The sequence below is a fragment of the Lutjanus erythropterus genome, chromosome 19 (assembly GCF_056507025.1).
Source record: "Lutjanus erythropterus isolate fLutEry1 chromosome 19, fLutEry1.hap2, whole genome shotgun sequence".
Classification (NCBI taxonomy): Eukaryota; Metazoa; Chordata; class Actinopteri; order Lutjaniformes; family Lutjanidae; genus Lutjanus; species Lutjanus erythropterus.
Genome location: NC_139335.1, coordinates 10,936,495 through 11,063,425, shown reverse-complemented (window position 1 = coordinate 11,063,425; position 126,931 = coordinate 10,936,495). Strand labels below are relative to the sequence as shown.

At 39.7% G+C, this 126,931-nt stretch overlaps 17 protein-coding genes, 2 long non-coding RNA genes and 1 pseudogene across 23 annotated transcripts; 10 read left to right on the top strand and 10 right to left on the bottom strand.

Annotated features, from left to right (window-relative positions):
• Positions 1-8,875: 8,875 nt before the first annotated feature.
• On the top strand, positions 8,876-40,245 carry dock6 (dedicator of cytokinesis 6). Its single transcript, XM_084744580.1, has 50 exons — positions 8,876-9,042; positions 11,562-11,649; positions 13,261-13,439; positions 13,657-13,725; positions 13,879-14,005; positions 14,462-14,674; positions 16,172-16,257; positions 16,356-16,422; positions 16,696-16,845; positions 16,984-17,064; positions 17,299-17,455; positions 17,635-17,765; positions 18,240-18,333; positions 18,469-18,631; positions 21,432-21,549; positions 22,402-22,472; positions 22,573-22,711; positions 22,834-22,935; positions 23,041-23,127; positions 23,603-23,834; positions 24,789-24,953; positions 25,047-25,219; positions 26,214-26,315; positions 26,698-26,784; positions 27,876-27,971; positions 28,100-28,240; positions 28,501-28,614; positions 28,732-28,902; positions 29,011-29,150; positions 29,499-29,668; positions 29,802-29,953; positions 30,251-30,433; positions 31,212-31,338; positions 31,517-31,601; positions 31,783-31,879; positions 31,984-32,118; positions 32,377-32,529; positions 33,037-33,195; positions 33,286-33,386; positions 33,473-33,665; positions 33,813-33,956; positions 34,098-34,229; positions 34,324-34,338; positions 34,907-35,032; positions 35,127-35,216; positions 35,310-35,546; positions 36,886-37,029; positions 37,203-37,309; positions 37,405-37,578; positions 38,840-40,245. The coding sequence occupies exons 1-50, from the start codon at positions 8,993-8,995 to the stop codon at positions 38,880-38,882; spliced, it is 6,360 nt and encodes a 2,119-aa protein (XP_084600706.1). The 5' UTR covers positions 8,876-8,992; the 3' UTR covers positions 38,883-40,245.
• Positions 17,990-18,595, bottom strand: LOC146309335 (uncharacterized). The gene is made up of 2 exons (XR_014772465.1): positions 18,457-18,595; positions 17,990-18,324 (listed from the first exon to the last, which is right to left on the bottom strand). It is a non-coding gene; the product is annotated as an uncharacterized LOC146309335 (long non-coding RNA).
• On the bottom strand, positions 18,647-20,734 carry angptl8 (angiopoietin like 8). The gene is made up of 4 exons (XM_084744579.1): positions 20,220-20,734; positions 19,526-19,675; positions 19,270-19,380; positions 18,647-19,187 (listed from the first exon to the last, which is right to left on the bottom strand). Exons 1-4 carry the CDS (start codon positions 20,529-20,531, stop codon positions 19,170-19,172), a joined length of 591 nt encoding a protein of 196 aa, XP_084600705.1. The 5' UTR covers positions 20,532-20,734; the 3' UTR covers positions 18,647-19,169.
• Positions 40,246-42,683: 2,438 nt separating the features above from the next.
• On the top strand, positions 42,684-63,208 carry kank2 (KN motif and ankyrin repeat domains 2). 2 transcript variants are annotated; one of them, XM_084743782.1, is made up of 13 exons: positions 42,684-42,830; positions 49,962-50,046; positions 53,887-53,969; positions 54,270-55,631; positions 55,842-56,051; positions 56,154-56,262; positions 57,244-57,858; positions 57,959-58,046; positions 58,979-59,198; positions 59,943-60,085; positions 60,333-60,533; positions 60,634-60,732; positions 61,675-63,208. In XM_084743782.1, exons 3-13 carry the CDS (start codon positions 53,933-53,935, stop codon positions 61,729-61,731), a joined length of 3,141 nt encoding a protein of 1,046 aa, XP_084599908.1. In that variant the 5' UTR covers positions 42,684-42,830; positions 49,962-50,046; positions 53,887-53,932; the 3' UTR covers positions 61,732-63,208. The 2 variants fall into 2 exon arrangements, with proteins under 2 accessions (XP_084599908.1, XP_084599907.1); XM_084743781.1 differs by having other exon boundaries at positions 54,270-55,646.
• Positions 63,209-66,068: 2,860 nt separating this feature from the next.
• LOC146309331 (hemoglobin embryonic subunit alpha) lies at positions 66,069-66,929 on the top strand. Its single transcript, XM_084743469.1, has 3 exons — positions 66,069-66,227; positions 66,327-66,534; positions 66,719-66,929. Exons 1-3 carry the CDS (start codon positions 66,130-66,132, stop codon positions 66,845-66,847), a joined length of 435 nt encoding a protein of 144 aa, XP_084599595.1. The 5' UTR covers positions 66,069-66,129; the 3' UTR covers positions 66,848-66,929.
• A 1,098-nt stretch (positions 66,930-68,027) lies between these two features.
• On the bottom strand, positions 68,028-68,846 carry LOC146309330 (hemoglobin subunit beta-like). Its single transcript, XM_084743526.1, has 3 exons — positions 68,689-68,846; positions 68,349-68,571; positions 68,028-68,252 (listed from the first exon to the last, which is right to left on the bottom strand). Exons 1-3 carry the CDS (start codon positions 68,778-68,780, stop codon positions 68,124-68,126), a joined length of 444 nt encoding a protein of 147 aa, XP_084599652.1. The 5' UTR covers positions 68,781-68,846; the 3' UTR covers positions 68,028-68,123.
• A 3,307-nt stretch (positions 68,847-72,153) lies between these two features.
• Positions 72,154-73,001, top strand: LOC146309329 (hemoglobin embryonic subunit alpha). Its single transcript, XM_084743530.1, has 3 exons — positions 72,154-72,298; positions 72,399-72,606; positions 72,791-73,001. Exons 1-3 carry the CDS (start codon positions 72,201-72,203, stop codon positions 72,917-72,919), a joined length of 435 nt encoding a protein of 144 aa, XP_084599656.1. The 5' UTR covers positions 72,154-72,200; the 3' UTR covers positions 72,920-73,001.
• Positions 73,002-74,162: 1,161 nt separating this feature from the next.
• On the bottom strand, positions 74,163-74,981 carry LOC146309328 (hemoglobin subunit beta). The gene is made up of 3 exons (XM_084743528.1): positions 74,824-74,981; positions 74,484-74,706; positions 74,163-74,387 (listed from the first exon to the last, which is right to left on the bottom strand). The coding sequence occupies exons 1-3, from the start codon at positions 74,913-74,915 to the stop codon at positions 74,259-74,261; spliced, it is 444 nt and encodes a 147-aa protein (XP_084599654.1). The 5' UTR covers positions 74,916-74,981; the 3' UTR covers positions 74,163-74,258.
• A 3,288-nt stretch (positions 74,982-78,269) lies between these two features.
• On the top strand, positions 78,270-79,125 carry LOC146309327 (hemoglobin embryonic subunit alpha-like). The gene is made up of 3 exons (XM_084743531.1): positions 78,270-78,428; positions 78,528-78,735; positions 78,915-79,125. Exons 1-3 carry the CDS (start codon positions 78,331-78,333, stop codon positions 79,041-79,043), a joined length of 435 nt encoding a protein of 144 aa, XP_084599657.1. The 5' UTR covers positions 78,270-78,330; the 3' UTR covers positions 79,044-79,125.
• Positions 79,126-79,999: 874 nt separating this feature from the next.
• On the bottom strand, positions 80,000-80,815 carry LOC146309326 (hemoglobin subunit beta-like). Its single transcript, XM_084743527.1, has 3 exons — positions 80,661-80,815; positions 80,321-80,543; positions 80,000-80,224 (listed from the first exon to the last, which is right to left on the bottom strand). Exons 1-3 carry the CDS (start codon positions 80,750-80,752, stop codon positions 80,096-80,098), a joined length of 444 nt encoding a protein of 147 aa, XP_084599653.1. The 5' UTR covers positions 80,753-80,815; the 3' UTR covers positions 80,000-80,095.
• Positions 80,816-83,556: 2,741 nt separating this feature from the next.
• Positions 83,557-84,543, bottom strand: LOC146309325 (hemoglobin subunit alpha-like). The gene is made up of 3 exons (XM_084743535.1): positions 84,379-84,543; positions 84,027-84,237; positions 83,557-83,797 (listed from the first exon to the last, which is right to left on the bottom strand). Exons 1-3 carry the CDS (start codon positions 84,471-84,473, stop codon positions 83,669-83,671), a joined length of 435 nt encoding a protein of 144 aa, XP_084599661.1. The 5' UTR covers positions 84,474-84,543; the 3' UTR covers positions 83,557-83,668.
• Positions 84,544-85,355: 812 nt separating this feature from the next.
• LOC146309324 (hemoglobin subunit beta-A) lies at positions 85,356-86,181 on the top strand. Its single transcript, XM_084743524.1, has 3 exons — positions 85,356-85,516; positions 85,610-85,832; positions 85,934-86,181. The coding sequence occupies exons 1-3, from the start codon at positions 85,425-85,427 to the stop codon at positions 86,063-86,065; spliced, it is 447 nt and encodes a 148-aa protein (XP_084599650.1). The 5' UTR covers positions 85,356-85,424; the 3' UTR covers positions 86,066-86,181.
• Positions 86,182-87,968: 1,787 nt separating this feature from the next.
• LOC146309323 (hemoglobin cathodic subunit beta-like) lies at positions 87,969-89,617 on the top strand. The gene is made up of 3 exons (XM_084743529.1): positions 87,969-88,361; positions 89,137-89,359; positions 89,485-89,617. The coding sequence occupies exons 1-3, from the start codon at positions 88,270-88,272 to the stop codon at positions 89,611-89,613; spliced, it is 444 nt and encodes a 147-aa protein (XP_084599655.1). The 5' UTR covers positions 87,969-88,269; the 3' UTR covers positions 89,614-89,617.
• Positions 89,618-97,276: 7,659 nt separating this feature from the next.
• On the top strand, positions 97,277-98,401 carry LOC146309322 (hemoglobin subunit alpha-1-like). Its single transcript, XM_084743533.1, has 3 exons — positions 97,277-97,436; positions 97,542-97,749; positions 98,180-98,401. The coding sequence occupies exons 1-3, from the start codon at positions 97,342-97,344 to the stop codon at positions 98,306-98,308; spliced, it is 432 nt and encodes a 143-aa protein (XP_084599659.1). The 5' UTR covers positions 97,277-97,341; the 3' UTR covers positions 98,309-98,401.
• Positions 98,402-99,700: 1,299 nt separating this feature from the next.
• LOC146309321 (hemoglobin subunit beta-like) lies at positions 99,701-100,507 on the bottom strand. The gene is made up of 3 exons (XM_084743525.1): positions 100,350-100,507; positions 100,010-100,232; positions 99,701-99,911 (listed from the first exon to the last, which is right to left on the bottom strand). The coding sequence occupies exons 1-3, from the start codon at positions 100,439-100,441 to the stop codon at positions 99,783-99,785; spliced, it is 444 nt and encodes a 147-aa protein (XP_084599651.1). The 5' UTR covers positions 100,442-100,507; the 3' UTR covers positions 99,701-99,782.
• A 4,960-nt stretch (positions 100,508-105,467) lies between these two features.
• On the bottom strand, positions 105,468-106,440 carry LOC146309320 (hemoglobin subunit alpha-A-like). Its single transcript, XM_084743534.1, has 3 exons — positions 106,283-106,440; positions 105,950-106,157; positions 105,468-105,704 (listed from the first exon to the last, which is right to left on the bottom strand). The coding sequence occupies exons 1-3, from the start codon at positions 106,375-106,377 to the stop codon at positions 105,576-105,578; spliced, it is 432 nt and encodes a 143-aa protein (XP_084599660.1). The 5' UTR covers positions 106,378-106,440; the 3' UTR covers positions 105,468-105,575.
• Positions 106,441-107,654: 1,214 nt separating this feature from the next.
• Positions 107,655-108,481, top strand: LOC146309318 (hemoglobin subunit beta-A-like; annotated as a pseudogene). The gene is made up of 3 exons (XR_014772393.1): positions 107,655-107,814; positions 107,981-108,189; positions 108,250-108,481. The product of XR_014772393.1 is annotated as a hemoglobin subunit beta-A-like (transcript).
• On the bottom strand, positions 107,668-108,027 carry LOC146309319 (uncharacterized). Its single transcript, XR_014772394.1, has 2 exons — positions 107,924-108,027; positions 107,668-107,838 (listed from the first exon to the last, which is right to left on the bottom strand). It is a non-coding gene; the product is annotated as an uncharacterized LOC146309319 (long non-coding RNA).
• A 1,840-nt stretch (positions 108,482-110,321) lies between the features above and the next one.
• Positions 110,322-122,648, top strand: nprl3 (NPR3-like, GATOR1 complex subunit). Of its 3 annotated transcripts, none has more exons than XM_084743855.1 (14): positions 110,322-110,764; positions 111,342-111,411; positions 113,458-113,496; positions 114,255-114,387; positions 116,071-116,145; positions 117,270-117,417; positions 117,628-117,709; positions 117,807-117,944; positions 119,202-119,358; positions 119,758-119,864; positions 120,170-120,299; positions 121,028-121,217; positions 121,305-121,497; positions 122,136-122,648. In XM_084743855.1, the coding sequence occupies exons 1-14, from the start codon at positions 110,572-110,574 to the stop codon at positions 122,299-122,301; spliced, it is 1,821 nt and encodes a 606-aa protein (XP_084599981.1). In that variant the 5' UTR covers positions 110,322-110,571; the 3' UTR covers positions 122,302-122,648. The 3 variants fall into 3 exon arrangements, with proteins under 3 accessions (XP_084599981.1, XP_084599980.1, XP_084599982.1); XM_084743854.1 differs by having other exon boundaries at positions 110,326-110,764; positions 117,270-117,423; positions 122,136-122,646; XM_084743856.1 differs by lacking the exon at positions 113,458-113,496 and having other exon boundaries at positions 110,330-110,764; positions 117,270-117,423; positions 122,136-122,644.
• Positions 122,649-123,046: 398 nt separating this feature from the next.
• Positions 123,047-125,246, bottom strand: mpg (N-methylpurine DNA glycosylase). The gene is made up of 3 exons (XM_084743857.1): positions 124,735-125,246; positions 123,890-124,094; positions 123,047-123,672 (listed from the first exon to the last, which is right to left on the bottom strand). Exons 1-3 carry the CDS (start codon positions 124,993-124,995, stop codon positions 123,221-123,223), a joined length of 918 nt encoding a protein of 305 aa, XP_084599983.1. The 5' UTR covers positions 124,996-125,246; the 3' UTR covers positions 123,047-123,220.
• Positions 125,247-126,931: the final 1,685 nt, after the last annotated feature.

Here is a 126,931-nt window from a genome sequence, read left to right as displayed (position 1 = left end):
CACAAAATATACAATAATTATAACAATAATGGGTGTGAATTGTGGCTAGAAACAAAGCATTAAATCCATAATACAACTAATGACTGGATGATTTCTGGACCTCTCGTATGCAAGGCAGATGGCCAGCTATAGGGTCAGGTGCAGACATGAGAATAACAAATTAGATAGGCCCTGAATTAATTCATGTCTATTCAGTGAAAAGTTGAGAAAGGTGCAGTTGTAGCTCTGATCAGGCTGTGCTGAATGATCTCTTTTCTGTGTTTTATGAACAGAAACATGGCCAGCAGTGATTTTTGTCTTACTTTACGACATCCCAGCATCCCCTTCCTGAGGAGTTCTCATCCCTCTCTGCCCACCTCCTGCTGCTCCCTCCTGTGTCTAGCTGTGTGGTGAGTGCTCACTGAGACATGCTGTTTGGGCTCTCATCTATAATGCATCTCCTGCCCCGGGACATCATGTGTGACAAATGACCTATTTCTGTGCAGACCCCCATAGGGCCTTGACCTGGGGGGGTGGGCGTGCGTGCGAGTGTGCGTAAATCAGTGTGTGTTTGTTTATTTGTGTATGAGTCTGGGGTTGCTGTGCATGTGAAGAAGTGATATGGCGAAGGGAGGTTGTTTGTGTGTTGTCTGTCAAGGAGTGGACAACTGGTGCTGATGTGAGCCCTCCTGCAACAACAATCAGTTTCTGTGCTTTACTCTCCCTAATTGACCTTGAGGAGTCCTCAGACGTCTCTGGCTGAAGGAGTGGTATGTCAGGGAGGAAATTGTACGCATTATTGACACTGACCACTTGACCAGTCTATACTTGAATGAAGATATAGCACAGGACACATGAGAAACTAATTCACTCGCACTGTATGTCTCTTATTGTTTCTCCCACCTTCCTGTCGCTCCTTCCCAGTCACTCTTGTATCCCCCTCTTTCTTTCTATCATTGTCCTGCAGCTCTCTTCCAGTCAGATTTTGAACATGGGCCCTGTCTGATATTTTACATAATTGCCTTACATAAGTAGCAAGCTCAGCTCAGAGCTTGGATGATATTAGTGGAGATGAATATTGCATGAGGAAAGCACTCGTTAAGCGTTAATAAGAGGATAGAGATGGAGCCCCACTGTCAGTCTGTCTTAACCCCGCCCCCACCGTTCTGTCAAGCAGTGACTCAACTCAGCCTGGATGCGTTGGAGCCTTTGAATCAGTTTGTTAGAGGGAGGAAGAGTGTGTATCTATGTGTGTGTTTCTGCCGGTGTGCATGAACGTCTGAGAAGAGACAGCGAGATTTGGTCATTAGGTGCTTGTGTTTTTTCCGTCTTTGTTTGCTGAATAAAAGCGGCTCTTGTAACACAAAGGCACCCAGGTCCGTCAACTGACTGCAGCCCCACTTACAGTTCACACTTAATGTGAATAAATGGGCTTAATTGTGGCCCCTCATTAGAGCCCTGGTTCGTAGCGCGGCAGCTGAATCCTCCATGTGGGTAAGAGGGCATTTGAAGTGCCTATTGTACATTACTGAATCAAAGGATCAAGCATTGGTTTTGCTTAAAAGGCTTTTTGTTATTCTACTGATTATTTTCTTATTGTTTAGGCTTCCTCCACTAGTGGTGATTAGAAGTCTTGTTGCAGTGGTCCTTTTCTCTTGGCATATCATGGAATGCTCCTCGCTGCCAGAGGGATGAACTCTAAGCATTTCCGAAATTAGTTCACTGATTTCGAAGCTCAGCAGCCCACAGAGGAAACATACTAATCACTGTTAACTAGCGCTGGAAGGTATAAATGGTTTATATGAATTTTGACTATACTGTGATACTGTGGTAGAGCTTTCGCTTTGCTTGACCAAAAAGCAACTTGATAATAAGTTACCAAAAACTTTAAAAGCACAGATAAAAGAACCAGTAATGCCAGAGCTTTGGCAAATTTGAAGATATGTGGCAAACCAAGGTAAACAGTCTGCCTTGTCTGTGACAATCCACTACAGTACACACAGCAAAGAGGACGAGGAGTTGGAAAAAAGACTGGTGCAACTGCCATCACATGTACATGGTTCAGGTTTAAAATGTCAGACAACGAGCAGGAAACGATAATCTGCAGAGTGGTTATAAGTGGTGGTAATACTTGAGAAAAGTTATTTTTTCTTTTTATTATTCCAGTTTTGCAGATTAAATGTTCTTTAAGTACTGTGTGAAATCTGACCCAGTAATACAGTTAAGAGTACAGTAATGCTGCCACGCAGTTGTCATACCAGTGCTTTACTCCTGCAAAAGAATTTGGATAGAACTTCAAAGAAAAACAAATATAATGTGATCTATATATCATCTATACTTTAAATTATACTGTCATATAAATTTTAGGCCGACTACCCAGCCCCACTGCTAACTATGCAATTATCATAGAGTAGAAGCAGCTGAAAAAAATGCATACATTTTGCATGGCATCTTTAATAAAATTGTACAATTTTGTCTATAAAGCAGTACCAGAACAGCAAGAATATGCCATTAATATATGAATTACAAATGTAGTATGTATTTGAACTGTGAATAGTAAATATATGATGATACTTAACTTTGTAAATTGCAGAAACCCTTTGGGTCTGAATTCCTTAGCCTAGCCTTTTCTGTTTCTCATCTCTATTATTCTGGTAGTATTACGTCAAAATGAATGCCTGTTGCCATTGCCCTGCGGTAAGGTAGTGGCCTTCTGTGTGTGTATGTGTGTGTGTAAGACGGAGAGAGGGGGAGAGAGTGAGAGAGTGACACTATGAGACAGTGTATCTGGGGGATGGGCAGGATGATTCAGCCCCAGGTCTGGTTAATTCAGTGGTCTCTCCACTAGGCCTGGCTCTTGGCAATTCGGGGGTTTTGTGGCAGCAGCAGTGAAGCAGTTATTGCTTTCAGGAAAGGATCCAAAATTAAATTAGCCTCTTTTTAAAAGGACATTTGTTGATAATGGCAACTGGCCTAATTCAACCCTTTATGTATTATTTGGCAATTTTCTTGTGGTCTCCCTCATGGGTTCACTCTTGCACTTTCTCTCCATCTCTCTTCTCTCTTTCTCTATATCTTTATCTCCCTCTGTCTGTCTGGATGTGTTGTCTCTGGGCTATTATTAGAGTAGACGGGCTGGTGGGAGGAAGTCTCTGAAGTAGACGCTCTTGTCATCTTTTTATTTATGGATTATATTCTGCTTTCCATGTGCCTGCTTAATTCTCAGTGAACTGTTATCGGTCTTCTGCTTGTATGTTTTCAGTGCAGTATTAAATAGTGTTTATGTATATGTGCCACATTATTATTATTTTGTTAAAGAAAAGTCATACGTAAGCAGGTATATATTAATAGGTGTTAATCATAACATTATCTTTGCCACCTTTGTGTGTTAATGAGTGTATGTACGAACATTCATGTGGCTTTGAGGTTAGGTGAAGCAGGACTAACCTCCTGTACAGAGACCATGTTTCACTCAGAACCTTTTTAGATATAAAGCCATGGTTATTAATCTTTCATTTTGTCCTGTCTGAGTCGGTATCTAGGGACAGACCTTAAATACACAAAGCTCTTAGACATTCTCTTTGTTTTTCTCTCGCTCCTTTTCCTGCTGCTTTTTTCCCCTATCTGACATGAAAAAAACACACAAGTGACAGACACGAACAGAAGAGGTGCAAGTATGCCTGCTCCTGTTAAGCTGAGCTGTTTTTAGCTTCATGAACTGTGTAAATGCCCCTGACTTTTAATGAACAATAAATAATATAACACACATTTCCTGCCTCAACCTGAAATGTGCTCATTGTGCTTTCATGTAGAATTTGTTCCGTATTTACTTGACCGAGAAAGCGTAGATTATTAGATTGATAACACGGGCTGTCCAAATGGAATATGATAATGGCTCCTAGAAAAACTCCCTGCTTTAGCCATTGCACTCTATTCTCTCCCCCTCCATCTTCATCCTTCCTCCTCTCCTCTTTCAATCTCTTGCTCTCACTCCCTGTAGTCCAGCTCTCTCACCCTCATGGCCCTCCCCCGTTTCAGTAATAGGAGACTTGAAATCAATAGCACATTAGTCTGGCCGGAAACTCTTGTGGAATTAAATATGAATGACTGAGATTGCAGCTCTACCTGCTGCCGAGAGAGATGCATGATGGCTCTTGGGGATATGGGTTTTTGTTTTTCATTCCTCCCTCCAGTAAACAGCCGGGCCATTTTGTGCTGTTCTTACAGCTTACCGGATCACTGAGCTACCTTGTTTTGTCGGAGATCTGTGTGCAGCGCTGTGGACTTTGATAGGTATTGTCGGGGTTGTCATTTTGTCCTCGGCACTGAACAGTGACCAGTCCGATAGCATAATTTGATAGAGCAAATGGGATCGTGGACGTCACAAAGCCGCGACAGCTCAGGAGGCAAGAAGAATCAACCGGCCACACCCATCCTCCAAACACAGCAGCAGCACCATTTGAATATGAAAGAGCTCTCTGGTTATTAGCAGATTGCATCTTACTTTTTTTCAGTATTTCCTCCAAATACAATATGTGCTTTCTCTTTCATTAAGCTTTCAGGTTCACTGCTCCGCACATTCATTCTGGAACTTTTTACATGCAAATTTCGTTACTTGGTAGTCTTTCATTTTCATTAACTGGTTCACTGTGTAAAGTGGAATAATTTCTTTTAACATGCTGTTTGGCTTAAAAGCATAATTTGCAAGGTGGTTGGAGAGTGCTGGCTGGTGGGAGGAAGGTAATATGAGACAAAAAGCCACTGCGTATGCTTCTGGGAATTGGTAGAGGCTTGGGCACGAGTAAGCTAATACACATAGATGATATAGAGGTAGATGTATTTGTGAGCTATATTTCATCCCATCAGAGATGAAACGGTTTGTGACAGATGGAGTGATATTGTTCCCCTGTACGGCCCATGAGTGCGGCCCCTCCTGCTTTCCCTCCCTGACAGATGTAGGGGGAGGACCACAGTGCACTCTTCTTTCTTTCAATTGATTTGGGTGCTTGAACCCTTAGGGACTGGAGGATGGTGGTGGGATGGGGGTGGTGGTAATGGTGATGGGGGTTTAGTCATTTCCTGGAGCACGGAACCTGTAAAAAGTCTACAGCAAGTGCTGTAAAGAACTCATAAACGTGTTATATGCATATATCTGCATATATTCAAACATGGAATGCACTAATAGCAGTGTGCTGTTTGCACTGCACTTACTGGAGCTGGAAAGGAATATTTCCATAAATCTTGGTTAGTGAGTGACAGCATTGCATGCATCCATGCATGTAATGTAGGCAGAGGAGAAAGTGTGGCTGTGCATACTGGTGGCAAAGCCTTGTGTGTTGCTGTCTATCCAAGAAACATTCAAGTGATTCTTTACAGTTATTAGTAAATAAGCATAGAAAATAGGGGTGTCACGATTCTCCAAATCCATGATTTGATAAGACTTTTGAATTTTTTTTTTTTTTATTTTGCACTGACCGTTATGTCATTGTTAGACTAGTATGATATAACAGCCAGTAAGCTATGCTGTGTCGTCTTTAAAGTGTTGTTTTTTCTTTGGACATGTGCCAAATGTCGCAATCAGGCAGGGGTGGAGAGAAAAAGAAATGATTGGAGAATTCCTGATTATGTCTTTCGATTTGATTCTTGAAAATTAAAACTCATTGTGATCAGTTTTTGATGATTGAAATTGTGACACCCCAAATAGAGATGTAACATTTTTTCTTCTGTCTGATTAGCTGAATTACTGTGTCAGGCTGGAGGTGGAGTGAATACCAAGAGCTGTAGGCCTTTGTGTCTTTTGTAGCAATTAAGCAGATTTTAAGTGATTGAGGAATGATTACCTTTAGTGCCCCGCTGATCCCCCCCCAACCCTGACTGTAGCATCAATATTAGGGGACTGAACAGCTGTCTCATAGCAGATGTGTTCTGTTGCTACACCTCAATCTCTGTCCCTGGAGGGGAAAGGTCAAAACAGGGGTGGAGGTTGAAGCAGAGATTCTCTGGAAGATGCTACGTGTTGATGCTTTGAGAGAAACAAACAAACGAGCATCTGCCTGCCCCTTTGCAAGACACCACCACAGGATGGAGATCAGAATTAGCATTATTGATTGCAATATTCAGTCTGATGTAATTCCTCCTTACTGCTTTATGAGCAGCTGAACTAGGAAGATCTAAAATGACCTGTGCAATCATTTATCTTCCATACTTTTTAATGTTAGATAACACTGCAGAAAAACACCATTTATCTTGTTTTTCAACAGTTGTTGTATTTGTAATTTCTTTCCATTATTAAAAATTGTTTTTCCAAAAGACAGATTATAGGTTTGCCCTTCCTTTTTATGAATTAATGTTGGTAAAGTTTTTTTTGTTTTTTTTTTACAGCTGGCGGAGTAATGTCCTGGAAGCAGACCCCAGTAAAAAAGTGGTTAATGATTTTAATAGGACTCCCTGGTGGGACGGGATAGAGAGGGGATGTGCCCTGGCCACGGGCGCGTGGCGGCGGAGCAGGTGGATGACGGGCAGCTGAGTAGTGGGCTCCAGGGGGAGGGGGCCTTCCTTTTGGAGGACTCTTGGGGTTGAGAGAAACCCTGAAAAAAGGCAACCCCATCTGGAACTGAGGTGGGGGCTCTGGTGTGAAAGAGATCTAGTGGGTGGTGTCTGACACTCTCTCTTTTGTTCTTTGGTAACACAGCAGTGATGGTGGTGGTGGGGGCTCTCGCTGCCGTGGGGGCTGGGCGCTCAAACAATAGTGCCGATCTAGGAATTGAAAGCCTTCGATGAACAGAAAGGCAAGGAAGCAGGCAGGGAAGGTGCGGACAGAAGGATAAAGCAGGCATGGGTTCAGCCCATTTGTAGTAGGTGGGTTTTCCAACTATACAAGGACACTGCAATGTCACACAAACACGCAGTATACAGCATCTTCTCAAACATGCTCATGGTAAATATTAGGTTAGTTTCACTGGTCATGTCTGAGATGTATGTCTATATGAATACCAAAAAAAGAGCAATATTATATTTCGTTAATAAACAATTTAACGATGGAAAGCACTGCTGCACATTAAATTAGAATTTGCTCAACCTTATGAGCAGCAGAGAAAGAAAGATGAGATTTGGCATTGTGATGGACGCGTGCCTGTATTGGGAAGAGATGGAGAGTGTGAGCTTCATTTATTTTCATTAGCAGAGTCTATGGGCCAGACTCATGCCTCCTGTGAGCTCCGATGCTGCTCTGACTGCTGCTCAATACATAAACATATATCCCCGAGACGTCTGTCCTTGCTCGACTACAGCCAAGCCTCTGTCACGCAAGGTTAATTTTACCTCTGTCTCCCTTCTGTGCATTTTTCACATCTCTCCTATACAATCCATGCCATTCATCAGCCACCTCACATAGGACGACCAGAGTACCTGCAGCAGCTCTCCAGGGTGCTGAATAGGACGACTGTGGGGTAGAGGGAGTGAGCAGTGGGGGGGAGGGCTGCAGCAGCGAGCATTGCTATATTAATTCTTCATAGTAGGCATGGGGCTATGGAGTGACTGCGGGCAGAGAGGAGGGTGATGTAGACCTGCTATTACAATAAACTGACAAGTCCTCCGTTAGTGGGAAGAGTCACTGACAATTTCATTCCTATTTTAATCAAAGAGAAAGACCCTTGTCAAATATATAGTTTCTGACATTTTTGTTTAACCTACCTTCCATAATATCCTTTTATGGCTACTTGTTTTAGAAATATAAAGTATCTTTCAGTCAGTTGACTAATCTGACTTTCAGTCACTGTAAGGCAGCAGGCCAGTGAACAAAGCTATTTCTCATCTCCTTGTGGAGGTCAAATTTGAGGACTGAATCTTAAACAATCACTGATGAGGCAAGGCTCTCTTTTCCAACCATGGTGAACAGACCCACCTGCTGGTGAATCTGGGTAAAACACAAAACGCTGTGCAAACACGCCTCTAGATGTTGCTATTGTGCACTTTTTCCACTAATGAGATCAAACTTGGCATCAACAATTGGACTTTCCCTTGGAACTGCAGGTAATGGAGAAAACGTGAAATATCAACTCCTGCTGCACTCAAACAGGACTTTTCATGGCACTTGGTTTAAATGAGCGACAAACTTGTATTTTCAAAGTGAAGAAGTCATCTCTAAAGGAGGACATTGTGAGAGTAATGTCGGGCTGGAAACTTCTTTGGTCTGCTTCCTAAATTTTAAACAGAAATGAAACCAGTGAAACCCTAAACTGAGGTGGATATGCGCCATTCGCTCTAAACCGGTCAGGTGAGATTTCTGCATGAACAGATGGTGGATATAGCCGCCTAGGACCAGGCTGGTCAAGTTACTGGGGAAGAGTAGTAAGACAGGAAGTAAAAGAAAGATTCCTACGGCGCTTTGACGTTAAAATCCATCACTACGCTAATTAAAAAAAATCTAAATCTTCATTTAAAAGTAACCTTGAAATAGAGGCCGCAAAGTAGCAATGTCTCATTGAGTATTAACTTGAAAGAGTTTGTGATAAATTCAAATCAGATTTTATTTGGAAGTTTACCGGTTGTAGTGCATGTATCATGGCTAACTTAACACTAAGTGCCACGGTTCGGTTGTCTCTAGAATAGAACTCTAGATCCGTGAAAGATCTCGCGAGAATGACCATTTTATCCAAACCATTATTTTTCTCTATCCATAGTCAAGTGCTTTTGGTCCTTAAATATATCCTGATCCTAACTACGGCGTTTAGGCGTTATCACATCCAAATAGTTTGTCCAGCGTGTGCAATGGAGAACGAGTACAAATCTCGCGAGAGTTTCGCAAATCAGGAGTTACCTTATTGGCGCGACCCAACGGTTCAGCTCCCAGCCGCTAGGAGGAACAAGGAGGGATCCATGCCCAGTCCCAGCGTGGAGAAGGAAGCGGTCTGAGAGTCCGCATCCCCACACAAGACGGGACAGAGCCAACGCAGAAGAGGAGGGGAATAGTTTCAGTTTGACTTCGAAGAGCTTCTTTACATGGGGACAAGAAATGACATCCACAGCGAGCGAAAGGAGGGCGTTTGCTCATAAAATCAACCGGTGAGACAGTAACAGAAGTTATTGTTTAACAGCTACAGTTGTGCCGCTCGCGGTGCGTGAGAGTGACCTGCTGGACAGACGGTACATATAGCCAGTATGCTAGGATTTGTAAGGTATCACTGACCATAAACCGGTCAGTATAAACACAGATATACGCTCCTGTAGTAAAGCAAATTGGCACTGAAGCAGTTTGCGCTTTCATAAATGGTCTCTGACACTTTGGAGAGTTTAATATCCTGCTCTTTATACGTTATCGCTACATCGTACGAGCATTGTCATCAACAATGATTGAGCTACTTGAGGATAACATAGTCAAGCTGAGAGCTAATCTAATGACCGAGATTAGCTGTATTAAAGTACAGTAAAACCGAAGAAAATGCCTTGCACATATAAAAAAAATATGTTACCAACTGACTTTGATCAAGATGTTTTGTTCTTGTGTCGTGTGAACGCCTCGCAGCATTATTGTAGCAACCTGTTTCCACATGTTGTGAACTGGTTTTACCTCCTCATAAGAAGGTATAGTGCTGCAGTGCATGGACTGAAAACCTAGTATGTCTTATAATACCAAATAAACATTGATCAGATTCCAAGAGAGATCATAAAGGCAGGTGAGAGCTGTCAACTGGCTCTTTGAATAACATGCCTTAACAACACCGGTGTGTGTGTTGAATTATTTACAACCAGGTGCCTCCCTATTTGCTACAATAGATCTGTTTTACACATGGAGCTCTTCCAAACCTTGATTTTTTTTTGTCTGTGGTTGTAGTTTTCCTTGTCCTTACAGTTAATTTCATTGTGTATTTAATCAAGAAACAGCTTAACCTTGTAATAACCTGATAGCTCCTGTGAGAGGCCTGTGAGAAAACAAACAGGATGACAGTTTCTTTTCTGCAAGGGAATATTTTCTTTTTTCAGTTGCTGAAAACATGTCTGTACAATGGTTATTACAAACGCAGGACTAGGATACTGTACATCACATGGTGGATTCATTTTATCTTGAATAGCGTATTGCACAATTCATGGAATGTCACTTTATATGTCTGTTGATCGTCAGTAACATATCCTGTATATTAGCTTCATCATACAGTGTCTGCAGTCACTGCATTCCCCAAGTCCTGTCTGTTCTCTCCTTAGCACGACCCAGACCATTGTTTAGTGCCGGATGCAGGAAAGGGTGGGAAGGGGTGTTCTGGTTATTGCCCTTGCAGTCGATAGCTTTCCTTTTTCCTGTTTTAAATTGAGGTGCACTGAGCTTCAGAAGTGGTCTCCACGTCTTTTGAGGATATAGCCGTCATAGAATTTAAACATGCAAAAAAAAGGCAGATTTCAAAGGCTGATGTCAGCAGGAAGTCAAAAAGCCTGGCTATATCTCGGAGATGGGAGTGCAGGTCATAGTTTCTCTTCTCTGCCTTGCAGTCCGTGTATATTGATGGAATGAAGGCATGGTCCTTAGCTATGTAATCATGAGGACCATGGTTTGGGAAATGTTGAAGCCTTTGCAGCTGTGTATATGAGAGAAACAGACATTTTGTGGTTCTAGAGGAGCAGCTGCTTGCTGTCTCTGTGAGAGGATTGTTTTTTTTTCTTGCTTTGTCTCTCTTTAAGCCTCCCATTTGCCGTTAGTCCATAAAGGCCAGGGACAGAGCTCTGGCTCTGTGCCTGCTCCCTTGAGCCAGCTCGCCACCTCTCTGTGAGATCCGCTTGAGTCCCTATTCAGAACAGCTGTTGTCCTTTAGCATCGCTACTAGTACCAGAAGCTGAAAACTTTGTGATAGGAGGAGGGCTTTGCAGATTGCAGAGGACATTTCTCTGAAACCGAGAGGCTGAGCAACACAAGTGCAGATGGACTTGGCACTTCTCAAATAGTTTTAAATAGGGCTGCACAATTAATCAAAATTTTATGTAGATCGCAATATGGCTTTCTGTGATTTTCAAATCACAGGAGGTGCAAGATTTGTGTGTAAAAAAAACCCCAAACTTTTAAATTAATGAATGTCATTAGGCAAAGATGTCCTATGATTCAGATTCTACAGCCTTACAAAAGCATCTTCATTTGGTACAGATTCCTGCAAAAAAAAAAAAAAGAAAATGTATACCATAGTCATCGCAACATGTTTTTCAATCATAATAAGAATAGTGATGTAAAAATAATCATTACCTCTAATATCAGTCAATTTCAGTCAAAATAATCGCACTCAGATTTTTTTTCTAAATCATTTAGCCCTAGTTTCAAAGTGTAGTCTGAAAATTAAAGTGAGCGTCTCTGTGAGGGACAAATTTAGAAAAGGTTTTGTTTATGCAGATTTCTCTAATATTCCCTGATTTCTTTGGCAGTGGTTTTAGTTTTGGGGTCATTACTTAGTGGAGTAAACAAGCATCCTCCCAAATCAGTCACTTTATCTATTATTTATCTTGAACACAACAGATCTTTAACAGAACTTTCACAGTTAATTTTCATGTTTAAATTTATGCTTTTGTTCTCTGACTAGCTGACCAATCTTTTACATCTTTTTCAGGACGGTAGCTGCAGAAGTCAGAAAACAAGTGTCCAGAGACTATGGCTCTCCCCAGCTGACCAAGAAACGAGGAGGTGCACACCACCCTGTGAGTCACCCTGTGTTTAACCTGCTGGAGTTTCAAGCCAGCTGGTTTAAAGCTCCTGTTAGCCAGGTCAGAAGTTGATAAATACAGATGAGAGTAATTGACAGTGGGCATGAATGGAGGTTGCGTTGAAACATGATATATCTGCTCACCTGTGTTGTTTGACAGCCAGAGAAGGTTTCTGCATGGAAGCTCACTCAAAATCAAATAAGGGGTAGTTATATAAGATGTGAAGAATAAGAAGTGTGTTTTGGGAAACGTATGTTGTCACATTACAAGGATGATGGCAGAGGTTAAGCTTAGTTCAGCAGAAACTTACCAGTACACTATGGACTCTTCTGTGAACCAAAACCCCCTGAAAAACCAGACATAGCCTATGAAACTGAAACTGAGTCGATTTATTCAGTGGTTCTACATACAGCAAGTGGCCACCAGTGGTAGCGGCCATGGCAGGTTCTTGTTTAGTCTTAACACAAACAAAGGAAGGTTAGTGCATTGCAATAAACTGAGAACTGAAAACACAAATATTATTAGTTGAACCCACCTTTCTCTTACAATATTAATCATATTGTTTCTGTAGATGTACAGTGTTCAGGAAGTTGTTGTCAGCTGATTACAGTTTCACATTGTGATTAGTGAGAAATTCCTGTAAACATTACTTTGCACTGACTAGTTATTGTCTGTGGTGCATGTGCATGTTCTCAAGGCCAGTATATAACAAAGATTAATGTGTTTTTCTTTTTTACAGGCCTATCTGTCTGTTTTATTTTCATTAATTTCATCATATATAAATTGTGTCCTGTATTGTAGGTCTGGGCAACATGGACAAAATCAGATTGATGTGTATTGATGTGTATTGAAATTGTGACAATATTGTAGGGATGACTGGTGCTTTCACAAAATATTAACACAGTCAGGGTTTTAACAAAAAAAAGGCAAATAATAGAACAGTCTGAGTAATTTATTATCATAATACGACACAGGATTGTACAACAAAATTAGAGTTGTATTTCCTTCACAATACACACAAACGAGAGCATATGTACACATAATTAATTAAGTACAGAATGGAAACAAAGACTCCTCCTCCCCTCGTTCTGCTCCTATGTCCAGGAGCAGCCTTAAATCAAAGCTTTAGCATGGCTCTTGGCTCCGCTTTCCTTTGTGTGGTCGTGGCAGGTCGTCCACCTGATCTGACTGCGTGTTTGAGAGATGCAGACAGCATTTGTTGATGTTCTCAGTGTCAGCTGCTCTTTAATCAAAAGGCCACACTTTATTCTCCAGTGGCTACAAATGTGTTTCTTTCATAGGTGGTGTGTATTTCAGCAATGAAGATGAAAAAATAGTAGATTAAAGGAGGTAGCAAAGGAGCAAGAAACTTTGATCACTTTATTGTAATGCAGCCTTTAAAACAGGAGAAAACAACACTTACTCATATCACAATATTGACAAAATATTGATCTAATGCCCGATATATTACTGTAGTAGCCTTTCCTAATGGCATCCTGTCTTCTCTCTCTGCTGCTTCTTGTAAGTCCCTCTGATCAGATTAGGATCTGTCATAAAGGCCATGTCATAGTTACTGGTACATAATAGTCTAATGTTGATTGACAGTTGCCCCTGACGGAGGTGGTTGAGCCCGTGGACTTTGAGGAGTATGTTAGCAGTCATGCTCCTGGGGTGGAGTCTGGTCTCCTCAGGCAGCTAATGGAGTTCCCCCAGGATGACCTGGAGCTCCTCCACCTGGACAAAGACTGCATTACACTGGAGCCCCCACTGCCTGAGGAGGAGGAGTAAGTCCAGCTGCTAATGGCCAACACACTCTTCATACTGTAACACACACATCCCTCTGTGGTCTTTACACTGCCACACACACAGAGGGCTTAATGTACTGTAATGGAAGACAAACTACACTACAGATCTCAACAAAGCCTTTCTCTCTGTGACACTGAATGAACACAATTATTAAAAGCATGCTTTGCTCAATTATTAATGTGTTTTTCTATGTAGCTCACTGGATCCCAGAGTGAGAGATGCCTTGGCAGTCTACACAGATGACTGGCTCGTCATTCAAAGAAAGTAAGTGGGTGTCAGCTGTGGTAGCAGTTGAGTCAGCCTACAGAACGTGTTTAATCTATTGTTTAATAATGCGCACCACTTTTCCCTGTTCACTGTTCACGTGATTGACAGTTACATTATTACTGGGACAACTGTTCTCTTTTTTTCCTGTAGATATCAGCGCTACAGCACCATATACACCCCACACAACTCTGAGCGACAGAGGGAGAGGCAGCGAGGGCTGGTCAAACAGACCTTTGAACTGGATGAGGCTGCTGCAGCTGAGCGCCAGGACGACCAGGTAGCTGATGGTGATGTCCAAAGAACACAGAGTGACCACTCAGTCATTTTAGGGTTATTAAACAAATTGTATTGATCTACTGTACTCATATTGTTGCCAAGAGTCAAAGCTTAGCAGCGGTATCATATCTGATACCTGGACAAAGACATGGAGAGAAAAGCCAGCCAATGAAGCTTGTCTCATTATGAGAGGGCAGTACGAGTTGTATTCTGCTCAGCAAGCTGATCATATGGAGAGTGAGTAATGCATAAATGGATATGTCTTGTCGATTATCCATTACACAGTCTCCATATGAATCATATTAAATGGTAATACGGTAATGGGATCTGTAGCATATTGTTCTCCTCATCTTTCTAAAACATCTGCAGTGAGCACTTAGGGGTGACATCTTTGCCTGAAGGAAAAAAAAAGAAAACACATGATCTCACCTCTCCGTCTCACTCTCGTGTGGTTCAGGATGACGCAAAGCGGCGGTCAGTCAGCCTTGATGAGACTCCTCGGGGGAGCTGGGCCTCCAGTATCTTTGACCTGAAGAACTCCTCCCCAGATGCTCTCCTGCCGTCTGTGCTGGAACGCACAGCTGCAGAGGACATGGACCGCCGCAATACTGAGGCACGTCTGCAGGGGCGCCACAGTGACCTGCTCGGCCTGTACCCTCCCCCCGATGAGGTTCGTATTAAACCATCCTGTATGCCTCTGTTGTGTAACAGGCTACGTTTAAGTAAAAAAAAAAGTGTCTTTATCAGATAAATAAGTACTCTCTGTGACATTTGACTAGGTGATTTATCAATAAGATATCAATATTTTTAGGTTAGTCTGCAATGTACAATATATATATCTCGATATACACAGCTCCATATCGATATTGCGGCAGTATTGTGGGGATGATCTCTGGTGCTTTCACAACATTTTAAAACAATGAGGTTTTTGATAAATAATCATCAGTAATGTGGATGTAATGACTAAGTGCATAAAGCAAGTAATGGAACAGTCTGATAAGTTCAGAAAATTACATCATGTTACTGCAATGCAGCCTGTAAAAGCAGAAAAAGACAACACTTAGCAAAGTAAAGAGGGCAATCCTGGAAAAGATGTTTACAGCGTTGGACACAAAGACTAATTGCGACTTGAAGTAGCAATATGTAGCAATTACATATGCATAAATGAGTACTGCAGTCTAAATGGCAAGTTGGAAGCACAGTGGGTATATTAAATAGCTTGATTCTCTACCTGATATGCAGTCCGTGGTTGAAGCCATGTTTTTTTCCCCACGCTTGCTCCTCCCCAGACTCTGGGAAGCTCGGGCTGGCTGTCGGAGCACTGCAGGAGTCTATGACAAGTGGAACATCATAAATTGTCAATAACAACCGACAATGAGTCCTACACTTTAAGTTGATCAGCTGTTTATAACTGTCAGTTGTCTGTCAGTTTAAAGTTAAGCCTTTTATCCTGAAAACAAAAGTCCACTGCACTGTACTTTGAGTTATGTGACTGCCTGTCTCACTGCCTGCCAGACTCTATTAACATATTGCTCAGTTTAACAGAAATAAACATCCATGCCTTCTATAAGATGATTAATTTTCTTTCAACTCATAAACAAACAGTGACTCATTCAGTGAACATTCAGCATTACTTTGACCTCTAATTAATGTGAAACGGGCCAACAAAAACAGTTATTTAATCCCCGAATTAAATTTAAAAGAGGGACCACCGCAGTTGTGTCATTGTTGTCAGGGAAGCGAGTATTTCCACTCAGCATGTCTCTGAGATCTTTGATAACATGTCATGGTCATTTTATGATTAAGCACAGTAATTACATATTACATATTTCTCCTTTAATCTCAGAGATCACTTCTTAAAACAACCAGCAGAACACTTGGTTGGAAATGTTAGTAAATGTAGTTGCCATTTGTTCAGCTCAGAGTAACTTTATTGAATGTTCCCATGATGTCTGTAAACCCAGCCACTTCTAGGGAAATGTTTGCTTTTCTTTCATTTATGTTCTCTTGTTCTCCCTCCATCCTTCCTTCCTATGTGTCTGTGTACTCACTGCTGCTACGTTGCTATGACATCTGTGTAAATGTTGTGTGTGTGTGTGTGCTGCGTGCATGTGCGTGTGTGCGTGTCTCTGTGTGTGTGTTGTACATGGCTTTGTCTTTGTTGCAGGATGAAGCAGTAGAGAGATGCTCTGCCATAGAAGTGCCCAAGGAACACTGTGGCCAGAGGATCATGGTTAAGTGTCTGTCTTTGAAGTGAGTAGCATTTGGAATATGATAGCTGACGTTTATGTCTTCGTGCTCTGAATCATTGTGATCACATATGTGACAACTAAATTTTGTATATTTTTCAGGTTTGAAATAGAAATTGAACCAATATTTGGATCACTTGCCCTGTATGACGTCAAGGAAAAGAAAAAGGTATTTTTATTATTCCAGTAGAGCTTTTTTTTTTTTTTTTTTTTGGACAATAAATATTCTTCCAATGACTTTCACTCTGTGAAACCACTTACGTAATGCTGAGCTCATGCTTAACTAATCAAATTTCCCTTCTCTCAAAAAGGCCTAAGTGGTCTTGCGGTTTAGATCACTGAGTCGAAACTGAATTAAAATCCCTTGACGTGCATTTCCATTATCATCTTTCCTTCCACTCCCTGTGCTGTTCCCGCTTATCTCAATTTTTCCTTCCAACAGATCTCTGAGAATTTCTACTTCGACCTGAACTCGGATCAGATGAAAGGACTGCTTAAAACTCACACACCTCAAACAGCCATTTCCACGCTGGCCCGGTCTGCTATTTTCTCCATCACATATCCTTCAGCCGATATCTTCTTGGTCATTAAGGTACTGAAAGAAGCCACTTTTATGCAGAAGAAACAACTTTAAAAAAAATAACTTCTGATTGGCTCTTACGGAAGTTCACATTCCCATTCATTTGGCATTTTAAGCCCTAATTAATGCTTTAATGTGCATGCATTTCAGCTTGAGAAGGTCCTTCAGCAAGGAGACATCGGAGAATGCTGTGAACCCTACATGGTTATGAAAGAGTCAGATTCCTCCAAGGTAATGGAGCCAAATGTTTTTTAAACTGTTGCAATGCTAGGGGCAGGCAGCCAGCATGCACATGGGACCCTTTTACTGTCTAGTCACAAGCATTACTCAATTCTGTCTGGGTAGCTGCAATATTTACCATCCTCTTTGGCAGGTTGACTCTGTTGGCCACAGAAGATATTTTAAGCTTTTATTTATTTTTTTATTTATTTTATCATTTCTTGTTTATTCCTCATCTCATTTCAGCACAAGGAGAAGCTGGAGAAGCTGCGTCAGCAGGCAGAGCAATCATGTAATCGTCTTGGCCGTTTTCGCATGCCTTTTGCCTGGACGGCCATTCACCTTCTCAACATCGTCAGCAGTGTAGGAGGTCTGGATCGGTCGGATCCTGACTCTGACTCTGGTACTGCTGACTTCAAACACATCTGCAATTTTGTACAGTTTTACACATGCTTGTACAATTTTATACAGTGTAACACATGCTTGTACACAGAGCATTCAACTATTTACAGTGATAAAAGTAACATTTAGTAACATTGATGCACATGGTTCTCTAATATATTTGATTTTTCTTCCTGCCAGAGCGAAAAGGTCATGGAACATGGAATGAGAGAAAGAAAAAGGGGTTTGAGCGGATGAGTATAGGGGATGACATGTGTAACTTTGCCACGTTCCGCCCAGCAACATTAACCGTCACCAACTTCTTCAAACAGGTCAGTCTTGTGGTAATGCATGTGACTCATGCAGTAGTTAATGTTGTTGCAGTTATCCTTACTGTAATGTGTGATGTAATCATGGCCAATGTAGTCATCATTTTACTGAGAAAGCTCAGTACTGTCACTGTTTTGTATGTTTTGTGTAAGGGGAGGAACCAACTAGTGCACTTACATCGCATGTCACGAAGGAGACGACACAAGCATTAGGACTACTTTGGCGATTACCGTGGGAAAAGATATGAAACTTTAATAAAAAGGGTCTCTTATATCCAGTAAAATCCATGAAAATACATATTGTAACCTGGAGTTTCTACCAAAACAAGATGTGCACAAATGCTTCAACCTCAAATATTTTAATAAGTGGCTAAAATTGTAAAACTGTACAGTCATTGCTCGATGATGCTTGTTTTCAATTTTGTTGTAATCTCAGTACAAACTCATACAAACACTTTTCTGTTTATGTTCGTGAAGGAGGGGGACAGACTGAGTGATGAGGACCTCTACAAGTTTCTGGCAGATATGCGCAGACCGTCCTCTGTTCTGCGACGTCTGAGGCCTGTCACAGGTAAACGTGATACGCCGACATAGTCAAGATATTCATGTGAAGTTGTCTGAATTCATGTATAAAAGGTTTATGGATGATTTGTGATTGACAGTTTTTCTGTCTTGTTGTGTATCCATGACTTACTTTGTCCCTCAGCCCAGTTGAAGATTGACATCTCTCCAGCTCCGGACTCGCCTCATTACTGTTTGTCCCCGGAGCTGCTTCACGTGAAGCCTTACCCGGACCTGCGTGTTCGCCCAACCAAAGAGGTGCTGGAGTTCCCTGCTCGCCATGTATACACACCGCACACAACCTACAGGTGAGAGTTCACCTTGCATACACACACACTCTGTAAGCTGACCTATACAGCAAACATACATTCACCCCTTCATTGCATGCATACCTTTCTGTGTTTGTTTGGATATTGATTTTTTTTTTTTTTGCTGTAATGCACTGTCTGTGGTTTTAGGCAAAGAGAACAGCATGTTCTGAATTTCAAATAAACACATTTTTATTAATATCGTTTTGTAAAATGTGTAAATAAAAAACTATACTGTCTGTTGAAACAAAAACTTAATTTAAATTTAAATTAAATTAATTTAACAACTGAATGTGAATGGCTCTTGTTAAAAAACAAAGTCTGCAACAGTACATCAAAGTCAAGACAAACCAAGGATACAAAAAATGTTACATGAGAAGTAGATGAGAGCCACAACATCCAAGGACAACGTATATATGTAGATATAAAATAGATCTATGGCATACATGGAAAGGAGTGCAGTGAGCAGAGTTGAGATCTGGATGGACGTGGCGTATTCAGAGCTGTGTAGAGACTTCACTGGCGAATGTTAAAGCAACTATGTCATAGCTTCACTCTGGAAGAAGGAAATAAATGGTAAGTTTATTTAAATAAAACAAAAAGTTCCAAACATCAGATGTTTTTAACAAGTGACTTACCATCTTCTGCAGTTTGGAGAGCTGCTTACCCTGAGACTCAATGTTCTCTTTATGGTACTCGATCAAATGCTGTAAAGCTTTCAAGACATCAGAGTGCTCTCCTGCTCTCTCCTACAAACAGGGATACATATTAAGCATTATATTTACTTTATGTCAATAAATCAGTGACTCATATTCAAATATGTAAAGTTGCATTTGCGGGTTATTTCTTCTTTTTGTAAGTTGTAACCGTAGAGAGATTTCCAGCTTCTCTTACCTGCAGCTCTTTGATGCTGGGTGGCACGGAGTTGTTGAGATACATCTCCAAACTCTTCACTTTTGCCTTCAGCTCCACCTCTTCCTGCTCCGCGCTGGCCAGCCAGTCGTTAGTCATCTCGGTCTGAGCCTGTTGCTCGACCATCTGGGTCTGTCAAAAGAGCATCTGCCCATATTATTCTCATCCCCCAACAACGATCCCAGTGCAGCTGGCAGCTGCCTGCCCCACAGAGTAACATGCACCTTTCTAATGACACTCTTACTCTCTTATTTCAGATAAAAGAGTTAGATTTATCCATAAACGTCAGGAAAATAAATCTGAATGAATCATTTGGCGATTATGAGGTCTTATTTAAGAAGAAGAATGATGTGCCCAAGCATGAGCCATCACATAAAGGTTAATGTAGACAGAGTATGGGCACTGTGTTGTTTAACATTTTTTCCAAATCAGCAAAGAGCTGTTTTGTTATGTCTGTTCAGCAGTTTTTTTTTTTCTTGAGTGCCGAAAGATATAAGTTTAATCTGACGGGGATTTTAGATAGGTGACGTACTTCCTCTGCTCCTGTTTTGTTTTTTTAGATCTGCAGTTTGATTGTAATTCTCAGTGGTTATCTCTCTTGTAATAACAAAAATAACACAGCCATTCAACAGCACACAGGGAGTCTGTTGTTGACATATTTCTCATGTTTTCTTACCTGTAGCAACTGTATCACTTCTTTGATCTCTTTCTCCACCTCTGCAGCCTGCTCAGTCTCCCTCCCCAGTTTTTGGAGAGTACCCTCATGGTTCTTCAAAGTCTGACTGATTTTTGCCATCTTTGCCTCAGTTGTTTCAAGGACATATTTAAGGGATTCACTGAACTGGATGACACCAAACATGAGCACATTGACTTCTTCCTGTGGTGCAGTCTTGACCTCTATCTTGCTGGTCTTCCTGACCGGACTTGCGTGGACTGCTCTTAAACCTCCGGCCAAACAAAGCAGACACAGGCCCCAGATCATCTTCATAATACCAGTTTTTTACAAACTTGGTGTAGTCCAGTTGTCTGTTTCACTCAGTTGTTCAAGTGTTTGTGATTTCTTTTCCAATATTCAACTAGTTAAGGAGAAAGTTTCTTTCAAATGCTGAAAGTAGGCTATAAAATATGTGTTGGCTACAGCTGTGTAGACGTTAGCATCATCAGAATATCCAGTGGATGATGAATTTGGAGGGTGGTCAATGCGCCTTATATTGGATGTGTACATGCAATACCATGGTAAAACATTAGCTCAGCCGTGGGTCGATCGCAGGTCTTGTTTGTGGCCTTAGTCTCAGTGACCCTGCCTTGAAGTTTAACCCCTGAGATACTAATTTTGTCATTTAGTTCGCAAACCTACATAACCTGACCTACATAAAAATGTATGTAGCACTCCTGTGTTTGACACAGAGAATATATGAGCAGCATCACGATCTGTGCAGTAAAGATTATTTTTATATGTCAAGTTCGTAAGTTAAGACACGTGATTTTGCAGTGCGTCATTGCCCCTTTAGAAGTTGATCAGATCAGCTGTTTCAAAAAAATGGACAAATGTTACCTTTTAATGTTTGCCTTGGATTGGAGTTGAGGTGACTTTCACCGTGCAAATCCAGTACTGGGTCACACGCGTCCCATGTGCCCACTTGAAACTCTTTGACTTTTTCTTTTCTGATAAAAAGAATATTATATGCCTATGTAGGTACGTTGCATGTATGTATCAAGCTGAAACGTGGCTGTGAAACTGGCTCCATACGACTAGTATATTGTGCTTCTGATTGTCATTTAAGTGCAATTAACAACAAACCAACAATGTTCCTTTAACTCCTTCTTTTAATGCTGTTGTCATCTTTTTCTCTCTCTCATTCTCTGCCTTGCATCATTTTGCCTTTAGGAACTTGCTGTATGTTTATCCACAAAGTCTGAACTTCAGCAGTCGTCAGGGCTCAGTGAGAAACATTGCTGTGAAAGTTCAGTTCATGGCAGGAGAGGACCCCAGTCAAGCTTTACCGGTGAGTCACCGTCGAGGAGTGACATGATTGTGATGTTCTCAGGAAAATGCAATTCCAGTCACAAAGAATGGCTTGAGGCAGTGAAACACTATATGATGTCTTCTTGGAAGAGTGAAAGTCTTCAAAGGGGCATATTTTTTGAGCACAGAGGGAAGAAAAGTTGAGTTAACATTTAGTTAGCTACAGCAAATAATTTGTGTTAGTACTCATTTATTTTTGTATCATGAATAACATGTGGTTGCAGAACATGCTTAAAGTGATACTCCACCCAAAGTCTACCTTTTTGAGTCACTCACTCCCTGTGTACTTGGAAGGCTAAAATTTGTTCATTTAGCAATAAATAGGCTGTGATCTGACAGTGGTGGAAAGTCAGGGCAGAATGTGTCAGACATCCATGGCAACTTCTCAAACCACATAATTCACTTCCCCTCTGTTGTCCACATGCTTAGCATATTCAAACCACTCATATTTTTACATTTATAGATTCTGGATTTTACAATAAGGGAGAAGGAGTAGATGTCATTTTAAGATTTTTTAAGAAATCAAGTTTTTTGTGGAAAGAGCATATCAGACATAAGTCATTATTCCATGTGGAGTATTACAGTATATGTATCAGCACATGTCTGGACTGGAGGGGATCTTTAGAGTTTGAGATTTGAGTTGTAAAAGCTCTGAAACGCCAAAATGTGGTTCATTTGAAAAGTGAACATATGCTAATAAAGTGTATATGGACCTGAAAATATAATGACAGTTAAATTCTTGAAATGATTAACAAGACTGCAGTGATGATCATTGTCTCTAATAAGTTCCTCCTATTGGTCAGTAACTGTTTATTCTCTGCTGTTTGACCAGGTCATCTTTGGGAAGTCAAGCTGTGCTGAATTCATGAACGAGGCGTACAGCCCTATCATCTACCACAACAAGTAAGGTTCAATCACCTGTCAACCCCCCACGGGGGTCTTTCCAACTTTTATTCCCTCACAGTGTCCTCCTTAAACATTGTGTTTAACTCGTGCCCAAAAGGTCTCCTGAGTTCTATGAGGAGATGAAGATGAAGATTCCTGCCAACCTGACAGATAACCACCATCTGCTGTTCACCTTCTACCACATCAGCTGCCAGCCCAAACAGAACACTCCTCTTGAGAGCCCTGTGGGCTACACGGTGAGCACACTCCTTCAGCTGGCCCACATTTAATACACCCACCTACGCACTCACTTCTTTGATACTTCCTTCTGTTGTCTTGCCATCGGTGAGAGATCGCGTGTCTGTCTTTCCGCCTGCAGTGGATCCCTCTGATGCAGCATGGCCGATTACGCACCGGCTCCTTCAGTTTGCCTGTCTCAGTGGAGAAGCCTCCACCGAGCTACTCCGTACTCACCCCTGACGTAAGTGTGCTTAGAGAGATTGTGTGAATATCAGTTTGCCTGACATTACCTACTCCTTTGTGATGTGACTGAGTGTTAAATGAGTTGGATGTCATTCTGTGGCAGGTTCAGCTCCCAGGCATGAAGTGGGTGGATAATCACAAGGGAGTGTTCAATGTCGAAGTGACAGCGGCCTCCTCGGTTCACACTCAGGTACACAAATGTGCTTGTACTGTAGTTTCTGCCTTTCTATATGCCTTTTCCTCCTCCCACCTTTAAAAGCCTTATCTTAGTGTTACTAGAGGATATTCTTAAATCGTTTATTAATTAATTATTACTAATAGCATCCATAGTTGTTATCTATTGTTAATGTAAATGTCCATAGTATTTCTCTGGAAAGAAAATAAAACTAACTGGAACATATTACTGGTAATTGAGATACCGTCAACTAGAGGTTATTTTTACTAGTGCAGTACAGGTCTGTAGACCTAAATCAACTATCAGCAGTGTATGCATTGAATGTCAGAACATTTAACATTTAGGAAATCACAGGGACCCTCAAACTTGCCTTAAAAGTCTATTGAATTTTTTACCATATCAAAAACTTATTGCAAAATTGTTGCCAAATGTATTTTCACCCAGTGATTCATCTGCTGATAATTAATATATTTTATGTTGGTACCTCTAGGACCCCCACCTGGATAAGTTCTTCACGCTGGTGTATGTTCTAGAGGAGTACTCCTTCCCTTTCCGCCTGAAAGACGTCATCATTACTGAGGCAAACATGGAGGGGGAACTGAAGGCCAGCATGGCTGCACTGAGAGGGGCTCTGCTGGATACCTGTGTCCGCTTCCTGCACCAGTTGCTCAACAAGCTCATCCAGCTCATCGTCTACCCACCGGTCATTGCAGGCCAAATTGGTAAGTGACCCTTGTAGGACAGCTATTTTACATTAATACTACTTCTGAGGATTTGAAGTGCGTTTGTCAGAACAAGGCTAAAATGCTTATTCTGATAGTTTAAGTAGGTAATATGATGATGATTAATCATTACTATTCTCGGTAATCTGGGCAACAGAACTGTTTTATTTTCTTGATGCAGCTTACTGTACATCAAAAGCATCATTTAGAGCATGAAACTATGCTAGGTATTAATATAATACCTATTTATAAATACATTACAGTCTCTATTTGCACAGTGTAGTGTGATGTATGTCTGTTTTACAAGTTGTACGTCTGTTTATTTCCTGTCAGTGCCTAAGTAACATTACCTTGCCTAAAAACTTAGTGATTTTTTATTCTTAGGTTAGTTCCTTGGTCCATATTATTAGCTTGGTCCATATTGGCAAATTTAGCATTTTGATTATTACCTCAGTGTGTTAGATAACCATTAGCAACGTTATCATCTTCATTGTAACTCGACACAAACAATGAAACTTGCTGCAAATGTTTTGGCTTGTCTTTCCACTGTCTCAACAATCACAGACTCTGGTTTGGTCAAAATAAATCCTTAATTCACAGAGGTAGAAATAAAAAAAGAAGAAAACAATATATAATAAAATATTTTGGCTTTATACTCTGTTTCTCTATGATGCTTCTTTAATGTCTGACCTCCCTCTCATTCCTCTCTCAGTGATTTTTTCAGATCTAACAGTGAACTATGTGATAGGAAGTAAACAGACATGCAGCTCATAAAATGGAAATGCATCATACTACATTGTGCAAATAGAGAATTGGGTTAACATTTTGATATGGACAAGAATTTTGATTAATTTGTGAAGCAATACTTAAATTATGCAGTTTTAAAATTGTGGGTGTTCATTTTTCCAGCCACATTTTTAAGTTCTTCTTCTTGCTCCTCTCACTCTTCTACAGTGAATCTTGGTCGGACTGCCTTTGAAGCTATGGCTTTATTAGTCAACCAGATCCACAAGAACCTGGAGGGGAACCAGGACCAGCACGGCCGCAACAACCTGCTGGCGTCCTACATCCACTACTGCTTCCGCCTGCCAACTGCCGAACCTGCAGTGCCCCCGACAGGTGAGTTACCAGCAGGCGTTTGATTTAGCATATATCTGTTGACTTGCTAATATCTCCCATGTGCCATCTCTATTCGTCCGTCTCCATGAGTAGCTGGCTCACAGTCCTACGAGATGCCTATGCAGTATGCCACCTTATCAAGAGCAACAGCCCGCCCGAGCAGCCTGCACCTGTCCCGCTCCAAGAGTATCAGCAACTCCAACCCGGACCTGGCCAGTACACCGGTTTCTCCTGACGAAGAGGTGCAAAGGATCATTGGGAGCAAGGTGAGTTGTGCTTTCCTTTTAAAATGTGTTATTTTGCTATTAGTTATGCAACTATTACTCTAGTTAAGCTGGGCTCAGACTACATGAGTATTAAAATCCTATTTTGAAACTGGGGAAGCAGATGTAAACAAAATGGAGACTTGACCTGAGGCAAGAACTTGTGGTAGTAATGCTTTGCAGTGAGAAACAACAAAAACAGAAGGCTTTAGAAGTTTGCATAAGAAAATGTTTGGGATGGCACAGTCAACACAGGTCAAGGTTCAACATGAGTGTTTTGTTTTTTTTCACTTGCACAGTTGGGCAAGTAGGTCAGAAATATAACAACAAAGACTAAAGTTAATTGTCATATAAAAATATAAGTTTCTTGGTCTTATTTTTGCTGATAAATCTGCATCAATGTTTTGTCTCTAACTTGTGTTCTCAGGCAGTTTTTTTTAATTTTCACATTTATTTAATTAGCTAATTGTATCATATTTTATTTTGTGAGCACAAAACCTGTTGTCAAAGAATGAATCCATGTCTCCATTTCTATTTCCAGTAGATTAAAAAGAAACAGAAGCACAAAATGATCATGTCCCTGTTTTTATGTTACCCCTTGTGTTATACTCACCCTTTCTGTTTATCTGCACTGATCTATTTTTATCACGCTGTTATGTAGTTGTAATGATGGTGTCTCGATGCTCAGGTTGACTGAGAACTCTGTGCCAACAGTTAATGATGCTGCTTATGTCAACGATGCAATTAAGCTTTGTGCCTCTGTCCCTTGTGTTTCATGCGGTACTTCCAGCCCTTCCTTTGTTTTCCCCTCTCCTGCTTTCTTTGCTGATTCAAGCTTCACTTCTCTACACTCCTTGTCCCTCACTGTTTTATTTCCAAATTTATCCTTCGAATAATCTCTTGTGTGGTAATTACCTCCCCTTTACTCACTGTGCCCTTGCCTCTTGCCACACTGTGTGTTTGTGTGTTTGTGTGTGTCTCTGGTGGCTTATGGCAGGGCATTGACCGCTCCCACTCCTGGGTAAACTCTGCTTATGCCCCCGGGGGCTCCAGATCTGTGCTACGCCGGAACCCCAACTCCAGCTGTGAGCTCAAGCAGGTGCCAAATCCCTCCTCCTCCTCACCCTCACCATCTCACCACCTCCATCCCGAACATCTGCTCTCATGGGTCATTTCCTACCTCAATTCTCAGGCGTTGTGTCTGTATCTGCTTGTGTCTCATGCCCACTCTACTAGCCAGGTCCTACCTGTCACTCCTTTTCATCCATGACTACACCTTGTCCGTCTCTCACAAATCATCCTCTCACTGCCGCCTAACAGACCGAATCTGTTGAGACATAATCTCTGCCTGGTGCACGTCAGATTTCTTACCAGCCTTGCGCTCTTCTTAAAGACTTCTCTGCCCATCCATTTCCATTCACCCATTTTCACATCACTTTGTCCTCATCTATGTGTGTTCACCTCACGTCACTCCATGTCAGGCAAACGACCGCAGCTGCAATCGCATGTCTGCCTTCCTGGACAGCGTGGCCTTGTTTTCAGTTCCCACAAGGCAGATTACCAAGAAGGTAAAACTGACACCTACTGCAACAAAATGTAAAAAAAAAAAAAAAAAGAACAGTGACATTCTTCACAACAAACTAACACATTTCGATGTCCCATTCATCAACTTTGTGTCATTAACATTCGTCACCATTCATGACATTTCAACAATTGTCTTTGTGGAAATTTGTTTGTTGGTGTACTGACTCTTTAATTGTCTACTGTGTGGGTTTATCTGAAGATTTTAGGGCTAAATCTTTGAAAGATGTGCTGATTAATGTTTTAAATGTAATTTTACTACCAGGTTTGGACTTAAATCATCACCTGATAAATAAATTTAATGAAGCTTATTTTATTTAAGGTTGTTTTACCTTAATTAGGGACTAAATAACTATTAATCAATTGCACTTTATGGGCTTCACAAGCCAGTTACAGTTCATGTCTTGTGAAAACACACGTGTACCTCTATAATACTGAAGTGTAATTCTGGTATTTTTAAACCAGTTTAAACTATTTTTTTTTTACATTTTTTGTCTGTTAAACTAATAGCTAAAAGAAGTTTTGAAGTTGGTCCAATAGATTGCCTCAGCTGGCAGTCATGAAACAGGCTGCAATGGCTGCAACATAATCCTTGGGGGCAAATGCGTGGTCACTTCATGACCACTGAAAGTGCTTGTTTTTGCCACTGACAGGCTCACTAAGTGTTTGACAACATTATTAAAGGATGTCTTCAGGGACAGACCTTTTCGTTCAGAGTATGGTCTTTTTTTTCAACCAGAAACGGACGTTCTGTCGCTCAAAACAACCAGACTCATTGACAAAAGCAGTATAGCACTGCCTCGATTGGATCATTTCTTTGTGTCATTGTGTGACTTTGGATCCACAAACCTTTCAGATACCTGTCAAATACTTCTAATGAACATACTTTTGATGGGTGCATTTGCCCCCAAGGATTATGTTTGAGAACGTTTCGTACCTTTTAGTCATTTTGAAAACTTTGTAACAAAATGGACCCAGGTTTAACAACACCAGAATTAACATTTAATTGCTAAACTAGTTTCTAAAATGGTTTCCTCGTGTGAGCTAAAATGTGCTTTGTGTTGGTTAAAATGTGCAGCTGCTCCATGAGGAGCTGGCATTGCAGTGGGTGGTCAGCACCAGCTCAGTGAGGGAAGCAGCGCTGCAGCAGGCCTGGTTTTTCTTCCAGCTTATGGTAGGTGTGCCTCTGTACATTTGTATTACTTCAACACTGCTTTCTGAAAAGGATAATACTACAAAAACAAGCCTTAAAATACACATGCAACATTTTCCACATTTTATTTTATTTGCCCTCTCCTTTAGACAAAGAGCATGTCCCATCACTTATTCCTGACCTCGAAATTGGACATCCCCAGGCGCCAGCGTTTCCCAGACCGCTTTGTGGATGACATTGCCGCACTTGTGTGTGCCATAAGTGCAGACATTGCTGGTCGATACCACAAGGTAAACAGCCCACAGAGCTACACTACAATCAATTCAAGACATTAACTGCTGAAAGTCCATTTGTTTCAGTGAAAGTATTGACTAATAAAGGATGGCCAGAAGTTATAGTGGTTTTAAGTTTTTGTGCAGCGAACAGAAAGTCATAATGTATGTTTTTCTTCTGATATCATATCTTCCCTTTTATCTAATCATATAACCTCCTTTTCCTGATCATTCATACCCACTCTGTCCTTAAAAATATCTTCCCCTCGCCCCCTCAGGATGTGGAGCTTGTGGAGAGGTTAAACAGCAGTCTGGCCTTCTTCCTGAATGACTTGCTGTCTCTCATGGACCGGGGCTTTGTGTTCAATCTCATCCGCTCCTACTACAAACAGGTGCCTCTTGCTCCCCTACCTAGTTTCCTTTAATATCAAACACCTTAAATCCCCTCTGCCCCTGTGTATAGCTTAAAACAACTTTTACTGTCTCCAAATAACTTTTGTGTATAACAGATTGCCAACAAGCTTCACACAGCACAGAACCCCAGCTCTCTGAGTGCTCTGAGGATGGACTTCACTCGTATTGTCTGCAGCCACGAGCACTACGTCACCCTCAACCTGCCATGCTCCACTCTCAGTCCTCCAGCCTCCCCTTCCCCTTCCACCTCCTCCACCACCTCACAGGTACTGGAGCAGGCTGGGAAAAAAAAACAGTATCACTGATTTAAACAGCCAATATCTGATTTTCATATTCTTCTGTCTCATCTTCACCCTCTGTTGTTGTGCCTACAGAGTTCAGCATTTTCCAGTATGGTGCAGGACCAGGGTGTGGCCACTATGTTTGAACTCTCCGTCCCTTTTCGTCAGCAGCACTTCCTGTCTGGCCTGTTGCTCACTGAGCTCTCTCTCATCCTTGAGCCTGATGGGGAAGGGTAGGCACTTAATACTTGTACAGCCTCAATTCCAAAAAAGTTAAGTTAAAGTCAAGTTAATCAGTTTGAACATTAAATAGCTTGTGCTTGTATTGTATTCAACTGAAAACAAGCCAAAAATGACTTGCAGATCATTGGAATCTGTTTTTATATACATTTTACACAGCATCCCAACTTTTTGGAATTTGGTGTGTTTATATATGTTAGAGTCAGGGTGGTTATTTAGTTTCTTCATGGGAAACAGCAGCCGGCTGTAAACTTGGAAATGAAATGTAGTAGAACTAAAAGTACACGTTAGCAGTGAAAAACACGACAGTCGTACTGATTTGTATATATTTTTACTTACAGGGTTTTCTTCCTTCATAAAAAGGCCATCAGTGCTGTTCACTCCCTGCTGTGCAGCCATGATGCAGACCCCCGTTACACTGACCCTCAGGTCAGAGCCCACATCGCTCAGCTCTACCTACCCCTCGTTCCCATCGTTATGGAGACATTGCATCAACTCCACGACTTCTCTGGTCAGCAGAACGTATATGCAACCCACTAATATTGTTGTAACCATCCACCTCCTACGCACATTTATTCCACTTGCAGAAGGGTTTTATTTCCAGTGTTATTGTACCTGAGAGTGCTTTTCTTATGTCTTTGTAGACTTCTCGCCTGCTCGGGTCCGCCATGCCTCAGCCCACGCCGACGATGCTGACCCAGACAGCGGCAACACTATCAGTCAGTCTGTTGCCATGGCGATTGCTGGCTCCCCTTTGCCGCATGCCAAAGCCAACCCGTTCGCACTGCCCACAGTGGTGAGTGATAGCGGCAGGGGTCAGGCTATTCCCCCGGGCCCTACAGACTGACAGGTCACAGATCCGTGTGGGAGGCTGCTGCCTCAGTTTGACAGATGATCACTCTGCTCTTTCTCTAACTCCACACAAACACATTTGCATTCTTCCCATGTTATTCTTCTTTTCTCCAGTACAACTGCTCCACTTAGCCTGTAGGTGGCTCTCCGTCCTTTTCCTTTAGAACTCTCTGTAAACAGCCATTTTGTTCTGAAGCAGATTAAGAGACTGCCACTGAGTTTGTGTGTTTGCCTTCACCAGGCTGGGCGTCAGTCCAGCTCTCTGTCTGCAGAGTGCAGCAGGACTCTGCTGGTGTGTTTCCTGTGGGTGCTGAAGAATGCAGATGCAGCTCTCCTGGAGCGCTGGGTGTCTGATTTGTCTGTACTGCAAATCAACCGCCTGCTGGATCTGCTGCATCTCTGTGTCTCCTGTTTTGAATACAAGGTATGATAACCAGGCACTGTCACTGATATAAGAGTCTTTCAGCACGCACACATCTGATTGAAGTCAAAACTAATTTACACAGGCATAATTTGGACATGCCAGAGCTACAGTACATCATTGCTGATGTGTCAGTAGCTGCTTTAAGAAAGTTTTGTTTTTCTCCATGTTTCTAATATCCATATTAGTGCCCAATTACCTTTTTACACTGTCAAATCAATATTTTAGCTCCACACCATAACTATAGGAGGTTTTTATTTTATTGACATTTGTTTGACCATATACATTTTTTTTTTCCTTGAGGGATGCACTGATTTATCAGTCGAACTACAGTATCGGCCAATGTTCATCTTGTTGACTGCAATTAGCCTATCTTCAAATAACATGACATTCACAGAGTCAGTGGCCAATGTTCATCTGTTGCATTGCATCATTTTTTTCGCTCACTAGATGTTGTCTTGGTTATTTACGGTCAGACTCAGACTTCAGTAGCTAGCATACCTAGCAGCTGTTTTGGAGAGGAACGCAATTGTTAGACACAACACTACTATCATGTAAGGGGGAAACAGGTGCTGTCATTTTAATAATGAGATTTCTTTGTTTCCCTTACAGAAAAAAAAACTATTGGCATTGGTTATAGGCCAAATTGTTATTTTGAACATTGGTGTCGGCCCAGAATTTCACAGTTGGTGTTTTCCTTTTTCTTCCCTTTTTATGATCTTGCTTTCCACTGATTTCTTTTGTTGCTCGTCTGTTCTGTGATGGCTGATGGTTGTTGTAGGGGAAGAAAGCTCTAGAGAGGATCAACAGCCTGACGTTCAAAAAGTCTCAGGACATGAAGGCCCGACTGGAAGAGGCCATACTGGGCACCATTGGAGCTCGTCAGGAGATGGTTCGCCGCTGCCGAGGTAGGTAGCATGAGAACACTGTAACGTGTGTGTGTGTGTGTGTGTGTGTGTGTGTGTGTGTGTGTTTGTGTGTGTGTGTGTGTGTGTGTGTGTGTGTGTGTGTGTGTGAATACCTGGTTGTGTTTGAAGTGTCATTAAGTTTGTGTTCATGGAAACTGTAATTTGTTTGCTCTTCCAGAAAGAAGTCCCTATGGCAGCCAGGAGAATGTTAGGTGGAGGAAGAACGTCACTCACTGGAGACAAAATACAGACAGAGTGGACAAGTATGTCCTTCACATTCATTACATCAATGGCAGCTAAAAGCATGTTTGCACAAAGTACCAAAAAATTGCTGATTGATTTCTGGATAGAGTTTGAATCATGAACAATGTATAATATGTTGTCTCTTCATCAAAATGGTGCTTAAATGTGATGCAGATGCTTGTGAAATGACATCTCTTACAGGACTAAAGCAGAAGTGGAGCAGGAGTCTGTGGTAGATGGAAACTTGGCTACTGAAGCCTCTCTGGTTGTACTGGACACACTGGAGATTATCGTCAAGGTAAAGCAATGGAGGAAAAAAAATTACTCTAAAAGCTGTTGTGCCTTTTACCAGCTGTTCACACACAGTACTGTCCATGTAATTTATTCTGTGTCCTCTGTCAGACTGTGGTGGCATCAGAGCTAAAGGAAAGTGTTCTGGGTGGAGTGCTGAGAGTCCTCCTCCACAGCATGGCAGGAAACCAGAGCGCCCTCTTCCTGCAGCATTGCTTCACTACACAAAGGGCTCTGGTCTTTAAGGTACTTACATGAAATGTCTCTATTATAGTTTGATGTTGGTTTATTCTAATATTTATGCAGCTTGAAATATTGTCATAGTAACTCAATACACATAGTTTTTCCCCTAAAATATGTGAGACAAACAACAAAATTATTTTATGTGCATTTTTTGATATTCTTCATGCTGCATTTGTTTTATAATCATACAGACCTTGAATTAAACAACACTTAAAGTATTTATGTAAGGATTATTAAGTGAGAGAGTTTGTTTGTGTGCAGTTCCCAGAGATGCTGTTTGAAGAGGACACAGAGCTTTGTGCTGACCTTTGCCTGCGTCTCCTGCGTCACTGCAGCAGTAGTGTCAGCTCAGTCAGAAGTCATGCCTCCGCCTCTCTTTATCTGCTCATGAGGCAGAACTTTGAGATTGGAAATGTAAGTCTTGACACTGTCTTTGCACTGGAAGTCTGTTGTATTTTTATGTTCTTGTTATGGCCACGGACTAAATGTTGGGGGATGGTGATCTCTAGGCTCCTCATGATTTGAGTTAATTGTGATTCAGTGGGCTATCGATGCATATTGATATATCGAAATGCTTGATTTCTACGCATGATTTGATGAAATGAGTGTGGCTCTTGTCCAGGTCCCTTTTCCCTTCAACTTCATAGGATCCAAAATTCCTCCACACACCAGCTTTTAAGGCAGGGGCTGCTCTTCTGTGGTTGTTTATGCTCAGCCATTCTCCCCAAAACTCAAAGTAACCTAGTTTGGAACGTAAACATGTCAGGGTGTTATCTTGGGCTTTTTCTGATGCTTTATAGACCAAACAATTGATTAATCAAGAAAGTAATTGACAGATTAGTCAACAATTAAAGTAACCATTAGTTGCATCCCAATTAATATTTTGTGTCACAATCTGTCCTAATTTTTCCCTCCCACTAGAACTTTGCGCGGGTAAAGATGCAGGTCACCATGTCTCTGTCATCACTGGTGGGAACGTCACAAAACTTCAATGAGGAGCATCTTCGTCGCTCGCTCAAGACAATCCTGACATATGCTGAAGAGGACCTGGAGCTGCGCGACACGCCCTTCCCAGAGCAGGTGTGCAGCAGCCTCTGTACAGTCCCATCTGGAGCTGCTAGAATGAGTCAGACTTTACTAATGCGCTGTGTTGAACTTTTGAAACTGCAGGTCCAGGATCTGGTGTTCAATCTGCACATGATTCTTACTGACACTGTGAAGATGAAAGAGCATCAGCAGGATCCAGAGATGCTCATTGACCTCATGTACAGGTAATATGATGCACATGCACAAGGGCTGCGTGCAACAATGAAGTGTCACAACTGACATCTCAGAGCTTCTCTTGTCTTTTTTTAAGGATTGCAAAGGGCTACCAGAACTCCCCTGACCTGCGTCTGACGTGGCTACAGAACATGGCAGGAAAACACTGTGAGAGAGGGAACCATGCTGAAGCTGCCCACTGTCTGGTCCACAGCGCAGCGCTAGTGGCAGAATACCTCAACATGTTGGAGGATTGTCGCTACCTGCCAATTGGTTGTGTCACGTTTCAGGTCAGTGCACGCTGTTTAATTTGATGACTCATTCTGTTTATGGACAATAGATATGGGCAGCAGAATGAGATGAAATGTTGTCCCAAAACTGGAGCACCAAGACTCAGACCTGTGGTTTTTGTTCTGATCTCTCTGTTTTTCCCTCAGAATATTTCGTCCAACGTGTTGGAGGAGTCGGCCGTATCTGATGACGTCCTGTCTCCAGAGGAGGAGGGGATTTGTGCTGGGAAGTACTTCAGCGAGTCTGGCCTAGTGGGCCTCCTGGAGCAAGCAGCTGCCTCTTTTAACATGGTACGACTCACATTCTCCAACCACATGGTGACAGACTTCATGTTAACACAGCACAAGGTTACAGCATTACCACGGCTGAAGGAGTGTTATGTGATCGGATGGTATGCGTGAAACTGGCTTTCCATTGTGCTGTGACTCCAGGCTGCCATGTACGAAGCCATAAATGAAGTGTACAAGATCCTGCTGCCCATCCATGAAGCCAACAGGGACTTCAAAAAGCTGGCTACTGTCCACGGGAAGCTGCAGGATGCCTTCAACAAAGTCTACAACCAAGTGAGTTTGATCCTGAAATCACCAGCATTTAACTGGGTTCTTGATGAGAAAATGAGCTTCATAACCTGTCCTTTCTTTTTCTTATTCTTTCCAGAGTTCAGGATGGGAGGTAACAAGTTCATTTCTCATACTGAGTATATCACATTCATTAAGGTAAAAGTAATTCAGAGATTCCTATTTCCTATTCCTTGTTTTGTATTGATGGTGTTTTCTTTCTTCCCTATTGCTTCGTCTCTTCTCCCGCCCTGTCTGGTGAGTGAGTCAAAACTTTCTTTCACACTTTGACATAGTTAAGTTGAATCATTCTTATGAAACAGTTTCCACTGCAGCCTAAATATATATTTTGTCCTTCAATAGTTGCTCTTCTGTTACTAAATATTCTTTACTGATCTTTACACAGTAACAGGAGACCAGTCATTTTAATCTTTTCATCCGTAGCCTTGATGTGGGCATCTTTTAAGAATGAAAGATAGAAAATGTGGCACTGCCTGGAAAAACAACTGACAAGAAGTAAAATTTAAAGAAAATTGTTGCATATTGAGACCACAAGCTGCACAAATCTCAGGGAACTGATAGACTTGCTGGTTCAATTAATAAAAAATGTCAGCAGATTTTATTTCACTTAACCTCTGCACTCTAAAACCATCTCATCTCTTCATCCTGTCCTCAGTGTTTAGAGAATGTTTGGGACCTACTTCCGGGTGGGTTTCTACGGCTGCCGGTTTGGGGACCTGGATGAACAAGAGTTCGTCTACAAGGAGCCATCAATCACCAAATTAGCTGAGATCTCCCACAGACTTGAGGCATGTTTACTAGTCATGATATACTAACAAAGATATCTTTTCTGATTTATGAGAAACAAATGTCTAAAGAAGAATGTCTGTCTGTGGTGCACAGGAGTTCTACTCAGAGAGGTTTGGTGATGATGTGGTTGAAATAATCAAGGACTCCAACCCAGTGGACAAAAACAAACTGGATCCCAACAAGGTAACATGACATGGAAATACAGCATGTGACTAATAATATATCAGTACAGGTTTGCAAAAGGTATAATCGCACTGATGGCTGTGCTCGTTTCAGGCCTACCTCCAAATCACCTATGTTGAGCCATTCTTCGACACATATGAGCTAAAAGAAAGAATCACCTACTTTGACAAGAACTACAACCTGCGTACCTTCATGTACTGTACTCCCTTCACTCTGGACGGCCGAGCCCACGGCGACCTGAATGAGCAGTACAAACGCAAAACCATCCTTACAACATCTCATGCTTTCCCTTACATCAAGACGCGCATCAATGTTATCCACAAGGAGGAGGTGGGTGTCTGCTCTGGAGGGATTTTTGGTCAGTTGTTGGATGAATGTAGGGCATGGGATGGGGAAAAAGTCAAGTATTTCTTTTTTTGTAATCATGTTTTTATTTTATTTTCCACACAATTTGCAGGTTTACAGTTAAAAGTATTTTCCCTTCTGTTAATAAATTCATAACTTCATATTTATTCGCAATATAGCCCTACTAATATGATTAAGACAGTACAAAATACAGCACAGTTACACAAACCCTACATCTGCACTTAGATTGCTTGTAATCCCAAGCCTACACCCTCCCCATCGGTCTTTCTCAAGCTCCCATAATGCTTTCATAATATTCCATAACAATGCCCTGCATAAAGAAATGAAAAACAGAATAAAACTAAGCATTTGTGTTGTGTTTTTAGCTGTGTTAAGTGCCTGCCCTGTACATCCTAGCAACTGAGAGCTCCATAGATAATATCTCTATTTAAGAGTGATTCCCCTGCTGAATAGAAAGAGTGTGCAGTGGTTGCCACCCGACTGCCAACATCTTTTTAGCAACACTACATGCTGATCTTGCTGATTGCCACAGCTGTCTCTGAGCACGGTTAGAATCCTACCCTGAATCATTATACGACAGCGTAGTGTCTAGAGAGCAGTTGATATCTAAGCCACATGCTTCAGATAGACCTTCATTTGTTATTTGCACCCAGAAGCTTTTAACTGATAGACACTCCCACATCATATATGAAAATGACAGTTCAAATCACACAGGATGCAGTTTGGAGAAGCAGATATGCTCATCATGAAATGCCGCATTTGCATCAAATAAATTTGATATCCAAACTTTTGCTGCTGCCAGTGGAGTCTGGGTATATTCTAACAAGCTGTTATAAATTACAAGCACCTGTCTTTTAGTTATTCCTGATATTTTCTTATTTAAACCCATTATTGGATGAGTAATTGTTTGCTTGTCACACAGAATATTTACGTCCTGTATAGCAGAATGTATAGAAAAAAGGAATTAGATGACAAAGTCCTAAAATCTTGTTAAACCAGTATCATTCCTAATGTCTCCTACATTATATAAACGTCAGTTATACCATTGAGATGAGATAAAATATCTTTCTCCAGACTTTATTATGGTATTATTAAAATATTGCTGTTGGCATCCCATTTAGATTTCCAGTTATACATTTTTTCTTTTTCCCAAAAAGTTTGAATTGCATTAAGATTTTACTTAACCATACTTTGGTCTACATTTTCTGACAGAAAGCCCTGTAAACAAAATGTCATTTAATGAAACATGCTCAAACTGGAGTTTAAAAAAAGTTAGCTATTTCTGTTGTCTTTGGTTCTCCAGATCATTCTTGTCCCCATGGAGGTGGCCATTGAGGACATGCAGAAAAAGACTCAGGAACTTGCCTTTGCCACAAACCAAGACCCTGCAGACCCCAAGATGCTGCAGATGGTGCTGCAGGGCTGCGTGGGCACCACTGTCAACCAGGTCTGTTTTTTTCAGATACTGATGATGTATAACCATAATGCATTTAAAACGTCAAAAGCCCACATCCTCCTGGAATATTAATCCCAGCCTAATGGGGTTGAAAGTCTGGGTCAGTGTTTTAAGTAGTGACAGACATTCCTCAGCAGATGTGTAACAGTTTCTTCCCCTCACAGGGCCCCCTTGAGGTGGCGCAGGTCTTTCTCTCCGACATTCCTGAAGACCCAAAGCTGTTTCGCCATCACAACAAACTGCGCCTCTGCTTTAAAGACTTCACTAAGAGGTGATGACACACTCCACGACCCAGACACAGACTGCTGCGTAACTAATAAAAACAAATCCCAACTCCCTGTGTCTTCACTGCTCTTTCTCGTGCAGGTGTGAGGACGCCCTGAGGAAGAATAAAGCCCTGATTGGACCAGATCAGAAAGAGTACCACAGAGAGCTGGAGAGGAACTACAATAAACTGAAAGAAGCTCTGGGTCCTCTCATCAACCGCAAGATCCCCCAGCTATACAGAACCCTGCCAGCTCAGACTACGCAAACACAACGGTAACTCGAGACATTAAACACACACACACACGCCTCCGCACAGAAACACAAAATGAGCTCACGCTGCCTCTCCAATACCATCAAGAGCAACATAAAACCAAAGCTTATCATCCTCCAGGTCACAGACTCATACCTTCTGTGTTTATGACCAGTGAATAAAAGTGCCCACAAAATTCAGTGAAGTTTCTCAAAGATTTTATATTAGTTTGTTAAAGGAAGCTGATTCAGTTCTTGAAGTATTGTGGGCTGACTATGGAAACTATCACCATATGCTTTTTTTTGTTTTCATCTGCTTTTGGCATCAGCTCTGTTTTTGCATGTGAGGGTCTGAGGACTGCTGGTTCCTAATCGAAAACAGAGCTACAGTCAGCAGCACCTGCCAGAGCGATGCGTTAACACTGAGGACAAATTTATATTTTAGAAGTAGGTGTTTCTGCCAAACCTAACAACGCCCAATGTAAGTAAATGTGTTTAAAACATTATTGAGACAAAATGTGAACTGTGAACAGATAACCAGCACTGAATAAGATGATGAAAGGAGACACACATTTGTGCAGGATTATTAGTAGGACACCACAAAAAGATATAATTCACAGTTTTCACTGTAACTCAATTAAAGCTACTACAAGGAGTAGTAATGGTAGTAGTAGTAGTAGTAGTAGTAGTAGTAGTAGTAGTAGTAGTGGCTGCCACTTGGTTGGATCTTCTGTGAAATCAGATGAAGTGAGTGTTTACATTTTCACAGCTAAATTTACAGTGAGTAATTCTTTATCTAGTTAGGAAGAAGCAGAAGGAGATTTTTATTCAGATAATTTTCTGTTATATTTTGTGGTTACTACAGTGGAAACATACAGATTTTGTTGGTTCCAGCTTCTTAATTTTAACGACTTGCTTAACTGATTGTAGTAATAAAATTGATTTAAACATAGCTGCGCGGTTTAAATAGAACTTTTCTTTATAGCTCATTATGCTTACATTCTTACATTCAAACAAAATATGATTCTTGTCACTCAAACGAGCATCATTACAAAGGTTGCAAATTCTCTGGTTTCTGTCCAGCCCTTTATTTCTTCCAGTGAGCTGATGAATTCTAGTGTCATTCACTCTCAAATTACACGTAGCCTGTCTGTAGTTAAAATAAAGAAATATCCCAGAGTTCCATATTACACCTCAATTGATGCAGATTTTTAGACACATTTTTCAGCAAAATAAAAACACTTGGAAGTAAAGCATTCTGTATCGTCTTGCTTTTCTCTTACAGGAACTCCTACAGTAGGTCCAGTCTACGCAGAGTCGACTGTTGAGGCACAGCAAACTGGATACCAACACAGAAAAACAAGCTTCAGAAATTAGCCCCATCTCATCCCGTCTGTTCCCCTTCCCCCCCATCCATTTTGCACACCAACTGTCACAAGCACACACACACACCGTCCTCTTCTTCGTCTAGCTCGTTATTTTACCCACCCAACCCCCTGGCCACCCAGTCGTACCATAATCCCCCTCACCACTTCCACCACATACACACACTGACACACACTTGTCACCTCTTTCCCTGCTGAACCATCTCCCCCGTCACCACCACTCTCGCACCTCTGTAGGAGAAAACCTCGGCTGTTTATACTGGAAGGTTATCTGCACTGTAAACATTGTCATTTGGAGCGAGGCTCTGACATGTCAGCGTTTTAAACCAAGCTTTGAGACTTAGTCTCCTCACAGTAATCTCTCTGAGCTTGATCTGGTTTTAACTTAACTTTTCACAGCATTAGAGCTGCCAAACACAGTTTGTATCCAAATCATTCCAGGGTTTGTTCTCGAGTGTATCTGTTTTCCTTTTGCTTTTAGGGTTTGCTTTCGAAGAGGCTGTAGATTGTCTGTTTTGTGTCATGGCCTTATTTAATTTGTGAGAGACTTTTTTCTAAACTATGCCTGTTAGGGGTCACTGCCGGACTTAGTTATTAAATAGTCCCAGGGAGTTTTCTTTTTTTATCAGCAGACCAAATAACTGACATTCCTTCTTCCTCAAGTTGTCACATTTATCTGCCCATCTCTCGTTATGAGAATTCATTATGGAGAGGAGGTGGGATTGTTCTGTCGAAGCTCAGGCGTCAGTCCAGCAGGAGTGAACTGTGGCAGCAGTGTAAGAAGGAAATCGATTATTGTAAGGGGAATAGGCAGGATGGGATGTTCAAATGTGTTTTTTTAAACTGTGAAATTCTCTTGTAATGCACTGCAGTCACATCAGATGTTTATCACAGAAGCACTGCCTTCAGCCAGGCCGTCTCCCTCACCCACACAAATATGTTCAAACTGTGACATTTAACTATCACCCTGCAGTACAGTCAGATAACGGAATACATTTTTTGCCTGTGTGGTGTGAGGCAAGTCCTATTTTGGCTGTATTTAAACTGCTGTCAAAAAGCACTCCAAATGTCTTGTATGTGTCTAACACCCTGTTTATATTCATTGTAGCTATTTCCAACTACTGTATCTACTACATTGCACTATTGTAAACAAACTGCAGCACATTAACACTGTAACTGCTAAAGTATCTGAGCTTTTGTTAATTTACGAGGCTGGAAACTGTTTTTTTACCAATTAGATAAAAACATTTTTTTTATTTATTTACACTTTTTTTACTGCCTTCTATTAAATTTCTCTTCTTACGAATGTGGTCAGCTTTTATTTGAAGGCCTAAAGTATGGAATATTCCCTTCACATTTTAATAGAGTTGTTACAATGCCAGATATTTAAACTCTGATACACTACTAGTTTGAAAAATAATATCCATGACCTCTTTTGATAACACAGCAAAAAGAAAAAAGTCCTTGGCACACAACCTGCACAAAGTGCTGATGCAAGCCAAATTTCAAGCAGGAAAATAAAGACCAAGTTGAACAGAGGTTTTGAATGAGCACTTGAGCATGTCACCTATACTTTCAGTACTATTGAACATTAGCAACACACAAGCAAAACGTTTTATGAGGTGTCAAACCACTTTTGACAACCTTACACTGTAATTTGCAGTTGTAACAGACCTGTTTAATATCTCTAATGCTAGACCACAGTAATATATCACCTGAAAGACTTACATTTGGTTGAGATCTCTGTGTATTATCTGTTCATTTTTGTTATATGATTATGGTATTTTTTTTTTTTCTTTGAACTTCTTTATTTTGATCACTTTTTTACTTTATATTTAAACAAACAGAACAAAGTAAAAACAAGCAAACAAAATAGACAAAATACAAAAATGATACATTTAAACATACACATGCTCACAAGTAAATTAAACACTGTCTTATACATATTTACCTACTCATGTACTTTCACTTACAGTAACTCTTAGTTTAAGTTATTTCATGCCACTTGCCTCAAATTTTACTCTTGTCAAAGACAAAAACATGAATCTATCATCATATTCATATATATTTTAAAAAATATTTTAGTTTTCTTCTCTGGGTAAATGTTTTCGATAGATACGTACCTTATTCATACAAATTAACAACATGATGAAATGATGAATGAAAAATTAATGATGTTGCCATTTCCTGTTGGATTTCATCTTCAGGATAAATTCTTAATAAGGTTTGGAGTTTCTTGTTAGCCATTTTGTTGTATACTTTCTTCTATATCTCTGTTCAGTTGTGTTGAAGAACAATGAACAAAAAACAGCTGGTTTTGACCAGTACTCAACCAATAAGAAATGTCCAATGTTGCAAACTCAACACCCGAAGTTCCAGTACTTTTGGAAAGTATTTTATTGTAGTATTGTAATTTTGGAAAAAACATGCATCCTATAAACCTGAACACTTAAGGCTCTGTCCTAAATCACATTGCGTTATATATTCACACAGACCTGCACACTTCACTAACGTTTGTGTTACATGGATATAAAGACGAGGCAAAGATGTATTTGAGCAAAATGTCTTCCAGGCCTTTCTTTTCCATACTATTAGTCTAATTTCCTGTGGCAGTAGGACAGTCCACATTATAGCCCCCAATGTTTGTCAAAAGACTTGCAGTGGCAGACAGTCGGAGCTTAGGACTGCAAGTTTTCCAGTTAACAAAATCACTTTTTTCCACATACACTGGAGATGGACGTGACAAAGAAATAGAAGGTTACAATATCAACCAAGGTGATTATACAGTATATAAAAAAGGTTATTCTCAGGTTACAGCAGGCCCACACTGGTGGAAAACAAAATAGACGATTAATTAACATAACTAAGTAACCAAAGACATAACTAACAAAAAAGTTTTGTGACCAATGTGAGGTCTTCAACACACTTAGAAGGGAGGGTGAGGCAAGTTGGTTGCAATCTGGAACCTAACCACTAGATTCCACTAAATCCTCCACACTGGTCCTTTAAGTAAAAGATCTGAATACTTCTACCATCACTGGGGTCCTGACAGAGTCTTTTTTTGAGGCATACAGTCATTATCTACTCACCTTCGTGCTGATTGAAGGTTGGGTTCAGATTTTTAGTCAACGAAATGCTGCTGGGGTTTCATAGGAAGACAGCATTGCGGAATCTTCCGAACACTTTAAGTGAATGGTAACCAGTCTTCAGAGTGAAAAAACAACTAAAAGATGTTTAATGCTTCAATACTGCTCATCGGGTGTAATCCAAGTGTCCTAAAGCCCCAGCGTGATGTTCACTTTTGCATGCGCACGTGAGAGTGGCTCAAAGCTAAGGATCTACAGTGAAGAGTTAGGCCAAAAACATAAAAATAAAATAAACTTGGCATATTGGTCTTTTGGAGACTTGGATTACACCAGATGAGTAGTATGGAGGTCTAATGTTTTATTTCTGTTGTTTTTTAACATTTGAAAACTGGTCACCATTCATTTTTTTTTGTTTGGCTGTTTCTGCAACACTGTTTTCCTGTGAAACTTCAGCAGCGTTTTGTGGACTGAAAAACTAAACTTAACGTTCAATCAGCATGAGGGTGAGGAGATAATGACCGAATCTTCATTTTTGGGCGAACTATCCCTTTAAACTGCATTCAAAGCGATTGCAGGTTGATTGAGGTGTTTTGGGTTTCCCTGGAAGTCCTTTCCTGTAGGTCCAGGAAGCAACTTGGAGGCAGATGAAGGTCTCTCAGATGGTAAAGGACCCCTGTAAGATGGAGGCTGCTGGCCCTTTAAGAGGAGCAGGAGGGGGCGCGGAGCATCTTGGCTGCGGTGTTTTTGTCTCTCTGTCAGTGAGCGCTCCTGGGCCGAGGCGGCTGAAAGGATTTCTAGAGGGCAGGTAAGAAAAACAAATAAGTTGTTATTCCTCTGTGTGAAAACGGTCTCTGCCTCCTTTTTTTAATTTAAATGTATTTTAAAGCGATTCAGACGAGGCGCCTTCTTGCGAGTGAGACTTCTTTTGTGAAGCGTCGGTCCTGCCCATTCCCCGGTCCTCTCTCTCCGAAGTAACGGGTCCTTTATCCTCCAGAACCAGCCCAGCTTCACTTATACTCATATTACTACCTTCCGCTCCGTCTAATTATCCTTCATAATGCCTCATTGTAGTTTGTTTACCTTCAGAGGACAGTCTAACTGAGTCTCACGGTCGCTCCTCCGGTGCGTGCCTTTTTGTTCAGAGCATCACTGGAGGCTCACGCTGCACGGCGGCGGCGAGCGCCTTTACCGAAAAATCCCGGTAATATCATAATAATGATGATATTCCGATGTGAATTAAATGTGAGTCTGTTAAACTGAAATGTGAGTTTGCAGGTATCCTATGTTTTATTGGGTTTATGGAATATAATATGCGCAAATTGTCTCCAAAAGCTGTGCGTTTTCTTGACAGTATCTGTTAAATGCAGTATGTACAGTGTGTATTGTTATTTTGGAAGAGGGCTCGTAGAGAAGGGATTTTGCCACGCAGGCTCAACTTTTGTCTTAACTGATTAAAGCGGTGTTGAGTGTCAGGGTTGCAGCCAGTTTGCAGTGTAATACAGCATGTTGCATTTCTAAATCTTTACCACAGCCTCGTTTTTGAACGAGCAACACATTTGGGTGTGTTTGTTTGTTTCTGTTTGCCCCTCTTCATGATGAAACTTTTCCTCTTGCAACAATCTGAACCATTCTCGGATTTCATTAAAAAATCGAAAAAGCTCAGTGAAGACTGCAGGCTCAGGGGAGAGGGTGGGTCCGTCCGTGCATTCTGCAAGTTTTCATTACTTCCAGATGTTCATCAGCTTTTCGTTGCCGCTTCTCGCCCTCAGATTCGCTCCTCTCGCCGCCTGTGGCCGGTCAGTGCTCACTGAGGGCAGTTTGTTTCCTCTGAAGATGGATGAGGGCTGATGGAGTTTCCAGATAACGCAAAAGCTACAAGGGTCACTTACTCTAAACTGATAATTAGAAGATAATAATTAGTTAGTATTAGGCAAAATGCACAAATTGATGTTTTCTCATTGAGTGCGTGGTTGTTTTATCTTCATATGGAGGATCGTTTGTTTATTATTGAACTTTATATGGCAGGATGTCCCATGATATGTGCGGTGGGCTGTCCAGATTCATCAGTAAACACATCAGATGTTGTTTTGATGAGGGACATGCAGAACTTGGCAGGATGTGGGGGTGTAGTCATCAGCCCGTTACACTGCATCATACAATACACCACTGTCCTGCTGTTGTGTAATGGGCTGCTGGCTGTATTAAATCACCTACCAGTGAATAGCCAAAGATTGTAGCAGCTGCATGGCACTCAGATGGGCTTTGTGCTGTCATTCATGTCGTTATAAGGGCAGGTTGTGGCTCCATTGTAGAGCTACAATGATTAATTGACCATTAAATGATTTTTTATAATAAATTAATTAGTGATGAACATTTTTCACCATTTCCTGACATTTTATGGACCGAACAACTAATCACTTAATTGAGAAAATAATCCAGCTGGGTGGGAAAAAAGACAGAAAGAATTTGTTGCATTAGTTTTAGCTGAGTTTCCCTTATAAACAGGCAACTGAATATGTCCTTACTGTTTTGAGATCTGGTGGGTGTGAGTGTAAAAATAGGGGGAAATGACTCTTCCTCGTTTGTCTGGAGACCCCCTGGAATCTCTTTAGAGGCCCCTGGGAGTCCCCCAGACTGCAGTTTGGGAGTCTCTGGCCAGGTTTGTCAGCAGCTGGAGTTTCCTTCAGCAGTTTTTTTTTTTTTTTTTTTAAACCGAGCTGGAATGTGATTGTCTCATTACAGCATTTGGACCCAGGGGTGCTGCGGCGGAATGCAGGGTTATAAACCCCATTTGCACACTGGGCCACACGCCGGGCATTTAAATGGTTTAGCGGGGCTAATGAAATTACCCCCTGAACCTGCATGAGACTGTCTGTCACTGTCTAGGGTCTACCAGTGATTAGCTATTACTGCTTGACGAATTATCTGTTGTGGTCAAACAGTACACAGCATTAATGATCACTTATTTCCATGTGTTCCTGCCTCCAAAGCAGACAATAAATAAATCTTTTTCACGCATTACAGCTAGAGTTGTGATACTATGGGTGAGAGAAAATATCAATACACTTGAATATTGCAGTATTATGTTTTGTGATACTGCATCGTTTCTCAGCAACCTTGTATCCTGATACATGCAAAGACTCACAACATTGGTTCATTCTGTGTTGAGTTTAATCCCAGACCGCTACGTAGTAGGATGTCACGCTTCTCCAAATCCAAAATTTGATTTAAAGATTTAAAATTTAAAGCTACTACAAGCAACTTTATGAAATATTTTGTTAATTTTGGAGACCCCTGTGGACAAAAGCAGTAGTGCTGCCACCATAATAACAACAAAATATGAAAATATTTCTGTTATTGAAATTGTAAGCTCAGTTCAATGGATTCTTAATGTATTGTTGAAAGTGTAACACCCCGACTAAATAGCAGTGTTGTTATCTGTCTTCACTGTTCTGATTGCAAAAAAGTAAACATTTTAAACTCAGATTGTATACACACAGTGGTGTGTACTTTTAGACTAGGACCATTTCCCTGAAATTAGATTTTTTAATGAAACAGTCTCAATTTAATACTGACGCCTCTATATGACCTTCATAAGCCAACAAGACTGTGCATGAGAAGACTGAGTGTGTCTGTGTAGGTCTTAGTGCTTGCCACCAGGTCAGATTTGCCATGAAGACAAAATTACAGCGAATACTATGTTAACCAGTTAAAAGGAAAAAGGAGAAGATTCTTAATTAGACAATTTTGAAAGTTAGTAACTTTAAAAAACTAGCATCACTATTGTGTCCCCAGATTCTTGCCAATACACATATTTTTGTTTTTGTTTTTACCAACCTGTGCACAGCACTAGTGCAGAAAAAGTTACTGAATACTGTCTGTTTTTTTTGCAGCAAGCCACATATCAGGCAGGACAATAGGGACTGAACTGAACTGAGGTCTTGAATGAGCACTTGGAAATTTTTTTTTAGTTCTGGCACTTTCGATACTATAAGAATGGATATTGTATTATTTTAAACTCATGGTTTGGGGGAAAAGTATCAATACTTCCAATATTTTTGACTACTTTAATCACGTCAAGGTTCTTAGAGGTTGATTAATTTATAAAGTAGGAATAAAGATGTGGCCCAGTATTTCAGACGTAGTATGAGCCTGATTTGGTCAGCAGTGAGGGTTAATACTCCTACTTAACTATATTAGTTGAGACAACCAGTACAGTTATGTTTTCAGTGAACATATGGTCTAATCTGGCTTTTGAGATACTAGGGACAGTAATTCATTATCTGCTTGAATAATCTGACTTGATCTCCTTTAATACATTAATCACCCAGAAAAGCAAGATGGGCTTTTTTGTCCAGTAAAGCACATAAACATGTTGGAACAGTCAGTGTTATAGATGTTTACCCAGCCTGTTTTGTTGTCTTTATGTCCACAGAGTCTTTTCATTAACATTGAATCAGGAAGTAATTGATAAGATCCCTGAGAGGGAACCACTTAAACTACATCACCGCTGCAGTATGATTACTTCCTCTGCTCTGCTGTGCCGTCCGCTTGGTACCACAACACACGCTGACCTGAGCTTTTAACCCCAGCACTGCTCTGACCGGCTCCCCACCGCCCGTCTTTCTGCTGTCTGGACTTCGTCTTCCTCCCCTCCAGACCCCACAGTTTCCTCAAAACAATGCGGCGCTCTGGCCTCTCTGCTCGGCATCATTCTTAATCCCCACCTCCGCAACTGCACAGGAATTTTCTCCCAAATGCCCCTTTTTTTTTTTTTTTTTTTTTTTGTCTTTTTTTCCGGTGCCGCTCCTTGCTGCTCAACCCCACCCTTGCTCAGTTTCCTGTTGGAGGTCAGCACAATGACCAATAGCAGACTGGCGGGTGTTTACTCTGCTGCTGTTCCAGGAGTAATGGGAGCTGGCCAGCCCCTCCCCTTTGGCCTTACTGTAGTCAGCACCAGACTGCTCAGCCCAGCGCTGTCTGCTCTTCCATACCACCACTCCTTAATGTAAAAAACAGAACTATTTGTGGAAGGGCCGAGAGTCCTGGAGGGGAGGTCCCATCATGATTTCACTGTCCTGAGTTTAAAGCCCAAATTAGTCAAAAACCACATGTCCACCAGCAGCACAAGAGCATACTGTACTGCCGTGTTGATATGAGATCATCTGGCCTCGTTACGCATGGTGAAGGTCCCGTCTGACATGCAATGACGTACACCTCTCAGTCACTTCATGCTTGGTGACAAATGGCTGTTGTTGCTTCTACATTTAGCATACTTTCTCCGTTCAGGGGAGAGATTTGTTATAATTTTTCCTGATTTATTATTCATTCAGGACCAGTTGGCTGAATGGAGCCATCTGTGCTGCAGAGTGAGGAGGAGGACAAAGAAGTCTTAGTAGATGGATCAACAGCCGTGTCTCCTGTTGTGATCTTTATGTAACATTTAAAACTCTTCTGCATGTCTATGTTGAGGTCTCTGCGGCCTGTTACTCTGAGAAAAAAAACCCTCTGAGCAACAATCTGCTTTTTTTAGACAGACAAAGTGCAGCTTCTTGCAGGGATTCTCTATTGTCGGTCTATTTTAAGGGGTGGAATGCACAAATGATGGTAATCTTCTGGGCGGAGCCATTTAAGATTATGAGGAAAGGTCCTTTGAAACATTATATACTCATTGTGAGGAGTTCTTGCAGCCTCCTGTGTGATGTTTCTGATGTTCTTCCTGTGTTAACAGCAGCAGACTACTTTCTGGTGGCAATAGTAGGATTTGCTGTGATTCATACTGGTGGAGTCCAAATCTGAGAACGGCCATGGTCTTCTCATTCGAGAAGTTTCCATTTAAAACTCTAAGTTGCATTTCCTTTTTCTTTCCCCCTCCCCTATTACAGTTTTGCCTTTCTTTCCCTGCATTCCCACTCTTTTGCTCCCACCCTCCCTCAAATACTGTACTGCTCTCCTCTCCTTTCTCTCTTTCTTACCCCGTTCTCTTTTTTTTTTTCTTTTCTCGTTTACGTTCTCCTCCTTCTTGTTACTCTTTCTCCTGGGCTGGGAGGAAGTGACTGGGTTGTTTCTGGATCCTTCGGGAATAGAAAGATGGAGCTCCCTTTCCTGTAACCCTTTCTTCATCAGACCTCAGACTTTTGCAACGTTTTGCCACATCAATTAGCTCAGTATGACGAGAGTGGCGCATGCACTGCCAAAGCAGCGACCATCTGAGGTGGATTTTTTTTTTATCTGTTGGCAAAATGTTGCTTCTCATTGGGAGGATAATAAATCAAATTTATCATCACTCCGTCAGATTTATCATCAAGAAGACAGACAAATTAAAAACAGTTAAATCACTTGGCTTTCATATTACCGGTGCTCTTACCTGAATGAATCTACTTAAAAGCTGCAGCTGTGTTTGTTGAACTGTGGGAGTCTCCAGGCCTCGGTCAGTGTTGGTGTGTTGGGGGATCTCTGTGTTTTCATCTGCGCTGTGTGGGAGTCGATGGGAGTTCAAGTTGTCTCCTGTAAAGTTTGGTATTTGTCTTACAAAATATTTGCCATCTGCGGCAGCACGGGGTTATAACTAAATGCTCCACATAGTTCACTGTCTTTAATCCTATCCTTTGAGAGGGGTTTTTGGCATTGATATATAAGTTTATATCATCAGGTAGGGGTGCATTCATAATATTGTGTTATCTGACACAATTAGTAGCGCAGATAGCCATCAATTTTGGAGCATCTGGTACCTCTAGATCTAGACATCAATCACTTTGTTCTCCTCCTTGTCTTTCCAGTGTCTGTCAGTGTGTGGGTCCATAACAGCACTTCATCAACTGTTTGTTTGTTTTGAGGCAAATTTCCTTGCCACACACTCATACACACACTATTTCTCTCTGCCTCGCTGTCTGAGATGCCCCTCCTTGCTTTATATTAGAACCAGCTGTGGAACTAGAGGCTGAATGAATGGCTCTTTGTGATTTGGCCGTCGTTCCAGTCGAAAAGGTCTGTTTCTACCCCTACCCCTCCACCCTCTGCGGTATTGGCATGACAACACCGTGAAACAATTGACCGAACAACAGCAAGTCCAGTTATTATATTGTGCAAAGGTCACCCATCAGTGTGTTTTTGGGCTGCGAGACCCTCCGACAAAATGTCGACCACACTTGCACAGCAGCCTGACTCCGAGCAGCCGCAGCCAAAGCATGAGAATCAGCAGACACGGTCATGCTGCTTATCTGGTGGACACGCACGCAGTAGTTTGGCTACAGCGCACGGTTTAAGTCTGTGTTGTGCATGAAGGGAACGCATTATAAGGCTCATGAAATCAGTCTGGCTTTAAGTCTTTAAAGGTGAGCTGTGCACATGATGGCTGTTCCCACAAAAACAGGAGGGCGTGTGTGTGTACCAGTGGATTTGGGAGTGTTAGTCAGAGGCAAGAAAACAGAAAACATTGCCCAATCACATGACAGGGAGGCTCCCAGCCTTGAATTGATTAAAGAGCCTTGAATTGGTGAGAGGAATTTGGGGTGTGGGGGAAAGTGTTTCTAGAAAGCTGGGAGAGCAGCTATGCTCAGATCGGGGCTTCATCCATGCTGCACTACAGGGAGGTCAGAGAGTGATTGGCATTTCACGGGGGTATATTGTTCACATCCGGCGTGTCAGTCAAAACCACTGGAATGTTTTGGAATGTTTTTTCTGGCTTCGCAACCTATGTTTATAGTCTCATGAGGGGGCCACCGCTCTTTTGTAACCTGTCATAAGTCTGTTTTTATCTCAGTGTCAACAGAGCTACACACCTTTTAATGGAGTTTTACTGACGTACCCTGATGACTACTTGTGTAGATGTCTCCTTTTATTTTCATGTGATTCACATTTTTCTGGGCTACAAACTGCCACAATCAAAAACCGTGACCGCCAAAGTTCAAGTTTCATTTCTCCTTGTTTCCCACAGGTGCTGACTGTAAGAGTGCAAGAAAAGGAAGGGAGAGCAAGGAATCTGGGGAGGAGAGATCCTGTCCTTGCAGTGCGAACAGCTGGTATGAAGCGGAAAATAAATCCCTCTTTTCCTAATTCACAAACCATTCCCAAGCTTGAGCAGAATAGTAATCATCAAAGGCTGAGAGAGTCAGTGAGGCGGTGGAAAAATCCATAAAGATCTTCTCTGGGTGGTGGGAAGAGTGGTATTTCTGACTTAGCAATACTGGGGTCTAATCCTTTGTAATGGCAATAATAATAAGGTGACTCAATGAATGGAAGCAATGAGTTTGATAAACTTGGGAGAGCTGACCTCAAAACGAAGACTGGCATCTGAAATTACTTTTCAGGGTGGTCTCAATCCTCTGAAACACCAAAGACACGAGAATCTATATACATGTTATAAATCAAATCCAGTTTTTAATCCTGCAGATGCTGGCATGCAAGAATTTGAGCATAAATGAATAAACCAAAACTGCCTTGCGAGCAGTGCTCCCATTTAAGGATGTCCTTTTGTCCCCGAGACAGCAGAAATAGCACCTGGGACACAAAGATACAGCGTGTGGGACAATTCTGGGACAGTAGAGAAACCTATCATCAACAAATATGAGCATGAAATGTATGTCATTTTAATTCTTAGGTGGTCGAATTTGAAAAATGAGAGAGGGCATCAGCACAAGCTTTATGCTACATTGCATGCAGGCTTATATGGCTGTGAGGTTTAAAATAGAATATTTTACTGTGAGATGTAATTGTGTCTATGTAAATTTCCATCAGTGTATACAAATTAGAAAGCGGTTTGCATTTGCACTGCATCTTGCAGTAATATATTTATTGAACCAACAATATAAACAAGAAACAGTTACTGAACTGAAGAAGCTTCTTGGATGAGAGGCGAAACATCCAGTCCAGTTGCCTATGACAACCCTTGCTACGAATACCATGACCTGGATGACTGAGAATATTCACAGATATTATGAAGAAAAAACCCTTCACTTTGGTAGAATGGTTGTTTAGTCTTTGATAGCCGAGTGTAAATTTGGGATAGCTGCAGAGAACTAAAGGAAAAAAGTTCATTTCGACCCCTGCTTGCGAGTACAAAAACAAATGGTTTACGTTGGTTGCTGCTTGAGGTCAGAGAAGCTACAGTATAATGCAGTTATTCTCGTGACATCTTACAGGACATACCACAGACGTGTAATTTGTGCTGGATGACCTGCATCTTGCCCCCCGAGGGTTGTCTTAATCTTAATGGCAGTGAAGGGAGGGAGTAGACCAGGCGATGTTAACTTCCGTTAGCTTGGTATGTAGTTGTATGGGGAGGTAGGGGGCCGTAATGGGGGCAGGGCATTTGTCCTGGATGAAGCCCATCAGGGAAAGTCGCCTGAAGAATGGCAGTGTAGCGCTGGGGAAGGGCGCACACTGGTTTCTGTTCAGATGTCATCTCAAAGGAACTCTGTTTGAGAGCCGAGAGAGGGAGGAAGGTCAACCACTCCACCCCAGCACACATACACACACTCAGGAGGAGTACATAGACACATGCTAACACATCTGAAACACCCAGTGAGCCACTGTTAGAGAAGCAGATGTGGAGGCCTGGCGGTATGGGCGTCTGGAGGGGGTGATGTGGGAGGAATGGCCCGTGGAGAAGAAGTAAGGAGACATTTCAGTGAGTTTGTGTGTGTAGAGATGATTTAAAGGGATAGAAAACCGCACTGTGGGACTCAAAGAGGAATCAAGTGGACAGTGTCAGCCGTCTCGTCTGCTGGGCTGGGAGGTTTGGTCGCTAAACTGCAGATTCTAATTATATCTCATCAACTGTCCCCTGTCAGCGCTGTCCTCCACCCTCCTGTACACTCAGTTTCTCACATACGCATACATGCTCGATTTCTCCCAACCACTCCCCTCCTCTCTGTCCTGTTCTCACTTTCTCACACATAGCCAGGCGGCACTGTACGACATGGAGCATATAATCAATCTGACACTTTCATTCCATACTGCAGATAAACAGACACTCACACATTTGATTCAGTTACTTCAGATCTGTTAAAGCATTTCTGTGATGAAAGAAAGCTTTTGTGTAGGTTTTTTTTTTTAACTTGTATTTCACTTACATCTTTTTTCACTACACGTCCAGTGTAAGAACTTTTTTTTTTTTTTGACAACTTTATTTATTCTTTTCTCAAAACAATAAAAGATGGGATTAAGCACAATAATAACAATAATCACACTAGATTGAAAGGTACATTACCATTTTTCAGAGAAAACTTAAGCAGTTAGTGTCCTCAGTTCCCAAATGCTTGCTGTGTGGTAGAGATGATGTATCACAGTGGTAAACATGCCTCTCTATCAACTTTTTGTGGTGCATCAAATTCAAAACAAGCTTTTGTTAAAAATTTTATCAGTTTGAATATTAAATATGTTGTATTTGTGCTGTATTCAAGTGAATATAGATCAACATTTTACACAATGTCTAAACTTTTTTGGAAGTGGGGTTGTAGTTGTAGATTTTATGAGTAAACTCAGAAGGAAAAAAGACAACAACAATAGCAGCACAGTATAGAAGATGGTAATGCAAGGAAATAAATTCGGCAACCACACGCTAAAATATTGCTGCCTTAGCGTTGGTTCCCCATAAATTAAACAGTGTAATATTTTCTTATCACAATGGAATGGGGAGTACTTTTAGTTCGTTCAGTGTTAAAAGGGGTCTGTATGTGCATGCGAACAGTATTTCCACTCGTCATAGTGTGTGGCAATCTTGGTATGAGAGGGTGATGAAGGGGCACAGATAAGGGAAATCGCACCAAGACATTAAACTGACTACAGAACTTCAAAAATACCAAGTTAGTCAGTGTTTCCAAGTGCCCTACTTTTCACGAACGAGCAAGCACTGTCTAGGGTCACAAGATAGCAAGAGAGAGAGAGAGAGCTTGACTTAGAGAGGAGAGGCTCTGTTCCTGCTGAAGAAACAGAAAAGCAGCCTTAAAGTGAAGTGAACTGAGTATGCCCTAAAAACAAAGGGGAGTTTTGCAGTCCAAACATCTGATCTTAGCTCCTTGAAGTAATATACCGATGTTCAACTAGCTAATGCCATGGATAGCTTTAACATTACATCCCCAGTTCCCACAAAGTGATGTGACCTAGAAAGTTAATCTTTTCCAAGCAGGCACAAACTCAGAAGTATTGGCGTTTTGGGCTCTCTGTCATTGCTGGCACTGGGCTGCTCTCTGTGGGAGGAAAAAGCACAATCTTTTGTTTATAAAGGGTCAAAATGCATTACCCCTCCTGTGAAAAATGCATTGAAGTTCTTAGCAATTCACTGTCCTTTCTGTGTTGAAGGAATGAGCAAGAGACTGTGGAGGGAATGAGAAAAAGACAGTGACGAGCTGAAACCTCCTGATCATCAGCTGATGTTCAGAGGGGGAGAAAGCAGCAGGAAAACATAAAAAGAGGACAAATAGAGAAGAAACCGGAGGGGGAAGATGTGGAGAAAGTGAGAGAGAGAGTGTCTGTAAACCCTAAATTGAGAGGCGAAGTTAGCGTGTACAGATGATTCCTAATAAGGTTGTAACTGGCAGTCTCAAACCTCTGTCCTGGAATTAGCTGCCAGGAAACTTTCCTCTGTTACTCCTCTTCTCTGAATGCTAAGAACAGAAACAAATACACAATCGACTGTGACCCACTACGCTCCGAAAAATGGATGAAGTCAGAAAGAGTGGAAGGAGGGTTACGAAGTAAAAGACCATCACACAAAAAACAATGCAGTCAAAAAGAGCAATACACTATTGCTGGAGCACAAAATCACAGTCATACACATAACCCCTGGTTTGTTATTTCTGCAACTCTTGCTGTATTTAAAAAATATTTGGTACAAATTCATCATGTTTGTTTCTTCGCAGGTGAGAGTTAGTGGGTGACTGTTTGATTAGCCGCCACGGGCTCATTATGGCTCAGGTGCTGCATATGGACCCAGGCTTCCCAGGTGCTGCTTCTTTTTATTTTCTCTAATACTCCTCTTCATAATAATGATGCTATTTTAAGATAATTAATTCTTTTTGTCAGGGTTTAAACTGTCAGACAACTTCTAAGTTATTTAACAGTTGTACTGTCCAGATGCTTTATAAGGTCAGGTTAAAGAAACTGTGCCATTCCACTTTGTACCTAATTTGGTGATTGTTTCATAAATACACAATAGCCCAAAGTTAATACTATTTTCTAAAGTCTGAGCCCAAGATTAGACACAGATTTCCGTTTGTTTAAAGTTGATTTCCTTCCCCCTCAGGGAAACTCAACCCGCCTGCTCCCCCTTCTATGCACGGCAAAGAACAGGAGGCGCCCTACTCAGTGGAGACCCCCTATGGCTACCGTCTGGACCTAGACTTCCTCAAATATGTTAACGACATAGAGAAAGGAAACACTATCAAGAAGGTGCCTATCCAGCGCCGACCACGCTATGGCTCCTTGCCCCGGGGCTATGGCTACACCGGCTCCTGGTGGACCTCCACAGAGTCTCTGTGCTCCAATGCCAGCATGGACAGCCGGCACTCCTCCTTCTCCTACTGTGCCCCAGGCTACCACACGTCACAGAGGCCCAGTTTCAGCACTGCCCGGGTGGAGAAGACCCTGTTGGATGCACGCAGGAAGCTGGAGGAGGAGAAAGAGGGGCGGAGATTCTCCAACCTTGGCAGCATGCACAGCAGTGTAGCAGGCTCTAACACCTCTCTCAGCAGTGCACACAGTTTCAACCGAGCCCAGGGTGGAAGCGGATCCTTCACCCCATTGAGTTCTGGCCTGTCCACTCCAGTGACCCCAACACCAGCCCACCTACAGCATGTCAGGGAGCAGATGGCTGCAGCCCTCAGGAAAATAAGGGAGCTTGAGGAGCAGGTGAAGACCATTCCTGTGCTACAGGTCAAAATCTCTGTGCTGCAAGAGGAGAAACGGCAGCTCAGCGTCCAGCTAAAGAGCCAGAAGTTCCTGGGTCATACTCTGGGCTTCAGCCGAGGTCGTCCCCGTGGTGAGCTCTACATTGACATCCCTGAAGAAGAGGCGAGCAACGGAGCTAAGAGCAGCAACATGCCAGCAGGGCCACTGTCTCCCACCACACCTGAAGGCTCCAAGCAAGACTCAGGGTGTGAGATTGAGGACACCGTGATTGTGGGTGGAGCGAGACCAGATGCAAAGCGGGAAGTGCGTACCATTGGAGTGGGACCAGAGGACTTGAGGGGCAGTCGTCAGGTGGGAGTCGGGGTCAGGGAGGAGGATCTGGGGCTGATGCCAGAGACAGAAGCGCTTAGGAACCAAGTGGGCCAGCTTGAGGGCAAGCTAAAGAGGACGATGCAGGAGCTGCAGGCTGCACAGCAGCAGGCTACAGCAGTCCAGAAGGGCCCTCAGGCAGAGCATCCAGTCATGGCTACCAGTATGGGTTGGCAGGAGCCACAAGGCTGCAGCCTGCACACTCTAGTCAGCTTCACACAGCTGCCCCAACAGAGGGAACAGAGGACTGTGGGAATCCAGGTGTACACACTGGAGCAGCCGACTGTGGTGGAGGTAGGCACTCTGCTCCGAGCAGAGACCTGCAGCTCCCCCACCCTTCAATCAGCTGGTGGAGTCGTGGAGGGCCTCCACAGAGGACAAGCTGAAGGTCTGGATTCAGCTGGTAGTGTATGATCAGAGACACTGAATTACAAATGTATAACCTTTACCCAAGCAGTCTAATACAGATCAATGCAACAGGCCTTTGATATTTGTTGATAATGTCAGAGATGTTTTGAACCAACAACTTTGAGTCTCTGGTATTTTTTGTGCGCGGAAAATAAGGCTGAAAAGTTGAAATCTTGTTTCTGTCTCACAGACGGGCCAGTTGAGTTGCCAATTGCAGTCAGCTCCAAGCAGGTCCGTGATGTCCTAAAGAGCGAGTTGTCCACTTCGGTCCCTGTAGCTACTCCTGTCATCGCTGTAGGCACATCTGGTACTCAGATTGGCATATTGCATTCTAAAGAGGGAGAGACACACCTGCATACATGCACAGAGGCTGTCCAGTCACAAGAGGGCCCTAAGACAGGTAACTTCACTGATATCTGGTCAAAAAAAACCATTGATCATTCTGACTTGTTCTAACCACATCATGATCTGCTGTATGTATAATCACTGGTATCTTTTCCAGCCTCATCTCCCCAGTCCTCTCTGAGGTCCATTATGAAGCGGAAAGCAGAGGGTGAACCAGGATCTCCGTCCACAAAGAAAAACCTACAGTTCATTGGCGTCAATGGAGGGTAAGTGTCAGTCATTGCTAAGCACCAATCAATTGTCTTCTTCCACTGAGCGCTGTGGCAATTACTTCAGGTGATGAGGAAGGAGGAACACACACCAGTGTTGGAGAGGTACTGACCATGAGAAAATTCAGGTGTGGAAGAAGATAGTCACACACTCATAGCCACGATAATAATTTACCAACTAATCTAGTCTAGCCAAGAGTATACTGTCAGGCTTACAAAATAGAAATGCATTTTTATGTCCTACTTACGTACAGTGATAAAACAGGTGTGAGTTGCAAAGAGGTGGAGCTGTTTCATGGTGACTACATTAACATGCACAAAATATTCTGTTTTTTGCCCTTATTCTGAAAAAGAAAATATTCCCCCTAAGGTGTTTATGTGGTTAATGACTAAGGAGTAACGTACAGTGACCAGGAAATATTAATTTCAAATTTATTTTATGGATTTAAAAAACATTTTATTGCTTCTCCAAAGTTAATGATCAGAACTGTGTTCTGTTTTTTACAGCAATGGTCTCTTATACCTAGCAACGGTCTGCTATATAGAGTATTAAACAAAGTCGTGTAATAAAATTTAATGTTCCACTAATATTCCTCTTTACATGCAGCCATGTATGCTCTCATTATGGAAAATGGCTGGAGCCACTTCAGAAATTTTGCTTCCTTGTGTCAAAATAGTAATTTATCGAAGTTTTTTATAGTCTTCCACTGATGGTGGTTTGTTTGATTGTGTGAACAGCCTCCTGCCTTCCTTCATTCAACCACCTTGAAAATCTCACTGTCGCTATTTCCACATATCCACAAAACCTGTTGACATCCAAGTCATTCACATGATGTAAACGTGGGTGTGTTTTTCCTACTGCTCAGGAATGTGGGCTTCAGAAAATCAGAAAATGCTGCATCTGAAATCAGGCCTAATTCAAAATATCCAAAGGGAATGTGCTGTTTATAGTCACTGAAATGTTTTCTTGTCTTGCAGCTATGAGTCAACATCCTCAGATGACAGCAGCAGCGAGAGCTCAGATGAGGGGAGTGACTCCAGCGAATATCATGAAGCCCGAGAAAAACTACCAGAGTCAACAGTCCAGCACCAGCAAATGACCCACAGCAAAGATTCCCTGCCTCCAGATAACAACAGTGTACCTCAACAGACTGCCGTCAAACTACCAGCCGTCATTCCAGACTCGCAGCAGAGTCCTAACCAGTCTGCGACTGTAGACGCAAGACTGCCAGACAAAGACCCTCAGTCACCAGCGACGGACACTGTTGTGCAAAATTGTGCCTCACAGCCACCAGTCTCCAATTCCAATTTAACTCCTCCATGTCCAGCAAAAGATTCTGCCTCAAAAGAGACTGAAAAACACACAGTCACCCAGGAGATCACCTCCACATCATCAAGCACTGAATCCTCTCCTGATCAAAGCTCCATTAAGTCCTCAGTTATCTGTTCTTCATCGCTGTGTGTCACCAAAACCACTGAGCAGCAATACACCGCCCAGTCAGAAGCACCTGTCCTCTCCAGCCAGTCAGAGTTAAAACCGGCAGCCGACAGCATCACGAGTGACACTGCCACAGCATCTGCCAAACAAGTCAGGTAAATGTACAAAAAGTTAACAGACTGATATAATATTAATGCTACTATCAAGCGTGTGCATGAGCATCAGTGACTTATGTTGTCCCCTTGTCTGTCTCAGCCTGGAGCTGAGTGACAGCCTGATGTCAGCTCTTCATGCCCTGCAGAAAGCCCTGGGGGAACCCAATGCGTTCAGCCAACAAGGAGCAGTAGGTGTTCATTTAGTTCACTTTATTTAACCACTCAGAATCAATACTTCTTTGCAGGAAATCCAGCCTTCACATTCACAACAACAAGCAGAAGTCTGACTCTAACAAAAGTGGCCTGATTTTTAAACTACAGGTTTCTTGCAATATAAATTGTTTTGCATTTTTAAATATTTGAATTAGTCAGGAAAACATTGTTTAAAATGCATATGTCTATCTAGCCTGTTGTGCTATTTATCATCTATATTGTTTCTGCTGCAGAGATGTCTGCCTTCTTTCCAACACAATGGGACTAAATGGCACACAGCTTGTGATGCTGAAAGTGCCAAAAAAAAAAATACATTTTTAAAAACTCAGCAGCAATATGCCTTTCCAGAAATCATGACCTGATTACTCAAGATAATCCACAGGCTTTTTTTATGAGCAGTTTTATGTAGGAACTATTCTCTTTCTATGGTAGAAACAACAGGAACTTTTTTTCTACAAAAGAGATTCCTGGCGAGGTTTTTTTCTTTTTTGCACTTTGGGCCTCACAAGCTGAGTGACATCTAGTTCCATTATATTCAAGAGAAGGTAGACATCTCTATGGCTGATATCTCCAAAACTCTGCAACTCACACCATAACAAACTAGTTGGATAAATAGCACTACAGGTATGTATTTTTGATTTTGGGGTGAACTGTCCCTTAGCTTTTGTAATGCAAGGACATTTAAAAATGAGAAAAGGGTTTGCTTCACTGAAAACTTGGCTGTTTCATATTTATTTATGCAACAACATTTTTCCCATGTGTTTTTACAGAGATTTGGTTCACCTTTTTGATTTTGGTATACTCGCCATGGTCAGTGTGCATGCCTGTGAGCTGTGCTCTTATATTTCTCCAGCAGTCTGTCAAGTGTGTGTGTGTCTCTGATTGTCCCCATTGTGTCTGATCTCAGAGGGCAGCCTACACCACTGTGCTGCAGGAATGGCTGCGTGTCTCCTGCCACAAAGCAGCCGACACGGCAGTTGTCAAGGCCTATATGAGCACCTTCGCATCCATCTCCCCTCAGCTACTGGAGTTTGTGATCAACATGGCCGACGGCAACGGGAATACAGCGCTACACTACACCGTCTCCCACTCCAACTTCCCTGTGGTAAAACTGCTGCTGGACACTGGTGAGCTGTGTGTGAATGTCTATGTATATGTTCAGGATTGTATGTGTGTGTGTATGTGTGTGTGTGAGAGAGAGAGAGAGAAACAAGGAAGAGAAGAGATTACAAAATTACAAGTGAGTGATATGGGAACTAAGTATCCATCTCCATAAATTAAGGATATTTACTAAAACATTGAAACATTTAAAAGTCAAACTCCTCTTCATCCCATTGAGTCAGATGTTTAAGTATTTCATCTTTTCAACCAGTAGTTTTGAGTGTCACATAGACTTAAACAGTGGTGGAATGCAACAAAGTACATTTACTCAAGTACTGTACACATTAGATGTACGTGTTGTGTCCTTGAGTATTTCCATGTAATGCAACCTTATACTTTTACTCAGACAAATATTGTACATTTTACTTAACTAGATTTGTCTGACTGCTGACTGATCTGCCTAAGTTACGAGTTACTTTTCAGATTTAAATTTTTCATCTTTTATGGATTGGCTGGAAAATCTATTGTCACAATCTGATTTCAAGTAGAATCCGAAATAGATATAGAATTATAGTATACAGAAATAGCTGAGCTTCTCATGGATGATCTCAATTGTGTGTCTTTGTTACTTTTACTTAAGTAAAGGATCTGGATGCTTCTTCCACCACTGGTCTTAAAAGATTCCCGTCTCCATCATGTCATACATTCCTGTCATTGTTTGTGCTGCTGTTGTATCACCTGTCACACTGATTGCCCTATATACCTGACAGGCCTGTGTAATGCTGACAAGCAGAACAAGGCGGGCTACACGGCTATCATGCTGACAGCTCTGGCTGCCTTCCACTCTGACAGTGACCTTCAAACCGTCCTGCAGCTGCTGCGCACAGGGGACGTCAACGCCAAGGCCAGCCAGGTGCGCCCTCTACTGCTCATTAGGTTTTGTGCATCTCCACACACGATCAAACCAGACCAGGACCTAAAGGAGCATTTATGTGTTGTTCAGATCTCTGCTTTCTAATGTGTCTGATGACATTGCAGATTTTGTCACCCATTGCAGCATGTAAACAAATGCAGTCTGAATGACAGCATTTTTTTCTCTGAGATTAGATCGATGTACATGTTGAAGATGAGTTTAAAACTTGTTAAATGCATGTTTGTAGGCTGGTCAGACGGCGCTGATGCTGGCGGTCAGCCACGGTCGAGGAGACATGGTGCGGGCGCTGCTGTCCTGTGGAGCACAGGTCAACATCCGTGATGATGATGGCTCCACAGCACTCATGTGTGCCTGCGAACATGGTCATGTGGACATTGTGCGTCAGCTACTGTCTGTGCCAGGCTGTGATGCCACTCTCACCGATAATGTAAGCGTATATTTCCCCCTCTTTTTCCTTTCTCTGTCTGTCTCTCTTGTTTTGTTTTGGCTAATTCTGCCCAAACCCATCATCCTCTCGTCTGTTACAGGATGGCAGCACTGCTCTGTCCATTGCCCTGGAGGCCAGCCAGAATGACATTGCTGTGCTTCTGTACGCTCACCTCAACTTTGCAAAGCCTCCTTCCCCCGTGAGTACTTTGATACTGTTGTCATTAGGACTAGGACTATAACCCCAATTTCGCTAAAGTAAGGGTGTTGTGTAAAACATAAATAAAAAGGGAATGCAATGATTTGAAAGTAATTTTCATTTGTATTCAATTGACTGTGGTACAAAGACAAGATATTTAATGATCAAACTGATACATTTGTTGTTTTTAGTAGTTATACACTCATTCTGAATTTGATATCTGTAACACACAAGGCCAACAAAAGACTGAGAAAGTTGTGGAGTGCTTAAAAGGCTTTGGAAATGTGTTGCGTATTATGAGGCACAAAATACGACAATGGGAACCCCAGACTGTCGAGCACCTGAAGTTGTACATCAAGCAAGAATTTTCACTTGCAAAGTTTCATCAAGTAGTGCTCCCAAATGCTAACTGAGTGTTGTTGAAAGAAAAGGTGATGCATCGCAGTGGTAAACATGGCCCAGTCCCAACTTTTTTGGAAAGTGTTGCAGGGATCAGATTCAGAATGAGTGTCTATTTACAAAAAACAACAATAAAGTTAATAAAATTGAATAAAGTAACGCAATAACTTAAAGTTAAAGTTTGAACATTAAATATATTGTCTTTGTACTGTATTCAGTTGAATATAGGTCAAAATGTTTGTGCAAATCATTGCATTCTCTTTTTGCTTACTTTTTACAAAATGTTTTGACTTTTTTGGAATTGGGGTTGTACCAGAAAATAGGTCATCAGCTCAAACAAAACTCCTGGAAAAGACTAAACATCAAAAAAAATTTAATGCCTAACTGTATGATATAATGATAATGACACACATTTGTCATTTTTCTTCCAGCTTTATGACTAGCTGTGAGTGTAACTGTACACAATGAGTTTTTTACAGTTCATTATTAGTTCATTAAGGACATCCAAGCTTTAGACAATGACACCTTGTTTTTTACCGTCTAGGTTTCACCAAAGTCTCCTCTCTTGGGTTCCTCTCCTCCTGCCAGTGAAACAAAATGAAGCCTGCTTCTTCTTCAGGTGACAGCAACTCTACAGCCAATCCACACCAACTACTCATATTACAGCGTGATTTTCTTTTTCATCTGTGTAATTAAGAGAAACAGTGAGTTTGTGTGTGTTTGTTTTCACCCTCCATAATCTAAGTACATTATAATGTGCAGATAATTACATGACAGCTTGCACCATTGTTATTATGCATTGCTTTTTTCACACAGCGTTTTTGTTGTTGTTTTGTTATTTTTTTGTTCACAGTGGTAGTTGAAAACATGGACTTCTTCTGTGGTACAGTCTGAGAAACTGACCATCTAGTGACTGTGTAGTAATCAGTCCAGTCTTGCAATGATCCCGTCGTCAGCCCTGTTTTAGTGCCGCAATTCAAAGCTGTTCACTAAATTACATTATACAGGTCATTATTATACACTTGTTTTAGTCCATGTGAATCTCATGTTAGTTGTTATATAGAGTGACGTGTTTTCATTGTAATGTGTACAATAACTCTTACACAGTAGCATCATTAAGTGTGTGACCATCACTGTCATTTGGAATAACGAAAGCCACCCCTCTCATGGATAAGTGTCCTTGCATCAACTAGCTCATTGGTGCTACAAAAATATAATACAGAAAACACCATTTCAACAGTATATTGATATTTATACACAAGATTTATTTACTCTAGAGTATTTTTGATATTGATTTTTTTTAGTCTGACTCAATTCAGGACCTCCAAGGATTAAAATTTTTATTTCCCAGGCAATGGTTAATTTATGATACATTTTTAACCAGAGGACAAAAATGAATTTCATGTGTCGACCGCATTTTCCAAAATAAACCCAAAGATGTATCTCTCCTGTCAGCTCTGTGACACTGTATATTGTGGTGATAATATTAACACAGGCCTAGCACCAGTGTGACGGAAGAAAGATGTCAACATTACTCTCTGAAGGCTACGGTACTTATGATCTTTGTATTTTTATACATGAAGGTATTTTGTATGGTTGTAAGGAAAGATTAGAGTGTATCTGTGTTTGTAATATTCTGTGCTTATAAGATTTAACAAGACTTAGTTGAGAAATGACTGAAGATTTGTCAGGGAACCAGAAAGTGACTGACTGGGGTCTTTAAAGGACATGCCATCATGTATGATGTGAATATCAAAATAATATATGTCAATATAAACTCGTAGTTATTGTGCCTAAAATCAGATTCCTTGAACAAAAGTGCATAGGCTATTGATGTCAAAATTTCTATTACTTTCTAAAGATTTTTTCACAATTTTCATATTCACTTTTAAGCAACTGAATTTTTTATAAATTTGCAAGTTTTTAATTTAAGTATCTATCTTTTTATACATTTAGAGTTTTTAAGCTCACACCTACTTTATGTAATCGCACAGCTCTTTAGTTCATGTTTCATGAAGGTTTACGTCAAATTCTAGAGTGTGTTTTTCAATTAATTAATAAATGTGGACCACATTGTTTCTATTGCATTTATTCATTCAGTATCATGTACATTGTTTGCATGTAAGTTGCCACCAGTGATGTAAAAACAAGTTAAATGGTTTGCACTAGCCAAAGTGCTGCAGCCTAGTATGGTCTAATAAAGTCATATAACAATGGCTCTCTTTGGGTAAACATAGACTTAGGTTTGATTTGATTTGTTTTATATTTGTTTGTTTTTTAAAATACAGATTTGAGATCATTAAACCAACTTTATTTGGTAGTGCATGTTAGGAAATGTCCACTAGAGGGCGGCCCAACACAAACAGTTCTCCAATTTTCCTCTGATGTTGCAAACACAAAAGGACTTAATATTTTTTGCTATTTTGGGGTCTTTGCTTTGTAGTATTTAATACTCAGTTGTATTTTTCCTATACTACAACAAAAATACAAATATAGTATACATGACAATGTGATTGCTTACTTCACAGTTCATTCTCATGACAGGCTGAGCTGCCATTGCAATTCTCCTGAAACCAAGTGAAAAATAATGATAGAATTGCATAATCAGTTTAGTTTAGAAAAAATAAAATGGGGGACCAAAGCCGGAGGAAACTGCCTTACCCTGCCAGTTCAGTACTCACTGTAGTGTATATACATACTGTCAAAGCTGCAGTGCATGCTGTGTAGCAAATTTGATACATCTTACTGCCTCCTGACATCCTGCATTCCTGCTGTAAGCTGTTTTTCTTTTTTAACTTGGTCATCCATTGTTGCGCTGTTATGGTGCTGGCTATCAGCTGAGGCTCTGCCATGCCTCACCACTGATCAGACAAGAATGATGCGCTGATGATAAATAAAAATCACTTTTCTCTCTTAGTGGAAAGGTTGCCGTCTGCAAAGACATGACATACAGGCACATCTGCTCTGAGGGGTTTTATAAACCTTCAAAAACAGGTGGAAGCAGACAAGAAGTAAGAGTCTTCAGCCATTGATCATGCATCAATAACATCTCAACATGTTTATGTCTCCTCACCAGCTGCAGCCAAATGTGACCACAATTGCGGCAAAGTCTACACGGGGCTGAGTTGACCCTTTTCAACCAGCCCATACAAGGAAGTACATACTTTCTGCCGGGTGTACATCTATGCCTGGGTAATGGTTTACAAAAAAACAGCCAATACCTTGATTTAGGATGGGGGTAGATGACTAGTTTCTTCATGTTAGCTGTTAAATTATGAGGTGCTTGTTGAGGCCAGTGGAGATTGTGACCCCTCACTTGAACTGAGGCTGTTTGTAGATCTAGAATCAACCTGAAACCATCACTACAATCAAGATGAGTTCAGGTCTCTATGTAGAGTTGTGGCTGGTGGCATTTGACAAACAGTAGTCAGATTTTTCCCAAAATGTAGAGTGGTGTTTCTGTATTTCTGAGTGATGCTGTTCGATTTGGGCTCTATAATCATCTGTGTTGATAAATTATATCAAGTCGGTTTACTTCTTACTGTAAAATTTACACATATTTTGCTAGCAAAAAACAAACACTGGACAACCATGTGCATTCCTTTAAAACAACACAATAATGTCTAGTATTTTTATAGTCTGCACTGGTCACAGTCTCAAAGAAAAACACTTGTCATGGGACCAGCTGGGGTCTGCAAGATAGCATACCAATGTATGTTTGTTATGTTTGAGATAATATTGCATTTTAGAGGACACCTACCAGCCAACTGGAAATTATATTTGATGCTAGAATAAATTAGACAGCATTATGATATTTTTAAATTCTGCTAAGGAGGTGGTTCTCAGTCTACAGGGTGGGACCTCTAATGGGGCCATGAGATAGATTCCAGGGGTCACCAGAAGATTGCGGAGAATAAAATAAAATGATGAAAACTGCACAAAATGACAATTAAAAACATAAACCATCATGCTCTGACCAAACACAAACACCAGCAAAAAGCAACATTTGTATTTTGTAACATTTCACTGCCTTTACCAGTGATACAATTTGCCTCAGAATAGATTTTATTGAGTGTGTTGTGTGTGTGACTGTGTGTCTCCAATTGTGAAATAGTAGATCACTTCTCTTATATTAGCTTTATTCTCTGCCAAACATATATAGTGAAATGACCAACATGTGGCCATGTTTAGCTCTTAACCTGGTTGACATCCAAAACCCTGTAGCCATAAAACAATTTCTCTGTTCATTTGGCTAAAGTGACTGCCCATCTCCAGTTGCGTAAGACAACAACTTAAAACTTTACATTACATATCAGCTGAGCCACACACTGGAAAACAACTTATCTAGTCTCTCTTTTCAGTGGATCCACCCTCGCAGCTGTCAGATACAGTGCAGTGGGTCAGATAAGACTTAGAAACACATTTAGTATTGGCTGGAAATGTAGAAAATTACTTTATGTTGGAAAGTTACCAACTGATACTTGATTGGAGAGCCTGGATTTCAAATCTGCCTGAACATTTTTGAACAGGGGAAATACTTTAGTCTCTTTGATAATATGATGATAACTTAAGTCAGAAACTAAAATAAAACCTCAGATCGAACATATTTTTCTGGAGTAAGTTCCTCAAATTGTTTACATATGTACAATACCTATAGCCTTGTCCTGCCCTTGTAAAGTGACACCTGAAAAATATATTTTCAATAGGCAAGTAATTACATATGTTTGCCTGTAATCATACTGACGACGATAATTTGATTCAATTGGTTTGGTTCAAGGGGAAGATTTTGTTTTTCTTTCTTTCTTTCTTTCTTTCTTTCTTTCTTCTTCTTCTTCTTTTTTTTTTTTTTTTTTTTTTATCTCTGCGACTCCTCATGCACCGCCTTCCGCAGCCTATCTTGGAGGGACTTTCGGGTGTGGCCATGCTCTGTCTCGAGCATAAAAACCCTCACAGTTTGGACTGATCACGGCATTTAGTCAAATAGTCAAACAAAGGCAAGATGACCAGTCTCACTGAGAAGGACAAGGCCACAGTCAAGGCCTTCTGGGCTAAGATAGCGCCAAAGGCGGACGACATCGGCGCCGCTGCTCTGAGCAGGTAAATATGAGAGAAAACTGACTGATGCGACCTGCTCCAATACTGATTGATTATCTGACATACGCCCTCACTTATATATATATTTTCTTTTTTACCCAGGATGGTGGCGGTGTACCCGCAGACCAAGACTTACTTCGCCCACTGGAAGGACGTGAGCCCCGGCTCTGCCCCAGTGAAGAAGCACGGAATCACTGTGATGGGTGGAGTTGCAGATGCTGTGTCCAAAATTGACGACCTGAAAGCAGGTCTGCTGAACCTCAGCGAGCTGCATGCCTTCACTCTGCGTGTGGACCCTGCCAACTTCAAGGTGAAGAGCCAAAGTCATTAACAAATAATATCCTGAAACTAATATGAAGTGTTCCTCAAACTTAGCACCTTGGAGGGTTTCCAGACTTGCAACGGGTCCATCTGTTACCACCAGGCACATAATGTCTCTGGAGACCTGAAAACTCCATGTATGTAACATATGTGTGATTTCCTTCTTTTCACAGATTCTTGCCCACAACATGCTTGTGGTCTTGGCCATCATGTACCCCAACGACTTTACCCCTGAGGTCCATGTGTCTATGGACAAGTTCTTGGCTTCTCTGGCTCTGGCCCTGGCTGAGAAATACCGATAAACTGCAGGAGAAGATGGCGAAGACTACAGCATGTTCTTACATTGCATAATAATTAATAAATGCATGAAGGCAAAAATGCAAAGCAAGTGTTCTTCTGGTCTGTTTGTGCTGATTTGTGTCATGTAAGAGTCGATCAAAAGTTGCATCTACAGGACAAAGTACAATTAAAAATCAAGTCACAGTTAAACATTAGAGCTCCAACAATTGGCCGATTAGTCAACAATATAAAATGACACATCAAAATCAGGTTTAAAAACGGAAGATAATGTGTTTTATGCTTGTAATAACTACAAAAACAGAAAGAAAAAAAAATCCTGCCCATACAAGTCAAAAATCACTTCTGAATATTGTGAAGATGCAGTTTACCAACAAGTTGGTATGACACGTTACTTCTTACGCGATAATATCTTATATTAACCATGAGACATTTTGACTAGAAATTAGACAAACGTTATTATTATTATTATTATTATTATTATTATTATTATTACATTAAATAATAATATCTTTAAACTCTGATTTTCTTTTTTTTATTCAGTCAATTCAATCGACAACCCAAAAGTCTCGTGAACATTTAAGGGCCACAGTATATAAAATTAACTTAGACGGCAAAGTTATTATGGTTTATATTTCACATCAGTTTTTATTTTTACTACTTCGTTTTAAATTTTTGCTTCCAGTTCAGTTTCCAGTTTGCTTATTTCAGGTTAGGTTTTTTTGTGTAAAAATCTAGTTTTAGTTTAGTTATCATGAGTTTCAGTGATAGTTTTAGTTTTTTCGTTTTATCATAACACAGGGGGTATCAGACTTAATATTTACCACGTTCAGAATAATAGTAATACAAACACTTTGACTCACACATATCAGTCTCAATAATAATAATAATAATAATAATAATAATAATAATAATAATAATAATAATAATAATGATCAAGCACCAATGCATTTTTATGTTGACAACTTTAAGTAAATTGACAAAGAGTAAAGGCCTTACCTGGGTGTTTTTATTTTATTCTAGTTATTTTTGTCAGCAAACAATGTCGCTGCAGTTCGTTTTCGATTTTCTTTTTCTAAAGTATCGTTTTTACCTTAGTTAGGCATAATCAGCACGCTTTCCACACTTACTGTAGTTTTAATTTTTAGGGTTTTTTTATTTGGGGTACAATTACAGACAAACAACTTGTTGAATTTGCATATTGTTTTATTTGCTTTCGAGGCAAAAACAAAGAGCTTTTAAGAACATGATCAACATGTGATCGTCGTGAGTTGCAGCTCTCTAGTGGTACTGCCTTCCCAGAGAGGACACCACCACGGCCAGGAACTTCTGGAAAGCTGCCTGGATGTCGCCGGTGAAAGCTGCACCCAACCTGGCAGCAACCACGATGGTCAGGCAGTCAGACAGCAGCTGCAACACAACAAGCATCAGAAAACATTAACATGAGAAGTGGGTCGTTTTTGGAGGAATTAGATAACAATAGTTACATTAGTTCCTCAGCTTTACCTTGAAGTTATCAGGGTCAACGTGCAGTTTCTCGGAGTGCAGCACACTGAGCTCGGCATAGGCTTCCTTGATGTTGTCCATGTTCTTCACAGCCCGGTCCAGACCGTGCAGGATAGTTACTCCGTGCTTTGCAACCAACGGGTTTGAAGCAATAGCTGCGGCGTTGTAGAGGTTTCCAAAGTTGCCAAAATACCTCTGAGTCCAGGGGTAGACGACCAGACACCTGGGGAAATGTAAAAACAAAGCGTAACTCGCAATTCTGATCATATCCATGCACAAATTACTTCATTTTGCGCATTAATGTTAATGAGAAAATATAAAGACCATGAATATCTCTCACCTGGAAAGAGCTGCGGCGCCCACTGACTCATAGTCCATCTTGGAGAAGAGGTCCTGGATGGTGGCGCGCTCGAAATCTGTCCATTCGACCATTTTGTCGGCTCTAGAGTTTCCTTTGCGGATCAGTAGATGCTGTACTCACCAGCTTCAGACGTGACTTTTAAAGCAACCCTGTTCCCCTCCCAGAAGCAAGCGATTGGATGGGCGGTGGGCTGGACAAGTGTTGTGTTAAGCTTATCACAACTGTGATAAGAGAAGGGTGTATCTGCTCCGCTGTCTCAGAGACAGAGGAAATAGATCCGGCCTGGCTTCAAAGCCTGCCATTCAGCGATGCAAAGTGACACAGAGAGCACAATGATTTATATTACAATGACAGGGTATAGACACCAAGTGTGTTTTAAGAGCAAACGATGTTGATGTATTATGAGTTTTATTCGCTCTTTATATCATCATATTGAGGCCACACGGGCGCAAACTGAAGTGACTACAAAATGTTGGCAGATATATATGCACATAAAATGACCGAGATCAAAGCCAAATGCCATTAATAAATGCCAGTTTATTACCCAGAGACGGACTACGGAGCAATAGCAACTGAATTACGCACGCAGCAGAAGTCAGCCGTGAACTTGAATACTGTTTACGTTCTCCAGTATCCCTGAAGGTCTCACACCAGCACCTTGGACAGCGATCTTTGACTTCAGTGCACAGTGTTGAATGATCACCTGTTTAAAGAACAAATCAATGAAAATGATAAACCAGCTCCTGCACTGAACATGAAGGCAGGGCAGTGAAAATTTCAGTCTTCAGCTTGTTCAGTTTTTAAATAGGGCTGTCTAATGATTAAAAAAATTAACTCAATTAATCGCAATACTACTCTGTGATTAATCATGATTAATCATGATTAATCACAGTTAAAATAATACATATTATATATACTAATATTACTTGTATTTTCTTCTATTATTTCTTATATAGTATTAAAGGATGCAATACAGTTAATCAATTACAAGTTAAGGATTCAATCTTACAGATTGCTGAAAAATAATAACACATCATACGTTTATTTTTTCACATCAGCACTACATTTGTATTAAATAAATGCCTATGTATACGTCTATTGTTTTATTAGTGAGATAATTAAACTATTCAGACTTTATGCCTGTTGTTAAGCTTGTGACACTAATTATTTTAAAAAGTTTTAGATTAGTTCAGGTTTTGAGCATTTAACTCATGCTTTTTCAGTAGAGGGAATTTAGAAGAGTTGACCTAAATAAAAAATGTTAAATGCAAAATTAAAACAACAAGCTTCTAATCTAAGATTATAAAAGTATATTGTTTTTTCCTGCACCCTTGTGCATGATATTTTTTCCAATTGTAAAAGCTAATAAAGTAGGCAAAAATAAAAGGGTGCATTGTTTTACACATTTAAATTCCTAACTTTACAGGTCTGTCATACTTGTAAGGACCAGCCCTTTGGCACTTTATCCTTTTTAAATCTGGCCCTTCTCAAAAAAGTTATTAAATTAAATGATCTATGGATCAAATGACATTAGACTTCATTATACTTTCATTTATCCTTATTTAACAGACTGTAATATTGTATGTTTTCAGCCTATTTGTACTGTTGCTGTTGCAGAAATTGTTTATGAGATTAGAAACTTTTTTCCAAACCTACTGTCCTAGATGCACCTCTTTTTTTTAAAATTGCAGTTGTTTTTTCCATTGACATTCTTCAAATCTCTACATTTGTCTTTCAAGTTAGAAATTAGAATATTTATTTTAGAAACTGTTGTTCATACTTGAGACATGGCAACTACCCTGTATTGTTTGTATTTTCAGTTTAGTTTATCTCTTAGGTGTATTCTTCACACGTCGTTTTTTTGTATTTTATGTGTGTGAAAGAAATAAAGCTAAACCTGTTCTCTGCTGAAGATATTTAGTGAAATGATCAAAATGTGGCCATGTTTAGCCCTTAACTTGGTTGATATCCAAAAGCCTGTAGCTATAAAAACAATTATTCTGTCCATTTGGCTAAAGTTAATGCCCATCTCCAGTTGCATAAGACAACAGCTTAAAACTTTACATTACATATCAGCTGAGCCACACACTGGAAAACAACTTATCTAGTCTCTCTTTTCAGTGGATCCACCCTCACAGCTGTCAGATACAGTGCAGTGGGTCAGATAAGACTCAGAAACACATTTAGTATTGGCTGGAAATGTAGAAAATTGCTTTATGTTGGAAAGTTACCAACTGATACTTTATTGAAGAGCCTAGACTCCAAATCTGCCTGAATATTTTTGGACAGGGGAAATACTTTAGTCTGTCTCTCTAAACAATAATAACTTAAGTTAGAAACTAAAAGGAACCCTTTGATTGAACATATTTTTCTGGAGGAAGATCCTCAAATTGTTTATGTATGTACAGTACCTATTATGCTGCCTTGCCCTGCCCATATAAAATGACATCTGAAATATATTTTCAATAGGCCAGTAATTACATATGTTTGCCTGTAATCATACTGACGATGATAATTTGATTTGGTTCCAGGGGATGATTTTTTTCTCTCTTCTTCTTCTTCTTCTTCTTCTTCTTCTTCTTCTTCTTCTTTTTTGATATGTTTTTGTTTCTGGTATGCATCTACTTTGCCTAACTCAGTCACCCACTCCTGACTAAAAGGTTCTCCAGTTTGTTGTTTTCGGGTTTTTTTCAGTTCTTGAGGATGATCGGTCGTTCAATCACGATAGTAGTCTGTGTCCGATATTTCTGTGGTTGGGGAAAAGCAGACAACACTACACAGTCTCCTAATACATATTTGGGACAGAGTACAAAGTGCCTTTTAATGGCATTGACAATATAACAGTGAATCTTCACCCAATATTGACTAATCTTAGGGCATAACCATAGCGCATGTATCAGTGTACCTTAATCCAAACAACACTTTAAAAACGTAGATGAGTCTTTTAAGCCAAGTCTGAAAAGCATGCTCGAGGTACAATTAAATCGGTGCGGGAGTATAAATTAAATAAGCCTAGACCCGTAGCCCGTTCCTGTTCATCATATGATATCCCCAAATCTCTTTCACAGGAAAGTCTCAAGGCTGAAATGCCTTTATCTCCTCCATATTCCAATGCATCCTACAATATATAGCTGCTTCATGACTGTCACCCAGTAATTTTATGTAACTTATCTGCTGGCCTTGGGGAGCCATAAGTCTACTGCAATGCACTGGGTAAATTGTATTGTTGTTTTAGGTCGTCAAATGATTTTAGTATATTAGTCCTGTATATTTTTTTTAATATACGGATGCCTCTGTCTGCCCACTCCTTTGTTTTTTTTTTTTTTTTTTTTTTTTTTTTTTTTTTTTTTTTTTATCTCTGCGACTCCTCATGCACCGCCTTCCGCAGCCTATCTTGAAGGGGGTCCCGGGTGTGGCCATGCTCTGTCTCGAGCATAAAAACCCTCACAGTTTGGACTGATCATTTAGTCAAATAGTCAAACAAAGGCAAGATGACCAGTCTCACTGAGAAGGACAAGGCCACAGTCAAGGCTTTCTGGGCTAAGATAGCGCCAAAGGCGGACGACATCGGTGCCGCTGCTCTGAGCAGGTAAATATGAGAGAAAACTGACTGATGCGACCTGCTCCAATACTGATTGATTATCTGACATACGCCCTCACTTATACATTTTTTTTTCTTTTTTACCCAGGATGGTGGCGGTGTACCCGCAGACCAAGACTTACTTCGCCCACTGGAAGGACGTGAGCCCCGGCTCTGCCCCAGTGAAGAAGCACGGAATCACTGTGATGGGTGGAGTTGCAGATGCTGTGTCCAAAATTGACGACCTGAAAGCAGGTCTGCTGAACCTCAGCGAGCTGCATGCCTTCACTCTGCGTGTGGACCCTGCCAACTTCAAGGTGAAGAGCCAAAGTCATTAACAGATAATATCCTGAAACTAATATGAAGTGTTCCTCAAACTTAGCACCTTGGAGGGTTTCCAGACTTGCAACGGGTCCATCTGTTACCACCAGGCACATAAAGTCCCTGGAGACCTGAAAACTCCATGTATGTAACATATGTGTGATTGCCTTCTTTTCACAGATTCTTGCCCACAACATGCTTGTGGTCTTGGCCATCATGTACCCCAACGACTTTACCCCTGAGGTCCATGTGTCTATGGACAAGTTCTTGGCTTCTCTGGCTCTGGCCCTGGCTGAGAAATACCGATAAACTGCAGGAGAAGATGGCGAAGACTACAGCATGTTCTTACATTGCATAATAATTAATAAATGCATGAAGGCAAAAATGCAAAGCAAGTGTTCTTCTGGTCTATTTGTGCTGATTTGTGTCATGTGAGAGCCAAAGTAGAATTAAATATTTTGTATTATTGTGTGACAGAGTAAGTGTAATGAGATGTTTTAAAAACTAAACAAATATATTTGGTAAGATTTTGAGATATTGCTGTGAAGAAAATTAATAGGAAACTGTTTTAATCAGTGATTATTGTTAAATTTTAAGGGAAAAAACTCCAAACATCTCTTGCTTCTCCAATGTTCTCTGTTTTATATCACTGAAATCAACAATTTTATATCATTGACTGCTGATTGCACAAAACAAGAAAACGTTACGTCGGAATGAAGGAGATTTTGATGGACATTTTTCACTTTTTCCTGAGAGTTTAAACCAAAGATTAATTGATTAATTTACAATGTTTCGGTTAAGTTTCGGAAAATAATCCGAACAAATCGTTAGCTGCAGCCTCAATTATGGTAACATTATGGGGACACTGGGATCAGTTGTAACATTTGTAACAACATCAGTTGTAATATTTCCCCCCTTTCTTTCAAAACAAGAATAGAAAATACCTAACATGTTGTCTTTGAAAAATTCAAATGCGATGTTTGGGAGAAATCAACGTTTTTCTCACCACATTGGAATAATTTAACTGCCTAAATCAATTCATGAGTGACATGTGACAACTGTCACAGTATTATTCTTATTCTTATTCTTATTCTTCATCAACAACGATAATACAACAACAACAACAACAACAACAATAATAATAATAATAATAATAATAATAATAATAATAATAATAAATTAATTAGTCCATTAATTTATTAATTAAGTAATTAATTAATTAATTAATTGACGTTGCATTAACATTTTGGCAACGACATTGGAGCCACTGACCTTTGGATATAGGTAACCTGCCCTATGTTCCTTTTGTAATGATACCAATAACAACAATATGATTAAAATTATTTTTCTTATTTCAATCATAAGTTACGCGACGGTGGTTCATCTTACGTCATGTTTTTCATCGTTTTGTAGATAATTTACCCACTGTTACCATTTTTAATCAGAAATTTTGGTCCTCATGTCATGTGTTTCACTGTCAGAAATTTTTTCAACTCAAATGCATTATTTTTCATGTTTACATGTATTTTGGGTACAATTACAGACAAACAACTTGTTGAATTTGCATATTGTTTTATTTGCTTTCGAGGCAAAAACAAAGAGCTTTTAAGAACATGATCAACATGTGATCGTCGTGAGTTGCAGCTCTCTAGTGGTACTGCCTTCCCAGAGAGGACACCACCACGGCCAGGAACTTCTGGAAAGCTGCCTGGATTTCGCCGGTGAAAGCTGCACCCAACCTGGCAGCAACCACGATGGTCAGGCAGTCAGACAGCAGCTGCAACACAACAAGCATCAGAAAACATTAACATGAGAAGTGGGTCGTTTTTGGAGGAATTAGATAACAATAGTTACATTAGTTCCTCAGCTTTACCTTGAAGTTATCAGGGTCAACGTGCAGTTTCTCGGAGTGCAGCACACTGAGCTCGGCATAGGCTTCCTTGATGTTGTCCATGTTCTTCACAGCCCGGTCCAGACCGTGCAGGATAGTTATTCCGTGCTTTGCAACCAACGGGTTTGAAGCAATAGCTGCGGCGTTGTAGAGGTTTCCAAAGTTGCCAAAATACCTCTGAGTCCAGGGGTAGACGACCAGACACCTGGGGAAATTTAAAAACAAAGCGTAAGTCGCAATTCTGATCATATCCATGCACACATTACTTCATTTTGCGCATTAATGTTAATGAGAAAATATAAAGACCGTAAATATCTCTCACCTGGAAAGAGCTGCGGCGCCCACTGACTCATAGTCCATCTTGGAGAAGAGGTCCTGGATGGTGGCGCGCTCGAAATCTGTCCATTCGACCATTTTGTCGGCTCTAGAGTTTCCTATGCGGATCAGTAGATGCTGTACTCACCAGCTTCAGACGCGACTTTTAAAGCAACCCTGCTCCCCTCCCAGAAGCAAGCGATTGGATGGGCGGTGGGCTGGACAAGTGTTGTGTTAAGCTTATCACAACTGTGATAAGAGAAGGGTGTATCTGCACTGCTTATCTGTCTCAGAGACAGAGGAAATAGATCCGGTCTGGCCTTAAAACCTGCCATTCAACGATGCAAAGTGATATAGAGAGCACAATGATTTATATTACAATGACAGGGTATACACACACCAGTGTGTTTTGAGTGAGTGGAAATGATGTTGATGATGTTTAATGAGTCTCATTCTCCCTTTATATCATCATATTTAGGTCTCACACCAGCACCTTGGACAGCGATCTTTGACTTCAGTGCACAGTGTTGAATGATCACCTGTTTAAAGAATAATGAAAATGATAAACCAGCTCCTGCACTGAACATGAAGGCAGGGCAGTGAAAATTTCAGCCGTCAGCTTGTTCCATGGATAGTTTTTAAACGTTATCTCGGCTGAACATGGGGGCTAATTTTAGCTCAGCTTAGTTTTCAGTACATCGCTGGTTGTGATACAGAAGCCCCAGTACAAAGTCACATTTACCCGATCCTGCTGGAATATAAATAAAATAAATTATATATACATATATATATATATAGCTCTCTAACAGATTAAAAGCTTCATATAAAAATATTTATTTTCATCAGTTTAAACATTAATTTAATCTTGCATTAGACAGAATATTCTACTTCACTTACTGGTGTGCATATTAAAAACTCTGATGTAAAGGGTAAGCCGTCTGAGATTTGAAAATGAGGAATAGCTTGACTTAAAAGAAGAAGCCTGTTTCCAATTACAGGGCAGTGCTTAGTGTTTTAGTTTAAGTTTTGAGCATCAAACTCATGCTGCTGGCAGAGGGGAGGAGAGTCAAATGTTAAATGCAAAATGAAAACAACAAGCTTCTAATCAAAGATTACAAAACAGCATTGTTTTTTCCTGTAACTTCGCACATAATGTGTCTTTTCCAATTGTGAAAACTAATGAAGTAAGGAAAAATAAAAGGGTGCATTATTTTACACATTTAAATTTCTAACTTTACATGTCAGACATGATGTGTAAAGGGCCAGCTCATTGGCACCTCTTCCTTTTCAAATTTGGACCTTCTAAGGAAAAGTTATTAAATAGGCCTGGTCTGTAGGATCAGCATTTATGTCATATTACAATATAACAATATCCAGAATCTTAGAGGATACTTAGTCTCACATCATAACATTTATATTTATCGATATACTGTCCCAAAAAAGCAATTTCTTTTATTACTGGGCATGAGTGAGTCAAAAAGAAATACAGCGCAGTATGAAGTACCTCAATGATTCATATTAAAACCCTTATTATTTCTTATTTATATAAATTACCTTGCTGCAGTAACTAACAACACATTGCCATTACTCTTTGCAGATGACACCAACCTCCTTCTTTCAAATACAAATTTAACAACTCTTATCAGAGATCTCAATCATGAGCTTCTCAACGACTCAACATGGTTTCATACAACTAAGGTGTTATTAAATGTCAAAGAGTCTGATTTCACGTAGTTTGCAGAAAATTAGAATTATGACAGCAAGCATATTAAACTTCATATATCCATATTCATAATGAAAAAACAATCAAAGTTTCAACAACACAATTTTTGGGCGTTGGGTACTCTCAGAGAGAACAGGTTGGCTTTGTCCACAACAAGGTCACTAAATCTCTTCGGATTCTGAGAAAAATAAATGGTTTTGCACACACTACACATTTTCTTACATTCTATTATACCTTAATTTATCCTTATTTAACACGCTGAAATATTGTATGGGCAAGTATGTTTTCAACCTATTTTTTCAAAATACTGCAGCTGCAGAAATGGCTTATGAGATTAGATACTTTTTCCAAAGCTGTTGTACCAGATGCAGGTCTCTTTTTTAAAATTGCAGTTGTTGACTATTTTTGCAGTTAACAATCTTCAAATCTGTACATTTGTCTTTCAAGTGACAAATAAGAATATTCATTTTCCTCATAGTTTTAGATTATATTTTGTTAATAATTGAAAATCCCATGGTTATCCAACTTGACAGGCTAAGAATCTTCATCTTCCATTGTACAAAACATCCCATGGTCAGTTTTCTAGCAAATGTCGTGGAGTTATTACATAGAATGACTATATTTAATGGATTCCTCTTTGTTCTTGTCTATGCGTAAAAATAGACTTTGAAGTGCTCTACTGTTAAAAACATTTGATTTGTAGAAGTATGGCTTCTCTTGGAAACTGTTGTTCATACTTGAGATATGGCAACAACCCTGGCTTCTTTGTACTCTTTGTATTTCATTTTTAAACTATGATTTCACTCATTTTACACAGGGAATTTTTGACTTTTAGATTCAGTATGTTTTTGTGAATTTGTATTGTTTGTATTTTCACTTGAGTGTTGTTTTCATATAAGCATTTACAGATTTCCAGCCACACTTCACACTTCGTTGTTTTGTATTTTATGTGTGAAAGAAATAAACCTAAACCTCTTCTCTGCTGAAGATATTTATAGAAATGACCAACATGTGGCCATGTTTAGCTCTTAACCTGGTTGACATCCAAAAGCCTGTAGCCATAAAAACAATTACTCTGTCCATATGGCTAAAGTGACTGCCCATCTCCAGTTGTGTAAGACAACAACTTAAAACTTTACATTACATATCAGCTGAGCCACACACTGGAAAACAACTTATCTAGTCTCTCTTTTCAGTGGATCCACCCTCACAGCTGTCAGATACAGTGCAGTGGGTCAGATAAGACTCAGAAACACATTTAGTATTGGCTGGAAATGTAGAAAATTACTTTATGTTGGAAAGTTACCAACTGATACTTGATTGGAGAGCCTAGATTTCAAATCTGCCTGAACATTTTTGAACAGGGGAAATACTTTAGTCTGTCTCTCTAAACAATAATAACTTAAGTTAGAAACTAAAAGGAACCCTTTGACTGAACATATTTTTCTGGAGGAAGATCCTCAAATTGTTTATGTATGTACAGTACCTATTATGCTGCCTTGCCCTGCCCATATAAAATGACATCTGAAATATATTTTCAATAGGCCAGTAATTACATATGTTTGCCTGTAATCATACTGACGATGATAATTTGATTTGGTTCCAGGGGATGATTTTTTTTATTTTTTTATTTTTTTATTTATTTTTATCTCTGCGACCCCTCACTTGCACCGCCTTCCGCAGCCTATCTTGGAGGGACTTTCGGGCGTGGCCATGCTCTTTCTCGAGCATAAAAACCCTCATGGTTTGGACTGATCACGGCATTTAGTCAAATAGTCAAACAAAGGCAAGATGACCAGTCTCACTGAGAAGGACAAGGCCACAGTCAAGGCCTTCTGGGCTACGATAGCTGCAAATGCAGACGACATCGGCGCCGCTGCTCTGAGCAGGTAAATATGAGAGAAAACTGACTGATGCGACCTGCTCCAATACTGATTGATTATCTGACATACGCCCTCACTTATATATATTTTTCTTTTTTTACCCAGGATGGTGGCGGTGTACCCGCAGACCAAGACTTACTTCGCCCACTGGAAGGACGTGAGCCCCGGCTCTGCCCCAGTGAAGAAGCACGGAGTCACTGTGATGGGTGGAGTTGCAGATGCTGTGTCCAAAATTGACGACCTGAAAGCAGGTCTGCTGAACCTCAGCGAGCTGCATGCCTTCACTCTGCGTGTGGACCCTGCCAACTTCAAGGTGAAGAGCCAAAGTCATTAACAAATAATATCCTGAAATTAATATGAAGTGTTCCTCAAACTTAGCACCTGGTTTCCAGACTTGCAACGGGTCCATCTGTTACCACCAGGCACATAAAGTCCCTGGAGACCTGAAAACTCCATGTATGTAACATATGTGTGATTGCCTTCTTTTCACAGATTCTTGCCCACAACATCCTTGTGGTCTTGGCCATCATGTACCCCAACGACTTTACCCCTGAGGTCCATGTGTCTATGGACAAGTTCTTGGCTTCTCTGGCTCTGGCCCTGGCTGAGAAATACCGATAAACTGCAGGAGAAGACGGCGAAGTCTACAGCATGTTCTTACATTGCATAATAATTAATAAATGCATGAAGGCAAAAATGCAAAGCAAGTGTTCTTCTGGTCTGTTTGTGCTGATTTGTGTCATGTGAGAGTCGATCAAAAGTTGCATCTACAGGACAAAGTACAATTAAAAATCAAGTCACAGTTAAACATTAGAGCTCCAACAATTGACCGATTAGTCAACAATATAAAATGACACATCAAAATCAGGTTTAAAAACGGAAGATAATGTGTTTTATGCTTGTAATAACTACAAAAACTGAAAGGAAAAAAAATCCTGCCCATACAAGTCAAAAATCACTTCTGAATATTGTGAAGATAAACTGTTTACCAACAAGTTGGTATGACACGCTGCTTCTTATTCAGTAACAATATTTTATCTTTGAACTCTGATTTTCTTTTTTTCATTCAATCAATTCAATCGACAACCCAGAAGTCACGTGAACATTTAATGGCCACAGTATATAAAATTAATCTAGACAGCAAAGTTATTATGGTTTTATATTTTACATCAGTTTTTATTTTCGTTTTAATTTTTTTGCTTTCAGTTCAGTTTCCAGTTTGCTTGTTTCAGGTTAGTTTTTTTATGTTAAGTTTTAGTTTAGTTATCATGAGTTTCAGTAATAGTTTTAGTTTTTTCGTTTTATCATAACAATGGAGGTATTTGTCAGAGTTAATATTTACGAAGTTTAGAATAATGGTAATACAATCACTTGTGAAGGCATTTGACTCATACACATCAGTCTCAAAAACAAAAATTAAGAAAAACTTTTTTGTAGGCAAACAATGTCGCTTCAGAGTTTCTTTTTCTAAAGTATCGTTTTTACCTTAGTTAGGCATAATCAGCACGCTTTCCACACTTACTGTAGTTGTACTTTTTAGGTTTTTTTTATTTGGGGTACAATTACAGACAAACAACTTGTTGAATTTGCATATTGTTTTATTTGCTTTCGAGGCAAAAACAAAGAGCTTTTAAGAACATGATCAACATGTGATCGTCGTGAGTTGCAGCTCTCTAGTGGTACTGCCTTCCCAGAGAGGACACCACCACGGCCAGGAACTTCTGGAAAGCTGCCTGGATTTCGCCGGTGAAAGCTGCACCCAACCTGGCAGCAACCACGATGGTCAGGCAGTCAGACAGCAGCTGCAACACAACAAGCATCAGAAAACATTAACATGAGAAGTGGGTCGTTTTTGGAGGAATTAGATAACAATAGTTACATTAGTTCCTCAGCTTTACCTTGAAGTTATCAGGGTCAACGTGCAGTTTCTCGGAGTGCAGCACACTGAGCTCGGCATAGGCTTCCTTGATGTTGTCCATGTTCTTCACAGCCCGGTCCAGACCGTGCAGGATAGTTACTCCGTGCTTTGCAACCAACGGGTTTGAAGCAATAGCTGCGGCGTTGTAGAGGTTTCCAAAGTTGCCAAAATACCTCTGAGTCCAGGGGTAGACGACCAGACACCTGGGGAAATGTAAAAACAAAGCGTAACTCGCAATTCTGATCATATCCATGCACAAATTACTTCATTTTGCGCATTAATGTTAATGAGAAAATATAAAGACCGTAAATATCTGTCACCTGGAAAGAGCTGCGGCGCCCACTGACTCATAGTCCATCTTGGAGAAGAGGTCCTGGATGGTGTCGCGCTCGAAATCTGTCCATTCGACCATGTTGTCGGCTCTAGAGTTTCCTTTGCGGATCAGTAGATGCTGTACTCACCAGCTTCAGACGCGACTTTTAAAGCAACCCTGTTCCCCTCCCAGAAGCAAGCGATTGGATGGGCGGTGGGCTGGACAAGTGTTGTGTTATTGGTTTCTAACAATGATAAGGATATCTGCACGACTTCGATTGTTTCAGAAATAGAGACGGGTTTAGTGGTGGACTGTAACTAAATACATTTACATCAAGTACTGCACTTATTTTGTGCTTTACTTGAGTCTCATTTTATCGAACGTTATGCTTCTATACTACATCCCAGAGGCAAATACTGAACTTTTAATCCACAAAGCTGAAAAAAGGTTGGTTTTGGCTTTTTAGATATACGTGTTTTTCACAGGACAGTGATGCTACAGACATTTGATGGTCTTATATACCATAATGCATTGTTGTAGATTACACTAGCCAACAGTGGCCTATTAAAGTAGTTAGAAAGAGCTCAGCCTTAAATATCTACAGTAAACAGCAGTACCATTAAGGAATAATATTAATCCACAAACATCAGACATAATACTGATAGGGAACATTTTACTGCAACATGAATAATTTTACTTTAATTATATTTGTCTGATAATATTTCCAGACTTTTACTTCAGTAAGGTTTTGTGAATGCAGGACTTTTACTTGTAGTGAAGTATTTTTACAGTGTGATATTAGTACTTTGGCACCAGTAAAAGATCTGAATGCTTTCACGTCAGAGGAGTAACATCATGTTCACGTATTGTCCGGACAGACAGACAGACTGGTCTCCACAGAAGCTGCTGCAGGAAAATTTGCACGCGCATATGAACGCATGTTCACGCGCAACGCGGTTATCTTCTCAGTGTAAACGCCGCAGCTTAATCCTCTCATTAGGGTTGTAAACATTGGCCTATACAACTTTCGTATAGTGTGCGTATAAGGCGGACCGGCTCTGTTCTCAGGGCAGTTTTTGTGGCAGATCTAGACCGCACTTTTCTAACATTTTTCAGAGACACACAACGATCCCTGTTTATCCAGTAACAACATACAATTCATGTTTTGTTGTAAATGGAGTAGTCTGAAATAAGAATTGAAATGGATACAGCAGACATCGTTATGGTTATATACTTTGTTTTACTATCAGTGGCACAGTATTGTAACGTTCGTGACAAGTGTAGCATCCCAGAATTAGGCTGATTGGAGCCCTAAAACGTCCCTTCCAACTTCGTGTCAAATCACCAGCAGAGGGCGCTTCAGTTGAGAATATTGGCCTACAGCAGAGGGTTCCAAATTGTCATGTCAAAGACCAGGGGTGGAAGTAACGAATTACAAATACTCAAATTACTGTAATTAAGTACCTTTTGGGGTTGCTTATGAGTAGCTTTTCAAGTGTGTACTTAAGTATGCATTGCAAGGTGTAATCTACTTAAAATCATAGGTGAGTAGAGTACAGTTTGAATTAATATCCAAACCTTTTATATCGATCAGGTGATTTGATCACAAACGGGTCAATGAAAACAGGGGCATACAAAGAAAAAAACAAAACAAAATGCTGCAGCAGTACATATTTGGAGTAAGGATGTTAATGATTAACATTGTCATTAAGAATTTAACCAATTATTATTTAGTAGTCATGGCAGTAATTGCACCTCATTAGACATTGTTTTGTCTGGCGGAGTTGCTTGTTGAATAAGGAAAATTAAACTTAGACTTTAAATGGGGAGAAAATGACAAAGAAAAAAATTAAAAGAAAAAATTGAAAATGAGGAAAAATGTGTTTTGTTTCTTATATATTATCAATGACTAATCGATTGTTACCATTTTCAATTATTGGTACAGGAAAATGCACAAAATTTGCAACCGTAGTTTGGAGAGGTGACTGTTACCTCAACAGTTAAAAGTAACTAATACTCTTAGTAGGTTTTATGATAAATACATTGTACTTTTATTGGAGTATATTTCTAATACCAGTACTTTTACTTGTAATTGAGTATTATTTTAGCAATGCAATAGTACTTGTACTTGAGTACAGATTTTGTATTCTTTCCACCATTGCCTCTACATGCACATGTAACCATGGTCCACTAATTTGGGAGATACATGGGCTACGTGAGAATTGGATCAAAGCATCGCCTTTCTGAGATGTTTTATTTATTTTATTTTAAAAAATGGATTGGGGCGTGTTACAGTTGTATTTCACTGACACTGCCAAATGTTTTTAGGTCCCTGTTATTATAGCCCTACTTTCTCATTACTAAAGTCATTTTAGGCCGCTAAACAGTGTATCAATGGACTCAGAGGAACGGCCTCATTTGTAAACCTGTTCATCAATAGTCATGGTCAGATGGATGTTTATGTTTATGTTTATGTTTATAGAAAGAATGTTTATTCTTCCAAATTAAAGTGTACTGTGATATATAGTCCGTCTGAAGCCTGCCCAACCTTATAATCTCATAATTATTGATTATAATTTGCCCTGGCTGTATCTGTTGCAAGACCACTAATAAAAAAGTGAAATACTGCGCAAGACTGGATTACCCATTATACTTTAATATGATTAGGTATCTATCCAGTGAGAGGTGGAACCAGCTGTTTGAGGATAGGTGTGCATTGTTTTAATTTTGTATGAAATATTAGTTGTAGTTCTCACCATGGCTTCATGGCTGTAAAAAAGAACCTCAACAGCTTAAACAGAATCAAACTGTTAATTGGTATTGGCATGGCTTTAAGTGACTTTAGTAGGACCAAGCATGGTTAAAAAGCAAAACATATCTTAACAGAAATCAACACCCAGGCATTTTTAAGTATGTGTTTTTATTTAACAAACGCCCACATAACAAAAAGGTTGCTGACATTGTTGGAGGACACGCCACAAGCAGGCAGTCGATGCTTCTGCGTCGCTCTGGAGTTTAGCGGTACTTGTCAGACAGAGCCCAAGCCACGCGAGCCAGGAACTTGTCCACTGAGAGGTGTACTTCTGGAGTGAAGTCTGCGGGAAAGTACATGGCTATAGCCAACACGATGTTGTGGGCCAAGATCTGCGGTTGTGCCAGAAACATGGATTAGTTCAAGTCAGCCATTAGTTCAAGTCCCAGTTTGAGACTGGGAGAACACCCAATAATGATTCCAGTGACTTTGCTGGATAAATATTTTATTAAGAAAGACCATTATTTGACTCTAATTTAGTTGACTTTAAAAAAAATGCATGTACACCCATATTAATCATTATTAACTATCAATATATCGACCTCCTCTCATTTGTGTTACCTTAAAGTTGGCAGGATCCACCCGGAGCTTGAAGGCATGTAACTCACTGAGGGAGCTCAGACCACGGGTAAGATTGTCAATGGATTTGACTGCTTTGCCCACGGCCTGCAGGATGACTCCACCATGTTTCCTCACTTGTGGGGTTTGAGTATTCAGATCTTGTCCCCAATCGGAAAAGTAGGCCTTGGTCTGAGGGTAGGCAACCAACATCCTGAGTAATAAAAAAAGGTTCGGAGTGACAAATGAGACGTGGATTCAAAGCGAATGCAGAAAATCTGCGTGTTGATTTTCAATATACATTGACCTTATAGATAATTTCGCATTCAAATTAATAAACTGACATCGAGCTTACCTGCCCAGAGCTTCAGCACCAATGTCAGCGCTCCTCCCTTCAATTTTGGTCCAAATGGCCTTCACCCTGGCCTTGTCTGTGTCAGAGAGACTCATGTCTGCTTTGGAGTTTTCAGAAAGTTAGAGAAAATATGGATCGAAAGACGCTGTTAAAGTGGATTTTTCATAGCGTCTTTATATCAAACCAAACGGTACCACGCCCGTGTATCGAATCCAAACCACACCTCCGATGAAGAAACTGCTAGAAGTTTTCATTGCCAGTATTATTTGATAAAAGTGCCACTCCCCATATATTCTTATCATAATTGCCACCCAATGGGTGGTCATTTAGATGAAATGCTGAATTTCTGTCATGTTTGTTGATAGGCCCGAAAAATGGTTTATATTTGACAAGCGAGTCATACCTAGAAACAAAAATGAGTGTGAAAAAAAAACTTTCGCGACATTTCGATTAAAAAAAGGTCATACTATTTAGAGAATATGTGTGAGAATTATGTTTTATTTTATTTCATTCTGAGAAAGGGCTACGACAAACTTTTTTCTTACTTGAAACTTAGTTGATGCGATGAATTGGTGCTTTCTTTCTTAACATTTACACTCGGTTTATTAGGTACACCTGATAGGGGGAGTCCTGCATGGTTGTCATAATCCTCAGTTCTTTTAAAAATCTGTTTCAGAGATGTGTTGATTCAATTGTATCATGATGAGGGGTGTAGCTTGTGGTTAGACTGCATTACTTTTACATAGGTGTACCGAATAAACTGGCAACTGAGTGCCGAACTTCTAATTCAAATATCTGTAAAATATCAGTTATCTTAACCGACTTTTTAGATGTTAGACAATCTCATTTAACCCATCTTTGCTATGAGTGACAAGATATGGACGTCATTAATTGGAGTACACAACCTGTCCAATCAGATGCGTCTGGGCTGAGAGGCGGAGCATTCATTAATGCATAAAAGCTGGAACCTCAAACGCTAATATTCAGCAGAAGTCTTGTGATCAGAGAGATTGACTTAAATCAGCAGAGACTTTCACACCGTCAGTATGGTCGACTGGACAGACGCCGAGCGCAAAGCAATCATTGGCCTGTGGGGAAAGATCGATGTGGGTGAAATTGGACCCCAGGCTTTGACCAGGTAGGTCTAAACCTCGGTTTGTTGATGGGTCACTTCTGTCATAGCCCTTCGGGGTCTTTAATTTATGTGTCCTTATGATTCGTGTCATTCCAGGCTCCTGATTGTGTATCCGTGGACTCAGAGACACTTCACAACATTTGGCAACATTTCCACCAATGCCGCCATCCTCGGAAACACTAAGGTGGGCGACCATGGCAAAACTGTGATGAATGGGCTGGACAGAGCTGTGAAGAACTTGGACAACATCAAGAATGCGTACTCCGAGCTGAGCGTGATGCACTCTGAGAAACTTCATGTGGATCCTGACAACTTCAGGGTATGTTACTGACTCTGACGCTCCCTAAACCATTCATCATGAATCGATCGAAGTGATCAACTTACTTAATAACACTCCTTCTGTCATTTCTTTCATTTTAGCTGCTTGGTGAATGCTTCACGGTGTGTGTGGGTGCCAAATTTGGCCCCGCCGTCTTCACCGCCGAAATCCAAGAAGCCTGGCAGAAGTTCCTGTCTGTGGTGGTCTCTGCTCTGGGCAGACAGTACCACTGAGGATCTGGACACGCAGTTCCACGCAGACGTGCAGCAGTCACACACGTGCTAAAATGTCTCATGTTCTGCCTTGTAGCCGTTGCTAAATGCACCAAATAAATAATCAGATAAATGCATCTCTCTTGGTGTGATCTTTTGTAAAAGTTAACCTTTAATCCTCCTACAAATCATCCTACAAACAGGTCTATGATCCCAGGGTATTTTTGTCGCCTGTACATTTACAGAGTCGATCAAATGTTATATATTTTTTTCCCCCACCAGTCACTCTCTGTCCCGGATTTCTGTGTCCAGACACTCGGCGTTGTCCTCTGCATGAAATCTGTTAAAATCCCTATCATAACGGGCCATCATAGCTCATATATAGAGCTCCAACATTAAGTTAATATTTGGTGTAAATGTGTTAATTTTTTTCAGGTGATGGTATTACATCTCACGAACTGTTTGCAACTGTTGCTACACCCTCAGAAAAACTCAGTAAAATACACATCTGGAGTGAACATTTGTAAAAATTGGGAAAAGAGCAAAACTTTTATAAAAAAAAAAAAATAATAATAATCTATTTCCATTGCTGAGAAGTAACAAAAGGCATTTTCTCAACTGCTTCGAGCTTCATGTACTTGGAGTATTTCTGTTTTCTGCTGCTTTATACTCCTATGCGTCTAGATTTCAGTGGAAAATATCGTACTTTTCACTCCACCACATTTATGACACCTTTAAAGTTTACTTTTTAGATTCAAATAATTAATACATAATATAATCAGGTAATAAATTATTATGTAATATTTTGTATTACTAAGCAGTATGTGAAGTAATTAAAATTAGCTCCACCTTTATCAGCTGCGACATTAACGGATAATGCCTATGAATGCAACACTTATAGTCTAATTATTTAATATATAGAATGATTCTGAAATGGGCCATTCTGCATAATAACTAGACCTACTTTTACTTTTTATATTTTGAGCATATTTTGATGTTAATACATTTTTGTTTTTAGTAAAGGTTTGGACTCAGGTCTTGTACTTGTAACGGGACTGTTATTTTTAACTGTGTGAGCATTTGGAGTTGTCTGACGTAAAGCTATATATTGTTAAAAGACTACTTCTAAATTGATCACCATAGTGATCTTATAGTTGGGGAAAAACAGACTTTTTGGCATCTTTAAAATTTGACGTTGGTCAAAATGGGTGCGGTCATCTTAATTTCATGATAAGGGTGTGAAACATCATGTGCACCACGGATAAAAAAAATGATGACACCAATAAATTAATAGTTTCACTTCATAATAAGTTATAAACATTAAGTAAAGCTTAATTAACGCATGACTGATAATGATTTGCTGCATGAATTAATGCAGAATGTATCATGAGATCCTCTTACTCACCACTAACTGATGATAAAGTTAACTTGATTTATGTGATTAATTTACACTTAACAGATCATCAGGAATGTTATTTTGCAGTTAATTAGTTGATATGAGCTCAAATTAACTATTTAACTTAGACTCATGTTGTTCAGCCTCGTAAGCAGAACTCTAACTGTTTTCAATTAAACTGGTCATCAGATGCAATCATTTACAGAATAAACATAAATGCAGTAATACAGAAAAATAGTGTCCTTTCCAGTTCGAGTAAAGGCCAATGTAGCTCTGTCGAAGCTGGAGCTGTGCTGTGCATTCAACAAAGCAACAACTGTCCTTGGTTTATTTCTGTGTTTTAAAAACAAATTTGGCCATCGGGTCACTTGAGGACAGAAAATAAATTTCATATCACAGACCAAAACTGCTGCGTCAGGGAAACTTTAGTGATATTAAATTGACCAATAGAGAATTTATTTGGGCGGACCTGAATGTTCAGATAGTGAAAGCTTTGCATAATCTCAATTTAACAGCCTCTGGAAACTTTAGGCGGCATGACCAATGGAAATAAGAGAAATAATGTGTTTTTGAGAAGAGCATTTATAAATGTCAAGCAAATATTAAATATTTTTTCCATGACATTAGTTCTTGCATCAGCAGCACGGAGCTCATATTGATTGTAAAGGGCTGGGCATCACCATAATAACCTTCATTGCAACTGAGTGTAGTTTAGCGATGAACATCGACTGGCTACTCATTATGGGTCACTGAAGAGCTGATCACTCCACAGTTTATTAATGTGTTTAATGTGCGGAGACAAAAGGTGACCAACACATTGACTGACATTATGGCTGAGTGGACAGACAAGGAGCGCAGCACGGTCAGTGCTGTTTGGGAAAAAGTTGATATAGATGAAATTGGACCAGAAGCTTTGGCAAGGTAGACGATGCGATTTTAAATAAAGTAATAGAATAAAAGCAGAGAGCATAACTATGTTGTTTTTCCATAGCCTCACTGCTTTAGGAAGAGGCATTGTTTGAATATCTCTAAAGGATTTTAATTATGCTACTGTTCGGTTAATGCGTAAATATAAACGACCGTTTCACAATGAACTCCTTATTTGTAGATGACAAATAGTTTTCTTTGCATCATTGGAAAATAACGATATCTCATCATTTGTGTTTGTGAAGGAACAAAATAAATTAAAGCCTGCTGAGGTATTATGTGTTTGAATAAAGAAATTAATGAGAAAGTAAGTTTAAGTTCATTAGGTATCATTTCAGCACCACGCGCTGTCCATGGCCGCGCACATGATCATTAATTCGTTTATAGTCTGTGTGTGGTTTAAATTTACTTTATTTTATGATGATATAGTCTGTCTAAAATCTTCCATTGATATTTTTGCAGCCAAACTTGGGAATTATTCAGCCAGTCTAACCAACTGTCAGAGTGAACTACATAAAAATCCCGCTATACAACCTTGTGTGTATAATGATAAATAAAAAGTGTTACTCTAAATCTCCTGTATCTTGTATTTATAAACACAGCATGCATATATTTGCCGTAAGCATTAACCAGAATAATATGCCTATTACTGAGCATAGAATGACATTATGCACATTGTCTTTTAAGCAAATTTAAAAAGGGAGAAGTGTTTACGATTGGTTACAAAAAAATCCAGAATGCAAAATAACTATATGCCTCTCATTGACAGGGTGTTGATTGTTTACCCCTGGACCGAACGGTATTTCGGTGCTTTTGGAGATATCTTCACTGCAACTGCTGTTTTGAATAACGCCAAATTAGCAGCCCACGGCAAGGTGGTGTTCAAGGCGCTGGACAAAGCAGTGAGGGACATGGACAACATCAAAGGCACCTATGCTGCTCTGAGCCGTTTGCACTGCGAAAAACTCAAAGTGGATCCTGACAACTTCAGAGTAGGCCATATACTTTCTCAAATCCAAAAGAATTTTAGCAGTACTGAATAAGCTTATTTCAAACAGCAGACTAAATAAATATTCCCACAGCCTGGATTCATTATGTCTTTTTGTTCTTTCCGCAGTTGCTGGCTGACTGCATCACAATTGCCGTCGCCTGCAAACTCAGGAGCGCCCTCAACCCTCAGGTCCAAGCTACCTGGCAGAAGTTTTTGTCCGTTGTGGTCGAGGCTATGAGCAGTCAGTATTCCTGAAGAGCTGAACAAACCCGCCTGGAAATAAATAAAGAAGTAGCTAAGTTAATAAGTGAGGAAGTAAGTAAGTAAAAAAGTAAAATAAATAAAAGTCATGTTAAATCCCTGTGTGTTTGTCTCAGTGCAAGTTATCACCCAAAGCCAATAGAAAATGGTTAGCGGTTCTTACAGTGGGGGGTTGACGACCCCCTGAGGTTCTCAGCGGAACTACACGCTGTTTCCAGGGTGAGGAAACCATTTGATCTCTCTATTATTGGGTGTGAATGCTGAAAGCATTCAAACCCTTTGTTCTTCTACTACCAAAATTCTTTATTTTTTTTATTATTATTATTTTTCCGCCGCGTTTTTCAACGTCCTGTAACTTCAGCATACTTCAACCGATTCAAACCATTCAAATTTCAATTTATTCAGATTTATTATGACACGATTTGAAACCTCTTCAATTTTCCGTAACATTCAAATTTTCCGAAATATTCCACGTTAAAATTCCCATCCCTATTAAATCCCATTCAAAAAAAGCTTTGTAACGCTTCTTCTTCCACAAATTTCAACCGATTCAAACCATTTCAAGTCACGACCTTCATCTGAATTTTTACGACAACCGAATGTATATTTGAAGCCGTCACTTTCAATACTTTCCGAGATATTCCAGGTTTTTTCCGAACAGCGTTCCCATTGAAAATGAATTACGGAATCTTCAGAAATCTCAAAATTTTACCTTTTTTCAAATGTTGACTACCAATTCATACTTTGAGCTAGAAACTCCATTCAAACTGGAAAATATTCAACATTTCGCTGACTTTTTATATTTGTTTCAACTTCTTAATCCCATTCAAACTTTAAAAATTATTCACCGTTTTCTGAAATTTGGTTATAATGGAAGTCAATGAGAAAATCCTTCAAACTCGCTCGACTTCACCCTGTCGCCATGGATTCATACATTCACGTAGAAACTCCATTCCAACTCTCAAACGCTTACAATCACGTGGACTTTTGGTCACTAATTCCGATTTTCGATATCTCTTTTAGTTTTTCCACAGCAGCAGTTTAAAAAACATGAAATTTTCATCTCTTCTCAGACTTTATAATGGGTGTGTATTGCGTGCGGTCGTTAAAGCTAGAGTGGGTGATGTCATCGCTAGAGTGGAGAGGGGGTACAAAATCATCCAGAAATTTTCTCTTCAACTCGCCGCTACGGCCACACCTTTCACTCTACATACACAATTTTTACAGCATTTTGTAGGAAAAGCCGTGCTGGTCGCAGAGGTGTGACCGCCGAAGCCAATGGACAAACGGTTTGGGCTGAGCGGGGTCCGAAAGGGCGCCAAGTCGAACCGGCTGCCCTATTCGCTCCCATGTTAAGCGAGAGCCCAACATTTCTGGAAGAAAGCAGATGATCCCTGTTTTTTCCATCGCCCTACCGGCCTCATTTTTCACACTACAGAAATAAAATTTGCACCACCGCGTTCGCCATCTCGTCCTCTCACTCACCGTATCCCGTGTTTAGCTGTAGCAATTACGGTTGTTTGTTAAACGGCTGGAGTTTGAGTGGTACGTTTTCTCAATTTTTGCCTTTGTTTGGAGTATTTGAAATTGAATGTGCGGTTGCTTGCAGGCGATTGGCTGATTCAACCAACAGCAGTTAGGCTGAAATTGACCAATCGCCTGTGTGTTACAGAACATTCAAATTTGAATACTGAGAGGACCTGAGTTCTTAAAACCTCATGCAGCGACAATTACACCTGAAGCAGCTCAAGGTTTGAAATGACTAGCAGTTTAGAAAGACTGTTTATCTATCTCTGTCTGCCACTCTCCATACCTGTCTGTCTTTCTGTCTCTCTAGAATTGAATGTGCTGTTGCTTGCAGGCGATTGGCTGATTCAACCAACAGCAGTTAGGCTGAAATTGACCAATCGCCTGTGTGTTACAGAACATTCAAATTTGAATACTGTGAGGACCTGAGTGAAAACCTCATGCAGAGACAATTGCGCCTGAAGCAGTTCCAGGTTTGAAATGACTAACAGTTTAAAAAGACTGTTCCTCTATCTCTGTCTCTCTAGCTCTGTCTGCCTAGAATTGAATGTGCTGTTGCTCACAGGCGATTGGCGGATTCAACCAACAGCAATTAGGTCCTCTCAGTATTCAAATTTGAACGTTCTGTAACACACAGGCGATTGGTCAATTTCACCAGCCTGAGTTCTTAGCAGTTAAAACCTCATAGAGAGACAATTACACCTGAAGCAGGTCAAGGTGTTTGAAATTATCAGTTTAAAAAGTCTGTCTGTCTGTCTCTCTCTGTTGCTCTGCATGTCTGTCTTTGTCTCTCTGTCTGTCTGTGTCTTTCTGTGTCCACCTTGGACATTTTAGACTGCAGTCTTTTTTAACTGTCAATAAATTCAAAGTTTCAGTTGCTTCATGTAAAATTGTTACCTTTCTTTCTTCAGATTTAGTTCTTTCAGCTTTCTAACATTCAAATTTTACACATAATTATAACATTATTGTATTTTCATATCAGCTATTCAGCGTGGCTTTGGCTTTTTAACTAATATTCAAATATTCTACATGATTCAAATATCGATTTATTGTCAGCGCAGCTATTCAGAGTGGTTTCAGTGTTTCAATAAAAATTCAAATATTATACTAAATTCAAATATTAATTTATTTTCATGGCAGGTATTCAGTGTGGCGTGATCCTTTCTTCAAACATTCAAACATTTCACATAATTCAAACCTTCTTATATCATTCAGGCAGCTATTCGGTGTGGCGTCAGCCTTTCTACATACATTCAAACATTCAAATCGTTCAAAACTTTATTGTATTCAAGGCAGCATTGCAGTTTGGCTTCAGCTTGAAGCATTCACACCCGCAATTTCTTCAGAAATTGCTTTTCTAGTTAATTATGAAATATTGTTAAAGTAAGTGTTAGTAGTAATTGCAATTGACGCCGTGAAATTGCTGAAAACAACTAACAGAAAGTTAAGCGGCTAATGGTTTTTAAGAAAACTACAATAGGAAGGCAGCCAATTTTACTGGGGAAGAAGAAGACGGTGAATTGAGTGATTTAGCACGCTCGGTCATTGGCTGGAAGTGCCTCTTAAACGCAGGCGCCGTAGGACCTCGGACAGCTCCCTGTGGCCCAAACAGAAAAAAGTTCCTCCTCTGAAATCAAACCCTCACGATGCTGTTTTTGCGTTTTTTGTTGGTTTTTTTTCGAAACTTTGTGGAAAGAGGTTGCAACAGCTGAGCTGAGCTCCATTAATCAAAGAATATTTAGAGATTTTTTATTATTATTTTTTAGTTATTTCTATGCTGAAGACTCAAAAAGAGTTTTGAACATTTCCCCCTTTCTCCACCCACTCTGCCCTTTTATAGTCGTAACTTCTCCGATAAATAATATAATTCCATTTATTTATTTTTTAAAATGTTGTAGCTGTTAGATAGAAGTGTTGTTTTCCTCTTCTTATTAGGGCCACAGACTGAGAAATGCAACCATTAATGATGAACCACAGCTAGTATCATTATGTAACACTTTTACCAATTTAATCAGGGATTTCCCAACATTAAAAAGTAAACATTTCAAAAATAGAATCTAAACGAATCTCATCAAAGGCTTTCATTAAAGGACCAGTGTGTAATAATTACAGGAATTTATGTACATAAATGAGATATATAAAAGTATGTTATTTATTATTATCAATCAACGTAAACTCATGATCTACATGTTCCCGTTACTTTAGAAATAGCCATTTATAGTTACATACTGTCAGGTCAACTTGCGGAGATTATCATTCTGCGCCGTCTACGGCAGCGCAGAGCGGACAAACTAGTTAACAGTGAGTCTTGGGAAGCCCATGGCGACCTTACGTAGACGCCGCAGCGTAAACACGGAAGTAGACGGGGAGGATAGACGCGGGTGATTGCTGGCAGACCATTTAGCGTTGTGAACCTTGACTGGCACAGTTTTGACAAATGGAGGATCATACATACACTGTACCAGAACAAAAAGCAGCGGACACTGAATCCCCGTCATCCAAGAAGCGGAGACGCGAAGAAAGTAAACGCAAGCATGACAGGAAACAGCAAAAACACGAATCAACATCGGCATAGCGTTTACACGATGGAAGTCGCTGATGGAGGACAAACGTTTTCACAGTGACGCCGAGGTTGCCTGTTTTCTGCTGGACAGGTAAGTCATCCTACACACATAATTGTAGTTTGTTGTGAGATAGCTTTCGCTCGCCATTTTGTCCGCTGACGGCCACCGTACTCATGGTGAGCGAGTGGGGCGGTGTCGGGGTAAATCCTCTTAGTTGCAATCTAAGGTTTGAACGCTATATGCCACTGGAGATCACACACTTCTCCTTTAAATCGACAATAAAAAAAATTCCCATCCTTTTTAGTCAACTCATAATTTTCAATAATCTCCAACAACTGCCTAGTGTTATTACCAGTATAACAACCATGTAGAAAACCTGACTGATCTTGATGGATAATGCTTATTATCACACTCTTCAGTCTTTTGGCTATACATTTTGCAAGTATTTTGACATCATAATGTTGGAGTGTTACTGATCTCCAATTATTAAGGTTCATGTGGTCCTTAAATTGGCCATTGGGTTTCTGCTTGGGTAAAAATGAAAGAATTAGGTGAGTACCCAACATTATATGAGGAATCATTGATAAACCTCAGTGGGTATTCTATCTATTCCAGACGTTTTCCCTGGTTTAAAAGACAATGCATACATCCTTCCAGGAGTGCTGTGCCTCACGTTCATAGTCATGTGGTAAGCTGGCAGCTTTTTTCTTTATACCAAAACTATATGCTCGTTTAATGGAGAAGCATGACTTCTTTATAATATTGAAAGATGGAGCATGTATGGGAAGGAAATGGCAGTGACGAATGGTAGTCCACTAGAGGGCGCTCCAGCTTTATCATATACAACCATGTACGATCAGTTTGGAGCTCTGGGTGTCTCAATATATAACTGTTGATATACAGATAGATTTTTCTCATATAACAGCGTCAGAAAAGATGAAAACATTTGGTGGTTATAGTAGGTCTTGACCCAGTGTTTTGAATTTTTACGAATTGAGCCAATAACCAAATCAGAGGGTTTTTTTCTGAGTTACTGCCAAAGGTACTAACGTCATACAGTAGAAAACTCCCATTTTATTCATTCATTCATTCATTTTATTTAACAAGGCAAATGCAACGAGGAAACCCCACAACAGCAAGTGGATTTCTGCTTGATTAACTTTTTCACAAGCAACTTACTGTGACGGCAATTTATGAAGGTCTTGTCAATAAAGCTCCTTGATGTATTTATTTGTCACTTGAGGATTTTTGGCATGTACTTGTGCATGACCAGCGATGGAATGTAATTAGGTAAATGTACTGAAGTACTGTGCTTAAGTACAAATTTGATATACTTCTTTTCAGGCTACTTACTCCACTACATCTCGTATTCTTTACTTCGCTACATTTGTCTGACAGAAAAGAGTCTTACAGAAAACATTTGAAGCATTAATAAATAGTAACGGACTTTATCTGTGATTCTGTTCTGTCAAAAATGTGCTCAGCAATGTTCAGCAATAGTGTCAGTGCAAATTTTTCTTCTGTTGTCTCACTTTGCATTTTGTTAATCGATAAAAATAAACGATTACATAAGCATTCTTACTTCACAGCATTTCTTCACACCCGCCCAAATCTTTTGCACAGTACTGTATATTTAAAGTTTTAGGCAGCTGTGAAGGAATGCTGTAAAATCTAAATCAAATCAATATTTAGTGTGACCATCAAAACAGCATCAGTTCTTGTAGGTCAAGGGTCTGCAACCTGAGGCTCCAGAGCCACATGTAGCTCTTTAGCTCCTCTCCAGTGGCTGCCTGAGACTGGCAAAAAATATATATGGAAATGAATAACATTATATTTTTAAAATATGTTTCATGTTTCATTGTTGTAGGTCTATGAAAAAGTTGAGACAGCTCAAAATTTCAAGCCAACATACTACATACATATAATACATTAGTTTTGAACCCAAGTCAAATTCTTCAGTTTTGAAAAAGTTTGACCAACTGATCTTTTGTTGAGATAATTTACTTTTCTTCTTTAGATAAATTTAAATATTTTAATTTTAGAATTTCCAAAATATTGTATTTAAAAAATTATAGTGTGAACCTTTTTTTTTTTTTTTTTTTTTTTTGAGTTTCTCTAACTTTAACTTTTACTGTAAATTTATCTAAGGAAGAATAGTAAATTATCTCAACTAAAGGTCAGCAGAAAGTTTGTAAAAGTTTGAGGTGGACACAAAACTCAAAAATCTACTGCAGCCTATTGTTTCAGGTGTCTGTCCATAATTTATCTGCCTCAATAACCAATGGCAGCATAAATCAGCAAAAAAAAAAAAGTCCTTGGCAATTGAATTATTTATTCTCAAGCTCCTTCCAACAATGCTCCTACAAAATGAACCAAAAAATTACACAAATAAGAAAAAAAGAGAACCAATGACAATATTTTAACAATATTTTATCAGTTTTAAAATGAATCCGTTTGAATGTGTGACGACACAGCCTCATGGCCCAGTGGTTCTCAGCAGCCCAATAAGGAAATGACTCCACTAAACGCACATAAGACAACCGGACAGGTCTAATTGATATTAATTGATGACAGAGAGACAATGAAGTAACTGCAGCTGTAATTGATAGAGGCAAGTAACTGCACTACATAGAGTAATGCTAGTAGTGTGGCACCCTGTATACTTTCTCAAAGTTATCTTGTTCCCCTCCATGTTAGGAAGCTTTCAAAGGGTGGATCCCAGTTCTCCTTCAGATAAGCGTATTGGCACGAACGTCACCGCAAATGACCTCACTCTTCGTGTTGGTATCAGCTGATAATTAAATCATTGAATATTAATTAATTGGAGAGCCTAGATTTCAAATCAGTACGCCTGGAAGGCCGTTTATTTTGTATAGTTTAACTTCGTTTGCCAATCTATTCTCTAAATTTTGATTTAGACCAAGTTATTTTACTGTTAATGTAGCCTATAATAGCACATTATGGTAATGTGTTGTAAATGAAATTACTAAGAGTTTAAATTTAGGGGGAAAGTAAACTGTCGTTACTGAGAATAAACAGCTATAAATAAAAAAAAAATAGTCTTTCGATTTTCATTCATTCATTCAACCTTTATTTATTTCTCGGGAATACATTGAGGGGTGGCCCTCATTTTCAATGATGCCGAGATTACAATTAGGCAACAAAGCAGAAATACTATAGAAACAGCAGAAAAAAAAATTAATTAACTGCACAAACCAGAGAATTTATGTTTTTCACGAATTTATTAACAGTAACAGTAGTATGTCACTCCAGGGTCGTGTTAACGAGGGGTTTTCGTACATCATCTAAAAAAGCATTATAATTTAAGTGCAAAGGCTCACAAAGCGTATTTCCCGTTTGGTCAAGTTAGTAATTTATCCAACTTGAGTTTCAGACGCTTTGAAAATTACTCATGAACAACATGTGCTTCCGTTGGGTATTTCAAACAAGTCTTCGGAGGCATCGCTTTTTTGTCTTTATCTCATACAAGCTGCAACATATCATTTGGCATTTGCCCAAATGCCAGCTTATCTTGGAGGTGCCCCGGGTGTGCCCATATGTGTTTGGTGTATAAAACTCCCCACAGTTTGGGCTGATCACAGCATTCAACATCAACCAATCAGCAGACACGATGAGTCTCAGTGACAAGGACAAGACCACTGTCAGGGCCTTCTGGGCTAAAATTGCCGGAAAGGCGAACGACATCGGCGCCGATGCTCTGGCCAGGTAAAGATGAAGATTTAAAAAAATGACGATGTGGATCAACATTGATTGATTAATTTCCATACGCACGAACTCATATATGTACCCTTTATTATTTTTTTTACCCAGGATGCTGACGGTGTATCCGCAGACCAAGACTTACTTCGCCCACTGGAAGGACCTGAGCCCTGGCTCTGCCCCAGTGAAGAAGCACGGGAAGACCGTGATGGGTGGAGTTGCAGATGCTGTGAGCAAAATTGACGACCTGAATGCAGGTCTGCTGAACCTCAGTGAGCTGCATGCCTTCACTCTGCGTGTGGACCCATCCAACTTCAAGGTAAATGTCACTGATGATGATTTACACAGGGCAGCGTTTCTCACACTATATTATTATGATGATTATTATTAATATTATTATTATTATTATTATTATTATTATTATTATTATTATTATGTTTCAAGTTACTTTAAACTTCAAGGTCGCGCCAGCATATAAGGTCAAATTGAGATGCAGTAGTTCCATCAAAATGCTGTTAAGTCATCGCTGTGTGAGGCAAAAGAAGAGAAAGGAGAAGATAAAAAAATAAGGCATGCACAGGGGGCGATGGTATTCTTTGACTTTTATTTTTAAGGATCTCACTTTGAAAAGTGCGCCTCGTGGTTCTTAGTCTTTTGATCTCGGCTCTTATACACCTAGCCCTAGTGTGCGATCATATGTTCTTTTAGGACTGGTGATTGGATTAAGTGTCATTTTCTTCTTTTGGCAGATCCTCGCTCACAACCTCCTTGTGGTCTTGGCCATCGCGTACCCCAACGACTTCACCCCTGAGGTCCATTTGGCTGTGGACAAGTTTCTGGCTGCTTTGGCTCGTGCCCTGTCTGAGAAGTTCCGATAAACTGCAAACAGGAGCAGAAGCAGGTGACGGACAGCATCATGGGCTTGGATACTCTGTCAGTCTGAATATGAATAAAGATCAAATGCAATGAAACTGTTTGTGAGCGAGTGAATTTCTTGCAGTCATGCAGGTCAAGAGTTTCAGGTCAGGGCAAAAGCATGCATGGTATAAGTTTAGTGATTCAACATTACTTAAACAGGCAATTGACAAAACTTAAAGAGCAGAGGGGTTTTCATACATCATCTAAAAAAGCATTATAATTTATGAAAAAGGGTTAAACACCTATTTGAGATTGACACTGACAATACGGATGTATTTATCATCTGTGTTAAAACCGAAGAACAAGAATTTAATAAACACTCTGCCGGAAGTATAAATCATATGTGCTGCAATTAATTATCAGCACATACATTTATGTGTGTGGGTGTACCTGTCACTTTCAAGATGTCATATGTATATACTAAAATACTATGAACACTATAAAATATATGCTAATATGCTTAAAAATGCACGACTAATAACAATACATTAATAAATACAACATTAATAAAAATTGCAGAATGAGCCATGAATTCCTGATAAAAATACATAAAACCGAAGAACAACAGAATTTAAAACGCACACACACACACACACACACACACACATATATCTATATATATCCCTATATCTATCTCTATCTCTCTCTCTATATATATATATATATATATATGTGTGTGTGTGTGTGTGTGTGTGTGTGTGTGTGTGTTTTAAATTCTGTTGTTCTTCGGTTTTATGTATTTTTATCAGGAATTCATGGCTCATTCTATTTTTATTAATGTTGTATTTATTAATGTTGTATTGTTATTATATATATATATATATATATATATATATATATATATATATATATATATATATATATATATATATATATATATATATATATATACACCAATCTTGCATTACTTAGGGATTACTGAAATGAAATACACCATAAGTATAAACTGCTACAGTTATTTTGGATGCATAAACACTGAATCTGTTATATTTTATTAGCTCCTCCGTGTATTTTACAGGAAACTTGTTGGTACTTAACATAATGTCATATAATCGTATTAATACATTCTAATACGTTATTTTGCATATTGCTTACAGCATTTTGGAAACAGTACTTTTCTTTTGATTCTTTATGCTGGTAATGCTAATGTACTTACGTACTTTTTTAATGCCGGACTTTTACTTGTATCTTATTTTTACATTGTGGAATTGAAACTTTAAATTGATTTAAATACTTCTTCCCCCACTGAACATAAGTAAATTAACGTTATAGACAAGGCTCTGACAATATCAATTTTACATCGTCCTGATATAACCATAAATATTGACAGGAAAAATAACACATTCAACATGTTGAATTTGCTTATTGTTTTATTTGCCTCTGAGACAAAAACAAAGAGCTTTCAAGGACATGATCAACTTGAGTTGCAGCTCTCTAGTGGTACTGCCTTCCCAGAGAGGACACCACCACGGCCAGGAACTTCTGGAAAGCTGCCTGGATTTCGCCGGTGAAAGCTGAACCCAACTTGGCAGCAACCACGATGGTCAGGCAGTCAGACAGCAGCTGAAACACAACAAGCATCAGAAAACATTAACGTGAAAAGTGGGTCGTTTTTGTTGTTGTTTGTTTGTTTTTCACATAAGTTAGCTCCTCAGCTTTACCTTGAAGTTATCAGGGTCAACGTGCAGTTTCTCGGAGTGCAGCACACTGAGCTCGGCATAGGCTTCCTTGATGTTGTCCATGTTCTTCACAGCCCGGTCCAGACCGTGCAGGATAGTTATTCCGTGCTTTGCGACCAACGGGTTTGAAGCAATAGCTTCGGCGTTGTAGAGGTTTCCAAAGTTTCCGAAATACCTCTGAGTCCAGGGGTAAACGATCAGACACCTGGGGAAACGTAAAGACATGCATAACTCGCAATTCTGACCATGTCCATGCACAGATTATTTCTTTTTGTGTATTAATGTTAATGAGAAGACCTAGAATACAGTAAACATCTCTCACCTGGAAAGAGCTGCGGCGCCCACGGCCTCATAGTCCATTTTGGAGAAGAGGTCCTGGATGGTGGCGCGCTCGAAATCTGTCCATTCGACCATTTTGTCGGCTCTAGATTTGTTTCACTAGTCCTGTGTCGATCAGTGACAGATGCTACTTATAAATGAACCGTGTCACTCCACCCAAGGTATGCTATTGGATGGAACAGGGCAGTGGGTTGGCCAAGAATTGCTTTACGGATTTGCAAAGATGATAAGCAAAGGACAGATGTGTTAGATTGGGCATGAAACTGTTCTGTATTTACATTAGCAATTTATCTGCTATAATCAGAGATAAGCTATATAAATGGGCTGGAATTCCATGTACCTTCAGGCTGGTAGTACTAAAACGAATTATCGTTTAAGGACGGGCTTATTTTTCGGAAGTATTTATTAATTAATTAATTAATTTATTTATTTATTTATTTATTCATATGTATATGTATAGCCTATACTTATTTATTTTAGGGGGGCTCTAAAACATCAGGTTCTGAAATATAAAAAAGAAGAAGAAGAAGAATACGCCAATGTTGTGTGTTTATTCGCTCAGTAAAATTTATAACAACAACAATTTACAACTTGTCTTTACTAAATAACACACACGCTGTTTGGAGTGTGTGCCACCGGGACAGCCACGCTGTCTATGGTTCCGACACTGAGCAGAGAAGATTGATAGACAAAAAAAAAAAAAAAAAAAAAAAAACGCCACTAGTTGTAAAGATAACTTTCGGCCCTGTAGGTCCACTTTCCCTGTCTATACACAGACAGAAGGGACATGTCAGGGAAGTTACGGGACAGACAATGAGAGAGTGTGTATGAGAGACAGGGAGTCACGCTGCAGAACTACGTGCCTACGATACACAAAACTCGGATGATTAATGAATGCATGAATAGCAGAAAAAACATGACGTGATTTTGCTCTTGAGTAACAAATGTATTCTTTGTAGCCGTCTGTTCTTAGCCTCTATGAAATGTCAGAGACAGTATTAACTGTTTGTAATAGTAACTGGAATATTTTTCGCAGTAATCCTGAAATTGTACTGTGTACTTCCCTGTATGCAAGCGCATACAGACGTGGTTTACTGAACCGTATCCTAACTAGTGTGCACCAAAGTAAAACAAATCCAGTAGAGGGCGCTGCCACATGTCAGGGAACTTTCCCGCTGTATGACAGGACTTGATGGAACAGTCTGGTGACGATGAGGGTAATGCGGGCCGCTTTACTGCAATATAACATCCAGTTATGTCACGTTTATAAAACCGCAACTGCCTAAATGCCCTTCTTCGACTCCAGTGTAGCCCATGTGTTTATCAGAGAGTGGTACGCTTGCAGACCTACAGTTTACACAATAAAAATGCATTTCTGTATTACCTACCAAGTGATTGCAATTTGACGTCCCTGTAATCATTCACAAGTTCAAAAGTAATTTCCCATATTTATTGCTCTGTTTTGTTATCATACTGTACAGCGTCATCTCCAAGTCTGTTTTCCCTCTCAGCTCAGTTTCGACGTTATGAAACGCAGGGCCTGTGATGTGCCACAACAATGTAGCTGTGCTGGCAAATAACCTGCAGTGCTACACACGATTCAGACACTGAAGTCGGGTCATCCACATTGTGTGCCCTGAAGTTGACAAATGTAACAGAAATGCGCTTATACCACACACTGTAATGGTCAGGTGTGGACACGTGGGCAGCCATGCGAAAGGAGACAACATACAGCACATGGTGTACTGGAACAACAGAACCTCGGACAGCTCCCTCGCCGCTCTTGATCAGGCCCGATCAGCGCAGCCGCAGCAACGGGATGTGGAGCTGTCTGAGGGACATAGTAGCTTTGATATGTGCAGACGCGTCATGCCCATTTAAGCTTTATAATAAAATTTTACGCTATCATCATTGTTTTTTTTAATATGATCATTTCAATACTGGTTCACTTATTAATGCTTACCTACCGCAGATTATCATGGGATAATATATGACTCATGAAGAACTAAGACCAGCCTTAATGTTTACGACATCAGCAAAGCATAAAGAGTCTATCAGATTAACAAACTATTAACATCTAGCTTTAATTATTTCATGTGTTAATTACAGTGGGTCGAAGCCATATTTGTGTTGTTGGCTTCTGTCTAAGGCATGCTCAGCATCGTAATGTTGTGACTTTTTTGGTGAGGTATGACAATAAACTGATTATTAAGTATATGTGGAGTGCAGGCTTAAGTTTCACTGTCCGCACTGACTTTATTTTTGTTGTTATGGCTGCTGTCTAAATCATGATCAACATTAATAATTTGTGATGATATCATTATGTTATGACTGTACTTGGTGAGATACTATCAGTGGTGGAAAGAGTACTTAAAATCTGTACTCAAGCACGAGTACTGTTATATTGCTAAAATATTACTCCATTACAAGTAAAAGTACTAGTGTTCGAAATATACTTCAGTAAAAGTACAAAGTAATTGTCTAAAAAACTACTCAGAGTATTAGTTACGTTTACGTCACTTCTCCATAGGGTTGTAAATTATGTGCTTTTTCCTGAGCCAGTAGTTGAAAATGCTAACAACTGATTAATCATTAATACATTTATAACATACATAACACATTATATTTTCCTAATTTTCATATTTCTGTCATTTTTTTTCCTCATTTTAATGGCTCCATCAGACAAAACAATATCAAATGAAGTGCAGTTACTTCCATGACTATTGATTAAACATCAATGAATACATTTCTAATTGGGTAAATTCTTAATGGCACGATTCACGATTAATCATTAACATCTTTACTCCAAATGTTTACTGCTGCACCATTTTGTTTGGTTTTTCAGTTGTATGTCTTTGTTTTCATTGGCTTGTTTGTGATCAGATCACTTGATTGGCTACAGAAATGCAAATAAAAGGTTTGGAGTGCTCAGTACTCAACTATGATTTGGAAAGGAACTATGGTGAAATTATTACTTAAGTACAAGTAAAAGTACAGACGTGAAAATCTGCTCATCAAAGTACAAGTACCCCAAAAAACTACCCAAATACCCAAGACACCGAACCCTTAGATAGGGGAGACCGCGGGGATGATACTTTTTTGTTTGAGCAAGTGTAACTCAGTGGTTCTTTGTGCTAGAGATCTCAAATTTTGACATGTGGTGCCCATATTTGTCTGCTATAAATGACATACACTTGGACTTCTACTACACCATCACAGATTATGTAAATTAATGTCAAATACAAAGAGGTATGTTGTTACAACCAACCCCAGTACCGGGGTGAGTTGCAACACTACTTGAGGATGGATGTAACAATTAAATTATTATGCTTAAAAAAGATCCACACTAATAAATGTATGGAAGCACTTTAATGAATAATAAAGAAGGAACCATAAACTTGTAAGACTACAAAAATAATAATAATAAAATAAAGTGCCATGGAGTTCTTATCCCAGGACTGGGGGTGCTTACAGTTGTATTGAACTGCCAACTGGTAGGCAAACTTCCTGACCTAAGAAACACATCAGAAATACACGTTATCAACTATTTTTTGCTATTATTTATTACTGTTACTCTTTTTGTGTATCATATTGCAAAGTGTAAGCACTTAAGCATCTTGTTACCTCTCAAGGGTTTAAGCCATAGTACATGTCAGCTGCTTCCTTAAGTACTCAGCCACAAGTTCCTCCTGTTCCTCACTGAAGACCTTCTGGCTACTACGGTAGCCTACATGGGGCTTCTCACTGTTACCCTCTTCTCTTAGCTTCTCTGCAGCTTTACAATATCTGTATGAGGTAACGTGGCAGATGTTGTGGGCCTTGGTGACTTGTCTCAAATATGTTCCGTGAATGACTTCAGCTGCTGCCTTCTGCAGAACTTCTGCAGGGACACCCGTCTGTTTTACACTTCCACTGCCTAGGCATGCTGTAAAAAGAAGACCAGTACAAAATGTTAACATAAAGGGAAGGTTGTAACACTTTTTAAGAACAGTTACAACCCTCCCTGTGCCAGGCAGCCATTAAAAAGCTAACCATTTTTAGCATTTAGCTTCAAAGCTAGCACTAATGCAACACATCAAATTAAACTAGAGAAACTACTACTTGAGCTTATGTAAGTGAAACAATTGTATCTACAACACAATGGACACTATGCAAACAATATTTGTGATGAAAATTTTTACTTTCTTACCTGAAAAATCGTTTTTTGGCTCCAGAACAGACAGTTTTCAACTCAGAGACATGAGGCTTCACCAGTGAGCTCAATTTGTAAGTGGGCATGGACTGTATTGGTGACATCAGCTCGTTTCTGATTGGTCAAACTGAGAGGGTTACAACTATCCCTTTGTTACAACCATCCCCGGTCTCCCCTACTAGTGGCGCCACTAGAGGTGGCAGCCCTTTCACTCTGACATATCCTCATGCAAACAGGTCCTGTTTGTGCATGTGTGTATATATAGTGGGAAAACATGTTATTTCCCCAATTGGGATCAATGAAGTATGCCTTCTTCCTCTTCTTCCTTCATTCGTCAAGCAGCTGCTAATCCTCAAGAAAGGATGGCTGGTCTGATGTCGAGGCAGAGAGGACCCAGTGAACTTGGAGAGAGTTAGGGATTCCTAACTCTTTGGAGGAGGCTGAGGAGTTTGTAAAATAGGTTACTGCTCAGTCTGAGGTGGCTGTGATTGTGATGTACAGTCTCATCGGTAGTCGTGCTGCTTCCTATCACTGTGTTTGAAAATACAGCTATGCCATGTTGCCAAGTTCTTTTCATCTGAGGCTGTGTTCTCTAAATTAGTTTGGATTGTAGATATAGTTCTTTCATGTGATTTTTTTTTTTTTTTAAGTATTTACTTTGTATGAAAAATATTTATTAATTGTAATGCCACATCGTCTTTTCCAAACAATGAAGTGAGTTATATTCTGACAGCCTCTCAATATTATTCATAGTTTTCTGCATAGACACAAAATCTTAACGAATTCCTAACTTAATACTACTCTGTCACCTTGAGAGCAATAACAATCAAATAATATTTAATAATAATGTATAGAAAGGGTGGCGTGGGGCATAATTACACTAAGAAGAAGAGACGGACATCTGGACAATTCATATTTATTAGGTTTATTCACCAAGCCCTTGCATTATAGGGATATAGACATTGCTGTGGACGACATGCCGCATGTATGCAGTCGATGCTCTTGGATCACTGGAGTTTAGCGGTATCTCTCGGCCAGAGCCAAGGCCAGGTTCTGCAGGAACTTGTCAAGGGAGCAGTGGACCTCTGGAGTGAAATCCCCGGGGAAGTACATGCCCACAGCTAAGATGATGTTGTGGGCCAGGATCTGCGGGTGTGCAATAAATAAATAAATTAAAGTCAACAACAATGAAAAAACATATCTTGATTTCCCTTGTAGCCTACCTTGAAGTAGATAATCAGATATTTTAAGTAACACGTCAATGCTCGTCTAAAAATATTTGGCTACATTTCTAAATGGTTTAGCAACTAAAGATGACCTGTTTTCATGTTTAAGCTAGTTCCAGCTACAATAGTACTCTGCTGCATTGGTCGCTTGTACACTGAGCTTACCCTGAAGTTGGCAGGATCCACTCTGAGCTTGAAGGCATGCAGCTCGCTGAGTCCACTCATAGCACCAACAAGGTCATCAATCTTGCCAATGGCTTCTCCAACGGCTGCCATGATGACTCCACCGTGTTTTCTCACTTGCGCGGAGGTAGGACCCACATCAGCCCAGTGGGAAAAATAGGTCTTGGTCTGAGGGTATGCAGTCAGCATCCTGTCAAACATGGATAAAATCAAGACGAATAAATGACAAAAAATGAACAGCATGTATATTGTGTTTATCTACACAATGACAAAATAAATACAATAATAATAATGAAGAAATAAATAAAAGCTTACCTGCTCAGAGCTTCGCCTCCAATATCAGCGGCCTTCGGGGACACTTTATCCCAGAGAGACTGCACAATGCGCTTGTCTTTTCCAGAGAGACTCATGACTGCCTTTTCTTCAAGTCTTCTAAACTGAAAGAAAATATTCTCATATGAAGATCCTGGTCAACAGCCTTTTTTATATCAAACAAGATTGCACCACACCCCAGTATCAAATGCAAACCACACCTCCGCGAGAGAAATTGCCAGAAGTTTCCCAGCTCGTTTTTGAGATAAAGTAACCACTCCCTGTTCACGTATATATTTTTATGACTCATTTATTTTGTGTAATTTTTAAATATCATGGATTTGAATTCGTCTGAAGATATATGCTGAAACATACAGTGCATCGTGTAAGACAAAAGACAATACTTTGTCATTTGAGAGGTTGCACTTTATGGGCAGTGTGTGGACAGCCGTCCCAAATAATTTTCACAGGTTTTGATGTGCACAAAGAAATCTTGAATAGGCAAACTTCTGTTGAAAAAAAAATTGTGGAAACGTCTCATGAAATATCCAAACACCGAGATAACTAAATCAGTATTACAAACACATACAGATTACAAAATAGCTCTGGCAATCAACACTTTGATATACAGGTTTTCAAAGAAAAGTTAAATAATAATGATTAAAAAAAAGAAACTACAAAGAAGAAATTGGTCATGAAAAGAGAGACAATTACAAACTCAAAAGGGAACTTTGTAACAAAATGAAAATAACCCAACATAACTGATATGATGGAGATTTTCTTTGTATTTTAATAAGGTGTTTAGTTTTTTAGCCTTCGGTAGCCCATAAACATAAACACAGTGCAAAATGGGTTATTTTAATACAGTGAAGTTTAAAGATAAGTGAAAGACAGGACAAACGGCATTTCACAATAATATCAGTATATTGTTATTAACGTGCTTATAAAGACGGATTACAGAAAGATTTTAATCATGGAGCCGATAATTAATGAACATTTAGGAGCTGGTGCACAAACTTCAGCCGATTTTGGGAAAATTTATTCTAAAACTAGTTTTCATGTATATTTTGTTGAAATAAAACTAAGTCACGTAAAAATCAGTCTTAGCAATATTTTGACATTTGGTCTTATCAGTTTTCTTTTTGTTGTTGTTGTTGTTGTTGTTGTTGTTTTTTGTTTTTTTCTTTTCCAACAGTAGGCCTACTAACAAAGATCGTATCTGACTAATCGCAACAAGCCAATATTTCGTCTGTGGTCCAATCAGATGCTTCCCGTGCTGAGAGGTGTGGCACTGAGTAATTAATAAAAACCCGAAAAAGACTGGCTTTTTTTTTTTTTTTTTTTTTTTTAAGTTTGTGATAAAAGTTTATTTATTTATTTTTTGTTTGTTTGTTTGTTTGTTTGTTTTTGAAAAAAACTTGAGAAAACCTTAACGTCGTCATCATGGTCGACTGGACAGATGCTGAGCGCAGTGCCATCGTATCCCTGTGGGGAAAGATCGATGTGGGTGAAATTGGACCCCAGGCTCTGACCAGGTGAACTGTCTTTTCTTTTGACATCTGAATTTCAGAAAAAAAGTAATTTTTTTTACACAGGTTCTTTTCATTTTTAAACATGTTGTTATTCCTCCACAATATCACTGACCTTTATTTCTTTGGAAAATTTTAAGTGTTTTCTTTATCATGATTCGTGTCATTCCAGGCTCCTGATTGTGTATCCGTGGACTCAACATTTGGCGACATTTCCACTATGCCGCCATCCTCGGAAACACTAAGGTGGGCGACCATGGCAAAATAGTGATGGGTGGGCTGGACAGAGCTGTGAAGAACTTGGACAACATCAAGAATGCGTACTCCGAGCTGAGCGTGATGCACTCTGAGAAACTTCATGTGGATCCTGACAACTTTAGGGTATGTTACTGCCTCTGACGCTCCCTAAACCATTCATCATGAATCGATCGAAGTGATCAGCTTACTTAATAAAACTCCGTCTGTCATTGCTCTCATTTTAGCTGCTTGCTGAATGTGTGTGTGGGTGCCAAATTTGGCCCCTCCGTCTTCACCGCCGATATCCAAGAAGCCTGGCAGAGGTTCCTGTCTGTGGTGGTCTCTGCTCTGGGCAGACAGTACCACTGAGGATCTGGACACGCAGTTCACATTCAAATGATTTATAACAGTTCGACAAGTGTTTCCAAAATGTCTCACACACTGCCTTGAAGCTGTTGCCAAATGCACCAAATAAAACTCAAATTAAATACATATATCTGTGATCATTTGTATTTTAATAAGCTTTTATTCATTTTCATCTTCTTAGAGACAGACAAGTATCTAGAAATGTTAATATGACATATTTTTGGTTCACAAACGTCGAGATTCTATGCATCCCTGGTTTCTGGACTACGACTGTATATATCTTTACAGTAGGGATTTACGTACATCAAAATTTAACACCATCAGCCAACAAATAATCAACTAGAATTAGAATCTGTACTGCTTTAGTTGTTTATAATACTTTTAACACAATGTGAACAAGGGGCTTTTGATCTCCCCTTTAAACTCAGACAATCAGTTCTGTTGCTTTGAGACTAAACTCATTATCTACATCTTAACAACCCACAAGCCCACTTGGATTTTAAAAAATATTTTGAATATAAATAATACTAATAAAATATTAGCCCAATAGTTATAAATAAGGGGTAATCTTGGGAAGACCGTCTTGGATCGATTTTATTGTCTATCGTTTACCATCTTACGGTGTTTCACCACTTGAGAAGATGAAGAAAATTGAGTGGGTCAGTGGTAAATTAAATTATTTGCTTTGACTTATCTTTGCAAAGAATTCGTTTCTCTGGCTTCTTTAAAATGTGCAGTTTGATATAAATGGGTGCAGCCATCTGAAATTAAAGATAACAGTACATCAAAATACTGTATCATGAGGGCGATAAATTGTGGAACTTCTGCAAAGTTATGATAGCCCAATGCACTAAACATTATATTAACATAACTGGTTTGGCCTTTTATCGTGTTTTTAAGATATTTAACTTAATTAATTTGAAACGTAAATTGATTATTACTGTAACCGGAAGAGTTTCACTATTATTATTATTATTATTATTATTATTATTATTATTATTATTATTATGCGTTATAAACTAAAGTGGACAGTCCTGACAATACTAGGGTTGGAACTTATTTCACCCCTGACAACTATAACCTCATTATTTATTCTATCTATATCTATTCTATTATTTATACCACAACTGTGCACTACTAACTGTCATACAGTAACACATACATTAACGAGCATCGTGCAATATAGACATAATTATTACACGATTACATATGATTGCAGCTTGATGCACATTTTGTGCATAACTTTACATCCATTCTCGAGTTTTTTAGCTGTTTCTTTTCCATAAATTACAGTTTTACATTTATATATCGCTGTTACACATAGTAGATAATGCACGTGCACTTTTACACACTTCTTATTGTATCTATTTGTTATTATTGTTTTATTATCTCTTCTATATATTGTAGTAAATTGTTTTACATACTTCTTATTCCTACATATTTTTTCAATTCTTGAACGGGAGCACGTATAATGTCGACAACCTCCAAACCTTGAGGCTGCATACTGATGCCTTCAGTATGGTTTCCACAATCAACCAAAATGCGCCATCTGGCGGATGTGCTGTAACATGGAAAATATAACCTTTTGAGCCTAAAAAGCGTATTTGAATTATAGAACAATTTAAGTGTAAAACTGCTAGTTACACTAATGGTAAACTGTGAATAAAAATATTTGGAATTTGCCTTCAGATGTAATAATATCTCAAGATGGATGTTTTAACCCTCTACGACCTGGATATTTTGCTTTATTTGTAATGCCTAAATGGCGCTTCATGAGATCTAGATAGACAGACAGACAGACAGACAGACAGATAGACAGATAGATAGATAGATAGATAGATAGATAGATAGATAGATAGATAGATAGATAGATAGAGAGCCGCTAGGGGAACTGACTATGGGTGAAGCAGGGGGAACCTTATAGCCATATTCTAAGTTCCTGCCGAACATTTTTCAGTGTGACACAAAACAATCGCAACAAACGTACCTGAATTTGCTGTATGGAGTACTCTGAAGTTAACAGTAGTTAGACTGTTATTTTTTTAGATAGCGCTTGTGTCGCCTGCAACAAGCTAATGTTCACTCTTTGGTTGTAGCTGCGGCTCGCGCCCGACTTTATTGTGTCGCAGCTAACATTAAGTTAGCAGGAATGCTAACACGATGTTCAACCCATTAGCCGGGTTACCAGATGGCCGAAAATCTATGTACAGTCAGTCACAAAATAGCGTGTACAAAACTGGCGACAAAACAAGCCCTATTAGCGTCATACTGGTTAGCTCTGGCAGCCGAGGAAACAAGCTGCTTTTCCGATACCCGTTCCAACGAGTGGCTGAATGTCCGTCATCTCTTTCAGGTAGGTGTAGCATAAGTTAGCATCTGCCAGGGAAGCATAGTTCATTACCTAGCTAACGTTAATTTGCTCTTTACACAAGGCAACCCCCCATGTATAGAAGACGTCTGGCGATGTCTACTTGTGTCCATTGTTCCTCCTTCTGAAAAACAGTTTTCCTCTCTGCATTGTAGTTGTGATTGAACTTAGCATGATATATGTTGATAAATCACAGCGACTGAAAACAGATTAGCAGTTGTCTGAGTTCTGACTGGATCATATTAGTGGTTCATGACAACATAGGGCATCTTGAAAGGAAATTATGTCAAAAACAGGTGATACTCTGGAAAACTGCAATGGCAAAGACCAATAGTAATCACAAGTAGACCCCCTCTAACATAAAGGAAGTTCATTAACAACAAACTATGTTTTCATATAGAGTGTTGAGTTTACTTAGGTCTGACACATGTTTGACCTTCAGATTGTTGTTTGAACATCTTGTTTGTTGTGGCTTTTAATTGGGCTTTATCTCAAAGCAGTGTGTTTTTTCTGAGTGGCACCAATAATCATGTGAATTAATGCTATTATTCCTGTCCACAAGCAAAACAACGAAGTCCGTATGCACTGAACACAACTGGGGATGGTCTTGAAGATCAGGATGGTGATTCAAGGTATTGATTTGGTCATTTATTATTAGTGAGTTTATAAATTCGTTACAGGGAAATTGACTGTTGGTTGAAACAGCCAATTATAAGGTCTGCATGAGCCACTTACCCTCTTTAAATTTGTCCTCCATATCGTGTTGGAACTTATATTTTCAAAAACCTTGTAATCTTTAAGAAGAATTAAGGAGTCTTACATTTTTATTTTAATCCATATTGTGAACCTTTATTAACATCCTCAAAACTAACCCGAAAGACAAGTAAAAATACTTGTCGTGTGTAAATGTGCCTTAAAATGTATCCTTGCTTCAGCTGCTGTTTGCTGACTGACCTGGTAATAAAAACAAGTCTTTAATCCTCCACTTCAGATTACTTTATTTTCGTGACCTCCTGTAGTGAGAAGATGGGGCACTGATTGATTCTACATGCTTTAGGTTAAATAAACAAGTTCATACAGTGCATTGGTAAACTACATCAGACTTTTTATTAGTCCAACATGAATGTTGGGACAAGAAGTTCTCAATCACAGAAAATGCTAAGATTTCAAACAGGAACTGGTTATAGATACTAAAATAAGATGGTAGTAGTGCTGCATCTTTTCATGGTTTTACACAAGCTAAGAAATTAAGCAATAATGGATGACTTGTTTATCTACTGAGCAAAAAGCAGAACAAGGAAAACGTGGATGAAGCATATATGTCAGTGGTTAAAGTTGGCTAAAGTTCAGATCAGTCCACAGTCATTATGCTGTGTGAAAATGTGTTTTGTCATGTACATTAAACTGAGGTTTATTTGTTGTTTAAGGCACATGTAAAAATATACAGTATAAAATAACAAGCTCTGTAAGAATGTCACAGAACAATTTACCAAATCAAAAATGCAAAAGTTAAACTTGAGATGTCTGTTTCAGTTACATATTTCCTGTAGTATGTTGATCACCAGCTGAGAGTTAAGTTCACAAAAAAGAAATTCAAATGCAGATAAAGTGGAACACTGAGTTTAAAATCTGAGCTAATCATGATGAGGGTTTGAGCAGTCAGTACTGACTGTGGCGGGAATTGTATGAAACATGGACAGAAATTGCAAACCACTTGAACTCCTGCTTGTTTGCATACTCAAAGATTTTGATTTATGTTTCTGGAAAGTACAAAAATGTCAGACAGAGAACGTTTCGGTCTTGTGTCTGTTGATTTCCAAGAGCATTTAATTTCACCCTGCTGCAGCTTTATGGATGGTAATGCTGGTCAGTTGTTCGTTGGTTGAAATTACTGTGTTCACAAGGCTGTAAGAAGCAGCCACAAGTGATCATTTTAACTCTTTTATCAATGCAGCTCATGAGACATGATCAGATAAAACTGATATGAGATCATGGAATCTTTTTTTTTTTTTTTTTTTTTTTCACTCAGTTTTTCCATACTGATTCCACTTAAAAAAGGCTTTTGTAGTATATTTAACTTTTTAAGTACATGGTCTATTAGGGAGATTATAATGGCATGTAGAACTACAATCAGCACCACAGAGCCTTAGAAAAAATATTTGACTTTAAAATCAATTCTAGCTGACACTGGGAGCAAGATTTCATTGATATAAGATAGATGTTATATGGCCTGTTGTTCTTGTCTTGGTGAAGAACCTGGCAGCAGCATTTTGAACAGTTTGAAGTCATGCAGTAACACCTTTATAAAGAACAGTATAAAGTGGTTTGTTGTATTTGACTGGCTAGTTAAGACTGCATAAACTAGTTTCACTGTGTCTTTTGGAGTAATGTTAACATTTTAGTTACCTTTGTGGCAGTTTTAAGATGGCATTTAAGCTTACATCAAATGCATTTCAGCTGTTCTAAGATAGTCACCATTCAACATTAATTACATTAAAGCTTAGTCAGGTTAAACTGATGTTTGAATCAACATGCAGACCAGCATTTTCACATCACAGTGTCACATATTTGTTTGGGTTGTTTTGATGTCCATTTTATGCATTCAGCCCAACTGTTTGTTGCATTTTCCCTTTTGTTTGCTTTTTTTCTTCTTTTTTATGGCCCAATTCCCATTTCAGAGAACAATCTCCACTAACTGACGAACAGTTGGTAGCAGGGTAAGACCAAATCATTCTAAACCACCTTTCCTTCGCTTAGATCACCCCTGTCTTTTTTTATCCCCTTCTTTCCTATTTTGTGCCCTACATGGATCCCAACCCTAATCTCAGTACAATCCTTGTAAATTATCAGTAGCAGATCCAGTGAATCAGTGCTTTTTTATTTTGGGATTTCAGGTTTGCTCTCCTCTGTACTGTATGCGTTTTTGGAAGAAAAAAAAAAATCCAACAGTTTAATACTATAATTTAAGTTTTAATTCACATTGATTATATTAGCATGTAGACTCAACATTTAAAAACAAAATGCAAATCAAATGCAAACTGCAATAAAACAACTACTACACATTCTTTTCAAATTGTGTTGGTGGGGTAAGTCTGTAGTGTGTTTAATTTTTTTTTCTGGAAGTTAACGCCTTGATTTTTTATCCTTTTAATTGCAGCATGAGTTACTTAAGTCAAACCAGCATGAGTCTTTCACATTCTTCATTCATACAGCGACTTCACTGTTTCTGCAAGGAGGCCTCCTCCTCCTTTCTCCTCTCCAGTAGCCACACAAGCTTTTTTATTTATACTCTCATTGTTGAATTTCATTACAGGCCGATGCATCTGATTAACACAACCCCTCGTATAGACATGAATGTGAACAATGTAAACAAACAGAGCTAATTTAAACTCTCTTACTTGTCCCAGCTGTTTCTGTGCTGCAACCTTCATCCTACCCTGCACACTTTTCTTATTGAGTCCGTTCCTTCTTAAAGGTTCTCTGACATCATCCTTGCCACCATCCTGGCCACCAAATCTGACATGTGTGGAAAGAAGTTTGAACTGAAGATAGACAATGTTCGATTTGTGGGTCACCCTACTCTCCTTCAACATCCTCCCATCATTCAGGTAAGAAACAAAATAGCTCCTACTAAAAACATTTGATGTGAACTGAAGTTTTACTTAAAGTTCAGAAAATGTTATGCATGTCTCCTCTCCTCTGGCCACTTTCCACTGTTAAAGGGAAACTGATAGTGAATGCAGTGTAAGAGCACAACAACATGAGTGTCACATGTTGTCTGAAGTATCACTTCTTTAAAAAGTTTTAATTAGAAGGAACGGTCATTTGTGATGTGTATTTTGCAGTAGCTGATGATGTCAATTAAAAGGTGGACAGTGCCATCTTGAATTCTATTGTTATCATTACATTATAGTGGAAACCACTTGTAATGATCAACCGCTTGTATGGATCAAAATATTTGGGACAGAATCATTCCTATACAATTACTGGTTAAATAATTTACTTATAAAAATCAAGTAGTCCGCTTGTTCGCGTTCGTGTTCATTTTAGGTCTTTTCATACATGACAAAATATGTAAAAGAAGGCTGCTGCTGTGTGCACATTGAAAATAATGATGTCTCCTCACAGCTTCTGACAAACTGTCAAAAACAAGCCAGTGAGATGCAGCAGTGTAACTTTTTCCTCGGGTTACCTTGTGTTTTCAACTCAAACAAACAGTCTTTGAGTGATGGTGAAAGAACATGAATGCACATAGGGAAAGCACCTGTGGTTGAGGTCATCCTCATCACATTTGATATTACCCGGTCATTAAATCCCCCCTTGAGCTGGCACTGGTGAGGTTATCTGTGTTATTATTTTAAATTAGGGATGCACAATTAATTACAATATTATTGAAATCACAGTGTGGCCAAATGCAATATCCAAATTGCAGAACCAGAACCAAATCGCATTTTTTTGAAAAAGGAAAAACGTGTGAGAAAATAGCTTTATAATGAAGTACTTTAGAGCAGCAGAGATGTCCTGCCAAAAAAATCTTGTGCTTCAGATAAAAGAAACCATGTTTGTTCGGTACAGACCCCAACAAATATCACATTATCATGATTTTAGTAGTTTTTATTTCAGTAAAAATGACAATTGCAATGCAAAAAGTATTCCCACTAGTTGTGTTGCATATTGCAATTTCAGTCAGAATAATCACAATCTGATTTATTTATTTATTTATTTATTTTTACCAAACTGTGCAGCCATACTTTATATTCATGTAATAAATAGCCAAATGTAATTTAGGCTGTAAGGCCATTTCTCATTTCACCATGGCCCTCTAAGTTAATGTAAGCTTTGAACTTTGGCAGATTAGTCTTGATGTCAGCAGTGCCCACAAGTGACAGTTTTTTTTTTGTCTGATGATTTGCCGTGCATGTTGCCAAGATATTTCAAGGGGAATGGGGACAATGATAAGTTTAAGTGAAGAATAATAAATCTAAGGTGCTTCTGTGAAAATAACAGGATCATCTTACATTATACTGTAACAAAATACAACAAAAGAGCTCAATCAACACTTCTCTGACATGATATCAGCAAAAACAGAGCATTTCAGGTTTGACATAGGTTTATTTGTTGCAGATACATTGTACTCGGTTGTATGACATTGTGCTGGTGCAGCTTTTATTGTGTTATAATGCTATATTTGTGAATCCAATTGTTTTTAAAATTAACTATGTATATATCAAATACAGATCTACACACTTTAGACTAAAATGTATGAAATAATTATTCTTCTTTCTGTGCAGGTTTCTAAGACAGATCCTTCACCTAAGAGAGAAATGCCTACAATGATCTTGTTTAATGTGGTGTTTGCACTAAGGGTATGAAAAGACTCATTTGTATTCATGCTTCGATGCTTTTTGCTCTACCAGTTAAAAAACTCATGGGTAAATAGTCATGTTAATAATACATACTGACCTGATATCTCTATTTTAAATGATGGCACAATTAGGTCTGTGGGTGGGACATGTGTTCTGCTAATCTGTTCATTCTGTAGTGGGGAGGAGTGTGTGCGAGTGATAATATTCCAGTATACACTATCTGTGAGAGCATGGGAACTCGGGGGTGGGGGGTGGGGGGGGGTTGTTCCTGCCCATGCTGAGTCACTGTACCCAGTAAGTGCCATTACAGCTGCCATGGGGTGAGAAGTGCTCAGTCATGTTTTGTCAGTGATACTGCCCAGCAACTGTGCTATCAGTACCCTGGAAGTTTCCATCAGAATAACAGTCCCGCTCGATTTCTTTGATGTGTCAGCATTTATTCACAGCAGGGGTTTTTTGTGTATGTTTGTATTGAATGGATTCACAATTCACAATTGTACACCACTAAACTATATTAGTCTTACATTCTCATTCATAAAGATTAGCTTTGTTTTTTGTTTTTATATCTACTTTTCAAAAAGAGTTATTGCAATTGACTTAACAAGAGATGGAGTTTATCAGTGACCACTCGTTTTCTATGTCCTTTTGGTCCACCCTCATTTACATACCTGAGGAAAACAGAATATTAGAAATTCCTTTCACCACTAAACCTCAGAAATACCACAGAGGTGAGGCAAAAGCTTTCCAACACAGTCTCATTTGAGGTGACAAGTGTTAGGTGAAACTAATAGACAGTTAACTATGTCAGTTGACTTTGGCTAAATATTTTAAAAATATAAAAATGGCAAGAATAGTGTATGAAATATATACTTAGATATTTGGCATAAGTGTAATTTGAATTACTTACATATCTTTTAAAGTCTCATTAATTTTTAAATTTATTACATACTAGTTCTTAACTCATATAAAGGAGTCATTAAAGGCATATATACAGTTTGTTTGATAGTTTAACAGTAAGAGGCTGGTAATGTTTTTACATTGATATTATAAGTGTTGCTAACTTTTTTTTGTCGCAAAATTACACTGTATAAAAAGTAGCTCTGTCTCATCTTTGGCCTCTTCAGGCGAATGCTGACCCGTCTGTCATTAGCTGCATGCACAACTTGTCACGCCGCATCGCAATAGCCCTGCAGCACGAGGAGCGGCGCTGCCAGTACCTGACCAGAGAGGCCAAACTGATGCTGGCCGTCCAGGATGAGATTACTACTATGAGTGAGAGTGAGATAAAAACCTGTCACACCTCATAGTTAACAGCAATTTATTGTTTTGCTGTCTCAATCAGTCAATATGATATAATAAAATTCATTGTACATAACAACATACTTATAATGTATTGGCCAGTACACTCAGATTGTGAAGATATATTATAGGTGGGATTTGAAAGTACATTTTGACAGGGTTTTCTGTTTTTCCTGATCTAAGCGGATGGAGGTCCCCAGTCCCCTTTTAGACAAATTCTTCCCAAATGTAAGCTGGCCAGAGACCTGAAGGAAGCTTATGACAGGTTTGTGGTTTGGTTATTACACATTGTTTTTGTTTTGTTATTTCCTACTACGCAGATCGTATATTGTTCATCCAGCTGAACATTTATGGTTTTGCAGCCTTTGTACAACTGGTGTGGTGCGACTACATATTAACAACTGGCTTGAGGTGAGCTTCTGTTTACCACACAAGATCCACAGAATTGGTGGAAACTACATCCCCCCAGAGGCATTAGAGCGCAGCCTAAAAGCTATAAGGTGTGTTTTTTCCTTTTATGTAAATTTTTTTTTTTTTTTTTTTACTAGTTAAATATAACATTTTATTTAACAAACATTATATCAGAATAGTAACTTATTTACAGCAAGTCAAACAGATCAGAGACAGACTTCTACACTGTTCTATGTGGGTTGAAAGATTACACTTTTGGCAACACCCCAATCAGCAGACGTTGGCGGTGACACTTGGCCCCCCCTAGAAGCATAAACACATATGGGGAGTGTTATTATAAGTGTTATTACAGACAAAGTGTTTCTTTACCGTTTTTAAAGTGATATTCAGATATAACACATGAATTGCAAAACATTTACTATTTGTTGTAATATAATTTCCTTTATTTCTGTCCACAAATGCAACATCTCTTGAGTGTAGAAGGAAAATTTGACCATCTCCTATTTACCATCAACTTTATATTATTCATTTACACTGTACTGAATTCCTTTAAATTCTGAATCAAACTGTAAAGCAGAATAGTGTTCATTTGTTAATCTGACTGACCTGAAAGTCAAAGAAACTGCAGAATAAGTCTGTAATTATAAACTTGGAATATGAGAGGCAGAATATCCCGAGTCAACCTGGTTGAGGAAAATGAACAATAACTAGTGATAAACTGGTGATATTAACACAGACACTTGTATTTAGTAAGCCAGCCTGCATAGGCCTGTACATGACTAAAAAGTAACTCAGGATTGTTACAGTCCTTCTTAATCTATAATTTGTTCACTCACAGCTCAACCTGTTTAACAAGAAGTCTCATATCCTCAAAACTAATGGCCTAGTCGTCATCAGTTTTTTTTATGTCAGAACTAGTATTAGGTCTTTAACAGCTAATTAAGGGCTGGATATCATATAAGCTTCAGTTTTGAATCACTAATGCCTAAAGAAACCATGAAAAATTTTCTGTGGGCCTTACTGCCCCCTATTGGTACTTAAGCATACTTACATCAGAGTTGTGATCAACACCTTATTTTATTTCTTCCTTTTGCATCTGAGCAAATTAGTGCAAGTACACGTGAGCCATAAAATTGTAGCAGCTGTGCCAAAAGGTAGTCAGAGTGTTTTGTTTGTGTTTTCAAGTGCACATAGTTGATTTTTCCATGGATATATGTACAGATTGTCATGTTGTGCAGGCTTGTACTAAAGCTGATTCTTTCTGACTTCTAGAGAAGGCAGTCTTAATTCCTAAAGATGAGTTCTGTTCATTCAGAGACTGTATCATGTGTTGTTTGATCCTTTAGACCCTATCATGCCCTGCTGTTGCTGGAAAATGAGAAGTCACTGCTGAGCCAGCTTCCTCTGGACTGCTCACCTGCCATGGTGCGCCTCATCAAAACCTGCTCTGCGGTGAAAAACCTGCAGCAGCTCGCACAGGATGCCGACCTGGCCTTACTTCAGGTGCAGAACAGTCACACAGTCTGCATCACCACTGCACTTTAGAACACCAGATCTCATTCTCTGAACTCAATTTATTTATTTTAAAATCTGAAGCACCTTTTCCTTTGTCAAAGAAATTAATTTACAAGTGCTTAAAATTAATACGCTCAATCAGGAATCACAAATGAAGAGCTTGGTGATGGTACTTTACTTGAAACCCTGAGGAGACAAGTAACAGTTGTGTTCACAGAGGTTACAGTTTTGATGGTGTCTTACTGCCATCTAGTGGACAACATGTGTACACTGAAAGCAAAGAGAGACCACAAAGTTCACTTGGTTGTGAATTGCAAAGAACATTGTTGTTTAGATTAGTTTTATTTCAGATCATTTATATTATTTGCAAATATTGTCCTTTCTTAGATCTTTCAAATTGCTGCTCACTTGGTTTACTGGGGCAAAGCGATCATCATCTACCCACTGTGTGAGAACAACGTCTACATGCTGTCTCCTCATGCCAACATCTGCCTGTGAGTGTTCATGATGTGATGTATGCCATTTACCAGTGTGGGTTACTGTAGAGCTAATGAACTGAGCTGAGGACCCATCCATGCCATTGCTTCATATAAAGTATACAGGTCTCAATAACATGTCTTTAAATCACAAGAATTACAAGCGAAACACTAAAATTTATTACGAAACAACTGGATCGGGCCATTGCCAGCACTTGCCATAGCCTTTCTTTTATAACATTGTGGAAAATACATTTAAAAAAACTGTGTTAATGGAAAAGCTCTCTGTTGTTGAATAATGTGTCCCATCTCTCTCTGGATAGGTACTCCCCATTGGCTGAGCAGTTTGCCCAGCAGTTTCCTGGTCATGATCTTCCCTCCATGTTAGCCAAGTTCTCACTGCCTGTCTCACTGGCTGAGTTCAGAAACCCCCTGGAAGCTCCTGCACAGGAGGTAGGACTGTTGTACAAGTACAAATCAAGTCCTAAAAAGTTTTTAGAAAAAATTTTAGAACATGAAATAAATAATGGTAATATTATGAAGGATTGAAATATCACTGCATCACTTATTATGGTTTTTCCAATGTTGATGAAATAAACTTTTTTTTAAATATGTACTGTTTTTTCCACTGGAAACTCAATTCATTTTCCACTGGAAAAAACAGAAACATAAAAGTAAGATTTTTCTTTTAAAAAACTTACTTGGAAACAACTATATTTTTTGAAAAGAATACTCCTAATATGAAGAAATGCATAATTTTTAGATGGAAGACTCTGGCCTTATTAACAGACATTTGTGAGCAAAAGTGAAATTATGGTTTCTTGGTAAATCACCAGTGCTTACAGGGCTATTACTGTAAATTTAGATACTGTATTGTAAGAGCAAAGCCATCTGGTGTTCTCGTCCGACCTATCTTGGTTTGGCAAAGCTGCTTGAGCATTGGTGATGAATTATAAATGGCAAAGGGACATCATCTCCACTGTCAGCAGCCTCCATTTTTCATGAGAACAAGATCAGAGCCATGGCTCTTTCTTTTGGCTCTATTTTGAGCTTGTATGACTCCCACGGCTGATTTAAAACATATTTGACCTGGTTAGGGTCATGAGCATGTTCAGCTTCACGTCCTCAATGTTTATCCTGTGCTCAGCTGTGATTCAGTTTGCTGCTCTGCTCCTGACCAGGCACAGTTGATCCAGATGGTGGTGTGGATGCTCCAGCGCCGTCTGCTGATCCAGCTGCATACTTATGTCTGCCTGTTGGTACCGCCAAGCGAGGATGAGCCTGGGTTTAGGGATGAAGACCCTCCACTGGCTGCTCGAGTAGGAGGCCGCAGTCTCAGCACCCCTAGCGCACTCAGCTTTGGTTCCCCAAGTATGTCGTCACTAAGCTCTCTCCTGTCTTAGACGTATGACAGGCTTATAGTTAATCTATAATACTGTGTCTGCTTCCTGTGTATAGCTAGCAGTGATGACATGACTCTCACCAGTCCTAGTATGGACAACTCCAGTGCAGAGCTACTGCCTGGTGGGGACTCACCACTCAACAAGAGGATGACAGAAACGCTGCTTGCCAGCCTGTCAGAGCATGAGAGACAGGTTATTCTTAACATCCCTGCTGCTCAAAACCCAGAAGATCTGCGGATGTTTGCCAGGTAATTAAGCTTGCCTATAGCAGAAGACTGGTGCATGTTCTCTGCTTTTTTGTTTATGCACTAAAAGTTTCTCAGCTCCCCATTACTCTCTGCTTTTAGACACTGAGTCATTGACATGAAATGAAGCAGAATATACTTGTCTGAGAGTAATTTCGGAAGTGCCATTTTTGAAGAAAGTTTAGTGCTGCAAATTGATATAGCAGAGTCTGACACAGATTGCAACCAAGATTTTATTAGATCCATCTCGCACAGCGTGTCTTGCAGTAAATTCACTGTTGTCTAAAGGTGACTTAACAGCTGGGATAAATTTTAGTGCCTCATGATGTTATAAATCAGATGTCTTAGGAAACAAGAGCATACTTGTGCATTGGTTTGGAAAATAAAGTTTTTTTAATTGTATTTGCATAATATTGGGAAATTGAATTGGAAAAGGTCTGGAGACTTGAGACAAAGTTGCTTTTAGCTGTACACACAGTCCTTACCAATCCTGTCATCAGTGCTACACACTGCACAGCACATTAATGAAAAATGTCATCAGACCTGCAAAAATCCTGTCTCATGGTTGATTTACACAGCTAATTATTCAGTGGAGCTGTAGCTTTCAACATTTTTCTGCCTATTATTTTGACTGCTTCCAGACTGCTTCACTATTTCCGGGGACATCACCACCTGGAAGAGATTATGTACAACGAGAACATGAGGCGCTCGCAGCTCAAGACGCTATTTGACAAGTTCCGCAGTGTCCTTGTGGTGACCAACCATGAGGATCCCATTATTTCAATCTTTCAGTCACCCATGGAGTAGCGGCACAGAGACGGTATCAGCTCTCACCAACTGGAAAAGATGTCAGTCTGAGAGCGGTTAATGGCTTGCTGTGCTCACAGCTAAGTGCTATTACTCAACAATCTTGTTTTTAAATGAACTGACACAATGATTGCATTAATGTGTGCAGATTTACAAAATCTTGAAAGTGTGTTTTTTTCCTTTATGAGCCAATGTTTAAGATATTAAATTATTTTGTACAAACCAAAAAGCCTCAGGTGTTAACTCTAAATATTGAAAAGATGGGTGTAATGGGGGGTTTAACTTTGCCTTGCCCTGTCACAGATGTATTAGATCATCTGTACTTACCACAGAGGGGCACAGAGTAATGATCATTCCAGACCTCCAGCTAGGAATCCCAGAGGTGGAGAGAAAGACGGCAAGAAAGGGAAGAGTCTAAACATCAGACAAGCTGTTTTTGCTTTGAGGGAAGCAGAGCATTCCAAACATCTGTGAAATCACTGAGTCACTCAGAAGACAATTTCTCAAGTATGAATGTTTATTAAAAAACACAGATGGAATACCTAAACAAAAGACTCATGAGTGAGGAAAGGTATGTTTCAGAACTGATTTTTAAACAGGCAAGTACAACTTTGCATCAGTATCATAAACACAGTCACTATAAGTAGCAGCTTACAAGATGAATGAAAAAACCTTTTCTACATTTTATGCAGATTAGAATTTACACTTTCAATGAGTTGTTGAAGTTATGCTATTCTTGACGTTCTAAGAACCACAAACTTAGAAAAATAAAATGAAATTATTTGAAAAGGTATTTATTTCATATGCGTATGAAGTAGTGTCTCCCAGCAAAGCAGACAGAAGTCTTAAGTTTTCACACTGCTGAATGGTGAAGCCCACAAAGTGAACAGATGGCAGAGTAGTTTAAGGAATATTGCTGTTAAGTCCTTTTGACATTATGCTGTCCCGTGTCAAACTGCACATCTGAGGGACCTAAATGGTTTATTTCATTTCCAGACAGAGACTGCCTCTCTGCCTCTTTATTCACTATGCTAACACAGGGGTGCCCGCGAAGATAAAACCGCCATGGCTTCTTGGCCCATTCTCCATGGGACTCAATTCCAATGCGTGGTGCTGATATTATATCCATGGGTTCTACTGGATTTGTGTTGGGGTCCCTCTCCAGCCAGACCTCTGGGTCTGAGGCTAAGTCCCGACGGTCAAAACAGCGGGGTATATCTAGAGCCTGGCACAGCTTTGAAGGCCCGTTGCAGAGCTCTTTGTCCTTCAGTTGACGGGCTCCTTCTTTGCGTCTGGCTGCCCTCAGCTGCCTCATGACGGGCTGACCCTGCAGGGGCTCAAGGGAGCGCAGCAGCACGGCAGCACCCTCCCCTGTGAAAAAAAACATACAATATGAATCAGTCAGCAAGGCTCCACTCTGTCTGCTTCCTTTTGCCCTTTACCCACTGACAATAGAAAACACAACTATAGTTTTAATGTTATATTAATGACTGAAACACTTGCAAGCTTTGACTTTTATTTCTGTTTGCATGCATACATAAGCAAAATGGTTGTCATAATGAATACCCATGATGGGTAATGCTTTTACCTTCACTAGATACGTTCATACAGAGGTAGATGCCATAGATTGGATACACATAGATTGTGCCAGGCTTCATGAACATGGCTGTGTTCCTCTCAGTGCGTTTGCCTCCTGCCGAGTGTGAGGCTTTGTCATCTCCCCCAAGGTAGGCTTCAGTTTCCACTATTCTCCCTCGCAGCTCAGTACCATCTGCACATCTGCGGACCAACACCTGCAGGGACATGAAACCACACAGATTATCTTCTATTATCTTTACTCAATTAATTTAGCAGTCAACAATTTTTTTTATAATCAGTAAGGCCAAAATGGCAAAAATCCCCTGGTTCAAGCTTGTCAAAGTTGAATATTTTCAGAATTTAAGTCCTCTTTGATAATAAACTCAATATATTTTGGTTATGGACCCACAAAATCAGGCATTTGAAGACCTGATCACGGGACACATAATGGACACATTTCACCATTTGCTGACATTTTATAGACCAGACAATTAATCAAAACAATTATTAGTGAAAATAATCTTTATTTGCAGCCCTGCTACATTCAAGAGGAGTTGTCTGAATGCATTTGATTGTGGTTTGAGATTTTGCAAGACCAATCCTGTCAATTCGGTCGGTTGTTTGACCGAATTGACATACTAATGAAGCTCCTAAATAACCAGAGGTGGCAGAATTTCACGTAAGCCTGTCTTGTCTCAGGTCTCGATTCAAGTGCTAACAGACTGGGCTTAAGAGCTGTAACGTTACTAACACAAACTTATTACAAACATACCCCCTACAGATCACTATATGACTTTCAGAAATCATCCGAACATCAGAAACAGATGTAAAATTAAGGTAAGATGGCAGTATTACCTTGCCGAGGAAAGCTTTAGACAAACTGAGGCAAGGTTGGTTGAAAAAATCCTCTCCCAGTCTGTGCTGCAGATCATTTTGAGTGAAATAATGGCTTCGCTCCGTCTCACCACCTGGAACATTTTCACACGGGACGATCTTCTTCAGTTTAGCAGGTGAAACTTTTGGTTTCGAGTCCGTCCGGTTTTTATGTTTATTTACGGCGTTTGCAGGTGCTGTTGCTACTGTCAGTGCTAGCGTCTTTCTTTTAATTCCTGCCATTACGTTACCGCGACATACCTTAGACTAAAAAAAACACTGTAACGGCACAGTCACCGCCTCTTTTATAATATCAGCAATATTTCTGTATATATTTATGGATCATTTACTTCATATTTTTTCGACTCTTGCGGTAGATCAATGCTAACGCTAACATACAGGAAGTAAAGGACTGGTTTGTGTTTCTTAAAGGGACCGCGCACCCTTTTCAAGTTAGTTCAAAATGTTTCCCCTCCACACACACACACACACACACACACACACACACACAGCTCAAAACCACAAATTACAGCATACCACTCTCTGACCTTAGACCCCTGATTCGATTAAGGTAAACCCCCCAGGAAAAAAAGTTTCAAAGGGATAGTTCCTATTTTTCCTCTGGCCTATATTGCTCTTAATCTAACAGGGGGTCTACAGTTACTTATAGTTGTTTGTCGAAAAACAGCAAACAAATGAGCTTTGTAGCATTAAAATGTGTGTATATATTAGCAAATACAACAGGAAAAAGCAAATAATTCTACATTAAAATGTACTGACCAATGTCAAGTGTACAGACAGTCTTGTGAGCTACAATGGATCACTGTGTAACTTCATGATCTCTGATATACACTCCACCTAGAAACCACATGAGAAAGTGCAGAGGGTGAGGCTAACACAGCTAATATTAGCCTTCTACAAATGCAGGCTAATATTAAATACTGCTGCTGACTGTTTACATGTAAGTGCAAACAAGAGAAGAGCCTAAAATATTTAATGTAGTATATGTAGGGAGCCCTGACCTGAAAACATTTAAGACCCCTGATCTAGATAGTTTTTGTTTGAGCTGGCAAGTTTTGGAGACATCAGCTGTAGAGATGTCTGCAATTTTTAGAATAATGGAACTAGAAGGCCCTCAGTTTATGGTGCTCAAAGCACCAAAAATACATTTGAAAACCACAGCAGCAATGTCTCTTTTCAGAAATCACACCATGTAGTTACATTCTGCTCTGAAACTCAGCACCAAAAGAAACTAGATGGATAAATAGCACTGCAAGCAAGAGGAAAATATGATTTTTTTTTTTAGTTGAACTGTCTTTTTAACAGGGAAAATGGGGACTTAAATGTGTGTTTGGTTATTGATTATGTTGTGATTTTGTGTTTCCTGTTTATGGTGTCTATCCAGGCTGGTCCATCTTATGTTTTTTTTTTCAACACAAGTTACGTAAGTAGCATAACTTTGCCATCCAAAGTTTTCTTCCTGCTATGCATAACAGCCAAATTTGCCAATAGGTAACCACCCCCACCCCCCCGAACAGTGGCCTTTTCCTGCTGCTGTCTTATCTTTTCAGCCTCATTTGAAAACAGTCCACTCTAATAAGAGGTTATAAATAGAGCTGGTGTGCTCATGCCTGCTTGTGCCCAGGAAGTCGATGGCGCCAGTTTGGCCCCAGGCTCTATGGGTCCATGTGGCTTTCTGGAAGACTAACAGTGTGTGACATGGTGCCATGCCACAGACTACAACTTTATCAGGAAAGTATAAAGTACTGGACGCTCTCTGCTGATTCTAAAGTTCATGACCGCATGCATTTACTGATATAAGAATGAAGGGATAGACCAAATGATAGATGTATAGAGGGAGAATAAATTGATTCAGTTATGTTATGTTTGAAATGAATTGACTTTTTGCATAATTGAAATTGTTGAATTAATATATTTTTCAGAGGTATTGCTAACAGATGGCAATTTTGGTTTACGTTCACTTGCACGTGTAGCTGCAAGTTACAGCCATCAGATCAATGCAGTGAGATACAAAAAATACTCGGCACATCCTGTTGAGCTTTTTGTAGCTGCAGACCACACTTGTTCTGCACGGCTTCTTTAAGTACATCATTAATTTTTGTTTTTATGCATTTGTCACCAATGGTTATTTGAAGGGGCCTTTTTCTCCTTTTGAGAC

Coding starts and splice junctions, on each gene's coding strand:
- dock6 (XM_084744580.1), top strand. CDS start 8,993: ATGACATCCACAGCGAGCGAAAGGAGGGCGTTTGCTCATAAAATCAAC. Junction 13,726..13,878: donor TGGCTCGTCATTCAAAGAAA/GTAAGTGGGTGT, acceptor TTTTTCCTGTAG/ATATCAGCGCTACAGCACCA. Junction 22,936..23,040: donor ACTCCGTACTCACCCCTGAC/GTAAGTGTGCTT, acceptor ATTCTGTGGCAG/GTTCAGCTCCCAGGCATGAA.
- angptl8 (XM_084744579.1), bottom strand. CDS start 20,531: ATGAAGATGATCTGGGGCCTGTGTCTGCTTTGTTTGGCCGGAGGTTTA. Junction 19,676..20,219: donor AAGTGATACAGTTGCTACAG/GTAAGAAAACAT, acceptor CTCTTTTGACAG/ACCCAGATGGTCGAGCAACA. Junction 19,381..19,525: donor CCAGCATCAAAGAGCTGCAG/GTAAGAGAAGCT, acceptor CCCTGTTTGTAG/GAGAGAGCAGGAGAGCACTC.
- kank2 (XM_084743781.1), top strand. CDS start 53,933: ATGGCTCAGGTGCTGCATATGGACCCAGGCTTCCCAG. Junction 56,263..57,243: donor TTCATTGGCGTCAATGGAGG/GTAAGTGTCAGT, acceptor CTTGTCTTGCAG/CTATGAGTCAACATCCTCAG. Junction 60,534..60,633: donor ATGCCACTCTCACCGATAAT/GTAAGCGTATAT, acceptor CGTCTGTTACAG/GATGGCAGCACTGCTCTGTC.
- LOC146309331 (XM_084743469.1), top strand. CDS start 66,130: ATGACCAGTCTCACTGAGAAGGACAAGGCCACAGTCAAGGCCTTCTGG. Junction 66,228..66,326: donor GGCGCCGCTGCTCTGAGCAG/GTAAATATGAGA, acceptor TTTTTTACCCAG/GATGGTGGCGGTGTACCCGC. Junction 66,535..66,718: donor TGGACCCTGCCAACTTCAAG/GTGAAGAGCCAA, acceptor TTCTTTTCACAG/ATTCTTGCCCACAACATGCT.
- LOC146309330 (XM_084743526.1), bottom strand. CDS start 68,780: ATGGTCGAATGGACAGATTTCGAGCGCGCCACCATCCAGGACCTCTTC. Junction 68,572..68,688: donor GGCGCCGCAGCTCTTTCCAG/GTGAGAGATATT, acceptor ACATTTCCCCAG/GTGTCTGGTCGTCTACCCCT. Junction 68,253..68,348: donor TTGACCCTGATAACTTCAAG/GTAAAGCTGAGG, acceptor GTTGTGTTGCAG/CTGCTGTCTGACTGCCTGAC.
- LOC146309329 (XM_084743530.1), top strand. CDS start 72,201: ATGACCAGTCTCACTGAGAAGGACAAGGCCACAGTCAAGGCTTTCTGG. Junction 72,299..72,398: donor GGTGCCGCTGCTCTGAGCAG/GTAAATATGAGA, acceptor TTTTTTACCCAG/GATGGTGGCGGTGTACCCGC. Junction 72,607..72,790: donor TGGACCCTGCCAACTTCAAG/GTGAAGAGCCAA, acceptor TTCTTTTCACAG/ATTCTTGCCCACAACATGCT.
- LOC146309328 (XM_084743528.1), bottom strand. CDS start 74,915: ATGGTCGAATGGACAGATTTCGAGCGCGCCACCATCCAGGACCTCTTC. Junction 74,707..74,823: donor GGCGCCGCAGCTCTTTCCAG/GTGAGAGATATT, acceptor AAATTTCCCCAG/GTGTCTGGTCGTCTACCCCT. Junction 74,388..74,483: donor TTGACCCTGATAACTTCAAG/GTAAAGCTGAGG, acceptor GTTGTGTTGCAG/CTGCTGTCTGACTGCCTGAC.
- LOC146309327 (XM_084743531.1), top strand. CDS start 78,331: ATGACCAGTCTCACTGAGAAGGACAAGGCCACAGTCAAGGCCTTCTGG. Junction 78,429..78,527: donor GGCGCCGCTGCTCTGAGCAG/GTAAATATGAGA, acceptor TTTTTTACCCAG/GATGGTGGCGGTGTACCCGC. Junction 78,736..78,914: donor TGGACCCTGCCAACTTCAAG/GTGAAGAGCCAA, acceptor TTCTTTTCACAG/ATTCTTGCCCACAACATCCT.
- LOC146309326 (XM_084743527.1), bottom strand. CDS start 80,752: ATGGTCGAATGGACAGATTTCGAGCGCGACACCATCCAGGACCTCTTC. Junction 80,544..80,660: donor GGCGCCGCAGCTCTTTCCAG/GTGACAGATATT, acceptor ACATTTCCCCAG/GTGTCTGGTCGTCTACCCCT. Junction 80,225..80,320: donor TTGACCCTGATAACTTCAAG/GTAAAGCTGAGG, acceptor GTTGTGTTGCAG/CTGCTGTCTGACTGCCTGAC.
- LOC146309325 (XM_084743535.1), bottom strand. CDS start 84,473: ATGAGTCTCTCTGACACAGACAAGGCCAGGGTGAAGGCCATTTGGACC. Junction 84,238..84,378: donor GGTGCTGAAGCTCTGGGCAG/GTAAGCTCGATG, acceptor TTTATTACTCAG/GATGTTGGTTGCCTACCCTC. Junction 83,798..84,026: donor TGGATCCTGCCAACTTTAAG/GTAACACAAATG, acceptor GCACAACCGCAG/ATCTTGGCCCACAACATCGT.
- LOC146309324 (XM_084743524.1), top strand. CDS start 85,425: ATGGTCGACTGGACAGACGCCGAGCGCAAAGCAATCATTGGCCTGTGG. Junction 85,517..85,609: donor GGACCCCAGGCTTTGACCAG/GTAGGTCTAAAC, acceptor GTGTCATTCCAG/GCTCCTGATTGTGTATCCGT. Junction 85,833..85,933: donor TGGATCCTGACAACTTCAGG/GTATGTTACTGA, acceptor CTTTCATTTTAG/CTGCTTGGTGAATGCTTCAC.
- LOC146309323 (XM_084743529.1), top strand. CDS start 88,270: ATGGCTGAGTGGACAGACAAGGAGCGCAGCACGGTCAGTGCTGTTTGG. Junction 88,362..89,136: donor GGACCAGAAGCTTTGGCAAG/GTAGACGATGCG, acceptor TCTCATTGACAG/GGTGTTGATTGTTTACCCCT. Junction 89,360..89,484: donor TGGATCCTGACAACTTCAGA/GTAGGCCATATA, acceptor TTCTTTCCGCAG/TTGCTGGCTGACTGCATCAC.
- LOC146309322 (XM_084743533.1), top strand. CDS start 97,342: ATGAGTCTCAGTGACAAGGACAAGACCACTGTCAGGGCCTTCTGGGCT. Junction 97,437..97,541: donor GGCGCCGATGCTCTGGCCAG/GTAAAGATGAAG, acceptor TTTTTTACCCAG/GATGCTGACGGTGTATCCGC. Junction 97,750..98,179: donor TGGACCCATCCAACTTCAAG/GTAAATGTCACT, acceptor TTCTTTTGGCAG/ATCCTCGCTCACAACCTCCT.
- LOC146309321 (XM_084743525.1), bottom strand. CDS start 100,441: ATGGTCGAATGGACAGATTTCGAGCGCGCCACCATCCAGGACCTCTTC. Junction 100,233..100,349: donor GGCGCCGCAGCTCTTTCCAG/GTGAGAGATGTT, acceptor ACGTTTCCCCAG/GTGTCTGATCGTTTACCCCT. Junction 99,912..100,009: donor TTGACCCTGATAACTTCAAG/GTAAAGCTGAGG, acceptor GTTGTGTTTCAG/CTGCTGTCTGACTGCCTGAC.
- LOC146309320 (XM_084743534.1), bottom strand. CDS start 106,377: ATGAGTCTCTCTGGAAAAGACAAGCGCATTGTGCAGTCTCTCTGGGAT. Junction 106,158..106,282: donor GGAGGCGAAGCTCTGAGCAG/GTAAGCTTTTAT, acceptor CATGTTTGACAG/GATGCTGACTGCATACCCTC. Junction 105,705..105,949: donor TGGATCCTGCCAACTTCAGG/GTAAGCTCAGTG, acceptor GCACACCCGCAG/ATCCTGGCCCACAACATCAT.
- nprl3 (XM_084743854.1), top strand. CDS start 110,572: ATGTTCAACCCATTAGCCGGGTTACCAGATGGCCGAAAATCTATGTAC. Junction 116,146..117,269: donor ATGTGGTGTTTGCACTAAGG/GTATGAAAAGAC, acceptor TGGCCTCTTCAG/GCGAATGCTGACCCGTCTGT. Junction 117,710..117,806: donor CTGAAGGAAGCTTATGACAG/GTTTGTGGTTTG, acceptor ATGGTTTTGCAG/CCTTTGTACAACTGGTGTGG.
- mpg (XM_084743857.1), bottom strand. CDS start 124,995: ATGGCAGGAATTAAAAGAAAGACGCTAGCACTGACAGTAGCAACAGCA. Junction 124,095..124,734: donor CTAAAGCTTTCCTCGGCAAG/GTAATACTGCCA, acceptor ATGTCCCTGCAG/GTGTTGGTCCGCAGATGTGC. Junction 123,673..123,889: donor TATGAACGTATCTAGTGAAG/GTAAAAGCATTA, acceptor TTTTTTTCACAG/GGGAGGGTGCTGCCGTGCTG.